Raw genomic sequence first — 144,179 nt, 5'->3', positions numbered from 1 at the left:
GACTCCCTTGCTGTCAATGAAGGACACAACCAAAAGACAGACGCATAATTACGTAATGATACTAATATTGTGATTTCTCTAAGTATGACAGGGAGTGAGCTAATGTTATACGTATACGTGTCTATTTGCTAAGAGATATGTGTAAACCGTGAAATCATATTTTACTACGTATCATTTGAGGTCATGCCTTATTGGTGTTACTTACGATGTTCCAACCAATCTTCGACTGCTGACTTGACATTGACTACTATTTATTTTAAGACTGTATTTTTGTAATACGTTTTCTCATATTGCATGAAAGACAACTTGAGTTAGCTTCCCCTGCTCAAAATTTCATGCTACGCCACTGATTATTATGCAATAAGATTTTTTCAAATCAAACAAATGTCAATGTCTGGGGAATCTATAAACTGATTTTATATGTTATAGTATTAAACAATAATTATTACTATCTTTTAAATATGCTTCATATAAGTTAAGGGCAAATTTGTCCTGTGATGTTCTCAAAACTTGGCACCTCCCATCTTAACTTCGCTACTTCTCTGTTACTAAGCCTATTGATTTGCAGTTAATGCTATTATAACTATTAATAAACTCATAAATTATGTTACAGTGTGAGCCTACAACATTGCCTACGTGCTTGATCGCACGCGAACTGCATTTAAACAACGAGTTAGAAAGAGTTTCTTACTCGTTGGTTTAAGTACATGCAAATTTACCCTTAAGCAGGTCTACTTCGTATTCTTGTTTATTTAAATTAAATCGTTAACTTTTCATTAGTATAAAGTACGAAAAAATCTTCACAACATTTGAAATAACATAATCTTATGCTGAAGCAATGTTGCTTTATAGGCAATTGAAAGAAAAAATTTAATATCTTCATATTATAATTCGTACATACTGGTAACATAATATCTCAATAGGCCTATACGTTGAGGTTGATAATACTTATGATGATAAAATGATTATAAAATACAATATTCTGAACTAGTGATTAATCACAAGATGTAAGAAGAAAGGTCACTCATTATCACGTTCTGCCTGGACTACAAGTACGCACAGCAGAGTCCTGCAGACTGGCCCTCAGCGCAGCACTGTCAGTCCTAATGCTTAAGCAGCCCGGCCCACCCAAGACCAACACTGCTTGGCGCGGCCGCTTCCTAGCCCATCACGCTGGGTTACGCAGCCCAACTTAGCCCACCGCACTGCTCAGTGCGGTGACGTCATCCCACCAGTTGATTGCGTTCTACTCCTTTCCTGCTTGCGCGCATTAGTTGTGCTTCCGCTTGGCGTGTGGCATAAGCATACAGGACACAGTACAAAATTAAAATATTTTCCACTGATGTCGAACACAGATTTAAAAACTGTCCCTATGGTACTTTTTGAAATTTTCATCCGACTTTGTATTTTTAAACTTTCTAGCAGCGATTTTCTCCTTCACTACTTTTTCTCTAGAAAGTATGCTTTCACGGCCGGTGTCTGTGATGAAGTTTTTCCGGGCTGCTATTACACTATCAAAGTTTTTTTGCAAAGATCTTTTTATAAAATATATATATTATACAATATATGACAGTGTAATGGGTTTTCTTTTGTAAAAGTTCCTTTGATAAAAGATCTTTTCTTAAATGTAAGTGCAGCTTGTTATCTTTGATAAAAGATTTCTATACCTTGAAACAAATATGGCGGAGCGCAAATATAACTAGATTGTTGCTACCACAAAAATTCTGATATCGGAGTATGAAGGAAATGAAATGTAAATAAATAATTTTTGTAATATAATATTAATATTATTTGGGCGAATCCGGAAATGCATATAGAGTGTTAGTTTTTTTTTAATTAGGTTGTTTTACGACGCTGTATCAACATCTAGGTTATTTTGCTTCTGAATGAAATGAAGGTGATAATGCTGGTGAAATGAGTCCGGGGTCCAGCACCGAAAGTTACCCAGCATTTGCTCGTATTGGGTTGAGGGAAAACCCCGGAAAAAACCTCAACCAGGTAACTTGCCCCGAACCCGGGCTACCTGGTTTCGCGGCCAGAAGCGCTGACCGTTACTCCACAGATGTGGACGAGTGTTAGTTGGGGAGGCCGGAGGGAAAAGATCTTTGGGGAGGCCGAGACGTAGATGGGAGGATAATATTAAAATGGATTTGAGGAAGGTGGGATAAGATGATAGAGACTGGAATAATCTTGCACAGGATAGGGATCGATGGCGGGGTTATGTAGGGCGGCAATAAACCTGTGGGTTCGTTAAAAGCCATTTTTAAATAAATAATATTTTATTATAATTTGTATAACTTTTCAAGTCCTCTCATTGTAGGTCTTTCAATAAGTTCTGATGTATACGTCTCTTATCAAGTCTTGCAATCCATGGTTTAACCCCTGACCACATATTTGTATTGTGATCAGGAGTTTAACCCAAAGGAGTTTCTTTCTCAGTAACATGCATATTGTAATAGCCTAATTGAACTAATTGCAGCTAAACAAGCATTTATTCATGATGTTATAAACTTAACGCATAAATAATAGTATAAACAAATCACAAACTTAACGAGTAAATATTAGTATCAACTAATCCACGGAAAGCGTGTTTTAAAAGATTTTATGTAGTGTAATATACCCCAAATCCTATCTTTCATCAATGATCTTTGATGAAATATTTTATCATAATATTCTTTGTCAAAGAACTTTGACAGTGTAATAGCAGCCTCACAGAGACTGTATTTCTTTGCGATGCACCATTATTTGGACTCATCTTGAAAAACAGAAATCAAAAACGAAAATGTTTTAAACAGTAGCTGATCGTTGATCGAATCGCACACACAAGCACAAACCCGCGCCAACTCAATTCATAAATAACTGATAGAAGCGGAAGCTTGGGCTTATGTTTTTTTTTTTTTTTTTTTTTTTTTCATCAACTTCTGGATACAGTATCAAAATCTTGGGTGATCTCCCGACCGTTCCTAATTGCTTTTACTTATTGCTGAGAGGTAGTTCATTTATGATGCTGCACTCCCGTCATAACCAGGATGAACAGCGTGAAAACAAATTTGACAGATAACTATGAGAAGAGGAACAAAGGTGTACGATGTCTTGTGTAGTACTGAGGGTTATAAGTTCCTAGTTTTGATACATACACATTTTGGTGGGAATGTGCCTGTTTATGCTTTGATACAAACAAGTTCACCGCACTAAACCGTTCCACAAGCAGTCCGCCGCTAGTGCGGTGGTGCAGGGTGACGTCACGGGCTAGTTCCGTGCGACATTGCTTAGCCATGGATAAATATATAATATTTATCCATGCAAATGGTTTATGACACACAACATCCGACAGTATTCTTTTGACTTTCCAACGTACAGCTGTCAAAAGAAAAAGTGGCCGTTCTCTAGAAACTAAGTTCCCTTCGATTATCTCCGCTACATTTCGGACACAGGCGATGTTACATGTTGTTGGACCACGTTGCCTGATATCTACAGTTATATTATTAAAGTGTTCTGCTTGTTGCTGTTGTAGCGTAATGGTAACGTTTCGGGCTGGTATTTGTGAGGTCGTGCGTTCAAACACAGCCTAGTGGTTTTTTATGTTTCTTTTTGTTTTTAAGAGAGAGAGAGAGAGAAAGAAAATAATTCCCCCGTCTCTTTTATGACTGTTTTAATAATTAACATTAGGTTCATAAATGTATAATGCCATGACTTTATCATTATTTGTTATGATATTATGGCTGCAAATGGAAAGAAAGAAAGAAAGATTTTATTGTCAACAAAAATATCTTTCGTGTATCTTTCGTAGCATAAACAAAACAAACTTACTGGTATCTGCCTTAGAAAATTTAAACAATTAGAAGTTCGAAAAAAAAGTCACGATTCAATATTTAGTCCATCTTCCTCCCATCTTGATCACATCTTGCAGTCGAGTGAACATGGAATCGACTAGTCTTTTCAGTTCTCAACCACGGCATCCCAGGCATCCTGGACGATCATTTACAAATCATCAAGACGTCTTGGAGGAGGACTGAGCCAATTTTTCCGCACATGCTTCTTTATTTGTGCCCCCTTAGCTCAGTCGGAAGAAGATAGGAATTTAGATGTCAACGTCTCGGTTCAAATCCTCGTCGCTCTTTTTCATTTTATTGTGTTACAGGATAGTATTATGTAATAATTAAGGGGCGGATTTCTATGACATGTCATATTTTCTCCTATGGCATTGTTTCGGTTTTCAGACTGATTTAAACTTGATTCCAAGCATTCTGAAGAAAATGGAAGGGATTTTATTGGACATATAAACGCATATTTAGATCGTTTTTAATTTTGTGGCATATTTAGTATGAAACTGCATATTAACATTATATTTTGGGAATAACTGTACGCATTTTAGGCATTTTTTAAGTTTTATAATATATTTAGTAAAAATTCGCGTCATAATGTTATATTTTGCGCATTTCTCATATTTAATGCATTCATTCAAACCATAACGAGTTGTGGTAAAATGTAATATTATGAAAGTCTCTTAGGTTAGCTCAAAAATACCTATATTTTCGCAGAAATGTAATGAGAAGAAAGTACGCACTGACTGTGGAATATGGGGTTTCAAGTAGCAGGTAGGCTTCTATTATTTGGCCCTTTGAGCGAAAACATGCTGTATATAACAAAACAGGGTTTCCTTACAATTTTAAAGTGTTCTTAATTTTCTCCTCCCTCTCGGTCACTCCTTGTTTCTTGAGTACCTTTCCAACGTACTATTCTAAAGACAGGAGATATTTGAAGTAATTTACTTAAATATAACATCCAACTGGTTAGACATTGTATTTTAATCAATGTATAATGCCGAGAATTTAAAAAATCTGACATACATATTGTGTTACTCATAAAGTCATATTTAGAATTTCATTGATCATATTTTTATGTTTTTAGGTCATAAATGCATGCATATATAATATATTTTTAGGTCATAAAAATCCGTCCCCTAGTAATAATATAAGAAGAAAAAACTAACACTATTTTTATGCAACTGTATTGTTTCAAATCTAACATTAAATTTATATTACTTATATCGCTAAAAAAACGATAACAGAATAAAATTATAACTTGAATATTATTTATAACGCTAAAGAATGATAATAGGTGTCTGATTAGAAAATTAATATATATATATATATATATATATATATATATATATATATATATATATATATATATATATGTATATTTATTAAAACCTAGCAGCTTAATTTAGATCATTCAAAATTGACACATTTACTCACTCTGTCCTTGATTTTCAGTTCACTTATATCGAACACACACTGTTTCTAATAATTCTTGTTACTAAAACATACTGCACCATTGCCCAATATGTTCGTTATTATGTCTGTTTCTTGTGTACATTCCATTTTCAGATCTCACTAATTTTCTACATATTGTACTTCGCTATCCTAGCTAGCCTCCCCCACCATACTCCTCACCTATTTTTATTATCTCTATAATTTTACTTAACTGCTTATTACACTCCTCTAATTCATTCAAAATTGTCACTTTTATCACTCCGTTCTTGATTTTCAGTTCACTTAGTCTATATCGAACACACACTGTTTTTAATAATACTTGTTCCTAAAAACATACTAGACCATTGTCCAATATGTTCGTTATTAAGTCTGTTTCTTGTGTACATTCCATTTTCAGATCTCACTAATTTTCTACAAAATATACTTCGCTATCCTAGCTAGCCTCCTCCACCATACTCCTCACCTATTTTCATTATCTCTATCGTCTTACTTAACTTTCTATTACACTCTTCTAATTCATATTTTATTTTACTTACTATGTCCTTAGCCGAACCAATCTGCTGTCAAAAAATCTGAAAATTAGAATTTATAAAACAGTTATATTACCGGTTGTTCTCTATGGTTGTGAAACTTGGATTCTCACTTTGAGAGAGGAACATAGGTTAAGGGTGTTTGAGAATAAGGTGCTTAGGAAAATATCTGGGGCTAAGAGGGATGAAGTTACAGGAGAATGGAGAAAGTTACACAACACAGAACTGCATGCATTGTATTCTTCACCTGACACAATTAGGAACATCAAATCCAGACGTTTGAGATGTGCAGGGCATGTAGCACGTATGGGCGAATCCAGAAATGCATACAGAGTGTTAGTTGGGAGACTGGAGGGAAAAAGACCTTTGGGGAGGCCGAGAAGTAGATGGGAGGATAATATTAAAATGGATTTGAGGGAGGTGGGATACGATGATAGAGACTGGATTAATCTTGCTCAGGTTAGGGACCAATGGCGGGCTTATGTGAGGGCGGCAATGAACTACCGGGTTCCTTAAAAGCCAGTAAGTAAGTAAGTAAGTAAGTAAGTTAGTAAGTATGTCCTTAGCCAGAAACATCCACTTTACCTTTTTCTGTTTTAAACTCGTCTTTCTTTTTCTTTTCTTCACTTCTCACCATTTCAACTCTTGCACTCACAGAAACAATTTCACTTCTCTCGGCACTGACCTTCCTTCCCACTAATCTAGTTTAATCACTTCCCGAATCAATTGCATTTTTACTCGTGTCACTAAACTTCATTGCATTTGTGATACTTAAGCCGCTCTTATCTGATATAATTAGAAAATTAATAATGATTTCATGCTGAAAAAAAAATAATAAAAATTTAAAATATGATGTGGTTAACATAGTTGTGACATTAATACACGAAAGGAAATTAGCTTTTACTTCTAAGTACATAAAAATCTGATTTTCTACGCCAAGTGATTCACTAGTAAATTACCCTGCTCATGGAAAAGTAGACTATATCTTCATTTAAAATCAATAATACACTAACGATTTTCTTAAAGCTATGTAAACTATTTCCTTTTTGCTTTATATGTAGGCTATGTAGCATAAGCTGACAAAATAGTAGCTCGTATAAATTAAAATTCATTTCTACATAAATATTAATTGTTGTGCACCTAATTATTTTTATTCTTGATTATGACTTTACGTCCAAGAGCTACAGAGTCAAATCTGAGTTACCAGAATATTCTTAGCGATCCGCGACATTGCCGCCTGAGCTCAGAGGCACATCTTTGGGTTTGAAAATATTATTAATAATTCCTGAAAAAAATCTTTGACATTTTTTTTGTCAATATCTTTTCCATTTTCTTGAAATTAACTTCCTAGATAGTTTAATGTATTTGATTCCTCAGTCAATTTGGTCTTAATTAATATGTTGCTTCTCTTTAGGATTTCACCTTAAAAAGCCATTGCTTTAAAGTAGGATTTGGTGTTGAAATTATTGAACTATACTCTACTAATGCGCATGCTAATTGTGGATACACTATTCATCCTGTTTCTATTTAATCTCAGCAGATTTCAATCTGGATTTGTCTTTGGCTTTGTTACTCCAAATTTTACTCTCATACAAAAGCACAAGAAGAGCTAGAATGTATTATAATTTTATTCGTATAGTCTTTCGTACTTAGGTGAGTTTGAAAATATTATTAATAGTAATTTCTGAACAAAAAAAGTCATTGACATTTTATTGTCAATTCCTTTTCCATATTTATATGAAATTAACTTCCTAGATAGATAATTCAATGTATTTACTATTTATTTCTCGATAATGTTGTTCTTAATTTATATTTTGTACTCTATTGGTTCTTATCTAAAAAAAGCCATTGCTTTAAAGTAGGTTTTGCTGTTGGAATTGCTAAACCATACTTATTCAGAATAATTTTGTTTAATTTGTGACTTGCAAACTGGAAATTATTTTATGATTCTGATATTATGAGCTGATTATCTGCGAATTTGCAGAGTTGGAAGGAATGAATGAACGAATGAACATTCGAATGGATGGATTAGATAGATAGATAGATAGATAGATAGATAGATAGATAGATAGATAGATAGATAGATAGATAGATAGATAGATGGATGGATGGATGGATGGATGGATGGATGGATGGGTGGGTGGGTGGGTGGGTGGGTGGGTGGGTGGGTGGGTGGGTGGGTGGGTGGGTGGGTGGGTGGGTGGGTGGGTGGGTGGGTGGGTGGGTGGGTGGGTGGGTGGGTGGATGGGATGGATGGATGGATGGATGGATGGATGGATGGATGGATGGATGGATGGATGGATGGATGGATGGATGGATGGATGGATGGATAGATAGATAGATAGATAGATAGATAGATAGATAGATAGATAGATAGATAGATAGATAGATAGATGTGTATATAAGTAAGTAAATAAATGAATGAATGAACAAACAAATAATTGATCATCAAATAAATAAATATAATATATTAAAGTCTGTTGCGAAAATCACAATTTTATTTGTAAATCTTTAAGCAAACATAGTTCAGTTATTTACCATATTGACAATCTTTATAAGAGTTACATTCACATATTTCCATTAGAAATGGCAATTACAAATAAAATCTCTTAGTCTTCACATTGTAAGGCCACCTCAGATTAAGAGGTCTGCCTCCCCTTCACCATAATTCGTAATTGTAGGAGTAATCTGTATTGAATGTCGAATTAGAAATTCAGTTCTTATGCCGTACAAGTTTCCTTAGATATCCTATTACTACCTTAAAGCGAAGATTCTGAATTAACAAGCTGTAAAGTTATATAAAGCATTTAAACATGTTTGTTCAAGATATTAATTATATAAATAAGTAAATTTTTGACACTGTGAACTTGTTATATGACCAAGCTCGTAATCTAAGTAGTACATATGAAATGTAGGTTAAGTGAAGATATCGCCAGGTACGTTATAACGCCATCTAATTAGTTACATGAAAATCTATGTTGGGAGCCCAAGTCAGAGAAGTGTTTAGAGGAACCTTTCTTAAACATCTGACACCAACAATGAAACCGATTTCCATCTTTAGTGTGCGTTTAACAACCTTTAAGTAAAGAAGTACGCGCTTGAACTGATCGTCGAGTGACGTGGATATTGTATACTGCATAAAGTAATTACAGATAATTGAATTTGAAATATAGTGAATGATGAAATGTTATGAAAAGTTCGTATTATGTGCTCTTAAGTTTAGTTGAGTTGTGTTGTAAAATGTATAATATATTATGGTAATTATCCATTTAAAATAGAATTCCCGACTGCAGATAATAACGCTGTCTCGCTGCGAGAATAAACTTTGATTTAGTATGTAATAATAGTGGCTAGTTTAATCGTCTCTAACTTAAGGATAATCGACCGGACATGGGTACTACGAAACTCGCGACATGAGTAGCACAAAGAAAACTGGACTCTGTTCATCTTTCTGTTATTTGTCTATGCTGTTCATTACGTGAAGACGATTGTGCACCACTCAATGACAGTGATATTGACTAATTTTTTTAAAGTTATGTGGTAATGAGTATTGAGACTTTTTTGTTGTCCCTAATCATTTATAGTTGTTTAATTCTATAACATAACCTTACATTTGTCACTTTTATTTATAAACATGTTTTTTGTTCTAAAAATTGTGGCGTTATTACCTTCACTGCGGGCAATAGCGCCAGTATACGTCATACTTTTATTTACTTGTATTGTTGTAAAACCGTGTCACAATTACAACTTCTGAAACATACATTCCACAGGAAAGGCTACAAATGATCAATATCTAAAAAATCAATATCATTGTCCGTATTTCTGGTCAGCTGTAACCTATTTTTTTAATTGATGGCGTTGATACCTTCACTTAAACTATACATATAATAACACAAAATTATAGGCTAAATTATATTTTTTAAATATAGTGTGGTTCAATATTTAGACACATTGAAACTTGTTAGAGAATAAATTTTGCCTCTGAAAGTTAACGTAAGAATAGGTACAGTAGGTAGAATATTACTCGACCAAGGCCAGTGGAGTCCTGCAGCCCGGAGCCGTGGCGCTACTGGTCCTGCGTTCGTAATACCGCATCGCGATAGTTCACATTACGCCCGCGGCTCCACTCGCCTTGGTCGAGTAATACATACTGATATGTATGTGTGTTCACATTATATGCTCCCTAAAGCAGGAACTTTCAGAGCAGTAAATGAACTATGCCACAGTGAAAAAGGTAAAATGTAAACTAAGAAACATAAAAAAATATAAGCATGTGAATAAATAAATCAAGAGAAGCTATTGAGTAATAATTTTATCCTATTTTAAACTTTAATAACTTCGTTCTAACTGTTTAACTTCCATTTGATAAAATTCAATGTTTAGTTATACTATAAATAAAAATAAATAGCAACACGTAAACGAATACTAAGTATTTCAACCAACTAATGTAATAGGATTTCGTATGACGCTATCAATTTAAATGCTGTTCATTTATGGGTGCTTTTAAATTAATTATTAAGGTGTATTTTTGTGCTTGGCCCATTTTAAAGTATATTAAGAAAGCACGTCCATTGAAACGAGATTGTTTATAATCATGAAAGGTAACTGAAATATAAAATTCAACAACAGTGACAAATACAAGAAGTTAATTTATTTTAACCAACTTGTAATGTAACTTCTACCACGAAACTTAATGTAAATATCGTCCAAATATTGAATAAATTGGAAGTCCACAAATTTAAAAAATGACAAAAATTAGTTTTCCTCAAGTGCTCTCGAAAACATTTAATGAAACGATATTTTTCATATTCTAAGAGTTAATTGAGCAGAATTCTGGTGTTCATGGAAAGGATTTATGCTAATGTAATTTTTAAATTGAAATGAAATTCCCTTGTCGCTTACCTCAATTAAAATTAGCTTAGATTTTGACAAGAATCAAAAGAGATTCAAAATAGGCTATTTACGAGGTTTCCCTCAAAGTGTTTTTAGAATATAATCCATAATACCTTTACATTTTTTAAGTATTTATATAGAAAAACTTTAATTTGTTGCTTATTAAAGCTCTATGAATAGCTTTAAGAAAAGTTTCTGAAACAAACTACCATTAGACTTTATAGTTTAAAAAAGTATCTAAGAAATTGCCACAAGAGAAGAAATATGTTCTAAATATATAAATCTCTTACTAAATTAATTAAGTTATCAAAAAGTTCTCCAGAAATTAGTAAATTTGCTAATCGTTGAAACTGTTTAAATTAAGAAAGTTATTTGGAACAAACTCAGAGAAGAAAAGTATATATATGCCCAACTTTGAGTACACACAATTCTCTGTGACTTAAATTGTGGCTTTCTGTTAATGTACCTACAGTAACGAATATATTATGCAAATCTGTCTTTCAGGTAGACGTCTTGTAAGCCCATTTGAGTTGTGTCGAAATAAAGGGAAGAATTATTGTGACGGTGTCGTGTATGGTTCCTAGGGTAGCTCAGTCGGTAGAGCATTCGTGCGCTTAACGAAGAGTCACGGGATCGATACTCGGCCCCGGAACAATATTTCCTTTGAAATTATTCAAGCCTGCTTCACAGGGAGCTTCTACCAGAAAGCCAAATTTGCATCATAGGCTTAACTGTTCACCTACTTTTGCCCATACCAGTATATAATCTACGAGTAATAAATTAATGAAGTAATCATGAAGTTCTACAAAGATCTGAAAATTCATTATTCTTTTTAAACTGTTTAAACAGCTTTATGAAAAATACTATATGTAGCAAACTACCATCAGAGAAGGAAATAATGTAATTAGTCGTATATTAGGCCTAGAATAATTTGAATTTGTCCTAAAAATATAAAAAAAGATAGTTAACTTAATGGAGTAATCAAATGTTTTCTAGAAATTCGAAAATACGTTACTTTTTAAAACTGCTTAAATAGCTTTAAATCATAAACTACAATAATTTAAATGTATCCTGAACATACAAAAATGTACGTAAGTTAATAAAATAACCAGAAAGTTCTACAGAAATGCATAAATTACGTAAATTCGCTATTTGTTAAGACTGTTTCAACAATTTTTTTTTTGTGGATATGAAAGGGAAAAGCTGAGACGGTGTCGGGTGGAGTTCCCGGGTAGCTCAGTTGGCAGAGCGCTGGTACGTTCAACCAGAGGTCCTGGGATCGATACCCGGCCCCGGAACAATTTTTCCCTTGACATTATTCAAATCTGCTTTACAGGGAGCATTACCTGAAAGACTAGATTTGCACTGTTTCAACAGTTTTAAGAAAAGTATCTGAAACAAACTACCATCAGAGAAGAAAACTATATATACTATAATAATTTAAATTTTGTCCTGAATATAAAAAAATTGTAAAGGTAATGCACTAACCAGAAAGTTCTAGAAAATTGAGTAAATTGCGTATATTCGTTATATTTGTTAAAATTATTTAAACAATTTCATGAAAGATATCTGAAACGAACTATCATAAGGGAAGGAAATAATATGTATTACAATGATCTGAATTTGTCCTAAATATAACAAAAATAGTTAAGTTAATGAAGTAACCAAAAATTCCTGCAGAAATTCGTAAATTCTCTGTTTGTTAAAACAATTTAAACAACCTTGGAAGAAGAAAACAGTACATAGTACAATAATTTAAAGGTGTCCTAAATAGCAATTAAAATATTAATATACAGAGCATACTTTTTGTATATCTTGAAAGATGAAAATACCATCGTTGTGACGGAGTAAGGGGCTGGAATTAAAATATACTGGCCACTTCTACATCACAAAGTTCTATGCTTTGTAGACAGATATCTCTGTAGAAGGTTTCGTGAGACAGAACTCTTTTACAGAGAATGTAGGAAATATAAACAAAATATTAGAGAGCGAGTACAATGAGTCAATAGAATACAGTGCATCAGGGTTTGATTAGCGGACGGGCTTTCTAAATACATTTAAAGCACGATTTCATGACGCCAGGAAATAGAATTTAAATATGTTGTCGGAATTCCTGTCCATTCTTGGAGTTCTTGCTGACAGGAAGGTTGATGCAGCCAACCTCCCTATCTGAAGTAGACGGGGTATTTTGGGTATGCTGGGTAGTATGGGTAGAAATCCCTCCCGACATCAAAGTTGTTGCTGCTTGCATCAGCCACTGTTTCGAAAGGTGTGGCCATTGCGCTGGCGCGTTGTTGGTTGCCGATAAAAACTCCATCCTTGGGATATCCGAAATAATCTCCGTAATAGTACGGCTTCGCTGCAGCCAGCTGGAGAAGAACAGCCAAGGCGGCAACAACAATGATAAAGATCTGCGGAAAGAAAATAAAATATGTTTTATTGATTTTTATTCACATTAACACTTGATTAAAACTATAAAAAGGCCAAACCTGTGGAGTAACGGTTAGCGCTTCTGACCGTGAGACCACGTTGCCCAGGTTCGAATCCCGGTCGAGGCAACCAAATATGTGCAAATGCTGGGTAACTATCGGTGCTGGACCCCGGACTCATTTCACCGACATTATCGCCTTCATTTCATTCAGACGCTAAATAACCTGAGATGTGGACACAGCGTCGTAAAAAACCCATAAAAACTATAAAGCTTTCTAGAGGTAAAACGTTGAAAGTGTTACAACTATTTAAAAAATAGGTATTGTACTTTTATGACAGACGGGCTCCGTCTCAATACCGGTGTGGTGTCATCTTCAGTGTCCTTCGAACTACTGCTGCTCCAAATGGTCTTGATTTCCGGCGTTTGCTTTCGTCAGTGGTGGGAGTGGGGTGTGTTGCTCTTATGGTGAGAGATGGTTGTTTGTGTTTCGTATATGTTGAGATTGAATAATGTATGTGAATTGTAATTATAGTATAGGATACCCAGAGCATATACTTAATACACAATTACAATTCAATACAGATACATTATTCGATCTCATAATACACGACACATGAACAACCATCCCCCACCAGGCTTACGTAAGCAAGCGCCGGAAATCAAGATCAGCTGGAGCAGCAGTACTTGGGACACTGAATATGACACCAAGTCGGTGTTGAACGGGGCCCGTCTGTCATAAACGTACATTACCTTTGAAAATACGAGTAATTGTAACACTTTTGACGTTTTAAGTTTTAAGTTTTAACGGTTCAAAAAGTTCCCGGAATTTTACTACCATTTTTCGTATTAATATATAACAAGGGATATTATACATTTGTTTTGTTGGTAACATTCATGATGTCATTTCCTTAAAGTTTGTTGATAATGGCAATTATTGGTTTTGAGTTGTAGGCAATTGTTTATCATAGTGTTTTGTTTGTTCGTCGCATTTTGTAATTATGTCCACAGAGCAAAGTACAAACATCAAGTTCTGTGTTTTGCTGGGGACATGATCAGTATGGCTGATGAAGATGGTGATTTCTTAAACAAAATGAAACTGGTGATACTTGTACGACCCAGTCCCTAAACGACAGTCATCTGAGTGGAAATCGGAAACATCTCCTCGGAAGCAAAAATTTCCTAGGGACACTTCCAAAGGCAAAGTTATTTTAAATGTTATGTTTTATTTAACGACGCTCGCAACTGCAGAGGTTATATCAGCATCGCCGGATGTGCCGGAATTTTGTCCCGCAGGAGTTCTTTCACATGCCAGTAAATCTACTGACATGAGCCTGTCGCATTTAAGCACACTTAAAGCAAAGTTATTTTGGAAGTTTTCTTCGACTCTCAGGGTCTCATGCACCATGAGTTCATTCCAGAAGGTCGTACTGTAACGAAAGAATTGTACGTAGAAACCCTCCGTCGCCTCTGGGACGCAGTGAGAAGGAAACGTCCAGAAAAGTGGGTAGAAAACAACTGGTTCCTTATGCATGACAATGCACCTGCTCATCGCGCAATTATTGTAAAGAATTTTCTTGCCAGGCACAACATAACTGCTTTGGATCACCCACCATACTCTCCTGATCTCTCACCACCTGATTACTTTCTGTTTCCCCGTCTGAAAAGTCATCTGAAAGGACGGAGATTCAATGCTGAAGAGGTTATCGCAAACGCGACGAGAGCACTAAGACGGGTTTCACAAAATGGCTTCCAGGCCTGCTTCCAGGAACTCTACACGCGTTGGCAAAAGTGTGTTGTTGTGGAAGGCAACTATTTTGAAGGGAATGCTGTAGAATAGTGTTTAAGGTACGTTGTTTCTATGATGCTAGCAAATTCCGGGAACTTTTTGAACCTAGTATGTAATAAGAACTATACTGAGAGCAATACTTAATGGCATATGAAGAACAGCCAATGTCAGCAAAAAGTTTTTGCCAAATCTGGTAGGATCTCTGTACATCAGAACACATGTCAATTATGCACAATTGAAAATCTTACTTTGTTGGGGTTAATTACTGATATACTTTAAAGCAATGTAACTGTAAGCGATTCAGGGTGTCTTCTTCATCATCTTTGTCTATTAATCTGCACGTTCAACGATTTCTCTCGTAACTTTCGAATAACTTTATGGTCCATTTCATTAGCTACCCTGTCTGATTCTTATCGTTTCAGTTGATTTTTAAATGGTGCAACCAGTTCAAGTAGGTAACTCAGAAATGGTGTCTGTTAGATTTTTTTTTATTTTAGTAGGTTATTTTACGACGCAACAGCTCAGGTTACTTAGCGTCTGAATGAGATGAAGGTGATTATGCCAGTGAAATGAGTCCAACACCGAAAGTTACCCAGCATTTGCTCATATTGGGTTGAGGGAAAACCCCGGAAAAAACCTCAACCAGGTAACTTGCCCCGACCGGGAATCGAACCCGGGCCACCTGGTTTCGCGGCTAGGCATGCTAACTGTTACTCCACAGGTGTGGACTATCTGTTAGATTGTAATGATTAATGGATATTGTCTTTTCCTAACAATTATATTATTTCCTGTTACTTATTGTTGTTATTTTGAATTTTAATTACGATGTTCGAATGATAACTGGCATTATCCATAATTATTATGGAACCCTATTCTAAAGAACAGAGTATTGGGATTTGACGAGCACAAAAATAAAAATGGCACAGAAAGTAAGGTTTCCTGCATTGAGTAAGGAATAATTATTTACGTAACTCTTTAAGAAAGCGAATCTTTTGCGGTACGAGTGAGATGTTTGTACACGAGCCGTCAGGTTCTTGTTTCATACTATATAAAAATATTTAATATTCGTTATTGTATTTTGGAGGTGCACCAAATGTAGGCATACAATACTTCATGTCCCACAACGTATAAAATGAGAATAACATTGTAATAATAGTCATTGCCTACGGATCGGATCGTAGAGGTACTGGAAAATAAGCTGACATCTGGCGGCAGAATAATAATAATAATAATAATAATAATAATAATAATAATAATAATAATAATAATAATAATAATAATAATAATGGCGCCACGGCTGTCCAATGCCTAGAGCTCTGGACTCATAATCCTACTGACGCAAGTTCGATTTATGAGTTATGTTGTGCAAACCTTTGGTCCCAGGTGATACAGAGATTTTCTCCGGAAGCTCCGGTCGGTATGGCATAGTTGCGCCCCGCGGTCAATTGGGAGGCCTAGGCATGGCATAATTGCGCCCCGAATAAATCAGGTAGCAGATGGGACATGGCATAGTTGCGCCCTGAATAAATCAGGTAGCAGAATGGAGATGGCATAGTTGCGCCCCGATGGGCATAGTACACACGGAAGTGATTCTCATAAAATAAATAAATTACTTAAAAATATTACAGTGATAGCTGCATTGAAATCAGGTAGGCCTAGCGTATGATCAATTTTGCTATTTAAAATAACACTTCATTATTGATCACACACAATAAATGAACTGCATTTTTTGTTTCTACATCGATATCTTAACCCTACGGTACAGGGTTTCGAAAATTGAAACTTAGAACCATTGTGAATTATTAACTCATCACCCTTTTCACTAAACTTAATATTAATTTTAAATTAACCTCACTATACGCCACAGACGGTGTGAAAATCATTAATAAAATGTCAAGACTGCTAAGGCCCCTATTCCAACGGCTCACTTATTTGAATATGTCAGTTAATAAAGTACTGCCAACTTCATGGTGTCCATTTTAACGGTAGGCTATCGATAATCACTGCATAAACAGTAGAAAAACAGTTAATAAAATACTGCCAACTTCGTGGTGTTCATTTTAACGGTGTCGATAATGAATATTAAATCGAATAAGAAATCAATAAGGTTGGTTGATTACGAGGCTCGAGTTTCCGTAGTGTCGTTTTCTCTACCTATTTCATCGCGGCGCAACTATGCCATGCCCTTTTCTCTACCTGATGGGAACGGGGCGCAACTATGCCCACAAAAGAGGGACCCTTTTTTATCTGCTGCATTTTATCTGACCGTGGGGCACAACTATGTCCTGCCCGCTCCGGTTCCCTTGTCGCATTCCAACAAATCTCCAATATTTCATCTCATTGCGAGTGTAGTGTAGACCAGTCTCCTATGGCACACATTGCGCAACTGGTTTCATGTGGGTGAATGATGAACATCCGCCATTAGAAAATGAATTTAATAATAATAATAATAATAATAATAATAATAATAATAATAATAATAATAATAATAATAATAATAACAACGCCACGACAGATAAGCGCAGTGATTAGAGCGCTGGGCAACGATTCTGTCGGTAAATTGGTCTACGTAGCTGGTTTGATATGTATCTTAAAAGTATTTATTTCAGTCACTGACTTCACAACATATGTTTAAGGTGCTACACCTTTTATATTACATATTTAAAAGACGTATGAACGTTTTCGTTGGTCTAAGCCAACATCATCAGATACGAAGTACATTTCAGCAATATCAGTGCTCTCTACATAATATCTACAAATACAAAACATATTTAGTGGCATGCTAAATGAGACAAATTAAAAACCAACATTGCTGTGATATACATTGACATTCTGTATGACTGCCTTGATTGTCACTTACTTAAAATACACGTATAGATTAAATCAATTTTTTGTAATCTATACGTGTATTTTAAGTAAGTGACAATCAAGGCAGTCATACAGAATGTCAATGTATATCACAGCAATGTTGGTTTTTAATATGTCTCATTTAGCATGCCATTAAATATGTTTTGTATTTGTAGATATTATGTAGAGAGCACTGATATTGCTGAAATGTACTTCGTATCTGATTATGTTGGCTTAGACCAACGAAAACGTTCATACGTCTTTTAAATATGTAATGTAAAGGTGTAGCACCTTAAACATATGTTGTGAAGTCAGTGACTGAAATAAATACTATTAAGATACAATATAGACTTCTCTGAAAATTAAAAATGAATTGCGAAATATGGTTTGATATGGTTAATGACGAACAGTCAAGTACTCACCATTAGAAAATAATGATGATTATGATAATAATAATAATAATAATAATAATAATAATAATAATAATAATAATAATAATAATAATAATAATAATAATAATGTTACAACATAGAATTTGTAGGTAACAGAAACTAAAAGTAGGCCAACTGAAATACGAATGAAGAGCAATAATAATTTGTTCGTAATACATTAACAAGACCTTTCAGTGCCAAAATCTACATTCTTATCTTCTTTGTCCTTCTCTATCTTCCCATTTCAGTTCCTAGCAACCCTTTACTCCTTCATCCTTAGGAACTTGCAGCTTACCAATGTGCTACTTTTCCTTAGGCTGCCCTCAATTCAGTGTCATATATTGTATTTATAATTTTTAGAAATGATCTGTATAGCGCTAAATGCGCTGATCGATCAATAAATTGTTAAAAAAAAATACTTTTCCTTAATAGAATTAATGCAAATTGTGCCAAAATTGCATATCTCAGAAATGAAAGTGGACAAGTAAAATACAGTATAAAACACCAATTAAAGTTGTGTTAACACTACAACTTTGCTTTGCAATAAGTAATAAACTTTCACACAGAAGAGTTTTCAGTGTTGTGAGAAAAAATCAGAATCAAACACATCAACATTGGAATTACGTCTGATTCAGAACATGAAGATGATATCACAACAAGAAGTGTGCACCAAGAAGAAATTCGCATTAAAACCAACTGCTGGATGGAAAATATTTCACAAAGCACTTTTTTTCGCAGACGTGGCAGGTAACGTGTAATTGTATATAGGCTAACAGGCTTTAAAGCTGACTTTGCCAGAAGGGGTGTTGACACATGTAGGCTATTCGTACTGTAGAATTACTGATAGCTAGTGTTGAGATGACATTAAGATGGCTCATATGCGAAGACTAAGAGTAAGGGAGAAAATAGGAAAGATGAGAGAATGCTGTGTTTGCAGTGAAAGACCTGCCCTTGGGCAGAAAACTATGAATGAATAAGTGTTGAGAATTATATGCAGTAAACACTAAAATATTCAGACAGATATGCACTTAAAATTTCGAAATATGCATTTATACATGCAGTGAACGTTGAACATCCGGTAAACTTACATAGTGTAGAATCTCCGGGAAACAAAACACTAGCCTTATAACAGAAAATACTGCAATTTTTGGGAATAAATAAACACACAGTCACTTTACGATAATTGACAGGTATGTCCGTCAAATTGCTTATCAAAATCACAATGCTACAATTAGCAAAATATTACAACATTTACATTGTTGTTTTATTTATTTTATTGGGTTATTTTACGACGCTTTATCAACATCTAGGTTATTTAGCGTCTGAATGAAACGAAGGTGATAATGCCGGTGAAATGAGTCCGGGGTCCAGCACCGAAAGTTACCCAGCATTTGCTCGAATTGGGTTGAGGGAAAACCCCGGAAAAAAACCTCAACCAGGTAACTTGCCCCAACCGGGAATCGAACCCGGGCTACCTTATTTCGCGGCCAGACGCGCTAGCCGTTACTCCATAGTGTGGACTTTACGTTGTTGTAATATTGTAAATGTTGAATTTTTGCTAATTATACGTAGCATGCTGGGTAACTTTCGGTGCTGGACCCCGGACTCATTTCATCGGCATTATCACCTTCATGTCATTCAGACGCTAAATAACCTAGATGTTGATACAGCGTCGTAAAATAACCCAATAAAATAAAAAATATACACGTAGCATTGTGATTTTGATAAGCAATTTGACGGACATACCTATTCAATTATTGCAAAAGAGCTTATCGGCCCACACATCATGTTCATTAAAAACAGTCCCTTTAATTTCTTAGTTATTGCCTTCTGGCTGTTACTAATTTAATTAAAACCAATTTGATAAAGAGAATTTTTTTCATGACTGTATGAAACTTTGTAACAGAATAAATAACCTTTTCTATGTTGTCAGGATCCAACTTGTTTTTCTTGTCCGTAAAAGTAAACTTGTGCATAGAAAAAGTTATTTTTACATCACATGAAGTGAGGGGACAAAACTTATAATCTGGTAACACGATATGATTGACGTCCACATCACTATCGTGTCCCTGAAGCACTCTGCTAATTTCCCTCATCTTTTTCAGACCATCGTTCTTTATTTTAGCTGTTTTCTCGATAAAGTTTATTCATAATTCCTTGATTTGACTTGAGGAATATGTACAAACTATTCAAATTGAGCGGAGAACACTGTTTTTTTTTATTTACACAAGGCAAAATGGCAGATCAACGCATTAATACTTCACCACACCCTCAATACAAGAAACATCAGAAGAAACGCACCAACTTCAGTTGCCTTCATATAAACAGTACAGAACACTGAACACTACCCAAGAATAATTTAAAAGGGGATGGCCCTAGCACTGCGACCTGAAAGATCTATTACGCATCCCCGTCATGATATCCTAACAGTCCAGTAGTTTGATGTTCTTAATGAACTGAATCAAACTACGGACTGGGACAGTTGATCGCTCATCAAGCTTTGAAAAATGTTTTCCAAAGATGAGAGCTCTTTGGTGAGCGAGTGCATTGCAGTCGCACAATAGATGGGATACAGACTCATCTCCCTGTGAACAACGAGCACAGACTGGGTTGATATTTTGTCCCATTCTGTACAGGTTCTTCTTGAGGGCACAGTGTCCTCTGAGGAATCCGACTGCCCAGCGGAGCTGTTTCTTGCTCATGGGTTAAATGATCCTTCATCATATATTAAAATATACTTAGGTATAATTATTGATAATTATTTAAAATAAAATAATTATTTCATTATAATTGTAACAAATTACGTAAAACAATATATTACTTTGTTGTTCTAAGACAGGCATGTCAATTGATGCCCACAGGAGCAAGCGCGCGCTTTAGAGCCCAGGAGAGCCTGAGCGCTTTACAGCGGAAAGGAAAGAGACAGACGAAAGAGGTGGTATATGCCGCTTGGTTGAGCTATATTCAGGAATGGCCAGCACTGATTCAATAGATAAAGGGAAGAGAACTTATTAAAACTGTATCCATGTTAATTTTTAGATTTGCCTGAGAAGTATAAGTGCATTATAAGAATGTAAGTTTTAATTTTAATGCTCATTTTTCACAAGTTTGATTGTTTATTCAAAAGAAATATTTTCTCAACTTTTCTTATAGAAAAGTGAAATTTTCAGGTATAGGCCTATTTATTTAGTAGCCTTACAGAATGTTTTCGTAAATCTAATATACCGTATATACGTATTACTGAAGATAGTGTATTGAAATTTTTGAAAATATTCGCATGGAAATTGTTTGTAAGGAAATGAATTAACAAAGCAACTACTGTTACATCATAAGCAAAAGATACGTGCCCATGTGTTGTAAAAATGTCAGCTCTATAGCTTCAGCACATTTCGAGAAAATAATTTAATATTCTGATGATAGGAAGTTGCTCACAAATATCACCTTAAAAGCATAATGCGATAAGAGTTTTGTTATATAATATTAGTTACACTTAAAACAGATACAGTACCTAGGTGACTTTACTTTGTACTGTAATATTGTTTTGATTAGTTTTACTTTTGTAAGGCTAAAGATACCATCAATATAAATTCCAACTTATCATGTCATATTCAATCTCTTTCTTTGGAATATCACTTTCTTTATGAATGATGTGTTTCATCCACTTAATACAGTATAATGTTATACTACTATGGAATTTAAGTGAAAATTCCTTCTTAACTCTCTATTATGCTATTAAGATTTAAAACACAAGTGCAATATTAAGAAATCAGTGTTAGTACTTTTGTTTTACAGACAATATAGACAATATTAAACAGAAAGAAGACATATAAAAATAACGACATAAAATTTCACTTTCCGTTTGAAGTTTGTGCACCACTTTTTTCTTAATCCAACAGGTTGCTTATTCATATACACAACCCTTCCTCTTTCCTTACTTAGCGCTTGCTGCCCGCGCACGACGTCAAGGTCAGAAAAATGCACTTGCTTTGACATCACTGTTCTAAGACGTATTTTGTCAACTAACTGTTTACGTACAATTTATTTATCATTATTTCAACTCAACTGTTGTTTAAACATTTCAAAGTTTCAACAATAAACAAAGTTATTATTTTATTTTATTAAAATATTTTCACAAAAATCTTAATAACTTTGATATGTATATTATACATAAATATAGAAATAAAAACATGCATTTTCTACGTTTACTTACTTACTTACAAATGGCTTTTAAGGAACCCGCAGGTCCATTGTTTCCCTCACATAACCCCACCATCGGTCTCTATTCTGTGCGAGATTAATCCAGTCTCTATCATCATATCCCACCTCCCTCAAATACATTTTAATATCCTCCCATCTACGTCTCGCCTCCCCAAAGGTCTTTTTCCCTCCGACCTCCCAACTATAGTCGTCCACAAGCATTTATGGTTGTCAAGGTCACACACTTTCCCTTCTTCTTACTGCAAACTTACTCACCCTCCTGCCACCCTAATGGGCTGGGGACCGGTTCTACTGCAAAAATCTGAACTTCCTACACTGCAAAAACAAAGCCGAAATTCAGTATCTTGTCTAAGCTTGTGCTGTGCTCTTCAGTGTTATGTTTATAGCTGAGAGTTGTCTAAACTAGTGCTGTGATATTCTGTTTTATATATGTAGACACTTTTTCAAGCATTCAATAAACCGTGGCCGAGTGATTAGTCGCTCTGTCTTCACCGTGGCGACCCGAGTTCGATCCCCGTCTGGATGGTGAACAAAGTAGGCGCGAGGGTTTTTTTTATCGGAATTCTCCCATTTCCTCTCATTATTGTCATTCCACCAATGTTCCATAATCACCGTCACTCTGCGAGATCCTAAGCCAGGTGTCCAGAACAAATAAAAAGAAATCTGAAAGTTGTAATTTGTGTTTAATAAATACTGTTATGCTTTGAGTATGCATCACAGTCTAAATATGCGTAGCCAGAAAAAAGAAATCATTTTCTATGTTTACAAATATTTTTAATATCTTTCTAGCAGTGAGTCATCCGCTATTTCTTCCATGTACAATAAAACTCAGAGTTATGGCAACAGCTTTTGGTGTTAGTTTAAACATTTTAAGAAATGTTTGTATTGACGCGATTGAGTCCCTACAAAATGATCCATGCCCACCTTTCCGTTCTTCTAACCGTCTCATAATTCATTTTCTGTTTCATAGTCTCGACCACCGTCTAATTTTCCTCTTGATCGTCCTTTCAATCAGTTTACTAGGCCTATTATTAATCTCGTCAATCTTTTCTCTTTCTTCCCTTCATTTCACCTATAGTTGTTTCTTCATTAATTTTTCTCTGATCAAATTATTTCAGTTCTGATTGTCCTTTCAGCTATTTCCCTATTAAAATGTTCTCAGCAATCTATTATTTCATGCCGTCTCGTCAGTCGTTCTACCCTAATAGTCCCGGATTTTATTTTCCTTCCCATTGCCTTAAATCTTTTTTTATCATCTCTTGTCACTTTCGTCCCAATCATTTAATCACTCCTGATCGTCTTATCATTTACTTTCTCCTGATTATCTCGTGTTACTGCAACACTATTTCATAAGCCTTCTTTCACAAATGACGAGACGCTCGCTAGTAAATTATAAACGACCTACAGGCCTAAATGAAACTGAGACGATCAAGAATGAATTGACGAGATGAGCACAAGGAGACTTACGAGATTATTTTTTGCAGTGTAACTTGCAAAGGGAAAATTTCGTGAGGAGGATGGGTAAGCGACCGAAACTACGTACGACCTTGAACACTTCAGAAGTCTGTGTTCCACTATAACACTCTATATGTGTTTCTGGTTTCTCCCATACGTGCTACATGTCCTGCACATCTCTAACGTCTGAATTTAATGTCCCTAATTATGTCAGGTGAAGAATACAATGCATGCTGTGGTCGTGCCAGAAAATCAGTCCCATTCCGAGGCTTATTGTATGGTTTCGTAATAAGCTGTTTTTTACGGTGATGAGTTGTTAGCCCTTCGCCCAGCCCCCAAGCTGAAGGACCACCCCTTAGCGGCTGTCCACGACTGCTTATTCAATATATTCGCAGCTACCCTCCATATCTACGTTTATTTGAACTTAAATGTGAAACCAATGCAGTTTTTTTTCATAGCATGAGTCTGGGTCCTAGATTATTAAATAAATTTTATTCTAATAATATTTTAACTACTAATCCTCTCCAAATTAATCATAAAATAAAAAAAATTGTATTGCATGTATAGTTTGGGTTTAAAGTTATTTAACACTTTTTAATCTGTAATTTATTCACTCTCAATTTTATTTTGTTTGTATTGGAATCCCTCCTGAGCACTAATCTTACTCATTCGGGAGTGGGGTAGTTTATATTATATTATATTATATTATATTATATTATATTATATTATATTATATTATATTATATTATATTATATTATAGAAGATGATATCAAGAAACTTCTTAGACTCTTAGTAGAAGAAACGAGAATAACAGGGTTAAAAATTAATTGTGATAAAACTAAATACATGAATATATCACGTACTTCAAATAATAGAGGGTAACTAATAATAGTTGATTGGGAGTTTAAAAAAGTTACTGAATTTAAATATTTAGGGTATAATTAATGAAACAGGCTTATTTGGGAAAGAAATTGAACATAGACTCGTTACGGGAAATAAGTGTTACTACTCCCTTCGTAATTGCTTAGTTCCAAACTCCTTTATAGATTATCAAAATTAAGATGCTATAATAGTAATATGCGTTACAAGAGCGGTCTGTTGAAGTTTTCATGTTCGAGGAAAAGTTTGAAAAAGCGAAACGTAGTTGAGCTTTTTTAATTTCCGAGAATTGAAAGAAAACATACCGCTCGTGTATCGTACATTATTTTGTGCGAAGATCGTCTATTACATACCTGAAAGAGGAATTTCTAATTAGTTGCAATGAAATCTCCATCTTGGTTTCTGTTCAATGACGGCAAATTTGCAAAACAAAAATATCTATCTTCAACATTGTTGCTTTAAAATGTTTTCTGTGTTTACTGTACTCCAGCAAGCCGTGATATACGTCTGTTCCCCCCCCCCCAGTCTATAAATGCGAACTTAAAACAAACGGTAAGGTTATGTAATGATTTATTTTTCATTTTAATATTTTAACAATATTATTTATATAACATATTGCAGTAATAACATCGGCAAGTTTGTTGATTTTTTCACGGCTTCCTTAATGTTACTTGCATCACGAATGCAGTAACTTTAGTGGAGTTGTAGAGTTTACTTAATGTTTGCAAATATTTAAAAACAATAATTAACAGTGCAATTTAGGTGAAATTGCAGTGGTAAGTTTCCAATTTATAATTATTACTATATTGAACGTCTCTAAAAATAATATGTTAAAAGCCTAAAGCAGTAAAATCAATATGTCACTTAAGTGGTAAGAAGAGGGAAATTGTTATGTGTGTTAGGTTGGTAATACTGAATGTGGAATTTTAGACTTTCCGCGGATTGGTTTTGTGCGGAAACCAAGCAAATACGCACGATCTTGCACAAAACAATAATCCTACCAACTCTCCTATATTGCTGTGAAACATGGAAGTTAAAAAAAAAAAACAACAAAATTCCTTTTCACTTTTGAGAACAAAATCGTGAGGAAGATTTTTAGTCCCATTCAAGAAAATAACACATGGAGAATTTTGAACAACAGGGAACTAAGGGATATTTATAAAGATCCGGACATAATAGCCTTAATAAAAAGTCGAAGACTACGTTGGCTTGGACACGTTCTATGGCGTGATGAAGACTCTCTTCTACGAACAGCTTTCGCCTATTCTCCAAGATGTACGAGACCTCTTGGTAGACCTCGTCTCCGTTGGCAGGACTAAGTATATGATAATCTTTCTACAGTGGGAGGACAAGAAGATGCAGATAACAGAGACGAATGGCGATATATCGTGAATGAGGCTAAAAACCTCTTAAGTTTTGAAATGCCCTAAATTGATTGATTGATATATTATATTATATTATATTATATTATATTATATTATATTATATTATATTATATTATATTATATTTATCAGCATTTAAGTAAATAAATTGTGTCTGCAGTTCTGTCAGATTCTGTGAGGATCAGTAAAATTAAGGAACCAGTAGATTTCCAGCCATGTCGCGAATGTTCTAACTTCTGCAAAGATAATAACTAGTTTGTAGTGTTATTTATGCGATGTGAAAGAGATACGCATAATAGACTCATTGAGGCTAACTTGCTGGGGGTGGGGGCTGTCTCTGTCTGAAGAATAATATGCCATCTGGCATCTACTTACCTTAGCGGCCATATCGGAGAAGAGATGAGTTCTGCAGGGTTGACTTTTTTTGAGCTGACTGATGTGCTCTCAGCTGTGGAAACTGATTTATACAAAACGCTGCAGCTTCGATGTTTATTGATGCATCACGTCCGTGTTCTGTTTAAATCAGCACTGCATCAAGATGTCTTTTATTCCTGCCTGCATCATATTTGTTGACACGCGCAAAATAGGAAGTATTTGCAAGTTCCGCATTTCGCAATGGAATACTGACCTTGGTTGCTGAGAACACAGAGGGCGTGTGGAATCATTATGAAAGTGCAATATAATATATCTACAAAAGGGGAAAAAATGATAGTGAACCTTTGTTCCGAAGAATTTGACCTATATTTGTCTTCTATCAAAATTGCTTTTTATTCTTGTTAACCTTTGATATGGAGATATTTATATAATTTAATTCCCAGTTATTTTTTTCTAAAATTAATATCACATTTTGTACCGTATTAGAAAGTCCAAATACTTCCTATAAAATAAGTAGAGAGGGAATGAAGTGAGATGGATCTCGTGGAAAACCACACACAACAAATCAAATCAGAGAGGGATGAAGCCACAGTGCATTGCAGAGGCGTTATTTAGGAGTGTCAAGGTGGCAATTCTTTCCCCCTTCCCCGAGTTTAATATTAAAGAAATTAATAATTGAGTACTAATATTACAAAATATTATTATTAATATTCTACTTTTATGAACGTTTAAAAAATAAAAGATGGGCTAGTTAATGCTCTTACATGAATGAAACCAAGGCGTTATCCTTTGCTACATTAGTGGTTGTTAACCTATTGAATGTCCTCTGATTGAAGTTCTGGCTGATGTGTACAACCATTATCAGTCAGTAGGCCTACTTGATGATATGTGTCTCAGGAAGAACAATAATTGTTTATACATCTTGATTACACAATTTTTAACACTGTATCACTTCGGAATATGTATGGTAAGACTTTCCTGTGTTAAATTTCAACGTACCTCGTTTACATGTTTCGACCTATTTATGGGTCATCTTCAGAACTGGTCGTTGTTGGTCTTGGCGCCACCTATTCTGTTTCCTGTGAGGGTGTGTTCCTGTGGTATAGTGTAGAGTCAAAGAGTATGTGTGTTTTGAATTTGAGTTGTGTGTTGAGAATTTCGTTGGAGTGTGTTTTTGTGTGTCTGCATATTTCATATTGTTCTAGTGTGTTTGGTTTCAGGCTTTTTGGTTGGATGTGTAGTATTTCAATGTCTGTGTTGATGTCTCTGTGGGTGTGGTTAGCATTTGTGATGTGTTCTGCATATGTGGAGGTGTTTTGTAATTTTGTTATGGCTGTGATGTGTTCTTTGTAACGTGTTTGAAACGATCTGCCTGTCTGTCCTATGTAGAAGTTGTTGCAGGTGTTACATTTGAGTTTGTATACGCCTGTGTGATTGTATTTGTTTGTTTGTGTGTTGAGATGTTTTTGTAGAGTGTTATTTGTTCTGTATGCGATGTTGTAATTTAATTTCTTGAATGAGGTTGCAATTTTGTGTGTGTTTTTGTTTTCGTATGTTAGTGTGATGTATTTTTGTGTTCTTGTGTTTGTGTTGTATTCTTATGACTTTTATGATTATGTTTTGTCTTACGTATTATGTTGTCTGTTATGTTAGGGTTGTATCCGTTTTCTTGTGCTATGTATTTGATTGTGTTTAGCTCTTCGTTGTAATCTTGTTGGTTCATTGGTATGTTGAGTAGTCTGTGTACCATTGTTCGGAATGCAGCTTGTTTGTGTTGTGTGGGGTGGTTGGATGTGTTATGTACGTGTGTTGTTGTTGTGGGTTTCTGTATACTTTGAATGTGTGTTTGTTGTCTATTTTTGTTATTGTGTGTCTAGAAACCCCAACGAAATTCTCAACACACAACTCAACTTCAAAACACACACACTTTTGACTCTACACTATACCAGAGGAACACACCTTCACAGGAAACAGAACAGGTGGCGCCAAGACCAACAACGATCAGTTCTGAAGATGACCCATAAATAGGTCGAAACATGTAAACGAGGTACGTTGAAATTTAACACAGGAAAGCAGGGACGGCTCGTCCATAAGGGCTGCGGAGCTGCAGCACTCCCTGCTTTGACAGGAAAATGAAAATAATATTTATTTTAATTTTTAGAAGAATTGTTACAGCTTTTGTTGGTAAATTGCTTTATATTTCATCTGGCCGGGAATATGTTTTATTATCTGATGCATAATCTTTTTGCGCGTCGACTGTATTGGAATTGACACTGCATTCAAAGTCGTCCTGGGATCTGCAGGGCAGGTGCGGCTTCAGAGGTAGTGCCGTTGTGCCATGGCACTACCAGAATACAGAAGGAAAAGGAGAATTCATATCTTCCGCTCAAAACCTGAGAGAAACAAGTTACACAAACTCTACCGTCAATGTGATCTTTGCAGCGAAACACGTTGTAACCAGTGTTTGGAGGATGGATCTGTGCCAGGCACTACATCCCATAAGAAATATAATGGGATGCGCGCGCAGTCTTCATGTTCGCTCGTCCTTTTCAGCATCTAAAAGCATGATCTGAAATGTGCCAGGCACAAATTGCCGCTGGCTTTTGCAATGCTTGTAAAACTGTATACATCCCCATTTACTATGCCGATCCCTTACTACCTCGCGCTCTGTCTATCCTTCCGCTTTGTCGGAACAAGTTTCTTAGCGAAGACTGCAACAATAAGATAATAAAATCTCTCCCGGTTTCTTGAAAACTTGGCTTGAAAAAGTTTTCACTTTATTATTTCTACCAACAGTACCAAGTGTAGTGTGAACGTGTTAAGTCGTGAGGTTGTCATCGTAATAATGGTCGTGTTATCGTGTTGTGTACTGTTAAAAAATTAATTCGGTTGGCGCTTTATGGAAATCTCAGTTTTCAACATTAACATATGAAAACAAACTTCGTGTTAAGGTGCGTACACACTTAGCGAACGAACAACGAACGAATGATGAAGCAAAACTTCGTTGTTCGTTCGCTGTTTGAAGCGACGTACAAATCATCAGCAAATTGTCAGAAAACATTCACATTCGCTGATTATCCGCTATAAAGGCAGACGAAAATATAATTATAGCAAGTGCAGGCCTGTTTCATAAACACAGTAATAATATTAAGTAATAGTATTGCAGTCATGAAAACAATTTTATTAACCGACTAAATTCTGTTTCATAAACGTTTTGCACGAGTCATAAAATACGTACAGTAGCCAGATGATTTGAGGTTAAGGCTGACAAACATAACCAAGTTGGTCTGCACTCTACAGCTATTTATATTATTCTCTCTGTTAACAGTTGTTGAATGAAATAAGTTTTGAAGTACTATCTTTAATAGCAACAACAGAGTAAATCGTAATATGTGTGAAGGTTTGGGAGACAATTTATTTCAGATAAGATTGTAAATCACTGCAACTCGAAGTTATTGTTTCTGTTATTTGATTCAGTTGATTTACGAGTAAAAGAAACAATATGATAAATCTAAAATATTGTGAACAGATATTTATCATTCCTAATTGTTCACGTCTCTGCTGTTGTAAAGTTTGCAATTCCAAAAACAGTGTATCAGTGACAGAAGCGTGTGTGTGCGCGCGCGTGTGTAAAAATTGGACCTAGTTATCTAAAGAAGTACCATATGAAAATGTTAAGCAGTGAAAACTTTTGATGACAATATTGTACCAGCCTTAAGGACAGTGTTAACGACAGGGTTAGTGGACCCTGCAAAGTGTCTTATGTAAGATATTTCAAGTTCCGTTATAATTCGGAATACTGCGCAAGTACTTATATAAAAAGGCTTAAAAATTATTGGTGCAAGCGTAAATAAATACACATAAAAATTACTCTTTTACCAAAAATAAATAAGTAATGCAATAACGACATAAGTACTTACGCGGTGAAGTCGTTCCTAGAAAATATAGTGTTTGAGTTTGAAGGTGTGGATGTTGTAGAAGATTAATGTTATGACGAAATTAATAAAAATACTGAAATTGTCTTAATGGGTTTTTATTGCTGATTATGTTGTAAGTAGTATTTTCAAGAAGTTACCTAACTATACAAAATGCAAATACATATGTTCTAATTAGAGATTGTGATGTGGAATTGTGGATACGGTACCTATAAATCTCGTAAGTTAATTTTAGTTTATGCCCTCAATAGGGGTGGTTTAAAGTAGTCCACATATTTTGTAATAGATCTACTTGTTGATATATGTCTGCAAAAGATTTTGGCTCACCAAGATCTTCACAATGTTAATTAGTGAAGAGTATATAGATTCAGGTTGTCACAAGTATACACTGAAAAAACATTTCAATAGGTACAGAAAATATTAATATTACTGTATTTTGTTATGTAGATGTCCCATAGGCATATATTTCTGAACAATTATTATAATTTAAAAAATGACGAGAAAGGAGGGAAAAACGTTAAGTTCAATCATTCAAATAACATAAAATAATGTAAAATATACAGTAATTACTTTCTAACAGTTCTATACTGTAATTGAATTTAATTTAGGTTTCATCCTTTCCAATTGTTCCTCTTTTACAATTAGATAAGATAGTTTTCAATTTCAGCCCGGTCCACCTACATTGACGCCTATGACAGTTTGTAAGTATTTGTAAGTATGGAGAGGGACTTTGTTAGTCATTCATTTTGTCTCTTATGCTTTTTAAAATGGGGAAAAGACGTGAAAATAACTTGAAGGAACAGAGTTTTTTGCGAAAAATTCTCGAATTGAAAGGTCAACTATTTCATTATATTCGTAACTTTCTTGCATATGGTTGTAGGATATTCGTTGTCTAAAATTTCTTGGACGTCGGACAAACACTCCCTCTTCATCACTATTTGAGTCAGAATTATCCATTTCAAATGGTTTCATGGTTTTATCTTCAAAATCTAACCCTACATTGGCATTTACTTTTTACAAATTATTAAATTATTACTTAAAATACAGTCATGGAACTAACGTTAATATTATTAATAAATTTAATTTTCTTTGCTGCTTTATGAAACACTTTAGTAATATTATTATTTATTTTAGTAATAATATGAGCGTTTACAGTAATAAATAATATTATTAAATATTACTTTTATGAAACAGAACAGTAATAATATTACTTAATGTTATTACCTTTTTAGTAATATTACTTTTATGAAATAGGCCCCAGGGGAAAGTTTCGGTACACGGATACCTCACTGACAATAATTATCTTAAAATATTAAAAAGAGAGATTTGTCTGTGTTTGTCGTATGCGCATCATGCTTACGAAAAGACACTTTTCAATGCCAATAATTTATTTTGTGTGCACAAGGTTGGAACTTTGTTTTTTCTGGGCGTGAATTTGTCCAAAAGGAACGACATATGTTTATACGCGAACCAAGTTGACTCGTACACTTCATCACTCCCCATTCCAGAACTTTTTATGGAATTCTGTCTTTCACTCCAGAATGATGTCAGTAGGGATTCAATTTTCTTTTTGACTTCTGCTCCCTACAATAAACAAAAAACATATATCCACTGAAAATAAATAAACAAAAATAATTTTCAAATTTTGCACGTGTTTGACTCGCCTATCTTGCAGCTAAACATCTTCCCAATAGGTTCCCAAACATCATGTTTTCTTATTTTATTGTGGTAAGTAGGATACTTGGGATTCCATGAAGTTTCCTGCTCCCTATATGCATTAATGAGATTTATAACAGCGTCTTCCGTCCACTCCAGTTTCGACATCCTGTTAGTGAAATTGAACTAAGCGCTGCGTTCTGCTACGAACTACAAGCTAGTGGCAAATCCCGTCCACAACGAATACCAACTTCCTTTGATGTACCGACAAGCGACGGATCACTTCCGAAGGCAAACCAAACGATCGGTTTGCCTTTGCTGCGACGTACACACGTACCGATTTCAATCAACGAATGCAATCGTTTGTCGTTCGTTCGTTGTTCGTTCGCTAAGTGTGTACGCACCTTTAAAGAATTAGGCAGACCAACACCGCACTTAAATATTCATCGAAAGCAGCAAAGTGCTAAAGTTAACAGATCTCGCAAATTCAACCCAGATATTTATTTAAAAAACAACTGGTTGTGTGGATGTGATGTGAAAAATGCGTTCTTCTTTTTCCCGTGTGTTCTGTTCGGAGGTGAACTTAGCTGGTCAAAAGTGGGTGTGATAGATTTAGTACACTTATGGGGTTAAATAAAAACACATCATAAGTCAAACGTTAATATGAATAACGTCTTCAGTTTGTCTATGCTGGGTAAAGCGAACACTGAAAATCAGTTAAATTCGCGATTGCAAAACACAATGAGCAAGTTGATAAAAACAGATATGTGTTAAATTTAATAATAAATTGTATACGATTTTGTGGGGCACTTGATTTATCACTAAGAAGGCACGATGAATCTGAGGAGTTTTGTTTGCAAAATAGACAACTTCAACAAACAAATGATGGATTTATTTTCAAGTCAGAAGAATAGGCGAATGGGTTTTATCTATCGCGCATATTAACCTGGTCAACAAAAGTGCTCAAGTGCTCCAGTTGTATAAATTTTGGTGAGTGATTATTATTATTATTATTATTATTATTATTATTATTATTATTATTATTATTATTATTATTATTATTATTATTATTATTATTATTATTATAATTATCATTATTAGAGACGAGAATTTTATGCACTATAAAATCCCAAAATATGCATGCATTCATGTACTATCAAACTATGAAATATGCATGATCAAGCGAAAAATACATTAAAATATGCACTTTTATTTTTGTTTCAAAATGTCTTATTTCACTTCACTTTTTTTGCACAGTTAAAAACCTAATAACATTTTTAAATTCGTTTCTGTGAGGTTCCTGTTCTTGTCTCTATATTGCAAGAAGTTACGGGTTTAAACTTGAATGAACATATTTGTGACAGTGTCAGGTCAAATTCTTCATTCAAGTTTTCGCCACAAATAACCTTCACTGAACAAAAGAATCCGCAGTCCGGGTTAGCATTTAGGACCCTGTCCAATTTGTTTTTCGCCGCTACATTCACTTTCCCACGGGCATAACTGAGGGATCTATGAAATTCTTTGAAGATTATTTCTTTTGTTGCATTCTTGCAATATGTGAAACAGATGCGACATGCTGGTCGACTTGAAATTTTTAGTACATTTCATCTGAAATTATAATAGACCTTACGGTTACCTAGATACGATTTAAAAACGGACATCATAATTTAATAATTATTTTGAACAAGTTTTGTAATTTTTTACAAAGAACAATTGTCATATAAAATATTCGGAAACAGAACAGCATTGCTTTACTCTTTACTCCAACAGTCGCAAAATACGACATCCTCATCTGACCTAATAAAATCTTTTCCTTTACAGTAATCCACTGTGCAAAGAGTACACTTTTGAAATCTTTAAATTGGAAACATATCAGAACCAGATTAACACGCGCAAACAGAATAAACAAGCACATTAACAACTTACGATATTCACACACTGCAGACACAGTTTTACGGTGATTCCAATTTTAGAAGAATCTAAATTGCTACTAGTACTAGAAAAGGAAGAGAATTTACAACCTCCCTGAAAGAGGATGCTTTTGACCTAAATTATTTGTCGGCAATTTCCTTGAACCCTCTATATTTCCTCTCTACTTACTATTCTCAAAATATCCAACGTAATAAATTTATGACACGCAGTGTATAGAGGGTCGTCGGTAAAGTGTTGTAAAAGTGGACTTCCGTCCAGGGAAAGGTCCTCTAACACCTTATTGAGAAAATCTTAACATTTTATTTAATTTTTCTGTTATTTAGTTTTTTTTTTTCAATCCTGATTTCTGAAGCTAAAATATGGGACATAAAATCGAGAAACTAAGGTGTCCATACAAAACCATTAAAACATGCATTTAAACTGAATTTAATGTATATTATATGCATTATTAAGCTAAAAATTACCTAAATATGCATTATGCATGTTTTTATCCCTAAAAAGTCGAAAACATGCAAATATGCACGGGAAAAGTACACATATTTGGAACCAGAAAGTAATGAAATGGATAAGTACTAAGTATGAGCTATGTATGTCCTATGTTCCTATAAAAACATGCATTTGCATGGAATTCTCGTCTCTTATTATTATTATTATTATTATTATTATTATTATTATTATTATTATTATTATTATTATTGCTTATAGTAGGAAAAAGAGTTACCCTCCCCCTTAGGGTATCCTGGATATACCACTGATTTTGGCACTATGCATTAAATATGTATGAGCCGCCACTGCTGCAGGGTGCTCAGCTCATAGAGAGTGTGTCTTGCATGGTAAATGTTATGTTTTATTTAACGACGCTCGCAACTGCAGAGGTTATATCAGCGTCGCCGGATGTGCTGGAATTTTGTCCCGCAGGCGTTCTTTTACATGCCAGTAAATCTACTGACACTTAAATGGCATCGACCTGGCCCGGGATCTAACCCGCAACCTTGGGCATAGAAGGCCAGCTCTTGCATGGTCAGGGGGTAGAGAGGTGAAGGGAAACAGAGGGAAACTGCCGCTGTTTAAAACCCATATCTCGCTGCAGTGGCTTGCAGAGCCAGGCCACAACGGATCTTTCCTCTCCTCCAACACCGCTATTGTCATGCTGCGTCAAATGGATTTTCTATTACCTTGAAACTTAATGACAAAATTTTTATTTTCTTCTCACATACTTATTGTTGTAGAATCTTATAGAGTTAATATAACGAAATTAATATTCTCTTTTGCCTTATTATTACGTATATATCCAGCCTCCAGCAGAACCTAATATTTGCCTTAACTCAAAATGATTGCACGAGTAGAATCCTTTTGATATAGCACGTAAAAAACGAAAGAGACTTCTTTTCCAGTTTTAGAAAATTGTTGATCATCAGCAGGGAACGGATTTATATGGACTAAAAATATATGAAATATGTAAATATATATGTAGTTATTTTTACCAAAATATGGAATTAAATATGGATTTTTACCAAAATATGGAATTAAATATGGACTTAAAATTATAAAAAAATGACTATGTACGTTAAATATTGGTACATTTTAATCAAACTAAACAAAAAATATAATGGACGTACCTTATCTTCCAATGTAGTTTCAACAAAACACAATTTTTATTGTCTGTTACCATAACAATAGGTTACAAACATTTCTTTCAAGTGCTGAAAAGTGAATCTTCTTCTATTGTCTCTGAGGATAGATTTATACTGACTAAAAGAGCGTTCGACGTCACAAGAAGTAACTGGTACATAATTCAATTTCACAATGTCTGCTGGGGATAAGTCCAAGTTAATCTTCACTGTTGATTCACCACTCATCACAGCAACAACCTTTTGTAGTTCTTCATATCCAGGGTTTTTTGAAAGTACAGTGTCCACCTTAGCTCTTACTGCATCTGCAACTTTACCTCTACCACGATTCAGTTGTTCCACAGTACTATTTATAATTTCAAAACTTTCAGATAGTGAAAGGTGCCTATTTTGGAGACTTTTGAGCGTTTTTATGATGCATGAAAATGTATGCTGAATGTGAGCTAAGTCATTCTTCACACTTATGTCACAGGTAACTGTTTTCGCAGTATCAATTGAGACTGCATCTTCAGAGTCCAATGCAAGGAGAACATTGTTAATAGAGTCTATATGTTCGGCATAATATTCAACTGCTTCTAGCCATGTACCCCATCTAGTTAAAATTGGCTTTGGTGGCAATGGAATTTCAGGGTACATTTCTTTCAACACGTTAACTCTACTGGGAGCTTTGAGAAATACTTTTTTCACTGATGAAATCAACAAATCTACTTTAGGGAAATTGTCTCTGACCACTTCTGCCACACGATGAAATGCATGCGCCACACAAGTAAAATGAGTCAATTTAGGATATACAACAGATAATGCTTGTCCAGCTTTGACCATATAAGGGGCAGCATCGCTAATAAAGAATAACACATTATCGTACATAATACCCTTTGGCCACAGGATACCCATAGCTTCGTTGAACAGTTTAACTATAGTTTTGTTATTGCACTTTTCTAGAACATCACAATGTAAAAGAATTCGTTCAGAATATTGTTCACTTAACAAACCGATAACTACATTACCAACAAGTCTACCTTCTTTGTCGGGAGTCTCATCAATGGAAACCCAAATTGAACTATCTTTAATTTCATCTCTTATCTTCTGTATTGTCTCATCGTAGATGGATGGAGCATACGTCTTCCTAAGTGTTGACTCATCCGGGATTGTATGTTGAGTATATTTTTCAAGGAATTCCCTGAAGACCTTATTCTTTAGTTTGTAGAGAGGAATATCAGCAGAGATGAGAGAACGGCACAGGTCGATGTTAAACTCAGATCTTACATTCGATGTTGTTGGTTGTGTTAAAAACAATTGTCTCTGCTTGGAATTTAGTTGTTTGTTGGCCTGATGTTTACTAGTTGTAATGTGTTGTTGCACCAGGAACTTTTGTGTAGATGATACTGCACACTGACACAAATTACAAAATAATATTTTATTGTCAGTTGATAAACCATCTTCTTTAAATTCTGAAATGTAACTTGTTAGTTTTGATTTTAAATTGACTGAATGACGTACTTTTGGCATATTTACCGTCTTTATAGTATGATTTACAAAACTGAACCTATGTGTACTCTGACTGGCATTTAACTGTTGAGCTGCACAACTGAAGTCTGTTAAAAATTTTAAATTAAATTAATACAGTTTTGTAACTTACTTTCCCATTGTTGATAGGACTGCTAATTTTCAAATAACTCTGATGTTAAAGGGATTACTGAACATGTGTTTAAATCTCTATTGTTGAAATGTATTTTTAAAAGTTAATGGAATTTTGTTTTGTTTTATTGTTAAACCTAATATAATATGGACTGTTTTATATGAAATATGGAAAATATATGGAAATTAACGAAAATATGTACTAAACTCTAAAATATGGAAAAATATGGAAAATAAAAGTAGGATTTTTCAACCCTACACATTGTGAAACATAAAGATAATGCAAAATATAAATTATATTAGCTTTATAAGTAAATATGTATTTACATATAAATCCTTTCCCTGATCATCAGTATATCTGAGTGTTGCTTTGGTGTGACGTCTTAATACCGTAACTTAACCAGTACAAATTTGCAAGCATGAGTGTGTGTGGATTACAGAATATTAATTTTATTTTTCTCAACTTTCCCTTGCCGAGAATATTGATGTAATGAAGTGAAATGAAGGGTCGTCCGTTACCCGACTTAAATCTTACTTAAGCTTCATCCAGCCGAAATAGTGCATATATGTAAGGAAGTATAACAATGAAATTTACGCTAAGCATTTGTGGTTACGTGGATGTGAACAAAAAAAATCTGTATTTTGTTTTCCTTGCCTCCTCTTCGGTGGTGATGCTGCATGGACTAGGAATGGTGTGACAGATTTAGGACATTTGCCCCTAAAAAGCAAAATGCACGAATCTTCGCAGTCTCACCTGAAAAATGTTGTTTCATTGGCTATGTTACGCAACTCATTCTGCTGTGGAATCAAGTGAAACGAACAGAACAAACATTCTTAAACATAATCAAGAAGTGAGAAAAAATCGTGAAATTTAAAAAAAAAATATTGATTGTATCAAATTTTGTGGCCGATATGAACTTCCCCTTAGGGAACATGATGAAAAAACGATTCGAAGAACCCTGATGTGTTTCGTGGGTTGCTACAGTTCGTGAGTAATCTAAACGAGCCTCTCAAAAATCATTTGGAACATGCCACTGTTTAAGGTTATTCTAAGACAATTCAGAATGAACTGGTTGATTGTAAGTTGAGTGTCTGGCGATCTGAAATTCAGACTGAAATCGATGGTTTTAGTTTTTCTTAGGGATTAGCAAATGTCCCACAGACATCACCCAACTAAGTCAGGAAGTTTTGGTTTTTCGATATGTAGTGCATTTATATTTGTCCTATACTTATTAGTAATGGTATCAAGAAGTGAAATTTGTATGTACCGAAATCTACTGCAGCTCTCCCAATCCACGAGTTCACGAGCCGCCACTGCAGGAAAATCTTACCATACATATTCCGAAATAATTGTTTGTATACATCTGAAGTCTGATTAATATAATATGTTACTAGTCAGTGATGTATGCAATGGAGGGGAAAAAGGAACTGGCCACTCTACATCATTATCTCCTGGCTTAGTTGTCTCATAAATGATGCCTTATTTGTGTCACTTATGATGTTTCAACCTGTCTTTGAACAGTTGACTAAACAACAACAATAACGAAATTTTGAAATTTTATTTTATTGTCTCATTGTATTCTACAGACAGCTATTGATAGATCTAGAAGCAACCGTCCTCAGTGTTTAGTGTGGTGCGAATAAGGAACATACAAGTGCATATAGTGTTTAGATTAGTACATAGAAACGAAGAAGTGCAGCCAAGTTCGATGATATCACTCCTTAGGACCAGCTCACCTAACGAATGAAGTCTACAGAGCCCAGCCCTTTCAATCAGAAGGACCTTGCCCTTACAGGATCTAGCAGGCTAAATTTATTTATTTATTTATTCTACAGACTTCAGGGATTACAATGATACATATGACACTTATTGTTTTGAAAATTGGAAAGTCTTTTTTATCTTTTTTTATTTATGTTGCACCTGTCAACTGATGTTTCTTGTCAACTTTGAATGAAATTTCCCAAAAATTGCATTTTTTTAAACATATGAACCATTATCTCAGCTTCTACTAAAATACAAAGCTCAAATTTTTACTACATGTTCTTCGCAAGTACTTCCTACCTTTAACTTAGAGAAATATTTCTAGATTGGATAGTTTAAAAATAAAAAAATAAATTCTCTCCTTTTTTCTTTCCGTAATTTAGTTTCATAATAAAAATGTTTAATTCGTAAAGTTTTCATAATAACTAAACGCACTTGTGTCTAAATCATCAACAGACTTCCTGTAATATATGGTAAAAGTTTCATCTTTCTACATATGAAGATTTCTGAGAAAATGGGTCGTGGACTTGGTGAAATTTAACATTGTAGAGATGCGCGACTCCGAACCAGCTTAAAAAATTTGTGTTATCATGCATGCCACTTGAAAACACGCTCATTGCGTAGACCAGTGGGTAAGAAAACTAGCCCAGTCCTTTCATAAAAGAGAACTTAACGCGTTTTGAGATCACACTCTTCAATTTGTTTTGTTAATTAAAATTAAAATGTATTTATAAATAAAATAATGTGTTCTCAGAATTATTGTATTCTGAATTTTTAGGGAAAATAACTTAATATTCTGATTATTATTTTTACATTTCTGTTAACTTGTTGGAATTTACATGATATAACATACACACTTTCGTCATCATTTCAGTCGCACACAATGGACACGCATTGTCTACCGGTCTTCGTGTTCAGTCAACAGCATTAGTCTCCTCTACCAACGTCACAAGAAATAATCAATCCCACTCTCACTTCTCCGATCTTCACTTGTCATCGTACGTTTCCAGGGTGTCAGCCAAGTGCTCGTTGTCTCGCGGCTTCTTGAGCTGCTTCTTGCGCTGGTTCGGTTTCTTACACTTGTGGAGTGTCGCCTTCTTGGGTCCATGATCTTCCATGGAGCGGATTCCCTGTTTCTCCAGATATTCCTCTATCATCAGGTTATCCGTGCTCTCAACTGCCACAGAACACCAGAGTTTCTGGAACTCATCGTCCACAGGCAGAGCTGCTGTCTTGTTTGTGAAGAACACAATCTTCTTCTTGTCAATCGGTCGCGAGATATATAATGATCTCATTCTGCAAAGCCTTGAGGGTTTTATTACAATGTGGCAAAGATTCCTGAACGTCTCCCAACAGAATTCCTTCAAGACTCTTCAAGTCATGCTACTTCAACTAACACAGTTGATTCTGGTATTAGGCCAATATTTTGAATTTTAAAAATAAAATATTTCCTCCAAAGCCAGTGTTTGAGGAAATGTCCCCATAACACTGGCAGCATTCCCACGCTGGATAGCAATAGTGATTCTGAATTTAAAATAGTTGATATCCATCAAATTTATAACAATGTCTTATTGAATTTAGTTTATAAAACATAATTATATTTAATTTGTACTCACATAGATATAAAACTAAAAGATCAGACAACATATGCCTGACAGAATGTAAATGCATCACAACTGTAGCTTACAATCACACTAGCAACTTCGGTCCAAAGCTCTATAATAAAATAATAGTTGAATTACCAAACATTCAATTTGCTAATGCTCCTTATTTAAAGAATCAATTTAAAATTATTGTTTGGGGAGAATATATAAAATGGTTTCAATTATTGTAATATATTTTTTTCTCTTTTTACTTATTATATTACCTAATAAAATGTCTAAAAATTTTGTGGAATGCCTCGAGCACGAGTATGTATTCTTTATGGGGGTGCTGGAGTGACTATTGTATGTAAAAAAATATGTAACTTATCTTTGTTCTAGCAATAAATAATAATAATAATTATTATTATTCATTAAGAATGCTTGATCTAATTAGATCTATAACTTATTCTTTTTATACTCTTATGTGTCTATTAACTTTATACTATACTGTATATTGGTTAGATCCAAGCTTGAATATGAATCTGTTGTATGGAACTCCATTACTTCCACTGACTCGGCTAAATTGGAGAATATTCAAAGAAAATTTATTTCCTTGTGTTCTTATAGATTTTTACCTAATTCCGATTATAAATATGAGATTGACTGTAAATATTTTAATTGGTGTAGTTTATTTACCAGACGTCAAGATCTTGATTACTTATTTTTTTGTAAAGTCATTAAGGGTGATATTGATTGTGAATCATTCATAAGCAATATCTGTCTTCGTATTCCTGCTAAGGGTTTAAGATTTCATAAAAATTTGTTATAATAGAAATTCTAAATCTCTCTCTCTCTCTCTCTCTCTCTCTCTCTCTCTCTCTCTCTCTCTCTCTCTCTCTCTCTCTCCGGTCTGTAGATGTATAAAATATGCTAACTTGCATGGATTGAACTTGGATCCATTTAATGTGTAGTATATACTTTTTGAGTTTTATGTCAGTTGTTATTAATTTATGCCTTTTGTTTAGATATGTATTATAATATTATTCTCGTCATCTTGTATATCTTTGTAATACTATTTATATGATTTCATTCTTTCATTTGCAATTATAATTTTATTTAATTGCCATTATTTTAAGTATTCCTTTGTACTTTATTGTTTTTGTTATATGGTCTTTGTGCTGAAATTTTATTGGCCACTGACTGTTGTACAGCACATTAAATATAAATAAATAAATAATTATTTGAAACCTATGTTTTATTAAAATATGACTTGAGACTTAAGAATCACCTTCAGAAGTTTCATCTGTTTATTTTTGGAAATTTCATCAACACAGACCATTCATAAAAATTAAGCTAACTATAATGAAATAAATCAGTTTTGTTAACAATGTATTCTGTAACAATAGAAAGTCATTGTTAGTGTAACGATTCTTTACAATTACTCTGATTTCTGTTGCAACCATGATAGATTCATGATTCTTTTTTCGATTGCTGAAGTTGATTTACTGCAGGGCCTTAGTAAAATATATCAAGTAAGTAGTATTTCAAGCGTAAAAAGTACTATATTTATAATTATTGTTAAAAAGAGTTGTATATTTTTTATTAATAATCCCGTATTAACTTTATAGAAAGTTAAGATTATGTTCTGAGAAGTTCAAGCTCTAGTTTGATAAATAGGCTAAGTTTAATTTAAAAAAAGAACCACGTCAATAGGTTAAATAGTTTCAGAGTATCACTGTTTAGCAATATATCTTGTAAGCAATACTCCAGAAAATAAGGGATGAAGTTTCAGCATATCTATGCGCTTTAAATCTGCAGCGTTGCACTAAATGTTCATTTCTTGAAAACTATTCATCATATGTACATGAAACAAACACAATTGTAAATCTAAAGAATTAGAGTACAAAATGACACCAAACTTAAAAATTGACAAAATTGATGAGTTGACGGTAATTTTTTCCTAGGAAGTTTCCCCTGAACCCTTTTTCCCGAAAACCGCTTTACCCAATTCCCAGGGCTGTCATGGTAATTTTTTCTTGGTCATACGCCCCAGCCCTTGTTTTCTCCCTTGAAATATGTTTTACTCTCTTCTCTCTATCTCTCCGACTGTCATTTAATGATTTTTTTAATATTAAAGAAGTAAAGAAATTGTTTTGATTTACATTTTAATTGTACAAGTTTGATTTAAAGAATACACATGTAGCACCACCGTAGATGCACACTTGTCTTGATGAATCTTAGAGTGTGTATTTGCAGCACTTTTTTGTTTTTCAACCATTATTTTATATAATTCTGGATTCCAGTGCTGCAGAAGTGGACAATTTTTGTTTATGAACATCAAACAAAATACATTAGGAACAGCAAGAGATGATTTAAGAACTGTTCAGATCTTACGTACAAAACTTAGGCACCCATATGCCGTATGGCTCCATACAGACAAAATTTTCTTTTTCCCATAGGATTGATTAAAAAAATTGTAGGTTTCCATACGATGTATGGACCTGCAAGGCCTCCATAACAGCACTGCCAATTCCCCCACTCCCCCATACATATTTTCCTTGTAGCCCAATAAAAATCAGGGTACGTTATTTTCACTGAAATTTATTACCAAATATAAAAAGTTTTAAAATTTTTTATAGTGTGAAATGATGACCCAGCATCCTTAGATATTCTAAAATCCTGTCTTCTCCTTATAAGTATTGTAATCAACAGTGGAAGGTGCCCACTTTGAACATTTTATTTGCAGATTGAATACTGCCTGATGTTCCAGTAAGTTGTAAGCACGTGTAATAGGGAGTTAAATTAAATGCAGAAGTCTTGAATTGAAATGAATGTGGGGTTAATTGCTCTCAGCTGAAATATCTTAACAATAAGGACTTCGTTTGTGCATTTTAAGGGGAGAATGTAGGTATGTTTGGTGAAAAATGTCAATATTTCTAACATTATAATCTGAAAAATCCAAGGATGATTAAAAACATTGTCTACTACTGTGCAAAAGGTCCACACCTGTGGAGTAACGGTCAGCACGTCTGGCTGCGAAACCAGGTGGCCTGGGTTCGAATCCCGGTCGGGGCAAGTTACCTGGGTGAGGTTTTTTCCGGGGTTTCCCCTCAAACCAATATGAGTAAATCCTGGGTAACTTTCGGTGTTGGACCCCGGACTCATTTCACCAGCATTATCACCTTCGTATCATTCAGACACTAAATGACCTAGATGTTGATATAGCGTCGTAAAATAACCCAATAAAAAAAAAGTGTGCAAAATTGCATGATTCTACCTTAAATACATTCAGAGAAAAGGGTACATAAAGTGCACCAATTTAACATGGTGGAGATAGGGACCTACTGATATCTACATTCTCCCCTTAAAGTGTAATGACCCGGACCGACCAACCTGACTGAGGTTTTCTACAGTTACTTAGGCAAATGTCGGGTTGGAATTTTCATTGCCACAGTCCAATTCCCTTTCCCACCTGTTTAGAAAAAGAACTTAGATTCCATATCATTCAACTTCATCTCATTCCACAGACATATTCAGGTCAAGATGCATGTCTTCGTCCGCTTACAGGGAGAGGGTGTTCCTGTGTTCCCAGCCTTCAGCAATATTTGTACCAGAATTCGTTCCTTAAGAGCACTTCCAACGGCGCTTCGACACCATGGAATGGATCCTGTGCTGCTTAGTCACCTTGGCAGAATGAACTTAGGGTGGGGGAATGAGTGAGGGTCACATGCGGCCAGTGGCCTGGTACTTTCATTCTCATTCATCCCATAAATTCACAACAGGCCTCAGTACGACCGACGTGTAAAGGGTCGTCCTTAACCTGCCCCTAGCCACTTTTGCCTTGCCTAACGTGTAATGAAGTTTGGTAATATATCACATCTGGCCATTTATATTTATCGCTGTCAAATTATGACTTTATATAAAATTACAGCTGTTGAATATACAGTAGTGGCAAAAAAACCGGACCAACCCTTGTAGCTGATTTCAGAGCAGTGTTCACAGTGACAGCACGATAGACTGGTAACTAAGACTTTCGTGATTCGAATCCTGCCTGGGAAGGAAACTTTTTTTTGTTCCTTATTCAAAATTATTCCCAATACTTTTCGATTGCAGCGATATTTTACTACTTAATTTACTTATTATTTCCAGAACATGAATTTTACCAACTTATTTTCTAATGGCTTTCGAAATGGACGTCAGCAGTCGAAACTACAACAATTTCAATAGATTACTCGCTATCTTGCGAATGCGAGCGTGGCATGCGCAGTGGCTCATTTCAGGGACTTTGATTATTCAGTCAGTCTGTTTTTTTTTTGCCACTACTGTAGTACTTCCTGTATGAATGTATATAAGCAGTTTTACTTCGCATTGTACTTACTTAGTTACTACATAAATTCTTGTTTAGTGTGGCTAAGATTGGGGGCATGGAAAGGTAATAAAATTGTCAATGAAGAAGGAGAGTGCCTTTGTCCACTGTGCGGAGAAAAGGACTCCTGAACACATATTTTATTACAGTGTGTCGAACTGGAACATCCGGAAAAAATATCTACCACCCTCGATGCTAAGTCAGAATAGGAGTTCGCTTGCATGTCTTGACCTCGTGGGGAAAAAAGGGAATGGGAACAAAAGACTGGATTGTTCCTCTTGAAGGCGAGACAGATTAGAACTTCAGCTGTTGAAGTTTGTGAGGCGAACTGACGAAGGGATACTCAACTGTACACTTTTATGGCTGTTTAGGTTAGGATATATTATATAATGTGTTTTGTTTGTGCCATTTTTATTTTAATCTGTGTGTTCTTTTGGAGAGTGGGTGGATCTAACTATAGGTGAGGGGGGGTGAAACCTACATAGTAGGATTTGTTTTAGATACAAAGCGCCTACGGTCAGAAGATCCATGCATTGGATTTAAGAGAAAATTATGGTAATACTGTACATCTGTATGTATGATATTACCGGTACTCAATAAATCCATCTATCTACTTAATTACTCATTTACTCACTCAGCCATTTATTTATTTACATAAATTTAAAGCTAAGCTACTTCCTAGTGCAGAATCTCATCTGATATTGCTAGTGTTCAGTTAACTCACAAGCAATAATTCCACGCCAGCTGTTGCGTTTCTCTACAACCTACTATTCATGCAGTATTAGATATTTAATGCTGGAGATTCTGTTACTATTAATTTATGGCCCGTAACCTTGTTCAGGGGAGTTTCCTAGCCGTAAAATGTTATTAGCGTTTACAAAAGTATACAACTTGCAAATACCTTTACTTCTGGAGAATCAGAACAAAATATTAGACATTTTTATTGTGCCGACTGTAATATATCACCTGTGGGAGTTTAGCAGCTTACACCATGTAGACAATTTGTTCACTAAAAAAATTAATTAATAAATTATGCGTCTGACGGATTAGATGTCTACATGGGCCGAAATTGAAGGGTTCAGAGCCATAATGGGCGAAGCGCCATTTATTGAAAATGAAGAAAGCAAGGATTAAAGTTAAGTGAATACCATAGTTTATTGACAATTGACATATCATTTAGCTTTAATATGAATAATTTATGTTACTTGCTTTATGTTTAATTGAAATATGGTAATCACATAAATTGTAACCCTTGTTTTCTCCGTTTTGAATATATGGCGCTTGGCCCACTATGGTACTGAACCCTTCAATTCTTAGGCCCGGCCCAGTTCGTCCAGATCTGAACCAGACCCGAAATTAGCTGATAATTATTATCGGAGCACTGCTTGACCCACGCCCGTGCAGACCTCTACGACAGATGCAATAGAATTGAAGTTCTTGTGTGCAGATATAGACTGTCATGCTAAAATTTGAAAACGTTAAAAGATGATGAAGGTCAAACAACTACTTTAAAACATATTTTAACATAATATTTTAATTATCTTAAGAAAATATATATCACAAAAGATATCACATTATGTATAATTAAACACAATAATTAGCGTAACATTAAAAGTAATGCTGCAATTAAATAGATATGCAACATTTTTACCAATATGGATTCAATTTTTACTTATACTTTTGTTATATGCATGGAAAAATCAGTTTTTTTTTTTTTCGCAAATGATAGCCTCATAATCGTAAGGTAATGAATTGATTTGATTATATTGTTAAAATATATTTTTGCAATAGATTTTGATTTTTAATCAGGGTGAAAATTTCCAAATATGTAGACACAATTTCCTTCTTATCTGAACACAAGTTCACAAAATGGCAATAAATGCTGCATAGGCCTAATTTTTTTTCAAAACTTTTCAATCTATATAATCATGTTATCTTCTTTGATTTTACAGGATGCTCCTTTATCGCGCCATAAATTTTCGAATTGACCAAATATTTTTTCTTTCGTCTGAGAACAATTATTAAAAATAAATATAAAAAAATTTACTTTTTTTCAGGACTGGATTTATATATCTGTAGTAATGTTAAGATTTAAATTCGCTCATGTCTATTTTTTTTTTTAAATCGAATGAAAATTTTCCAAATCTACCTAAACAGTAGTTCTTTCATCTAGACATAGCTTTGCAAAATAACAACCAAATTAAAAATAATTTTTATTTTAAAAAAATATCTTCATCGTATTACAAAAATAATATAGCTGCAGGTCTTGTTCTTCAAATCATAATGAGAAATTTGAAATCTATCCATAATTTTTTGTGCCTAAATATAGTTTCACAATAAATAAATACACCTAAATTTGCTATCCAAAACATTCGACCTATGCCTTCTTATTACTTTCGAAGGTCTAACTTCGTTGCATGTCAAAATAACATTGAACATGTTCATATCTTTCAAGAAACCTTTCCTTCCATCTAAACACACTTTCAGAAAATTACAATTAAATGTACCAATTTTTCCATGACTCGATCTAATTTACTTTCATTTCAGATACAAGTTTTCAAATTATACTCATAATTTTATTCGGAAGAATACCAACGGAATTTTCTTTTAATCTGAGCACCCTTTCACAAAACAAATAAATACAGCACGATTTTCTTTCCAAGAGTTCCATTCTATATTTTTACCCTGCTTTTAAAAGTTTTATTTCACTTTTCCTTCCAAATATATAGAAAAATGTTCATTTCATTTAATCATAGTTCTAGATATTGAAATTAAATACAACATAATTTGATTTAAGAAAGATTCTACCTATATCTTTATATTTAATTGTAAAAACAAAAAAATAATTTTGCTAATGTTATAAGAAAATTTATAAATAGGCCTCTATAGAATACATTTTCTTTTTACCTTGCAGTTTCAAAGACCTATAAAGTTATATTTCACAAAATTTATGACTATCTTCATATTACTTTCAAAAATGTAATTTTGCTGATGTCTACGTTTTTTAAATGCAATGAAAATTTACACATATACAAAATAATATTTTTTTTGCCTCTTTGACAGTTAAATGTAACACAGTTTTAAATTGCACACATATCTAATCTCGTCTTCATTATATTTCAAATTTTTTCTCTACAGCTAGGTTTTCCAAAACACATTCGAATATGTTCAAATATATCAAGAAAAATTTTTTTTTCGTGTAAATAAAGTTTGACAAGAGATAGATGCAGCACAATTTTCTTTCCAAAAATTTGAACTCTATATGACTTCATAGTAATTACTGAAACTCAATTTTGCTTTAGATCTGGGTTTCCAAAGCACATTGAAAATTTCAAAATGTACGGACTGAGTTTTCCTTTTAACCTAATCACTCTTTCGAAAAATAACAATTAAGTACAGCGCATTTTATTTCCAAGAGATCCTATATAGACCTAGGCTATATCTTGATCTAACTTTTAAAGTAATAATTTCACTAGGAATCTTAAATCTCACCGAAAATTTTCAAATCTGGCGACAAAGTTTTTTTGCACAAATTCACAAAGTAAAATTTAAATACAGTACAATTTGTTTTATCGAAAGATGCCCTCTGGATCTTCAATAAATACTTAAGAATTTATTTTCACCAGGATCTTGAATTTTTAAGTCACACTGAAAATTTCCACATCTACCGACAAAGATTTCGCTTCATCTAAACACAATTTCACAAAATGACAATTAAATGCTGCACAATTTGCTTTCCAGAATATTTTATCAATGTCTTCATTGTACTGGGAAGTCATATGACATGCCGTGGCACTCCCAGATCTATCCAATGTGCAAATTTTTATTCTGTATTTGTAATTTTTTGCCTTCACAGTAGGTCCAACATACTGTAAACAACTGTATAGGTAATTGCGTGAAAATTTACAAGTCCACAAAAATACTTCACCAAGAGTCAGTATTACCCGCCTCCATACACCGTTTTTCTCACATTTCGTTACTTTAATAAAAAGCTGTCCTGTTACTTCACATACCATGAGTGGTTCTACATGTGCTGATTTTAAGTGGCTTTTCATATATTCTAGTTTTCCTTCCCAAGAGCAAAGCTGTCCCTCACGTCCTATGAAAGGACATCTGAAAGACTGATGTGGACATACCAGACTATGTTCAGCATGAGAAATCAAATATAATATTTCTTTACACCCTGAACTATGAAACCTGCATTGCAATCTTAGTTTGCTTGCTAAATTCTGAAGAGCAATGTTTTTGGTATTAGTGAGGCTTCCTAAACATGTTGGGCATTTGTCCAGTTTAGGTTTACAGCTGTTGCAGATGTTGTGTCCATTCTCACACATAAAAAATGGAGGTATCATGTATTCCATGCAGACTGGACACTCCAGTTCTGGAAGCAGATCTCTGGCGAGTGTGTCCATATTGTGCGTAGTATTCGGTATCTGAAAACATAAAATAGGACAGATTAATTAAATATCATTTATCATCACTAGAGCTCGGTTGATCGGCAAAATCCCTTTTATTACTGGGTTAAAATATGCCAAATATCAGTGGCGTAGCATGAAATTTTGAGCAAGGGAAGCTAACTCAAGTTGTCTTTCATGCAATATGAGAAAACGTATTACAAAAATACAGTCTTAAAATAAATAGTAGTCAATGTCAAGTAAGCAGTCGAAGATTGGTTGGAACATCGTAAGTAACACCAATAAGGCATGACCTCAAATGATACGTAGTAAAATATGATTTCACAGTTTACACATATGTCTTAACAAATAGACACATATACCTATAACATTAGCTCACTCCCTGTCATACGTAGAGAAATCACAATATTAGTATCATTACGTAAGTATGCGTCTGTCTTTTGGTTGTGTCCTTAATTGACAGCAAGGGAGTCGGTCATTTGTTTTTTAAATCACACTTTTGTTCGTAAGTCAGTCTTGATAATACAATTGTCCTAAAAAAATTCAAGTAAATTAGTGTCAGGAACTGTTATTTCGCTCATTATTTATTATATCAGCCACAATGCACACTAACACTTCAACTGAACACAACTGACGAAAAGGGATAACTCGGAAACTAGTTATTTTAAATGTTAAAGCTAGTTTCTTGCGAGCCTTGCGACTAGAGTAGTTTAGTTAGAAAGGGATGGAAAATCTGCGGGGTGGATTACACAGAAGAAACCAGTCTGCTTGGAAGCTGGTGTGTGCAGGCTTCTTGTTTACTGGTGCATCACAAATCATCCTGAGCTGCCGCATCACAATATTTAACGCGTAAATGTAAATTCTATTAAAATTAATAAATAATTTTCTCCATAAACTGCAGGTTTATTATGAAATTATTATTAACTGGGGAAGCTAAGCTTTTTAGCTTACATTGACGCTACGCCACTGCCAAATATAGATCTGAATGCGTTTCTATGTATTTAAGACTCATAGGGCCAATTTTTATTTAGCCTATTTTGCTTGTTTATGCTCTTATTGCCTATTTTAATAATAAGTGTCTATTTTGCCTTTTTCCCCTCGACAATAAACTGAAAGGTTATTTACTTGTTGTTTTTAAGTAAAAAACTAAAATTTTAATTTCCTCCAATTTATCCTTTACATATGCAAGTTTTAATGGTCACTATAGGGCTACAGCATCTCTCAAGAATACCAGATAATCCAAAATTGCTTTCAATTACAAACCCCATGGTCAAAGACAGATAGGAAGGCCTAGTCAACGAGGAATCCAATAAGATCATCTATAATTTCATGGGAACAGGCCATAATAAGCCTAAATCCAGAATGTCGATAAGAAGAAGAAGAAGAAGAAGAAGAAGAAGAAGAATGGTCACTATACCACAGTTGTAACCTTTGCCGTCTGTCTCTAGTTGTCGATACTGACATTTATTTGTTGATATCGACATTTTCACAGTAGAAACCACCTACTGAATTGAAGCACTTACTAGTACGAATTTGAGTACACGGTAAATACTTCAAGTGAAAAGCATGCTAAGCAAAGATTCGGGGAAAACAAGTGCGATAGCTTAGGATTGTACGAACTATAATTCATTATTGAAGGAGCAATGTCTTCAAGAAATAAAAGAAACTTAACATGCAACAGATACAATTCTAAATGGAATACTAGGCCTAATGAACAAAGAAGTGATTCATAATGTACCGTGTCCCACTCAGAGAGATCGAGAAATAAGTGCTAATTTAAAGTATAAATAATGGTTTTATAACATAATTTTTTGTATAACTTTATGTAAAAACTCTACGAGTTTAGGAGAATGGTCAGTGCAACTCAATGTGTACACCTCGAGCTACCCTGAAGATACCTAAAAGGTACTCAACCTTCTGCCAAGTGTTTCATAACATTTGTGGGGTGATTAGCACAGCTGCATTTATAATAATGTGTTGTCTCAGTTTTTTCAAAGTGTCAACTGTATCACGCTGGTACACAACACTTGTCACAAAGCCCTAGAGGAAGATTAATCGGCGTCAAGTCGGTTGACCTAGGTGGCCAGGCAAGGGTTCTCCTCTTCTGATCAACCTATTTGAAAAGTTTGCATTCAAGAAGCCACGCACTGCTCCATAGTAATGGGGTGGAGCCCAAAGTTGGTGAAAAACCGATTCCGGGATGAGAAGATCAACAACAAAAGTTCTACACATGTCCAGATACACATTCCCCGTGACTGTTGCCTCGATGAAGAAGAATGGTCCAATGACAGAATGTTCTGCTGTATGGCGCCAGGCTTGTCTCCACGATAAACGTTAGTGTGCATGCGCATGAACATGCAAGTGTTTTTAACCCTTCTCCGGGCAACCTACTTTTGTAACGTTGATGTGCAAGGAGGGTCCGTCGGACCCACATGCCATTTTAATACATTGACATAAGGAAATCATTTTATTGTACACAATATTAGTCTTCTTTAATAATGATATTATTATAGTGACCAATGTATCCATGATAATATACATAAATGATATAATTTTAGTATGTTTTTCATGCGATAAAAGAAACATGTTTAGTGTATGATCTACAATTTGTTTTTACTTTCGTCGTAAATCTCACACAGATTTACACAAATTTTAGATTTTCTAATTTCTAGCACACACACACACTCCCACACGTCATTACTCTCACACACTCACACATCATCACTCTCATACATCATCACTCTCACGTGCTCACACGTTATCACTCACACTCTCACATCATCACTCTCACACACTCACACGTCATCACTCATCATCATTCTTACAGTTTTTACACACACGGGTCACTTCACTGTTCTCATTACACACAGACTGGCCACAATTGTCACAGCTTTGATTTTGTTTGCGACTTTTTTCATACTGGTACATATGACACCTTTTAGTGCTCTCCTGTGGTTGGAGCGCAGTTGACGGAGAGGCCTACTAGCTCTTGGCAGGAAAGGAGCAATGGTCATTACAGTTTTTTCTGAAATCCTACTCTAGGTCTTCTTTCAATTTGAGGTTGGATGAGACTTTCAGCAACAGCTACAAGGAACAACCTCCTATTGTTCTGTTTTCCAAGATTCCACGAAGGATGAAGGCTCATCCACACAACAAATGCAGTAATTCCACATACTGTACATCTAAAAGATTCATAAAAATGCAAATGGCCAGCGATTTGTACGTCTCTTGCACGCATATGCATTTACTAATGATCGAGTGTGTCAGTATCTCCTTTTGTGCTATTACAGTGAAGAATACTTTGTGGTTTCTTTTCTTCTTCCGAAATGGTTTGTATGTGGTGCATTGCAGAAAGAACAACAACTGCCTAATTTGGTTTTGGTACATTGAAACCAATGTTACATATTTTGTAAATCCGAAGATGGATGAACACTTTGGCCGTCTTTTGTTTGGCTGAAACTCAGGAGAGATGAATATACATATTTTTTGTGTACTGTTCCAACTAAGGTGAGCCATTACTGAGAAGATTCTCAGCAAGTTCTTTGTCAGTAAAGTAGTTATCGCAGGTTACATTTCTGTTTGTTCTTTGATAAGACAGTGTTTCTACAACCCTTTGACCTACTTCAGAGTGTACCCTTACACAGTTTTCTTTTGCGGTGTATGGAAGACCATTTAGGGGATAGAAGGTTTTGGAGTCACAAGCCCACCATACTTTCATGCCATATTTGTCAGGTTTTGATGGCATGTATTCCTTGAAAGGACATCTACCACGGAATGGAATAATTTGCCCATCACCCGTTATATCAGTACAAGGAATATAGGCCTAATATTTTTTTAAAATTCGAATTAACATTTTCCCAGACATCTATAACCAGGGCAAACGTATCCTTCTCACGGCAAATGGATCTTGTTGTTTTGTCATCAAAGCAAGTAAACGCTAGCAAAGATTTGAATCTCTTGAGACCCATTGTCGCTCTAAATACTGGAACACCATACAAGCTGCTCCATGGAATGTCATAATTAGTGTAATTTGCTTTGAGGTGTCCTGCAGTTACTAGTAGACCGAAAAGTGGCCGCAATTCAGTGTCGTTACAACACTTCCATGGGTGTGCAACATTTCGTTCTAAATATAGCCGCTCAGACTCATGATTATTTATCTATGTCACTTATAACTGAATCAGTATAAAGATTGAAGGCATCAATAGATTTCCCAGGTGAAAGAGTGACTTTATTTATTGACCCTTTGATAATATTGTGAGCCCTAGCTCGGCCTGTCGGAAAAGGCTGAGAGTTCCACGTGGTGCCATCTTTACCAAAGAAATTAGCAGTTTTAACGAATGCTTCCCCCCATATCCTAGTTCTAGACGGTCAACACTAACCTCTTGTGGATCACATTGGTGATAACTGCTTTTCTCATCGATAGATAGATCCTCATCATGAGGGGTTTCAGGGTCATATTGTGGCTCTAAATGATGATTACTAACTTCTGATGCTTCACTCTGATCATCAGATTTGCTATTATCGGCGTTATCGTCTGGATCGTAGCTAGAATCATCTTTTCTTAGGTCAGGTTCTATTAGCAAATCCTGACTGGATTCTTCACACAAGTACTTACGTTGAGTCTGTCAGAATATTTGACCTAATTACAACTCTTCAGTATAACAGCATAACTAAGATGCATTCAAATATACTGTAACATTTAAAGACCGTACCTTTGTTTCTTTGACTTTCTTCAGCTTTTCCATAATAATTACTCCTATATAAAAATAAAGTAAAGGTGAGAGATTGTCACTCTTTCTATTATAAACTACACCGTATTATGGCTAGCATAACTTCACAATGACTTATTTATATTTATTATAATGCATAATTGGTCCATTTTTTTAAATTTCATTGTTGTTGAGCTTCGGAAATAATTTTGCCAACATTCCATTGCCGTCAGATTATCACTGAATGGTTTCAAAGCGTAAAACATCGTTACGAAGTGAGAAAAACCAATAAAATATACTATGGTCCAATAGACCCTGCATGCCCAGTTAACACTTTAAAGAAGTAAAAGTGTTCTAGAACATTTCCGCAAAATACTACAATCTTTTCCTTCTCCCTAACTATAAAAGACACAGAAATTAACAAAGTCATGAAATTTAAAGTAGGTAGAAATTATAGTTTTAATTTTATTCACAAAAATAGTAGTGCCAGGGCCCAACGGACCCTGGTTGCCCGGAGAAGGGTTAAACCATTGGTGCATAAACTTGGACAGTTTCTGCATCTTGTCAACGATATCTTCATCTGATTTTAAATGGTGAGCACTTATTTCTCGATCCCTCTAAGCGGGACACGGTGTATAATAGTAAAATAAACTGTTCATAACTTTAAAGGCTAGGATTTTAATGCAGATAAACAGGATACAAATGCAATAATGACTAGAGTCCTCTGTTTGGTTACCTAAAGCTTCCAAGCAACCTGCAACATACTGGTACATACCGTGTAGGTAGGTAGGTATGTATGTATTATAGCTTAACGACATCTAATGCTACTTAGTTCAGCTCTGCTGTTCAGTGAACATACGAAAACAAAACAAAGCTAGGCGGTTGGAAATGAATGCCACCATAGAAGAATATGATAGCAAGCACATCATTAGGAAAGCACATCCATAATTTGTTTTATTTTAAGTTTATACTGGCATTAATATTTTTTAATTTGTTGATTCCAAATTTTAATCAAATCTAAAGTTATCTACATGCATTTTACTTATTGCAAAAATCAGGAATAGACAAATTTCGGACGCCAGGAAGCCATGGCGACTAAAACATCATTTTATGTGGAAAGACGTCTATTTCTTTCATGTCACTACGACTAATATATGTTAACAAAAGCAAATTCGAATACGATTTTTAAATTAATATCGTTACATTTGTTGCGCATTTCAAAATATTATCGTACGTTGCTTCAGAGCGTCTCTGAGAGTGTTTGCACAGCATAGATATTTAATATTGTTAACACACAGTACCGCAGTGTGTGGGAAGACTGCTTGGTTCACTGCAGCGTGAACTGTTGACTCGCAACTTGCTCTCTGTATGCACCTAGTATGATCGATGTACACCTAACTTATGTTCAAAGTAACCAAACGCAGAACTCTAATAATACCTTATAAATGTTTTAAACGCACAATAAATATGGGAAATGCCTGTTATTATTCGGTTGAGAAGCTTTTGTCATCTAGTCTGCTGTCAAAAAATCTGAAAGTTAGAATTTATAAAACAGTTATATTACCGGTTGTTCTATATGGTTGTGAAGCTTGGACTCTCACTTTGAGAGAGGAACAGAGATTAAGGGTGTTTGAGAATAAGGTTCTTAGGAAAATATTTGGGGCCAAGAGGGATGAAGTTACAGGAGAATGGAGAAAGTTACACAACGCAGAGCTGTATGCATTGTATTCTTCACCTGACATAATTAGGGACATTAAATCCAGACGTTTGAGATGGGCAGGGCATGTAGCACGTATGGGCGAATCCAGAAATGCATATAGAGTGTTAGTTGGGAGGCCGGCGGGAAAAAGACCTTTGGGGAGGCCGAGATGTAGATGGGAAGATAATATTAAAATGGATTTGAGGGAGGTGTAATATGATGGTAGAGACTGGATTAATCTTGCTCAGGATAGGGATCAATGGCGGGTTTATGTGAGGGCAGTAATGAACCTCCGGGTTCCTTAAAAGCCAGTAAGTAAGTAAGCAAATGTTTTAAAAATGCAACAAGAATTAGAAAATGTGCACTTATGAACAGTAAAAATAGGTTCTCTATTTCCGACATTTTTCATACGAGTATAGAATAATCATGCGTTAATTTTGCATATAATTTTCTATAAAAATTATTAAATGTTTTCCTGTTAATTTCAAATGGTATGTTACCTTTAAATGGCTATTTTGAATGGATATTTCTATATATTTTTTTTAAATTCAGATTTGTATTACTTTTAGACACAATTGCAATAGTATACAGAAGAAAAAAACAAGTGTAAATTTTCAGACGTAGAAAACTGACGATTTTCATCCAACAATGTCTTATAGATTGGAAAACTCCTCACCACAAAGACAGACACCGTAGGACCAAACTTAACCTAAAAAATGTCTAGAATATGTAACATGAAATTAATTTCGTGGTCCAGGTTTACAGAGAAATCACATCCTGAGAGGACGTCAGCAATTCAACAAAGGATACTGCGCCCAAAATTCTTTGGCAATACTTCATTCATTTTTCCGTCACATTTTCCCTCACTTTACCTTCAACTTTCCCATATCCAAAGCTTTTATCGAAGTAAGCAGGAATCCGAAATTAGATGTGATTTACCATAATTTGCTTTTGATTTGTAAGTCCCTAAGCAGCTTCTGTACAGTTTTAATTGTAATGGTATCATTTCTCGATCGCACTGTGGTAGGCATGCTACATTAAAATTATCGTTACCTCATTTTATGTGTGCATTTCTTGTTGAGAGTTCCTATAAGATAGATAAAAAAATTTCCCTCAAATAACAAAAATGCGTTTTGCTTCAAAATTCAAACAAATAATATCAATACTCTATAAAACATTCAGAAATGCAGAAGAAATGCAAAATAGGCTACCGGTAAAATACAGTTTCTCACAAAATTGGCAAAAAAAATGCAAAATTCCGTATATTATCGCGTAATTCACACAACTTTTCCCAGAATGTTTGGCCGAAAAACACTACGAGGAATTATGAGAGTTATTTTCTAGAGGGGTGTATAAAGTAATCTAAATATAATTCGTTAATTCAATTTCATTATGGATGCTGGCTCTAAATCCTGGATTCTTTTATCTGGTCGGGAAAGTGAGTAATATTGAAGACATACTCGTACATAAATAAATATACAAGACAAAAAGAATACATTAAATTACTACGAATAACTTCAAGAATATTCCAATTTCAAATAAAGACATGTAACATACCTAAATTTCTTTAAAACAGTCGAATCACATGACCTTTCATGTTTTCTCTAACCTCCCTACCCTTCACTCTGCTGGCAACACTTTCATTGGTACCATCACTGTTTTCAGACGTGTGTATATAATTTAGATAACACATTATATTGTACAGACAAGACATGTCAAACTCAATTGAAGGGGAAAGTATGACGTCAATCTCACTCCAAAACTTTCAGACACGACTGACGTCCATCCATCACACTCAACAAAAAATTTGCATCTGCTTGTTTGTTTACTTGGTTATTTAACGACGCTGTATCAACTACGAGGTTATTTAGCGTCGATGGAATTGGTGATAGCGAAATGATATTTGGCGAGATGAGGCCGAGAATTTGCCATAGATTACCTGACATTTGCCTTACGGTTGGGGTAAACCTCGGAAAAACCCAACCAGGTAATCTGCCCAAGCGGGAATCGAACCCGCGCCCGAGCGCAACTCCGGATCGGCAGGCAAGCACCTAAGCCGGTGGCTATTTTTGCATCTGAAAGTAGTCTCATCTAAGATATGTACAGACGAAATATCTCCCAATTGACCAAAAATGGACTTGATTCCCTTGTGCTCTGAACGTCCCAGCTACTAGCATCAGCGACTAATCATTTGCTATTGAAAACTGTTGCGGAAGGACGAATTCTTTCTGTGATTGTTAGAATAACAGACAGTCGACACTGTGAGTTGTACCATATTTTGAATGCACACAGCATTGTTGGTTGTATAGAACTATCTATAAATGTTGATTGTGGTGTGCCTGTACTGAATGTACTACGCATGTTATAAATATTTTGTTTAAACTTTATTTCATTCGTTATATTTTGTGAACAGAATAAATAAACTGTAATGTTAAAAATAGCGTATCATTATCTTAACTGCAAAACCTCGTAACTCGTATGAAAACACTTTCAAAACGCGCAAGAAGTGAAAATCGACATCCGAGCGAGTTATGAGGTTTTGGAGTTAAGGTAACAATAGGGCTATATAGAATAAATAAAACTTTAAAATTAATGTGAATTAAAGTTCATTAAATTCATTAGTTTGCTTTATATCAAGTAAATGAGCAATTTATTCAGCAATAGTTAAGAATTTTAAAAGTAACTATTTCATTAAAACTGAGGGGGGGGGGGCTAGAACCGCCTCTCGCCACTGGACTAGCCCAGCTGATGGAGTATACTTACGTATAGTCAAGTAATCTTTGGCTACAAGGTACCGCGTTGAAGTTTTTCCTTCTTCATCACCACCAACCTGGTACTATGGTAACTCGATTCCCGTTATGCTTCTCTCCTCGCCAGCCTTGTACTTCTGTAATCAGAACGGAAATGGAAGCTATTCATTATCTCTTCGGTAATAAAACCAGCTTCCTGCAGTAAGCTCGTTCACGCGTAGAAAGCTTACCAGTGAGAGTCAGGAAGCCAGTGTTTATGCAGAGCAGTGTTGTCAGGTTCAGTAAAGGAAATTTCTCCCCAAACATTTAAAAATTTACCGCTTTACTATGTACTCTTACTGTGCAACAACGTTTTTCATTCTTTTTAAATTTTGAAGTTCTTGAAGGTAGCATTCTACAGTACCTGGCCACATTATTATAATCACTCACATTTTTCTTATTACTTATTTGTTCCTCATTTCACCTCTAATGGGATTTTTTGCAGAATTCACATGACATAGGCTATTTATAAACAATATTAAGCAAAATTACAAAGATTAACGACAATATTAATTCAAGAATATTGTTCAATAACCACTCTTTACACATTTTTCAGAAATTTCAGTATTTCGTACGTCCACCTTTAGCATCAATTACGGCTTGAATTCTCTTTGGCATGCTTGCAATACAGGTCTGTATTACTTCCTAGATCCTCTCATTGTGATACCAAACATTTATCAGCCTTTCATTAAGTTAAACTTTGGTTACTTATATAAACTATTAATTAAAAAAAACATCTTGTAATGTGTATGAATTATGTAACAAATTGAAAAAGACCATTTTACAAAAAGAAGAAATTAAGAATAGACAAGAGTGCAATTTGGTTGATTGACTCACCAGAGCGATTCCAGATGTTTGATCTGTACTCCTGCGTGACATGATGTTATATTTTTATTATGCTATTTCACCCAACCGCTTATTCTCACAACCCTGTTAAGACAGTCTTTTTACAATTAGTGAAAGAAGACATACTTACGTAAAAGATAGGCATCTGCTACACTATTACTGTGTAATAATTCACAACTCATTCGACAACCTAGCACTCACATGTAAGAGTATGATGTATTCAATATTTTCATCATAGCGATAACTAATATGGCAAGCATTACATGAAGTAATCAGTTTTGAGTTATTATTAAAGTAACGAGTATATGTCCTAAACTACCTTAGAAGTACACAGATTCTTACATCTCCACAGTTGGTAAACTTATACAAAAAATTAACTGTGTAGCGAAATTGAAGCTTGTTCCCCGAGTTGGAGAAACGATTTGAGTGCACAAGTTACTTTCATGGTCCAGATTCCAGAAGGATGACAACTCAACTACTCTCTCAAAGTAAACGCTGTTGTTTCTTAATGCACCATTAAGGGTCATTTTCTCTAAATCAAATTAAACTTTGCATAAATAAACCCGTTCAACTTTAGTATTTAGTTTAAAAGTGCTTCCATTTTCTCCATAAATTTCTAGCACTCTTTCAATTAAAACGACAGCCCACCCGTTTAAAGTTGTGTTGGCTACACTGAAGGAACTGCTCAACAATAAGCTCGATTGGAACTGGCCAATGAGAGCCAGTTAAACCGATGGCGCGTCATTTAGCTTCAGCATGCCAGATTTAATGCTATAATCCTTGGATATAATCAAAGTGAATGAAGAACAAATGCAACGGTGTACTAGTTTCACAGATAGGCCTAAATAATTATTTTATACCCATGTGAAGTGTTGTGTAGCATCATTCATTCCATTATATCCTTCAATTTCTTGGAAAACATTCTCGATTCAATTTTTCTCTGATAGATTAGATCGTATAATAACATTAATAACACATGTCTTGTGACATCTGCTTTATCTTATGGAACATATGGATCCATTTTAATATATAAATTAATTTCCTTTACCAATATTCCTTTCGCATGAATTTCAAGGAAATAACTTCAGACTTTTGACGAGTTCGGTAACCCATCAAATTAGGTCTACCTCATGTCGCACATGACATAAAAAAGTGACTTAACTCGAAAAACGTGATTTTTTAGGAGAGCGAAAAAATTGAAAACGTACAAATAAAAGATATATTATGCTCATTTTAAAAATCAAGAAAATAATGTTACTACGAAAAATATTTTTATTGACATTTAGAGAGTAATTTTATACTATATTTTTTTCAAGCATTGTTTTGATGGAAGGCACAGTAGGGGTTTAACCCTTTCTAACCCAAATTAAATTTACAAGCAATCCATGTTGAAACAAATAGCTGTATTAGGACCAATTCAGTGACCAAGTTACGGGAGTGGCAACATTTGAAACAAAACTATATTGATGAAAATGTATTGAAATAGAAGTTATCCAGCAAAATTTACCTTCATATGTAACACACAAGTATATAAATGCTATAAAGTTAATTATTGCCATATGGTATCTATAGGTAAGAAAGGGTTAATTGGAATAAGTTTGAGTTGTGCCATTTTATGTAACTATGGAAACTAAATTTATTTCATATTTTGACGTCGTTATTATAGTAATAATGATAATAACAGTGCCAAATAATTGTAAAAATTATTGATGTACTAACTAATTTTGTTATTGTCATTGTTATATTTGTTGGTTACAGGAATAAGAAACGAATTTCTTAATTATTTCATTTTACTCGAATAGAAGTAGGGTAAACCATACAGTTATTGGCCACTTAAGGAAAGTTTTGTGTTTGAAAGTCGAGGATTTCAGTGCATTATATTGTAAGAAGGAACTGTTTGTGCATCTGTAATTGTCAATTATTTCTCTATTCAAATCACTGTTACACAAATGGATTCAATAATACTGTGTGATACTAGTGGCCAAATAATATTAATATGTATGAAATTATAGTTATTGGCCACTTCTTGACAGTTATTGGCCACTGACTGTATAGTTATTGGCCACTTCACAATTGTCAACTGTAACAGACATTTATTTTTGTTTTGGCTGCAAATATTATTTTAAACTCTTGCTATTATTTCTATTAGTTATTTACATATGCATTGCACTGCCCTAACATCAGTTTTATGTAAAATATAAATCCACATGTCTCTTTGCTCTGTAGGCCCTTATGTATATGTTGCTAGTTTATCAAGTTCAAGGAAATCATCATTGTTCGAACTACCCTTAAGATCCATTGTGTTATGTGAATCTTCTTCTTCATAAAAATGAGTGACATAGGGAGATATCACCATCTTTTTCAGGAATATGTTGTCTGTGTTTACGTGAAATATAATTTACATAAAATACAGTACTTTTTTACAATCTTCACATCAAATTTCATTGAAAGCTTCTTGCAAATGTCACAAATTGGACTTCATTCATTTTGCAATTCTCTTAAAAGTGTTCGTTTTGTCGTTTGTGTTTTCTCTTTTCTTTCTTTCGCAACTTCACGTTTTCTCTTTCATTTTTCTTTTCTTGGACAACTTTCTGTTCGCACTTCTTTCTGTGCATATCCTGTAGCTCAGTGATACTATCGAAAATGGCAATCTTTCGATATCATGTTTGCCTTCTCTTTTAGGTATCTCTGGCCAAACCAGAGACTTTCCGATTGATGTATTCTTGATTCTTTTGAGCATGGAAGCTATTTCCTTACTTATGTTCTTTTTACTTCGTTACTTAACGACGCTCTATCAACAACGATGTTATTTAGCGTCGATGGGATTGGTGATAGCGAGATGATATTTGGCAAGATGAGGCCAAGGATTCCCCATGGATTACCTGACATTTCCCTTACAGTTGGGGAAAACCTCGGAAAAAACCCAACCAGAAATCGAACCCGCGCCCGAACGCAACTCCAGATCGGCAGGCAAGCGTCTTAACTGACAGAGCTACGCCGGTGGCTCTCACTTACATTTATGTTACCACAACCAGAATGTTATAATAACTACTACAACCTGCATTCACACTTGTTAATGTACAATGGTGAGTCGGCCACTGGCGTAGTTCAGTCGACTGAGGCACTTGCCTGCCGATCCAGACTTGTGCCCTAGCATGGGTTTGTTCCCGCTTGAGATTATCATTTGGTTGAGTTTTTCCGAGGTTTTCCCCAACTGTAAGGAGAATGTGAGGTAACCTATGGCGAATCCTGGGTCTCATCTCATCAAATACCATCTCGCTATCACCAATCGCATCGACGCAGAATAACCTAGTAGTTAATACAGCGTTGTTAAATAACCAACAAAAAATACAAAATATAAAAAATTACCATGGAGAGTCAGATTCCGGGGTTCATCTCTTGCATTTTATAATAGGTGTAATTGTCAATATTGTCAGCCAAAACTTCTTATTGAATACAGAGTTGTTTCCGATCTCTGATAACGAATTTGAATGACGTCATGTGCGTCAGGAATCACACCGACAGCTGAATTGCAGCGAGAGGTGACAGACCAGTAGTGAGTGATTTCATAGTCAGAGTGCACAGTGTATCACAGTAGCAATGCCCAAGAAAATTTAACCTTTCTGGGAGGTGTACATAACAACTCTTTCCAATGCCAAGTACAGTTACATGAAAATCATAGGAGCCTGCAAAAACGTGGTTTTATTATTTCCAAGAAAGACAACTTATGTGTACTTAATAAGACTCGCAAAGCTCGGATGGGATTAATTCCAGAGTGGAAAAAGCAAGCAAATCCACCCCCCCCCGTCACAAGTCGTCGCACCCCACGAGCTGATACAAATTAATTCCATTCGAGCTTCACCAATCTTATTAAGTATACAGAAGATGCCTTTCTTGGAAATAACGAAATCTTGTTTATTACAAGCTTCTTTTATTTTTACTTAAGTGTACTTGGCACCGGAAAGAGTTGTTATGTACCCCTCACAAAAAGGTTCGATTTTCTTGGGAATTTCTGCTGTGAGTCGCCGTGCACTCTGACTATGAGATCACTCACTACTGGTCTGTCACCTCGTGCTACAATTCAGCTGACGCACATGATGTTATTCAAATTCATTTCAGAGATCGGAAACATCCCCGTAGATTTGATTGCATCCACTGTTCGATATGAAATGACGTTTTCAGAACACTCATTATCAATTTCCTCCTAAGCTATAAGATTCAAATCACTTTTCCGTTTTATCATTCGTTATTTTGATATTTAGGGTTCCCTTAGGAACACCGTCTTTTTAGCAATGACTCTAAGTGAAGTCCTGTGAGTTTCCAATTCTTCCAATGTTACCTTCATCGCCTTTGGCTTATAGTCAGCCCAATTTGGAATCTTAAAAATAACCTAACCAGGGTATAAAATAAACAAGAATAGTTATTGGCCACCCATTAAGACAGTTATTGGCCACGTGGCTAATAACTATGCACACACTTAATGGACTCAAAATAAAAATACTAGTGAAATAGTGGCATTTAATAAGTTAAATGAAGGAAAATAATTGCTTTTTTAAATTATTTTAAAATTACAGTTATTGGCCGGGGTGGCCAATAACTGAAAAATGCGTTATAATTAAACAGTTATTAGCCAGTAAATTTTCAAAATTTGGGGATTGTTTTTGATTACGTTATATAAGTGTAAAGTGATAATAGAGACGTACTTACCTCATAATTGGAATAATAATGAATACCAATTAAAAGAAACAGTAATTATAACGACTCAACCACAACACAGTTCTTAAGAATTTCACAAGAAACCAAAGCCTGGGAACGTGTGTTTTGCAAAAACATCTTTTTCATCTCACAGTGCTACCTGTTGCGGAAAATTAGAGAAACTACCAAATAAGAAAACATGCTGCTACAATCTGGCAAAATATTAATTAATTATTTGCACATCCTGTCTTATTATAACACATCAAAGTTCAAGTGGCCAATAACTGTAAGGTGGCCAATAACTGTATGGTTTACCCTACTTAGACATAAATTATCAAATTTATGCAAACAATAATTGAGAAATGTTAAAAAATCACTTTTTAAACATTTATGTTACTCAATTTGATCATTTTTTTATAATTGAACACTGAAATGTAATTTTTTTATGCTTTGGAGATATGATTAGAGCCTATGAGAGTCATAATGTCAGATTAAGGACTTTCATTTTTCTTTGATGTGCTTGATTCAATTTGCATGAACGTTTTTGTTGCTCAGATGACATTTCTTTGGTCATCGATTTTTTTTTTTTTTTGAGAACACTTAAGTCTTCATTTTTCTCCCCACATGATTTACCATACGCATCTTTCGTTTTGGAAAATTCTCTTGGCTTGAAGACGATGAGGGTATGTTTTCCACGATTTTGCAGACTGGGTGCTTTTTTGTTATTTACTCCGTTTTGCAGGTCATTATTTTTTTATTTTTCACTACTAACCCCTTCCATTGTTACATTCAGAATCCTGTCCGTCTCCTCTAGGTGTAGTGTGAACATAATTTGGCTCACTTGATGATTCAGATGATACGGAATATGAAGTAGTCTGCGAAGAACAGTCGAAATCTGGGTCAGCATTTGAATCATCTATATCTCCATCAAACGAACTCTTAACCAAAAATTCATAACGTTCTACTTTTTTTACTTTAATGTAATTCCGAAGTTAGCTTCGGTTTGCATTCCGAATGTTTTCCACGCTTTATCATCACCTTTTCTTTTCATCACTACACCTCTACGTTTATCTCTTCTATCTAGAGCTGCTCTCATTATCAAGATTAGCACGTATGACATTCTCAGATTTCTAATTGTCTTCCTTCATTAAATAAAATTTCTTCAGTCTCTAATCTCCTATCCTCACAGAAGTTATCATCATTTGCTTCTTTGCCTTTCTTGATTTCCAGTTCCTCTGTATAGTTTGTTCCTATTCCCGTTCTTAAGATAATTCTAGACAGAGCTGCTTATACCAGAAGAATTTCTATAGGTATCATTGTTAACTCTGAAATAATATCCATATTCATAAATCAATTTAGAACAACTTGCTATCAACTTTACGTATTATGTGACCTCATTCAATGAAAGTGAGGACAGAAAATTAGTTCATCACTATTGACAAAATTCCCATTCAACTCTCGCACGAATAATTCTAGACTCTATAACCAAACTTGAACATAATATTTATTATCTTCTATTTCATAAAAAATTTCAATAAGTTCATCCATTTTCTAATGGCATTACTATTTTCTAATTTTATTTTATATTGAAGTAGCCTATAATATTATCAGTTGAAGCTAACCTTTTTACTAGAAAAATCACAGATATTAATATGTTAATGAAGTTTAACACGAATACTGGTTTAAACCTACACGGCAGAAAGTTTGTTTGAACCCCGTTTAAACTTGATAGTTTAAACTAACGTGGGGAAAATTATTTTTAGTTTAAACTCAGGCTTAAACCAGCATAAAATAAACCCAAGGTTAAACTCATTTGGAGAAAATGGCCCTTAAAGTAAGTTTTCACATCTTTAGTTAAAATGGGCAGTTAATTTTTAGGTAATTCTTCAGAAAAGTATGCACTGGTAAACACGTGCATTTACTTTTCGCTTGCAAATACTTTTTTTGGCCGATCGTGTTTTTAACAACCTTACTCATGTTGTTGGTCAGCCTTGTAAGTTAAACTTACAACCAGTGTTGCCAACTCATAAATTGTATCCCCGTCAGTCTAACACCTGAAAATCCGTCAGAATCAGCCAAAATTAAAAAAAAAAAAAGGCCCACTCAATATATCTATATACAAATAAAGGAAAATATTAACGCAACTTGCTTACCAATCTTGATTAAAATAATAATAATTCATCCACATCATCTGCCTCTAGTTCTGCAGTTGATGTGCTGGGTTGGTCTACGCTCCCCCAGAAATGAAACAATTAAAAATGACAGCAGCTAAAAAAAAAAGTCAAAAGACGATGCAAATTGTAATTTCCGCCAGAAAATCCGTCACTCGTCAAAACCATTCTTTTCCCGTCCGCTACATTGAAATTCCGTCAGTTTTGACGGAATTTTCGTTCAGTTGGCAACACTGCTTACAACACACGGGCGGTAATCGAATAAATCAAATCAACTTTTATACTATCAGTATCGCGCATCACTATGTGTTATGAGCAGACATCGGATTCTAGGACAAATGTCTATTTTGTTTCTTTAGGAGAAAAGTAAAAATAATAATTAATATTTGTGTTTCATGGAAATTGAAAGGTATTCAAAGAGTTTTATAGTGCCCTAAAATGGTTATTAGAGCCTAATTTGTTAATATTCGCCTAAAAATGCCTAACTCACTGTAAAGTTTCGCATTTTACTCTTACTTTTTATAATTTATACATGCATTCACTGCGAAATTTAAGGCATTTAAAAAGTGGAAAGTTTGCTTCACACTGGCCATGAAACCATTGATAAAGGAAACTAAATGTTTTGAATGTCACGACACTCGCAATAGATTTCACCGAATTTAACATGTTTGGAGGCATAAATGCCGACAAAGAACCAACCTTAGTTTTGAAGCAGGCAACAATCACAACATGTGCTGCTACCGATTCAGAGATATACTATACTATAAAAATGACTGTTTTCGGTCTGAAACCGATTAGCTGTACTGCCCTTCAGAGTGTCATAAAATCACAATTTTTGGAGAAAGAGTGTTTTTGAAATATTTATGAAAAGTCGTAAAACAGCGAATTAGTAGGGTAAACCGTTACAAAATATTTAAAAGAATGGCCCTCCTAGTGTTAACACTACCAGGAAATGCAACAATAAGTGGAACTTTGTATTTTTGTCCAATTGAATCTCAATAACAACGGTTCATTTGAATGCTCGTTAACAGTTGCTCTTTCCCTCACCTTATTTGTGTTGAGAAGTTTTGAGCGGTAGGACGTTTTCCTGTGAAGTTTAACGCGATAATGCCGAAAAATATAAGCGCAAAATCTACATTGATCCGGCAATGGCTAACAGAATATTCAGAATTCACTTATGATGGAAAAATAATATTCTGCAAGATTTGTAGCAAACAGGTATGTAACAATAGTTGAAATATATAAATTCTATTAATTTTAATGAGTAGGCCTATAATATTTATACATTGACTGAGCTATCCTGAGGTATAATTCTTTTTAAGACCACTACACTTTAACCTTTTAAATTCCGATAGTTAAAGTATTTGCAGGTCATTAAAATTTTGATTGTTCGAACCCACTAACTTTGTGATAGAAATACGGCAATACAACAATTAGGATTTTATTTTAATTCAGTTTACTTTACATTTTTAGATTTCGCAAGAAAAGAAGTGCCACCTAAAGCAGCATGTGCAAGGAGCGGCTCATAAGGCTAAAGCTCAGCAGAAAAATCAACTGCAACAAACTTTACTAACACAGCCTACTTCATCCAATCTCAGCAGCAATTTCTATGCTGATTTAACCAGAGCGTTTGTTGCTGCTAACATTCCCTGGAATGCAATTGAAAATCCGGTTTTAAGACAGTTTTTACAAAAATACTGCAAACAAAATATCCCATCTGAGTCGACCCTAAGAAAAAATTACTTAGACAGAATATACAATGAAACTTTAGCTTCCATTCGGGAGGATATAGGTGATTCTTACATATGGGTCTCTGTGGATGAAACCTCACATCCTATGAATAGGTATATAGCAAATATGGTAGTAGGAAAACTTAGTCCTGATGGACCTTCGATTCCACACCTCGCATGTGTTAAGGAACTTTCGAAAGTGAATAGCCAAGCCATTGCTTATTTTGTAAATAAAGGCCTACAGTCTTTATACTCAGGTAATATAGACGATTCTAAAGTTCTGTTGTTTTGTACTGATGCTGCCTCATACATGGTTGCTGCAGCTCCACTTCTTAAAACATTTTATCCTAACCTCGCGCATGTAACCTGTCTAGCACATGGCCTTCACAGGGTTTCTGAAACAATCCGGAATGAATTTCCTCTTATCAATTCGTTTATTTCTAACACAAAAAAATGTTTTTGTAAAGCCCCATCCAGGATTTCAATATTCAGAGAGAACTTTCCAGATATCTCACTCCCACCTCAGCCGGTTGTTACACGATGGGGAACCTGGATTCAGTCAGTGGTGTATTATTCTAAGTATTTTAAAGAAGTGGTCACAGTTATTGATAAATTACCTGAAACTGATAATGCAGCGTGTGTGAAAGCAGTGAAAGATTGTCTGAATGACTCACGAGTGAAAAACGATATTGCCTACATAACATCAAACTTTTCTTTCATACCTGCAAGCATTGAACAATTAGAACGTGAAAAACAATCTCTTTGTAGCCAAATAGCAATAGTAAAGGAAGCTCAAGTGAACATACATTCTGCTTTGGGCGAAACTGGGAAAAAAAGTTAAAAATAAGTGGGACAACGTATTAAATAAGAATGTAGGATTTTCATTGTTGGAAAAAGTATCAAGAGTGATATCGGGGGAAAGTGTAAATGTTCCAGTAAGTATTGATGTTTCTATTGTACCTAATTTAAAATTTGCGCCTCTCACATCAGTTTCGGTTGAAAGAAGTTTTTCTGCTTTCAAAATGATTCTCAGTGACAAAAGGCAGAGGTTAACTGTAGAGAATTTAGAAAAAATTCTGGTGGTGTACTGTGCAGATAATTATAATAAAGTCTGAGCATGGAACTGAATTTCAGTAACTTAAAATGAGTAATCTTGATATCAATAATCATTATTTCATTAGTTTCAATATATTAAATTTGTGCAGCTCTGTTTATAAATATAATATAGTATTATTTTTTAATGTTTAAACATACTTTTTTGTGCGTATTTTAGTGTATAACTAAAAATTTCAGTGAAAGAAATAAGTATGATACCTTGATGTGCCTAAAATGCCTATTTTCATTAAAATAGAGCCTAATTTTATAAATTTTGAGCTTATTTTAGGCGCCTAAAACTGCAATTTTTAGTGCCTAAAAATCCGATGTCTAGTTATGAGATAACCAAATGTCTTATTACACTTGTACTCTTTCTAAATTAATTCATTGGAGTGTAGATTTGTAAGAAAACAGGAATTAATATAGATAAGACGTAAGCGTGAAAACCGAAAACCATGTCTGACGACTTCCGGTCGTTGCTCTGAGCGCCACTCGTGAGGTCGTGGCTGAACGCGAAAACATTCATGGAGTAAAATACGTATGCAGTTAATTTACACTGGTCACTGGTGTATAATTAACGTGTCACCTACAAACATTTTCTATATGCTATTTATTTATATTGATTTACTGTGTCACCTATATACTTCTTTGAAGACAAAACTAAACTTTCTACAATTTATTTTATTACAATATTTTCACAATCGCCGCCGATTAATAACAAATAAATAATACCTGTCGACAAATACGAATAATAACAAATGAATGACACCTATCGGCAAATAACAAATGGCGATCACACATGAAAATGTTAGCATCCAAAAACAATTTCAATTTAAAATGATTAATAATATTTTTTAAAGATCGTCCAAAAATAGTATGCAATACATGTGTTACAATAAGATGCTTTTACATAATAATCTCTACTTTGCCGACAGGTCCAGGACGAATTACTGGAAAGTCAAAAAATTTCAGTTCACATTACGCTAATTCGTTTATATCCGCACAATATATTAAACAATTCTACATTACACTGAGTGTACATGCGCGATTATTCTCAACGGACTAATTACGCTTTCCCCATCCATCGCCCAAGGCCGAAATACTTGTGGTGGGAGAACGTGCAACAGTGCTTCACTTCTGATCACTATTTCAATATTTAACAAAAATTAACAATCATGTAACGAGAGGATATGATGGTCATGCTATAGAAGTAACTTGCGTCGTTTGGGTTATCCAAGCGTGACTAATACAACAGAATACGCAACGGGACTAGGAGCGTTTCCGAACAGGGACAGTGACATTTTCCTTAGAGTTAGAGCCCAGTTTAGGTGTGTGGGTGTGTATGAATCGAAAAAAAAATATCGTATAAACATGCGTCCTATTCTCAATATTTTCTAGCCCCTAATTTTCAACAGCGAGTTTTCGTAAGGGTTAGTTTTGGTTTGTTCAGGCTTTTGGTAGGCCTTACATATACGCTTTTTGGTAGATAGGTACACAGATAGCTTTGCCCTGAACAGAAGAATGGAATGCTTTCCCGTGTAGTGTAACGTGTTTTCACGTGAAAATATCAGAAAAAAATCATCGGTCGGGTATAAAAAAAAATGAAGGTGCGTACTTGCAGCGGGTTTATAGCTTTCTCAGTGATCGCATCATATCTCTGAAGTGGTGTGCCCAATTTTGAAGTTATTTGCAATGATTTAAGTACTTTTTTTCTCACTTGCTTGGTGCGTAGCGGGATCGAAGTTTGTGATTCTCCTAAATGCAATTACTATGTAAGCTTAAATTATGAACAAAAAAAAAAAACTTTACCATATTTTGTATATATTACTTACCAGTGGTGGCTGTACAGTGAACAGGAGAGTTGATCACCTGGCAAAGGAACTGGTTACACCACCTAGAAACCAATCGTATAGCCAATCGTCGTGTGTTTTTACATGATACAGTAGCATGACGAAATGTATAGAAAAAATTCACTGATTTCCTCCTCAATATACTAACCACACCCGAAACTAGGTTCTGTATTCGTAATGTTCGTAACTGTCACGAACTGCTCTACGCTGGTGAAGCAATTCTTCGTTGCTGCTCTGTTGGTGTCGAATGATATGATAAGGAGCTACAGTCGACAGTATTGCAACCTTGAGAAGTACTGCCTCAGAATTTCCGTCGTGACGTAGCGCTGCAAGGTTAGCGGAGGGGGAAACGCAGCGCATGTTAATACTAATGGAATTCTTGCATATTATGTTGTGGTGAAGTTTCTGGTAATTTTGTTATGGCAAGGGGCTTTTTTTATATTCAGAGGGACATTTGATTGTGCTTAAAAACAGTCTCTTTACTGTTCATTCATTCATTCATTCAATTCATTCATTCATTCATTCATTCATTCATTCATTTCTGTCCAAGGCATAGGCGGAGTTATGGGGGGGGGCACTGCCACCCCCCAAACATGTCTGACCTTTTTTCTATTAACATTAGAAAATATTGAATTCAAAAGATTTTCCTTGCTTTTGTTTATGATTAAGTTTCTGTGCTCAAATTGACGAATTAATGTCTTCAGATCATGTGTCTGGATTATAATATTTATTTTAAATTTCTAAATGTATAACAATTTGTATACCTCATTTGAGGAATGGAAGCACTGTAATGTTTCTTTTGTAACAGCCTGTACTCATGTGTTAGAAGTCTGCAGATGTTCAGGTCGCCACTGGGAGAAATATGAATAACATACTGCAGAATAATGCAGAAAAAAGAAAAGTGATCCTGGTACAATGTGTAAATTTAAAGACATGAGATTAAGTAAAATAATTAGAATTTACTTTTCATATATCTTCAGGAAGGTAAGCTTCAGATAAAAAAGTTTCTGTTGGCACTGTTATGTAGCGTTATTGCTGTATACATGTGTTTGTGTATGAGAGAGAAAAATAGGGAGATTTTTTTAAGTTATGCCCTATTATAATTTGTAGTAGACCTACAGTTCAAGCCCTATATAATTCGGTCCGATACATCGTGGAATTGGATGTAACACTGTAAGAAATATGCCCCCCGAAAATACCTTTATTAAATGATCATATTCTGATATACGGTACCATGGTCAAGTTATAACGAGGGAAGAAGGTAAATAATGTCCCCCAAAACCTTGTTATATCGGGATTCTATGGTTTTCTTTGCCCCCCCCCCCCAAGGAAACTGTTCTCTCTCCGCCTATGGTCCAAGGGCAGGTCTTTCATTGGGAAACCAGAATTCTCCTATCCTTCCTATATTCTGCTTATGTCTTGGTCTCCGCATATGATCCTAATATCTTAATGTCGTCTATCATCTGATATCGCCTTCTGCCCCGACCTTTTCTCCCGCTTACCATTTCTTCCAGTGCATCCTTTAGTAGGCAGTTTCTTCTCAGTCAGAGGACCACCGGCGTGGCTCAGTCGGTCAAGGTGCTTGCCTGCCGTTCTGAAGTTGCGCTCAGGCGCGGGTTCGATCCCCGGTTGAGCTAATTATCTGGATAGGTTTTTCCGAGGTTTTCCCCAATCGTAAAGTGAATGCCAGGTAATTTATGGCGAATCCTCGGCCCCGTCTCGTCAAATACCATCTCGCTATCACCAATCTCATCGACGCTAAATAACCTCGTAGTTGATACAGCGTTGAATAATTTTTTTTATTTTATTGGGTTATTTTACGACGCTTTATCAACATCTAGGTTATTTAGCGTCTGAATGAAATGAAGGTGATAATGCAGGTGAAATCAGTCCGGGGTCCATTACTGAAAGTTACCTAGCATTTGCTCGTATTGGGTTGAGGAAAAACCCCGGAAAAAACCTCAACCAGGTAACTTGCCCCGACCGGGATTCGAACCCGGGCCACTTGGTTTCGCGCCCAGACGCGCTGACCGTTACTCCACAGGTGTGGACAAATTCGTGTTGTTTGACATATTTCAGGACACTGCCGTCCTATCCTAGCACCCATTAATGAATCGATTACGATTTTCCTTTCATTAGTAATTTCCGCATAAAGAAATCGTAGCCAAAAATAAATTTAATTTTTTGCAGTTTTTAGCAGTCAGAGAATTTCGTTTGTAGAAATAAATGAGAGAATAGCGCTAAATGTAATTCTCCATGCACTGCACATTGAAATATATGTAACATCATCATTCAAGTGTAATTATTATCAGTGAATACCATTTGAGTATTTGTTTCTGAATATTATACGCAAAGTGCATTCTCGATACAAGTTCAATATATTATGATGATGACAGTACTTGCAATAATTTTTACTGTCATTCCTTTAATTTCTCGGACATTTGTAATCTAATCGCTCATTTTTAAAGGCATCAATAACTTAGCTATGACTTATCATTGAGTAAAGAAAACGGCTGCATTATCTTGTTTCTTATGTCTGACCTTACGGAGCGTTACAACAGTTTTAAACGTCTGAGAGATTGTGTGGGAATCTTAAGGTAAGAATTCTCTGTAAGTTTTGATAGTTTTTGTGTAATTACTGACTTGAAGTGTGTTCTAATTAATTCATTAACAGTGTACATATTTGCTTTAAGAGTCTTTATTTTCAAACAGTGCTTTATATTATATTCTTTGACCACAAAAAGTAATACAATATTATACACAATCTTCAGCCTACCAGCTTTGTAAGCAGTTGATAAAAGCAGAGTAATTTTAAAAATATCGAGTTGTATTTTTGAAAACGAAATAAATGAAGAACGTTCGTATGAACATCAGATAGAAAATAACCTACTACTTTATCAAATTAATAGCAAGATTCAATGAATGGCTTTTTTCTTTCCTTTTATCTTTTCGTACAGGCAGAATAACGCCCTTTCCAAAAACATTTCTCCCTCTTAGTTTCTGTTTTAGAATTGTAGATTGGAAAACAGGTTGAAAAATTGCTTCAGGCTATACACAACATGGATGTTTAACTCTTATATTGAAAGGTAGATAATCATGGAAATTCGTCAGTTTGCCGCAGTGAGGCCGACGTGATTTTAGCTGTGATCGATGGGAATGATGGGAAAAATTGGTTACAGGCCTAAGCAATCTAACATATTTTAAACAGATATTATGCATACCCATTATGTACAGTTTTTTCCATATATATTACATTGAAATTATTATTATTATTATTATTATTATTATTATTATTATTATTATTATTATTATTATTATTATTCAAGTATAAAATCGTCTTTTGTAGCCTACATATGATTTATAATTTAGTCAGAGACAAAGTATCCATATTAGTCACTTCTGTTCAGTTGGTCAGTGATTAGATAGATGTTGACGATCTTGTTAAGTTAGAATGTTAAAGACACAGGCATTGATATGAACAGATCGGGCAGCTGAGAGAATGTTTTGTCAGCGATTTTCAGTTTAACGTTTAATAATTGTGTTCATATGAATATGTTGAACCGAAAACGATATGTGTCCCGAATGAAACAGAGTAATTCAATTCTAAATACTTATACAGGTATATGATATACGTAGGTACATGGTGAACCGTCAGCAATGTCGTTAATTTCAAGGAGTTATTTTTTGAGATAATTCAAACAGAAAATCGTAATATAATTTTGCTCGTTATTGCTTTCTTTTCGAGAAAAAAAAATATACATGAAACATCATAGCGTGTTTTAGGAAAGCTACTAAATTAATCCCAAAATGCTCAGTCAATTTGTTTGTTCTGGAAAGAAAATTGAAAATGTTACATTTGTTCGTATCAAATTTCTGCACATTTAATGTACAAAACTAAAATTACTACTATAATTTATTACCATAATACCCTGTCATCTTAAATTGACTGAGAATATTGGGAATTAAATCAGTGGCTTACTCAAAACACGCTACAAAATATGTCATGTAAAACAATTTTTATCTCGGAAAGGAAGTAAAAACGAGCGAAATTGTATGAAACCTTTTGTTTCAAATATCTGAAAGAATAACTCCCTGAAATTAATTACATTACTTACGGTTCATCCTGTTTATTCGATAAAAAATAAAGAAAAACAACAGTAATAATAATTCAACATATACATTGCATTATACTTATTCCACTCTTAATATTTTTCACAATCCTTATAAAATTAATAAGAACCAATTCCTTAAAAATCTAATTATTACAATAACACCCAACGGAGAGCATAAACGTTTCATGCAATTATAAGGATGCCATGAATACACTGTTTATTTATTTATTTCTGAGTTCTTTACGTCTATATTTCAAAGCTAAGCGAAGAAACATTGTAAGCGCCAAATTAAAAATTTTACAGGAACAGAAATTCTTTCAGACGTTTAATTTTTTACATTTTATAAAATCTTGCTCAATGTTTTCCTGTTCAATTTCACAATGTCTGCTATTTCGTTAATGAATCCTTTTCCTAGTTCCTTCTAGCTGTATAGGAATTAACGTAATTTAATGCTAGATTTTGAGATGATTTAGATAAAGCAGTACTAATTGATTATATATGGGTTTATTTATGTATATGTGGTTAAACATTTCATTTAAATAAAAATTCTTCATTTGTTATAAAATAAGAAATTAATTTCAAACATGCATGAAATCTTTTTCAGTACATTTCAGTGCCAGAGAGATTAATCTAAGAAAATGTAAAACATTATCGCATAAAAATTTCCCCTTCCTGAGAATGTGTTCTAAATACTAAGACCTGTTACACACTACAGGGAGAGCTATGAACTATGAAATGTGTGGACACGGCTTAGCTTAGTCTAACGTCTTCACACTACAGCGAGAAATATGTTGCTACGCAGTGGAGCTATCATTGCATAGATAATTAAAACACGAGTTTTTTTACATCATACGGAAGGCAGTTTGATCAAAGACTGTTTATATAATACTATACAAGGTCTTTGGGTTTGATATGCGCTGATAGAAATAAAGTTACATAAATTTGAACATCTGACTTTCTATTAATTGGTCAATTTTATTCACGTAATATAAATTTTATAGCCTACAATTAGGTTAGGTTACCGGTGGAAGCGGTGAATACATAGCAATGTTTTAAAAAAATCGCTAGCCGACTAATGTCAGCTATGCTTTATTTCGAGCTTTACTCCTTGCTAAAGGAAAGCATTTTCCATAGCTCGACAAATGTATTACATATTTCTCGCTGGTGTGTAACGGGCCTATTAGTATTATTAATTTTTACTATTGATGTGCGATTACAATATTATTTCTATTTGCTTGCTTGTTCACAAATCCTGTTATTGTAATATGATATCGATTGATTAATTAATTAATTAATTACGCACAGAATACTTAATAAATTTTAAAGAAGGAAAAGTTCGTCCAAAGGGTTGGATTCGGGAAGAGTACCTAAAATGCTCATTGCATTTCCCGTTGAATAGTAGTACTTAAGCGTTGATGCAAATAATTAGTGCAACGGCGATCACCAGTAATGGAGATCAAAATTTGACCGATTTGAGATGCCAAAACTTTAGCGTCATAACTCCAAGGACCGAAAGTCTTCATAGCAAAGGGGATAAACATATAATTTTCTAAAAGATGTAGGCCTAAATTTCATTTAAATGTGATAAATCATTGGGCGTTCTAACTTCGGGGAGTAATATGAAAAATTACTACTACTACTACTACTACTCTACTACTATCACCACTACTACTACTGATAATAATAATAATAATAATAATAATAATAATAATAATAATAATAATAATAATAATAATAATGTTGGTATAACATTGGTATAATGGATATCCTAATACCGATCGGACCCTGTGACATGAGATGTAATTCCGATTTTTGCCACAAGTGGTAATAACCAACGAGCAAAGAATACATAGAGTAGACACTAGCATCTTAATACCATTGGACGGAGTGAAGCCGGTTTGATGGACCTGACGCCATCTTGTTGCTACCAAAACATTGTAAAATAGCTATTACGCTATAGAAGATCTTATGATAATAAGAATTCAATATGTCCCTAATTTCCTGAAGGACTCACACTTTCTTGTTTGTTTCGTAATACAGAATCGCTAGGCACGTATTTTTAGCAAACATTACAAAACTGTCATCGATAAATCACATATTTAAATTGACAGCTCTTCAAATTGCAGTATGGTATTTAATAGGTACTCTGGAAGGTTAAACAAACATTAATGATAAAAAAGGAAGATAACAGTTTGACCTTATTTTGCTACTAGTCCAATAAAAATGCTAACCTATAATTGGCCTATTTACTTTTATAGGTTGATCCATTTGCTTCGATTTAATAATGCAACTTGCTTCTTTACGCAAATTATCATTCTCTTCCTTTTGCCAGTATTTCGTATAGATGTCCCGATTTTGTTTAGAGAAAAAGTGGAATACTCTTAACCATTTAATATTTGATAGATTCTTCGTTTATAGTATATAATTAGATTATAACGGCGAACAAAAGTGAAGTTTTATTACCAAGTGGGTCAAGTTAGATCACGACCGAGTTAATGAAGCTACTTTTGTACGAGTTTCCGGATAGGTCCTAGCTTACCAATGTTAAAAGTGCGTACACTTAATTTTCTTTTTCAGAGACTGTTAGGATTATAATCTTGAAAACAAATATATAAGTTGTGTGATGTACCTTTCTGATTGCTTTAAGACAGCAGCTGTCAGCAATCTCATTATCATCTGATTTCGTGATTGTAAAAATTAATTACAATAATATTACTACACTATTTCTTTTTCTTCATCAAACGAATACATGCATTCGGTTGGAGAGAAACCTCGGTACACCCATTTTCTATAGCACGCGACACAAACTTCCAACATGGGTTGTTAGGTTAGCTGCAAAGCATGTCTGATTTCGTGGTTATAAAAATTAATTACAATAATATTAATACACTATTTTTTTTCCTTCATCAAACGAATACGTGCATTCGGTTGAAGAGAAACCTAGGTACACCCATTTTCTATAGCAGGCAACACAAACTTCCAACTTGGGTTGTTAGATTAGTTTCGCTCGTAAATGCTAAGTCTACAAAGCGTAAGTCTGGTTTAGTGATTATAAAAATTAATTAAATAATATCAATACACTAATCCTTTCTCTTAATCAAACTAATACGTGAACAATATGAATCTAACCGACTAACCTAGGCTAAATCATTCATTATCTACCGGTAATAAGTACATTTCACACATGCATATTTACCTGTGAAAAGTTATCCCAGGGATTTTTTTTTTTTGAAAACCTGTTTGTGCAGCCATACGCAGCACATGTAGGCATATTTAAATTAGTTCATTTATTAATTAAAACAACGATGCAATATCATAATCAACTGCCCATGTGCTAACCGGGAGCCCAATGTTTTGGTAGCATCATAATGGCGACTGTCCACAAAATCGGCTTCACCTTGAAGCTGTTCATGTCTACTCTATGTATTCTGTGCTCGTTGGTAATAACATTCACTTTTACCTTCAGTAGCTCCTATCGTGTACATTGAGTTGTAGGCTTTCTAATGCAGTATTTGTCTGTGATACACAGTTACAGAAATTAAATTATTTGGGTATTTATATTACGGAGGTAGGCTATATATTTTTCTATTAATCTTCATTATACTCCATATTTATATTATCTGCAATATCCTTTCCAGTCTTGTCATGAGACAGCTTCTGTTATCTCTGTTGTTTGTTTCAAAAGGAACCTATGAATTCCCGCTTCACTGCGGATCAGTTTTCTCCCTTAAAACTGGAATCAGTTTTCTGCTCGCTGTAGACAGAAATTTTTTATTTCTTACCTCAGTAAAATCCCTTACTTGTCTGTTGAAATCGTCTTCAACTTTTTAGTTTTTTTTCTCTCTGTAAAAATTAATAATAATAATAATAATAATAATAATAATAATAATAATAATAATAATAATAATATAGTTTTGAAGTTACTATATTTCGCCCTTTTAAATAATTACTTATTATGGAATAAAATCTTCTAATGTACAAGACTTTATTAATACTTATACCTAATAATAAATCTGTAACCAAAATTTTTCTGGTAATTTTCGCTTTTCCAAACATAATTGGTGTAATGTGTATAATTAATCATCCTGGGACAAAAAATTGCATTTTTTAAATTTTTGTTTGTATGTCTGTCTGTCTATCTGGATGTTTGTTACCTTTTCATTTTATTTGAAAGGAGGGTTATAAGGGGGCCTGAATTAAATAAATAGAACTATCTCGCGTAGTATCGATTTTCATGAGAAATGTTGCACAACAAAAGTTTCTTTAAAAATTATTTCCGATAAGTTTTAATCTATGAAAAATTTTGATAGAACTGATATTTAACGAGATACACGAGTTTTAAAATAACCATACGTTTTATCATCGCCGCCTCAGACTAATAGGCTATAATGAAATGAAAACAAATGACTCCGTCTATTTAAGGCGGCCTTGCACACAACAAACGGAGAATATTATTCATTTAACACTATTTTATACGGATATATTATTTTGTATTCTACGATGATAATGTATAATTGTTTATCAATATTAATATAAAGAGAATGTTTGTGTGTTTGTATGAAGTAATCTCAGAAGTTAATTAACCGATTTCAATAATTCCGTCACTATTTGAAATTGTAGTTTCTCTAGATGGATGTAATGCTATAAGAGGACTGAGATAAGATTAAAACAGATCTTTACTCACAGAAAACTTGATATTCTATCGAAATATTGTATAACTTGATTATTTAAACTTTATTTTGATCCACATAAAATATTCTAGTTTTACACACTTCAGTTTCTTTTTGTCCACGGAATATAATAGTACTGTATTTTTAATAGTTTTGTCTTAATGATGAGCATTTTTACTGGACCAAAAATACAGCACATATAGAGTGAAAATAAGTATTTTGCCATTGAGCTCACTGGAGCTGAGTTATTTTAAAAAGTGTCACAAAATGGTGTTTCTGCGCTTATAATTTATCCATATTCGTTTCCTATGTTTCATAAAATAATATTTATGTATCACATTCATTTTATTTTTTTCATTTACATAAACAATGACGCACAACCGAGCGAGTTGGCTGAGACGGTAGAAAAAGTATATTCGCGCTAAAAGCTGAAATATACATTAACCCCTTAAATATGCATATATGTACAATATAAAATCTTTAACTTTTATTACAAATAACTTTAAATGCATTTATATTATGGTAGCATACAATTTGCAACTAAGGAATAAAATATGCAAATATGTTAAAATCCGCCCCCTACTTATCACTATGAAAAACTTCTAAACTAATACTTTAAAAGACTATCTTAAATGTGGAAACTTTAGATATTATTAATACCCTTCAAAAACAGCTGACATTAAAATATCTTACAAAAATCCTCATTTAAAACTAAAGGAACCTTTAAAAATTGCTGAAATATTCACAATCTACATGCAACCACTTACGAATCGAATGCTTAATAGGTACAACTGCAATGGACACTGAAATATAAGAATTATATTTATTTCTTAAATATCTCGGTCCCCTTAAATTTACGTACTGAGGACCAATTTTCATTTTCTTATACTAAACCTGTTACTATGATTACTCTACGGAAGTTCAGTCTTTCATATTTTGCTAATTTTATTAAGGTAATCAAATCATTTAATTTCAGCAAGCAACGATTACGGAATGGACACACTCACAAAGGATCCTAACGAAGGGTTGCTGAAGGCTCTTCAATGTCCTCGATGCAAAAATTATATGGTACCACCAATATCTTTCTGCGAAAATGGACACAATATTTGCAACAACTGTAAACCGAAACTAAACAGATGTCCAGAATGCAAAGAGCCCTTTCTGAGAGGTACGAATCTTATGTTAGAAAACGTTGCAAGACAGGTCGAATATCCATGCATCTACCGGAAGAACGGCTGTCCAGAAACATTTCCAGTTCACCTCATATTGGAACACCAGGAAGATTGTCCATTTGGTCCTTACAATTGCCCAGTTATTCTAGCAGGAAGGCGACGATGTCCTTGGAAAGGTCCTTTGGTTGAAATGAAATGTCACCTGCAAGAGAATCACAAGGAAGAAACCTGGGAGGGAACTGGAGTATTCTCCAAAAAGCAGCTTATGGTTTCATCTTCCGGATTATACAATAATGTCATGTTAACATGTGGAGAGATATTTTATGTACATTTCAGAGGAGAGAAAGGATTATTTTATGGATTTGTAAAATATATAGGACCAAAATGTAATGCTAAAGACTTTAGATATGAGATTTCTATTACTTCAAAGGATATGAATGAAATGGTTATGGCTCGATATATGGTTCATAGTTATAAAGAAGGAAATGAAGATATTATGGAATATGGAAAGTGTCTTAAGTTAAATTATGATGTAGTGAAAAAGTTCTTGGACGATGAGAGTAGCATGGACATCAAGATCGAGGTGTCAAAAATTGAACAAGTTCAAGAACTTCAGCAACAATGAGCGTAAAGAATAAGAAAAATTACACTAAATAAGACTATTAATCAATCAAGTTAGCTTTGTTTTAGTTTTCATTAATTTGTTTTTGTACATGCTTCCCAAACTAGTTAATTTGGAAGCTGGTTTCAGGCCTTAAAGACGTAAAATGGCACTTTGGCTGGCTGAATAGTATAAAGTTTTCGTGGTAGATAACACTAGAGAACTGAATTTTTTACTGAACTATAAAAATATGAAAAATATATAGCTGATATAACAAAATTCAACGTAATCATTAATGTAATATAAAACATGTACTTTCATACATTTAAATTTCTCAATATTCATATTTTCTTTGAGACACAGGGAGAAACAGAGTAGCTTTTAGCATGGAGTATTCAAAACATTTGACCTATCACAGAGATAAGTTAATATCTCACTTTCATTTAAAACTGTGACTCCGTATACAGTATTATGTTTCAGTCTTTGAATGCAAAATATTCTTTCTCGTATAACTCCTGAGATTTCGCTGAAAGTAACTCGAAAACAATATTTTTTACTTTATCCGAAAATTCTCCATGAACTTCACAAATTAAAAATATAAGCTTGATAAACAAACTTGGTTATCATCTGAGCTATAGCTCGACCAACTACAAAAAGACCTTCGACTTTTCCAATACTCACGTAGCCAAGGAGCGGGAGAAGTCATCACTATACGAGCAGCTCGCTAGGCCGGGTTACACTAGTCGGACTCCAACTGTGGTAGACAATGACACTGCCTCTTGCTTCAAAACGTTTTTTATGAAGCTGGCCGAAACTCCCGTAGCTTCCTTATTGATGTGACAACATTATATTTCAACTTAATTTTTTTTCTCTCTCTTTTAAGGGGTTAGGTACATCTTACAGCAGTAAAATTTTGGAAATATTCAACATTATTTCCTCCAGTACTGTATCTTGTACAATAATGAAAATTGGTATGTGTGAAACACTGTCCTTCTGCTATAAAGAAACATTTTTACCATTAAAAAAATATTTACATTTTTTTTTTCAAAATTCATTTCACTGTGCAGTGATGAAGCATTTCCCACATAACTCAAAAACTATTCAACATTCTGTAATGAAATTTTTTGTGTATTTATATATGTTATATCTACAATATGATGCAAGATCACTTCTCTACCATTGATAGAGCGACTACGTTAGCCCAAAGTTTGTTGTGATGTTCGTGGGTATTTTGAGCATTATATTGCAATTCATGTGTCTTATGGTAATTAAATGGATCCTAAAATTATATTGTCTTATTTGTCTTTCATATGACTTGAAATATGTGTTTTTTCGATTTAGAAAGGAGACCTAACTGCCCATTAGTCGTCTATCTCAAAACATCCAAATTCAAACTCGAACATCATCTTGAAGTTTGTCGGTAGAGTTCGGAAACATTCTCTGTGTGTATACAGGGTGTAAGGGGTATAAGTGCCATTATTTTAACCGATGATTATTGATGTCATAAGGAAGGAAAAATGTCTTTACAATTTTTTCTAATTGCAATATTTAAAGTTGACAATATTAGACGTTTTGCAACGTTGCTGAATGGGTAGGAGGGGGTTTAGAAGTAGCCTATACAGTACAGCTCAAGCGGGGAGGAGGGGGTTTAGGAGTGCACTGTATAGCTCTAGCGGGTACAAACATATCGGTACAAAACAGATGCTCTGTTCTACTGCAGGAGCGGACCATGACAATACTGTTGTTTACATAAAACGAGCAGCAAATACAAACTTTCAATCTCATTAATAGAACATTATGATAAATTTACGTTTTATGTAACAATATTTCTCCATTTTGAATTATACGTCTAGAAAATAAACAGCAATGGTTTTCTGTACAAAATCACACGAATTTTTTTCTAATGCAACATTTTAATCTCTCCCGCTTCCTTAAAGCAGTATCATTTTTAAACAAATTTCTAGTTGTGTGATTTTCGAAACGGGTAAGATACTTCTAGTTTTAATAATCTTTGAGAAACTGCTACAAAAGTTCGCCGATTAGGTAACCTTCTTTAAGGAAAACGTTGATGGTACATCCTTCTTGCCTCACTTGAATTACGACGACTTTCTCCATAAATTAATAACATATGATCAGGGAAAGGGATTTGGATATTATAAAGAATGGTGAAACGTAGTATAGACATTCGTAGCTCAGTGACTGTCAAGCGAGCTGCGTCACAGAGCATGGACTAGTACAGTCCACTTCATACAAACTTACACGCAACGTGCTGTAAACGTATTTCAGAATAAACAAATGGAATAGTTTAATGACATGTAGGGTTCTATGCATAGACATTTCGCTAGCCCGCGCTACGAGCGTGCTGAACTAGCCCTCGCTATCGACTGATTACTTGTACAGGATTCATATCATATCACATCGCTAACACTGGTTTATGGATACGAAAAACGTTAGTTCGCTGATCATCCACCGGAAGCCCGCGCTAAGAATGTCTATGAATATGGCCCATAGTGACCTACATACATAATCTGCATTTCTTTTTGAACTACATGTGCTTTTCTTGGCAACGCACAAGACACCAATAAACACCATTACAAATATACATAGTTAAATATCAACCTTTGAATCTTCGCGTGTAAGTGGACATATTGATGGCTGATAGACAGTTGTCTTCTGTATGGAACTCGCCTCTGAATATGTATGTTTTTCTGTCAGGAGCGTGTTAAATTAAAACCTTTATTTACAATTTTATGAAATATGATAATATCTTTACAACGTATACTACAGTATTTACAATATATGCAATATACTACAATATTTACAATATAGTCTAATACAATATCATTAAATGTTGAAGAAAATGTAGAACCATACGAAATGGCATTTTCAATTACTGCTATGTTTTGTTAATGAAAAAATTATTCCTGCTGTGCCTTGTTATAATAAATTGTAAATATTATTTTCAAATTTTCAAATTACAACTTTGCTCTGTTGCAAGGAAGGAAATTTTTTAACATTGAAAAACTCCGCTCTACATCTGCAGAGACAATTGGAGAGTACTTGAAACAAGATACGCCAATTAAATTCATATGTTGAATGACTTCATTGGGACACCTCCTTGTTAATACATCTGAAATCCGACTAAGAATACCGTACCCATCATTTTAAATCAAAACTCTGTTCATTTTTTCACCAACACGTTTTCCTATTTCACCTTCTACTGCACTCAGTTTATTTACAATAGTCCTCATAATATTTATTTGCTCAACTAGTTCTACTCCTGACTTTTCTAATTGAATAATGGCATCCGGTAAATATCCAAAATTTGGCTTAATATCCATGACTTCTTTCTCGATTGTTCTATCATTTAGCATTTCCTGGCGTATTTGAATCGCAGCGGCATCATTGGGATTGAAAGACTGGACCACTTTCTTCACAGATTGGAGGTGATGTGCGTAATAATTGCAAGCTTCTAACCATGACCCCCAGCTCTTAAGAACTGGACATGGGGGAAGCGTTAATTTTATTTAGGGAATTGTTTCCTGAGTTTTGATACTTGATCTGGAGGTTTTACAAATATAGTCTTTCAATTTTGTATTGTTAATTGGTTTCACTTTCGGCATCGTACCTGCACTTCACTACTCTGAACTGCAAACCTGTATGTTGAAGTTCTCATGCGACAACTGTCCCGTTCACCTGTTGTTGACTTGCAGAGAGCTATGAGTATTCATGGAGGGGAGGACTTGGTATAAAGGGTTGTAAACAAATGGCTGTGTAGATGCCAATACTAGCTTTTACTACTCTAAATTCCGTTCCCTACATATGATATTCGTAAACTGTGAATGACATTGTAAATTATTTATCGAATACCCTGTACTATACTACCATCCGCTCGTCAGTAGAGCTGTGCAGAGTACTACCTGCTGAACGTTGCCACGTCTCTAACTCCAGAATATTAACAAATTTAAGCATGCATTTTTATTTAATTTCACGAAAACGTAATAAAACACACTAAGATTTATTTAAACTAATTTCAACTCTTTGCTAGATATATCTACTGATGTAATTGTTTTCGTAATTTTACTAACGATATAAGCAAATAAAATAAGAAAATAATTTTTTTTTATTCTGGGAAAACTATCAAGTTTTGACCCTATGTTGTATGGACATTTTTTGATCTCGTAGACCGTCCTCGACGACTGTGAAAAGGACGGCACTTATATCCCTTACACCCTGTATATATATTATGTGTGTATGTATGTATGTATGTATGTATGTATGTATGTATGTATGTATGTATGTATGTATGTATGTATGTATATGAGTGTCCAAGTCAGACAGGCGGTATATGACCTATATGACATTGTTCCATTCGATGATTACGATATTACACTGCTATTCACTTTGAGAACACGTTTTAAAGAATGAATTGTATCAACTATTTACATTATATAGTAACATTATCTTTGCGAATTATGTGATTTGCAAATGTTGTACAAATAAAAATATAATTATATTAAATCTGCATTGTTGTATTTATTGTGAGCTTCTTATCACGCTGAAATAACACTTTCCACTTCCTTAAATTTTTCTTCTAATCTTAATTATGAAAGATACTGTGTTGTTAAAAAACTAAGTCACCTCGGTAAGTTAGAAGTGGCTTAACAACGCAGAAAAGTGTTTTCATCATTTTCATGCATTCTTTAACACATGCAAATGCTGTCTAAAAATCTTTTCAGTAACTTTAATTACGGTATTTTAGTTGACAAATTATATTAAATCACCCGATATAATTAGACAGCACAAAAATTTACTCTGACCTAAAGGTGTGCAGAAAGAACTGATATTATTTTCCTAGTCATAGTCAAACTTCGTCTTCTAATTTGTAGGAGCTTTACTGATACATATTGGATTTACCTTATCTAATGTAACAGGCCAAGAACATGAAACAGAAAGATAAAAAACTTCTTGGAAAATATAATGTACTCTCTTTTATAACGAAATCGTATAGCATTTTATCTATGGCAAAGTATTTATTCTTATCTAATCACTGAATGATAACTCCTTTTTCCATGTGGGAACGTCTGTTGAAGTTGCTATTGTCATAATGAAATTCAGCGGGCAAGGTTCCAACATACAAGAGCCAGAGTAAGTAATATATAATTTATAAAACAACAAACTATTAGTTTCAGATTGTGGTGCTGTGGATTACTTTAGACTTTTTTTTTTGTAGTAGACACATAACTATTGTCCTCGCAAGTTATCATGGACGCTAAAAGAAGGAAGGATTTGTTGTGAGGAGAGGTAAGTTCTAACGACAGCGTTTATACCTCTGTATGAATCAGGTAAAATACATTTAGGCTACTTTGTTTAGTCAAAAATCTAGTTGTTCTAGTATCGTATTATGTGAAAACATCAGCAATGTTTGATGCAATGCAAATTGACAACGGATGTTTCCAATAAGAAAGGGAAATTACAAAGTAAGTTGTCTTTGTGATGAAGAGGTGAGAAAATGCCTAACTGCAAATGTTAATATTGATAAGGCGAACGAAACGGCTTAAAATTTCTTAGTAAAAAGATGATAGAAGTTTTGTTTAATTTGTATACGGCAAACTGATCTAAAGGCTGGATCCTATCATCTTCAGAAGCGCATGTAGGAACTGTAATAAGAGGCTTGGAAACAATATTTCAATTTTAAGAAGTTGCGTTATAATAATTATGGCTAGAGAGTCAGATTGTGACGTAAATTTTTTTTCGTTTTCTTTTTATTTACTATTTTATTAATTATATTGAGATATGCGCTCGGGCGCGGGTTCGATTCCTGCTTGGACTGATTATCTGGTTGAGTTTTTTGCGAGGTTTTCCCCAACCGTAAGGCAAATGTCAGGTAATCTATGGCGAATCCTCGGCATCATCTCGCCAAATATATCGCTATCACCAATTCCATCGACGCTAAATAATCTCGTAGTTGATACAGCGTCGTTAAATAACCAAGTAAAAAAATATTGGGAGATGTATTTTTTAAGAAAACATAAAGATACAGCTTCCATATACATTTCTATCATTACATCTATAAACACATACACATAAAATACATTAAAATCCTTCGTATCCGGCACCCAAATAACCGGCAATACCAAAACAACGGCACTTTTGGCTAGGCCAAAAAAATAGTCATTCATGCGAAATAGAAGAGTCTGACGAAGATGTGAGTAGTTTTCATGGATCGCACATGCCGCATATTGTGTTTACTGTTTACACTTTGACGCGTAAAAACATAGACAAAAAAAACCGTTATGTCTCTGGCGTAGAGAGTGACATCGGTAACCTGTCATTTGGATCTTGCAAACAATACGCAGAGACGATATCTTTCAATTTAACACTTGAATTCGCCCGTTTCGAAGGGGTGTTGGATGAGTCTAAATAAGAAAGTGCGAAATTCTCTGTTCCTACAGCGCGTAAAAATTTCATTCGAGTGATGGATAGTATCATGGTTATTACCGCTAAGCGCTGCTGTTGCACAATGGATCCCGCGAAACACAAGCGAAATGTTGTTACACTCAAATAATCGAATGCTACTTCATAGTCTTTATAGTTGCGACGTTGGCTACACTGCTCTTGACGTCACATGACCGCCATTTAAAATTGTCATAAGGTTACGAAAACTTTTAGTATTTTTACGCTATTATGTATTACTGTATTACAATAATTTTATTAAGAATTGATGAATGTACATTACGTCTTTCAAAACTTTATTTTTAATTATCTATATGGAAATTACTAAATTTCAACATGGAAAAAATATTTGTGCAGTACAGTGTGTCTTTACATAACCTGTAAACGTATTTTCCAATTATCCGGCACTGGCTTTGTCCTACAGTTGCCGGATACGAGGAATTCTACTATACTATACACACATTATACAAAACATCGTGTAGCAAAATTATATATACACACTACACACATTACACAAAACACATCGTGTAGCAAAATTGTATGACGGAGCTTCTGTTGAAAGTCATAACGTTACATTCACCGAAGAACATAATCACCCACCCAGTCTTTAAGAGATGGAGAGACATACCGACAGACTGAATGAATAACATACCGTCGTTAATGGACGCTTTTCTCAGTGATAGAAGTGCGAACGAGTCTATGGTCTTACTAGCGCCCGGATTTTTCGTAATATAAAAGTGAGAAATAGCCAATGGACATAAATGTATGATCAAAATTAGCATTATATGTAGGCCTAATAAATTTAAAATATCCTATGTGCCGTAACTAATATATCTAAGCTGTCTACTAAATAGATTTATTTTTAATGATTCTGATGTAACAAAAGACAGCTTTAAAACACCTAATTTTGTGAGACTTTTTGTCACATTTATCTTAATGTAATGTTTATTCGTTTGAGATGCTTATGTGATCCAGTCTGCTCCAAAAGAATCTGAAGGTTAAAATTTATAAAACAGTTATATTACCGTTTGTTCTATATGGTTATGAAACTTGGACTCTCACTTTGAGAGAGGAATAGAGATTAAGAATGTTTGAGAATAAGGTTCTTAGGAAAATATTTGGGGCTAAGAGAGATAAAGTTACAGGAGAATGGAGGAAGTTACACAACGCAGAACTGCACTGCCCTGCTAAGGCTAAGTGCCGTATCTACAAAAAGCAAAGTATCGAGAAAAATGAGTTTAAAGTTTTCTGTACAGCCCCTTTCGATTTTTACGTATGATTACATAATTTATGTGGTTTCCAGCTATATACGACATTACAAAATTACTGAAGCAAACAAAAATTATATTAATTCAGTCATTTAATAGAAACTGCAGATACCGATCTTTAACACAGCATGACTTAATATATAAATATCTGCCTTAACTACAAAATGCCGTATGTCGCCGCACTGCTAAGGAGAAGTGCGGTGTCTGCATAAAATGAAAAAATGAAAGAATAGGCGTCCAGAACCATAAGGGCCCAAAGTACGGAATCGAAAAATTCACATTAATTTATGATATTCAAATTATTATTCAGATTTCTAATATGTTAGGTTTTGATTTGTTCATGGTACAATCTTATACATCCCACAATATCTATTAAAATATATCAGAACATGCATATATGCTAAAATATACAAATTCACCACAGTGTGCTTTATGCCCTTATGATTCTAGGCGTCTCTTATGTTGAAGTTCTGAAGTTGACGATTCTCTATTTTAGTTAATAATGCTACATGAATAATATGCAATAGCTAATGCAGAAACCCATTAGTAACAAAAATTGAATACATATGATCAATCCTTTCTAATTATTTCACAACATGATATTATGAGAGACAAAAAATCACAATTTAAGTCATGAACAAAATTATAGTATTAACAATGTAATATTATTAATAATAATCAATCTTTAAACATAAGTATGCACAAAATATTTACTGTACCAGCCGTACCAGTGCGCTCCGCTGCACCCGTTAGAAATAAATATAAAGTAATTACATAATTAAAATAGAACGTTTGATCCAGGGAACATTCGTATTTGATAGAAGGATAAATCATTTAATATGTTACTTAATTTAAATTGTGTTTAAATGATTAAAATGCGATCATTTCGGTCCACAGAGCACTCATTTGGTGCAATGACAATTCCTTTAACATGTTTCTTAATTGTTATTACATGCAACCATAGTTTAATGAACATTGACATCATTTAGATTTAATGTCTATACTTTATTTATGTTATTACTGTAATAACATTATAGCATTATGTCCATCTAGAGAAACTACACTTTCCAATGGTGAAATAATAATTAATTATACAAATCGGTTATCCGATATTACTTCATACAAACACAGAAACATTCTCTGTAGGCTATCTTTCATAGCTTTCGATTGTTGCTATACAAGGCCTCTTATATACGAAGCCATTTGTTTTTTATTTCATTATACGGCCTTAGATGGCAGTTATTTTAATTTTAAAACTCATTTATCTCATTAAATATCAGTCCTATCAAAATTTTTCAAGGAATAAAACGTATCGAAAATTATTTTTAAAGAAACGTTTGTTATGTAACATTTTTCACAAAAATCAATAATAAGCGAGATATTTCGATTTATTTAATTCAGGCCCCCTTATAACCCCCCTTTTAAATAATGTATTTTGAATGCCATATAGCCTAAAATCTAAGTTACAACGAGCTTAATTTATATTCCAATTTTCATCGAAATCCGTTCGTCCATTATCGCGTGAAAAGGTAACAAACATACAGACAGACAGACAGACAGACAGACAGACATACAAACAAAAATTTCAAAAAAGCGATTTTCGGTTTCAGAGTGGTTAATTATATATGTTAGGACCAATTATTTTTGGAAAATCGAAAATTACCAGAAAAATTTCGGCTACAGATTTATTATTAGTATAGATTAGTAAATCTCGCCAGAATTTAAGTCTGTTTTCTGGAATGCCTTCTTTCAAGGTGTTCTCAATGTATCTCTCTTCTCAAGATAAAATTCACAGGGCTTATCCAGATGTTCAGGGAATTGCATGCCATGTCTTTTCTGTGCTTTTTTTGCAGGAAATCTAAAGTTTTGTAACTTTCAGTTTCATTATATATTGTTTTGTACTCCAATACATAGTTACCTCTCACTGATTTCACATGAACGATATCCTTGAGGTAAGGTAGTTGTTTTGCAGTTTTTTTTCTGATAGGCAGTGTAATCTTTCCTTTGTGGAAGTTTGTGTGATCTATCTTTATTAGTTCCATTTTTCCATTATTTTCATCTTGACAAGCGTCTACAAAATCGTCAAAGTCGTATGTTCTGAGAGACATTTTGAACTTGGTGATGAATACTGTAAGCAGAATAAATGTGTCCTGGTTCAAAACAGAAAAGATTGATTTCTTGGGCAGCTATTACCTTGGAATTCACCATGAAGACCAAGAAAGAATACAGACACCAGTTCTTGTTCTGGCTTGAACAATTATCTAACCAAATTACCATATTTTGACATCTCTGTGTCTTTCAGGAACATGTAAAACGTACCTATAATACCTTCCTTATTTCGTCCTGTAATAGCTTCATTCCAAACAAATGCAAAAGGTTTCAGTTTAGATTTCTTTCCCACTGGAGCGAATGTCTCATGATAAGCTAGAATTCATAAGTTGACTTGCAACACTTGAATTAAAATTTTCATTTTCTATCATGTTGGATAAAGAACATTTTTCCAAAGCTAATTTTACTAATTGTTTAGATCTAAAAGAATAAGACATAATTATAATTGTTTTTAACACAGATTGCTGTTTAAAATAACACTGACAGGTGCATACTGTAGTAGAAAGCGGCATGTGGATAAAAAGAGTGTGACAATGCTAAGAAAGACCGCGGTATATGCTTGGTACTAAGCAACAATGCAGTATCTGCAACTCACATACCGCACTTTTGCGTAGCATGAGACACATACTGCAGTCTTGCTTAGTTTATCTAACAATTTTGTGCAGATACGGCAAAATAAAAAGCTTATATTTCATTTGTCATTGGAGATACCGCATTTTTACCTAGTCCAATGAATTTCTGACAGTGCAAAACCCTATAAAGTGTGAAAACCCCATTTTTTCAATTTTCCTGCAGATACGGCACTTTTGCTTAGCAGGGCAGTGCACGTATTGTATTCTTCACCTGACGTAAATGCAGAATTTGAGATGGGCAGGGCATGTAGCATGTAAAGGCATACAGAGTGTTAGTTGGGAGGCCGGAGGGAAAAAGATCTTTTGGGAGGCCAAGACGTAGATGGAGGGTAATATTAAAATGGATTTGAGGGAGGTGGGATGTGATGATAGAGACTGGATTAATCTTGTACAGGATAGGTACCGATGGCGGGCTTATGTGAGGGCGGCAATGACCTTTCTGGTTCCTTAAAAGCCACAAGTAAGTAAGTGAGTAAGTAAGTAATAATTCTGATATAAGAAAAGAAAGCTTTAAAACAACTTATTTTTTGTCACATTTATCTCAATGTAATGTTTATTCGGTTGAGAAGCTTTTGTGATCCTGTCTGCTCTCAAAAAAGCTGAAAGTTTGAATTTATAAAACAGATATGTTATCGGTTGTTCTGTATGGTTGTGAAACTTGGACTGTCACTGTGAGAGAGGAACAGAGATTAAGGATGTTTGAGAATAAGGTTCTTAAGAATCTGACGTAATTAGGAACATTAAAGCCAGACATTTGAGATTGGCAGGACATGTAGCACGTATAGGCGAATCCAGAAATGCATATAGAGTGTTAGTTGGGAGGCCAGAGGGAAAAAGACCTTTGGGGAGCTCGAGACGTAGATGGGAGGATAATATTGAAATGTATTTGAGGGAGGTGGGATGTGATGATAGAGACTGAATTAATCTTGCAGAGGATAGGGACCAATGGCGGGCTTATGTGAGGGCGGCAGTGAACGTTCTGGTTCCTTAAAAGCCACAAGTAAGTAAGTGAGTAAGTAAGTAATGATTCTGATAAGAAAAGAAAGCTTTAAAACACCTCATTTTGTAAGACTTTTTGTCATATTTATCTTAATGTAATGTTTATTCGGTTGAGAAGCTTCTGTCATCCAGTCTGCTCTCAAAAAAGCTGAAAGTTTGAATTTATAAAACAGATATGTTATCGGTTGTTCTGTATGGTTGTGAAACTTGGACTCTCATTTTGAGAGGAACAGAGATTAAGTGTGTTTGAGAGTAAGGTTTTTAGGAAAATATTTGAGGCTAAGAGAGATGAAGTTACAGGAGAATGGAGAAAGTTACACAACGCAGAACTGCATGCATGTCACCTGGCATAATTAGGAACATTAAATCCAGACGTTTGAGATGGGCAGGACATGTAGCACGTATAGACAAATCCAAAAATGCATATAGGGTGTTAGTTGGGAGGCCGGAGGGAAAAAGACCTTTGGGGAGGCCGAGACGTAGATGGAGGATAATATTGAAATGGATTTGAGGGAGGTGGGATGTGATGATGGAGACTGGATTAATCTTGCTCAGGACAGGGACCAATGGCGAGCTTATGTGAGGGCGGCAATGAATATTCGGATTCCTTAAAAGCCATAAGTAAGTAAGTAAGTAATAATTATGATGTAAGAAAAGAAAGCTTTAAAACATGTAATTTTGTGAGACTTTTTATCACATTTATCTTAATGTAATGTTTATTATTGTTTCAATCTGTCCTTATATTTTTAGTGACAACTCTCTAGCTATGCAAGAAAAATGAAACCACTCTATGACCATAAAATGAAACAAAGAATAAAATGAACAGAATAAGAATGAACAATTCACCTATATGCACATTTGATTACATCAATGGTATCGGTTGATTCTTACCAAGTACAGTACAATTGAGCCGTTCAGAGCAGAAGTGGTGTGAGTCAAAATTGCGTTATTAGGTTTAAAGAAAAAATTCTGTAAAATACAGCGCAAAGTAGCAATTAATATGTTCTTCGTGCTATCCACTGACTATTAATAGTTTAAATAAATTGAATATTAATTGCTACTTTGGGCTGTATTTTACAGAATGTTTACTTCAACCCTCATTACCCATTTTTAACTTACACCACTTCTGCTCTGAACGGCTCAATTAATAATAATGAAATGCATTGGACCTAAATAGCAGTACAGTAACTATACAATGTAACCAACCGTTATCATTGGCATTTGTGCTTTACAAAAGCATTATTTACCGTCACTTATGGGATATATAAACTATCAACATGGCAAAGGGATATCCATTCTTTAACTTTCGGAACCATAATATACTCTGGCGCAAAACAATTGTATTTGATTAGTGCATGCATAAGAGACTATTCCCAAATGAGGTCAAAATGACAAACGAATAGGCTTACATTAATTATTGTTACTTACTTACAAATGGCTTTTAAGGAACCCGGAGGTTCATTGCCACCCTCACATATGCTCGCCATCGGTCCCTATCCTGTGCAAGATTAATCCAGTTTCTATCATCATATCCCACCTCCCTCAAATCCATTTTAATATTATCGTCCCATCTACGTCTCGGCCTCCTCAAAGGTCTTTTTCCCTCCTGCCTCCCAAGTAACAATTTACATGCATTTCTGGATTCGCCCATACGTGCTACATGCCCTGTCCATCTCAAATGTCTGGATTTAATGTTCCTAATTATGTCAGGTGTTATTTTTTTAAATAATTTTGTGCGAGATCGTGCGTATTTGCTTGGTTTCCGCACAAAACCAATCCGCGGAAAGTCTAAAATTCCACATTCAGTATTCCCAACCTAACACACATAACAATTTCCCTCTTCTTACCGCTTAAGTGACATATTGATTTCACTGCTTTAGGCTTTTAACATATTATTTTTAGAGACGTTCAATATAGTAATAATTATAAATTGGAAACTTACCACTGCAATTTCACCTAAATTGCACTGTTAATTATTGTTTTTAAATATTTGCAAAAATTAAGTAAACTCTATTACTTCACTAAAGTTACTGCATTCGTGATGCAAGTAACATTAAGGAAGCCGTGAAAAAATCAATAAGATTCTTCCAGATGCCGATGTTATTACTGCAATATGTTATATAAATAATATTGTTAAAATAATAAAATGAAAAATAAATCATTACATAACCTTACTGTTTGTTTTAAGTTCGCATTTATAGACTGGGGGAAAAAAAAAGACAGACGTATATCAGGGCCTGCTGGAGTATAGTAAACACAGAAAACATTTTAAAGCAACAATGTTGAAGATAGATATTTTTGTTTTGCAAATTTGCCGTCATTGAACAGAAACCAAGATGGAGATTTCATTGCAACTACTTAGAAATTTCTATTTCAGGTATGTAATAAACGATCTTCGCACAAAATAATGTACGATACACGAGCGGTATGTTTTCTTTCAATTCTCGGAAATTAAAAAAGCTCAACTACGTTTCGCTTTTTCAAACTTTTCCTCGAACATGAAAACTTCAACATACCGCTCTTGTAACGCATATTACTATTACACTTAAAATATGTAGGCTAAAATATTAAATATACAGCAAAATATGTAATAAGTCGGCTTGTAATGTTGGGGACCGTTAGGGTGCGTTACGGTGGTTTGAAGTTCACTATCCGTTCATTAGTCACTACTGTAGCATGCGTAAACCTGCAATGTGAAACGAAGTTTTTCTCGATATAAAAATTGCTTTCGTGATAATCGCAGAAGATTCACCTTTGAGGCATTGAAGATGTACTATGTTGGTGTGCATTGTATTTCTACTGATCTTGAAGGAAAAGAGGAAACTCAAACCCACTAATAATTCTATGATAGTTCTTCTGCACATAACGAAATGTACGTAAAAATATATCTTCGTAATGCTATTTTAGAGCTGTCCAGATTTATGTTCATCTTGTTATTCCCGTAATTGATCGCAGAACCAAGTCAATGTCCTAGTACTAGCTCACGTCCCCGACCTATGTACCATGCTGCAGTTAACATATCGATGGCCCAGAACCAGACTGTTCCAAGTCCATTTTACTATTTTTTTCTTTCAGTAGAGCTATTTTAAGCTCCGGACATTCAAAGCTTCATGAAACAATTTGGAATAGCTTCATAGCAACCTTATGGAGAGGAATATTTATAATTTTGTTCGATTCATATATGCAGACAAGAACTGGAACACAATGAAACACAGATTTCTTTCTTATAAAAAGTTGGACTTAGAACAGTCTGGTTCTCAGCCAGCGATATTTTGTAATCGGTCCCCAATATTACAAGCCTAGTATAAGTAAAAAAAAGGTAAAGGTATCCCCGTAACATGCCATGAAGACACTTGGGGGGCATGGAGGTAGAGCCCCATGCTTTCCATGACCTCGGCACTAAATAAGTATACATACATAAAAATATATAACTTAAAACTTCGGTATAAGGACTCGCCGACATTTTTTTTGGTCTTAGCTACATAGGTATAGCAATTTAATATGTAATTACTACATACATTACACTCTGTAGCCAGTTGCTCTACCAACAGAATTATCCGACCTCAAGAAAGTTTGTACGTGCACGAATATTTAAATAAATTTACCACGATATAAGGAAGATGAATAACATTCATAGTCAGGGAATTTTAAACTATCTATACACAGCGGTAAAGAAAACATTCTTTGTTCAACAGAGCGTTCCCTTACATAATGTAGGTCGACCGGGCGGCGCGCGACCGGCACGAAGGCCATTCACCATGCGAAAAACCGTCTCCAGCACTCTCAGGAGTCCAGTTCTGTCTCTCTGTAGGAGTGGTTGTGTTACGTTAGATTACGTATTATTCTTTGATTGTGTTAGTGAAGTGTTTAGATTTACATTTAGGAGTGGTATTTTGTTGCTGTTGCTATGTGGAACGGTAACATTAGGAATTTACCGATTCAGAGTTACACTCGGGTGCAGGTTCGATCTCCTCTTGGGCTGATTACGAAGTTGGGTTTATTCCGAGATTTTCCCCAACCATAAGGCGAATGCCAGGTAATCTATGGCGAATCCTCGGCCTCATCTCGCCAGATACCATCTCGCTATCATCATTCCCATTGACGCTAAATAACTTAGCAGTTGATAGAGTGTCGTGAGATAACCAAGTAAAAAAAATAGGATATTTTCTTGTAAATCGTCTTTTTACCTTTCCGCAATCACGCTTTCTCACATGTCTCTACTATGAAAATCCTTTGTTCTAATATAAATTCTTGTAGTGCCATTTGAGCAAGCTAAATTAAACACTTCACTAAACACAAAGAGAAGAATAACACGCAATCTAATGTCAACACAATCACTCCTAAATCGAAAGACTTCACTAACACAATCAGAAGAATAACACGCAACCTGACGTCAACATTACCACTCCTACAGAGAGATTGAACTGGACTGCCGAACGTGTGGGAGACGGTTTGCTGCGTTTTGCATAGTCTTCATGCCTGTCGCGCACCTCCTGCTCGACCTACATAATGTAAGCAAACGCTCTGCACTAGAGCTAAGAACAGTCTCAAGGAAATCTGGTCACTCGATATTGGAAATACTTCAACACATTCACATTGCAACTCACTGCGATGCTCTCCTGTCGTAATGAATTCTTCTACAAGCTTCAAGCAAAAAAATGCAGAACAGACATCAGGGTTCGAAGGAAACGGAACTCATTTTATTATTGAATGATCTTATTCTAATATATCCAAATGCAGGGTCGTGTAACAAAACGCCCCGTGGAGCAGCGGAGAACAGGTCTTGCTCACGAAATACTACTACCAGCTCTCCAGTGCAAAAAATTGTTCAGAGATGGATTACAAATTACAGATATATACCGCGCATTAATATAAAAGGTATCATATTCACTCTCTGAATAATTAATAGTCTTTAAATGAGATTCCAATAAGGATATATCATGTAATTAGAACATTCGTATTTGAGAAAATAAACTTACACACTCGGTGTACATAGTATATACTGTATAACGTTTAATAAAAGTACATAATGAATATTAGAATAATGATAAACTATATATATATATATATATATATATATATATATATATATATATATATATATATATATATGCATATATATTCATACGTGACTTATTTTTTATATAACTACCATCAAACTTTCTCTTAGTGACATACAATAATTAATCACTGTGCAGCAAAATACAAAGCACTGAGAATATGCACAAGATGAACCATAATTAATGTTATTAATTTGAGAGGATTATTCTTTCAGATATTTCAAACAAAAGAGTTTAACAAAATTTTGACCCTTTTTGTTTCCTTTTCGAGGAAAATAAATGTATTTTATATGAAACATTTCATAGCTTGTTTTGGGAAAGTTATTGATTTAATTCCTAATATGCTCAGTCAATTTAAGAGAACAGTGTATTATGATAATAAATGATTGAAAAAAAAATTGTTCTTTAAATGTGCAGAAATTTGAGGCGAATGAATGTAATGTTTTGTTCTGACAATGGGAATAACTGTAACCTAATTCATCATTTTTGCACAATGCTGAACACATTATCAAAGACTCCCATTACTTGAGGCGTTCAGAATTCAACATGATTAACTCCTTTTCCAAAGATTTTGAGATATTCAAGGTTAAAGTTAAACACACACTATTAATTCTGTGATGTAGTCGAGAAGAATACTGCAGTCTGTGGGCTTTTTACTGAACTATAGAGCAAATCACATTGACCACTGAAAATATGGTCAATTTAATACATTGCCAACTTATAAACTCTGAAATAACCAAAAGTGGAGTTAATCATGTTGGCTTCTGAACGCCTCACTTATGAGTATATAAACATACTCTACATATTGAAAAGAGAGACAAATAAAAATATTCACAACTTCAAGGTAGGAGTTTGTTGTTATTATTATTATTATTATTATTATTATCGTTATTGTTATTATAATTATTGTATAAATATTTAAATTTTGCAACTATGTGTGAAATAGACGAACATGAAAATTATGGCTTTGGATATTTTAGTTTCTTTTACAGTGTCATAATTTAGAAATATGACATTTCAGACTTGAGGTACAAATGCAAAGTCGTTACCTTAAGGACACCATCGGAAAAGGAAGAGGAAAGGCTGAGGTCGTTTGGATATGCGTAAACAATTCTTAAGGAAACCTTATCCGTGAGGTTTTCTTGAGGTAACGACTATGCATATGTCCCTAAATGTCGATTCGATCATCAGAGTATGCAGGGAAGGGTAATGTTGGGTATTTCTACATCTGTGACGAAGTGCAGAAATACTAGACTTCGGACCACATTTAACACAATGAATGTATTTGATTCATACTTCATATAAAGTTTGTTTTCAGGGATGAATAAATGGAATGTTATGATGTCTTTAACCATTCTGTATAACAGATATGACCAGTACGAGCAGCAAAAATCTCGACGAAGGCCTCCTTCAAGAATTGGAGTGTCCAGTCTGCATGGAATATATGGTTCCACCCATAATACTGTGCGAGAATGGTCACAACATCTGCTTCAACTGCAAATCTAGATTGAAGAACTGCCCAACCTGCAGAGGACTTATTCTACAAGCTAGGAATTTGGCACTGGAAAATCTTTCACGCCAAATTCTTTATCCCTGTGTTTTCAGAAGATTTGGATGCTCTGAAACATTTTCACTAGAATCTATCACAGCCCACCAGAAGTCCTGTCCTCATGGATCTTACTATTGCCCTTTTGGTAGTTCGCATAGTATAAAATGTGAATGGAAAGGTCCGTTAGCGAATTTGTTGAACCATATCGGAAAAAGTCACAAACATAAATTGTTCAAAAATGAAGTTGTGAAATCAAAATTACTTGATGTACATCCGGGTAAGGAGTACAGCATCGCGATACATGCATTGGGAGAAATATTCTATTTCCAGTTCAAAGTTGCGGATGATAATTTTTATATATACTTTGTACATATTGGAAAGTACACTGATAATTGTTTCAAATGTGATATATCTTTCAGCAAGGTTGATAGCATAGATAAAATCACACTGTGTTCTGCTGTGGAAACTGCAATGGAAGGTGTGGGTTCTTGTGACTTTGAAAAGAGTATAAAACTGCATTATAGTTATATAAGCCGCTTTGTAGATGAAGAACTCAGTTTAGAGTTCAGTATTGAAATATCTCAAATAAGCTGATTTTACTCTAAGTGACTTGTGTTAACATTCTTGGATTGTATGATATTAAACAATGAAGTTGGTTTTGGTGTGACATATTATTAGGTTGATGCATAAGTTTTTAGCGTTTTTGTTTATCACAACACAGAATTATTATGAGATTGTTTATAATTTGTTATTTGGAGTGCTGTAATTGTAAACACGCTTTGAAGTTTGCGGATTTGAAGAACGTTGGTGCTATTTTTGGGCTAAAAAGGATGGAGTGTTAAGTGTTTAAAAACGAGTAGTTTCGACATATTCTTCTGTTTGAGCTTAATATAGAGAAAAGGCAGCGAAGGCTACTCGAAGTATTTATGCCGTGTACGGGGAGAATACCATCGGAAAAAGCACTGCAAGAAAATGACACTCTCGATTCAACACGCAACACCCAGTACATAATGTTATGCGTCTGGTGGGATAAAGAAAGCGTCGTATACTACGAGTTGCTTCCTAGGAATGTAACCATAACTTCTGACATATATTGCTAACAACTCAGACGCCCTGCGGCCACAATTGAAGAAAAACGACCGAGAAGACTGCATTAAGTGCTGCCGTAGCACGATAATGCACGCACGCACGCACTCCGCTAACATAACGAAAGCAGCTATCCCGGAGCTTGGTTAGGAGGTGCTTCCACATCCCCCAATTCTCTCAATCTTCCGCCCTGAGATTTCCACGTCCTCCGTTCTCTATCCAACTATCTTCAAAGGAGCTTCTTTCAAACAATGATGCTTTATAAACTTGACTTGACGTCTTCTGGGACTCCAAACTAGCAGATTTCTTTAGAAGGGGAATTGAAAACTACCCCAGCGTTGGGAGAGAGTAATAGATAATGAGGGAGTTTACTGATTAGTCTTCTATTCATATCAGATGAAAAATTTTGTTACGGCGAAAAAACTCTACGAACTTTTACATCAACCCAATATAGTGTAATACAAATGAAGTTCGGTAGTTATAAATTCGAAGAAAATATGTTGCAGACGAACCTCGTTCCGAAATTCATGTTAGGTCGTCACTATTTTGACGTGAAACGTCTGTTTTCTAGGTACAAGAGAAACAAATTGTAATGTTTTTGCAGGAAATGTATACCCTTCCGTCGTTCGTGATACTATGGGGACAGAAGTGTAAGATGAACTTCGTGCCTCATGGTTTTCCATGCTCTGCCCAGGCTTTTAACATCTTCGGCCACTTTGTCCTGCTGCTGTTCGACATTCCTCCCCCTCATGTGGTAACATACGTTTCTAAAACCTGTTTGGCGACTACTATGTTCACAAACAAATATTTACAAGTGCATCTTACTTGTGTCACAAGATATGTTTAAAGTGTCCTCCTTCTCTTTCAGTACATTTTTGACATCTTCGAAAAATGTTCTAAAATACTGACAAATCTCTTCTTTCGAAATGTTCGAAATGATTTGTCGGTTATGTCCTTCCACTTTTTGCGTGCGTAACTTAAAAGTATAAAAACTAGCTGCAATATGCTATACACAATTCTGAATTAGAAAAATAAAACACAATAGCCTCTTCAGTGTCCTCAAACGGGGAGGTGTCAGTTACGTCCCCGTAAACATGTTGACGAAAAATTAATACGTCAGTTGCGTCCGGGGTTTTTGAAATATGTACTTCAGTTGCGTCCACAGCTATCTGCAGGTTTAGGATGTCATGTTAAAACTAATTCATAGACATTCTTAGCGCGGGCTTCCGGTGGATGATCAGCGAACTAACGTTTTTCGTATTCATAAACCAGTGTTAGAGATCTGATATGATATGAATCCAGTACAAGTAATTAGTCGTTAGCCGGGGCTAGTTTAGCACGCTCGTAGCGCGGGTTAGCGAAATGTCTATGAATAGCACCCATATAGTCCAAGGACACGTTCGTGACAAGACAAGACAAAACCAGCCACCAGCGTGACACAGTCGTTTAAGGCGCTTGCCTGCCGGTCTGAAGTTGCGCTCGGGCGCAGGTTCAATCCCCGCTTGGGCAGATTACCTGGTTAGGTTTTCTCCGAAATTTTCCCAAATCGTAAGGTGAATGTCAGGTAATCGAGGGTGAATCCTCGGCTTCATCTCGCCAAATACCATCTCGCTATCACCAATCTCACCGACGCTAAATAATCTAGTAGTTGATACATCATTAAATAACCAAATAAAAAAAAGACAAACCAAGCACTGTATAGAACGCGTTCTACTACGTCATGTACAATGTAAAGGTTAAATTGGAAACACGTAAGAGTTATGCATGAGCCATGGAGTCAATGACAAGTGAGACCTTTATTTGTGATCGATGGATTCAAAATTAGACATCACAAGGATCTACAGAACAATATTTCGTGTTGGGCATGCTGCATGAAATCTGGGCAGAATTTGCAGCAACAACAATGACAACGACTAATGGCTACGAGTCATTTCATTCAAAACTTAATAGGCTAGTCTATTATTTTATGCTGCTCACCCAAACATTTACCATTTTATAGTCGACCTGGTTGGCGAGTTGGTATAGCGCTGGCCTTCTATGCCCAAGGTTGCGGGTTCGATCCCGGGCCAGGTCGATGGCATTTGAGTGTGCTTACATGCGACAGGCTCATGTCAGTAGATTTACTGGCATGTAAAAGAACTCCTGCGGGACAAAATTCCGGCACATCCGGCGACGCTGATATAACCTGCAGTTGCGAGCGTCGTTAAATAAAACATAACATTTTAACAACCATTTTATAGAAGTTTTGAAAGAAATACAAAGCGAAACAGAGGCAAGAAGGGAGAAAGAAGCTTTTATTCGCAAAAACATGATTGATTTGAAGGAAGGTGATAGGTAACAAGATTGGATTTCATTCGAAATCTATCATTTAGGTTTCAACCAATACGATTGTAATTTTATGGTGACAATGCAACTCATGAATTTGAATACATTTTATGGTGAAAAATGACACTCCCAACACTGTTTAAATTGGTGATGTTACAGCCAGTCCTAAGTTTATAAAATGGGAAATGACGTAACTGACGTATGACCCAAAACATATAGGGACGCAACTGACGTATTAAACTGACCGCGGGCCGCACTCGCCTGTCCCCGCCTCAAACAGAAGAACCATAATTGCTTGCACTACACTACGCAAGAATGAGTAATTCCTTCAGTGTTGTCATAATTTCTTCGGCGTATATTTACGTCATTTGTTGAGTGCAGCAGGGGAGGCAAGACTTGTCCTGTGACTTTATCATGTCCCGTGGCTGTATCTCCAATGGCCATGGAGAGTGGAGATAGGTTTAAAGACTCATTCACAATGAAAATTAAACATGACGTAAGCGTTAACTTAAAAATGTAAACGTTACGGTAAAATCAAGAGCATTCACGATGGGAACATAAACATAACCGCAAAAATACTTGGTAACCATGGAAACATAACAACGACGCCATTTCCTCATATTCTGTCGTATACTTCAGCGCTCCACGATTGTGTTCTGTTTGCAAATCACGTAAGCATAAGCATGAAAATTTGGAGTTTGCAAACTTTCATGTTAACGTCTTACTGTAATGTTTATGCCAGTGCTTATGTGAATCATTGTGAATGATCCCATTTGGTAGCCTGGGCGCAAACTTCTGTGTTTATGTTACGGTTATGTTTAATTTTCATTGTGAATGGGCCTTTAATCTGAATTGTACTTTGTGTCGGTAGATTCGTATAATATTAACCATCATGAAACACATTTTCTTTCTTATAACTCATTCTTTCTTACATCTCACAACTCACATGCCAGGTCTCGCCTCCCCATCTGTAACTTTTATAATATTTTAATAGTAGCTTCCTCATATGTGTAAGAAATGAACTGGCACAAAAGACATTTCTGTTGAAATAATGGCTTTGAACTATCTCATTTTAACCCCTTCAATTAGAAGACACAATAGCATACACTACATTTACGCATTAATGAGTATCCCTTCAGTAGTTTATATCAGACTAAGGTTAACTACTGTCCAAATTTCACGAGAGGATCCCTGCGAGGGGAGTCTGGTCCTTGCGGGGTAAGAGGAGAGTAAGCCAGTAACTCAGCGTTCTTGAAGGAGCAGGTGGATGGGAGTGATGTCATTGGCCGGCTGGGACAACCAAGGCTCAGTCAATGGCCGGTCGGTTTCGTGTTGGGGAAGATTATAAGAGTGGGGGAAAACTCGCATTCCTTGCTCGGATCTTCTCGTGAAATGCGGACTGTTTGCATCATATTAACAGCAAGTGCATGTAAATTACTTGTCGTATATGTAGGATAAACAGTTAAAACTAGGTCTATATGTAGAAACTGGAAATTTACTGTAAAAAGGAATAAACTTTATCACAAGATAAAAAATAAACATATAGGGTCTAAGCCCTGTTTGTGACTTAAAATAGTAAAAACATATTTAAGAAATGGAGAAAAATAATATTTAAAACTATGTTATGTTTATTGCATCTGATAACATCATTTACACCCTATATTTATGTTTTACGATCAAATTTACCCCAGCGTTCAAATTTACCCCAGTTTACGGTTTGGAAAATCGTTGATTTAAGAGGAAATAGGGAGGAAATACGCTACGCGACATACTATATACGGTCTCCCCTAAAAACGTTTGGTCTCCCAAGCAAAAACTGAAATGTCGTCCTTGATGCCACTATTTACTCTCAAACACTCCTTTTAGTTGTGTTAGGCACTATCTTTGTTAATCTTAAATGTTTTAGTAATTTGTATTATGTAAGCAGTTGACTTGAAGAATTGGCCATCCGACACTAGTTTCTTCAGTCCCAGTTAAGTACCAATCACTTCTACCTTCGAAGTTTTTTTTCTTTTTGTCTAATGACAGGGTTCTTAACTTGCCGTTATTCGTCCCGATTCTACGGGCGTGGCTCGTAGATATCGCTAGTGCCGAGAATCGTAGACCACTTAGTTCGTCAGAGAGTATCCAGAGTACACCATAGGGATTGAACTCATAGTGAATGATACTGAAAAAACTGCATGATGTACAGAGAATAGTTTTGCGCAAAATTGCTGAAGCTGATGAGTTTTTGGAAAAATTAAAGCAAAAAATTACAGATACAATGCAAACTCGTTTAAACCATCTGCTTAAGAGAATCAATAATTGTTAAACCTAATGAGCAAAATAAAATTTAAATCATCCGTAACTTTTTATGAATATAATTGATTAACATCAGAACTGAAAGTGTAAATTGAACAAATTTAAAGGAATTGATAAATGAAGTAGGACACAAAATCAAGCCAGTTGATAACATAATTTTTCTGCACAGTTTGTTTTAAAATAAGGAATCTTATAGGCTATTAGTAGCTATGTTTTAAATTTCTTGTGTACATGCATTTATTATTATTAATATATATAACAAAATGAAGTCACGTCCTTGAATATGACCCTGCTAAGGGGGATTCAAATTTTTTAGAATTCCTACTTTACAATGACGTTCAAAGATATCTGACCGTACTAATCGATAGTGATCGATAATTTGTTGGTGTAAATGTGGATTCTGTAGTTATTACTTCTATGAATAGATGGCGAAGATAATAGTCACTGTTGCCAATAGTAGATAAATATACCCGTATTACAGCATTCAATTTTTCATCCCACGATACTGATTGAAAAACAACACTGAATTTGACTGGAAACCACTGATATTGTCTAGTAGAAGAATAATTTATGTTTAATCTACATAATCATTTTCCCTGGCACTTTTTAGCGGCTTCCAATAGTTGTGCCACCTATTGAGAACTAGCGGAACTCTTTCAAAGTTTGTTAATTCTTTATATCTTTGATACTGACTTATCCCGTAGTTGGAAATTTCGCTTACACGAACATAAAATCGTAGGTCAGATACCTTTGAACGTCAGTGTGCATCACTACATGTAGTTACGACTTATTTCCTGTAGATGGTGTTACTATCAGTTATTCCTATATTGACGCGAAGGTAAGAAAACAATACAAAAATCGACAGAGAATCAAACACGAAACGTACCAATGTGTGCACAATAAATGTCGCCAAGAGAGCTATTAAGTACTTGCCACGTGGAAACAGTAAATTTGGCAACTCAACCGATGTTTCGTTTTAGTTGGTTATTTAACGACGCTGTATCAACTACTAGGTTGTTTAGCGTCGATGAGATTGGTGACAGCGAGATGGTATTTGGCGAGATGAGGCCGAGGATTCGCCATAGATTACCTGACATTCGCCTTACAATTGGGGAAAACCTCAGAAAAAAAACCAATGAGGTAATCAGCCCAAGCGGAGATCGAACCCGCGTCCGAGCGCAACTTCAGACCGGCAGACAAGTGCCTTAACCGACTGAGCCACGCCGGTTCCTGTCATGTCCTGTCTTAAAAAATAAACAACAACAACAACTACAACAACAGGTATAAGTAATGAGAATTCCTACAACTTCGTAGTTACGATTTGTTTTCACTAGATGGTTCCACAATCATCAACATTGTATTGGTTCAAATTTTGTTTCCTTGTTTTCTGTCGACACAAAGAAACGCGCAATGCCATCTACATCTTTTCGGGTATGAATGACGAACTGTAGTATGGACACTTTACAGACTCCTATGCTGCTCAAAAGAGGAAAATGATGAATATTTAATACTTATCTCACAAAATTTAGGAACTATTAATGTCATTACGAAAGCAACGTAAAATATATTTGAGTTAAGGTATCGGTATTGTCAATGAAAGTAAAGGACATTTATCGTCCAAGAGGGAAATTCCTGCAACTGAGATGAAAGGTTGAAATCTAACGAAATGTAACCATCCCTTCACTCAATTAAGAGGTGTAGCTTGTTGCTGTTATAGCTTCTGAGACGTCACATAAGATTATCCCTATCATCGGAACGTAAAGTGAACAGGTACGTAAGCTTTCTTCCTTTATTTCTAATTATACTGTTGCATAAACTTAAGATAACTTTAGCTGTTTGAAATTTAAGCTATTATTTTTAATTATCGAAATTCATTTCGGTGAACGATACATGAATAATATTAAAAGCGAAAGTATTACTAATCTGTGATGTAAATTTACTTTGAAAATATGAACTATTCTGTAACAACTTTTTCCCAAGTTTATTACACATTTCTTTATTTTTCAGTTTATATTACTCAGAAAACAAGTGATAGTGCAGTTAATGTCCAATAGAGACATGATTGGCATGTTATTTTACCACTATGTCCGCCTGGGCCTTTCTCTTTCTCTCTCTCTCTCTCTCTCTCTCTCTATCTATCTCTCTTCTTTTTAAAGGCAGTTTTTTTTTCACATTCAATATCTACTCGTCAAATTAATCCGCATCCATATAACATGTCTTGATAATTTATTTACATATGAAGTTATAAAGGTTTTATGTGGACATCCTGCAGGCTATACCGGGTGGGCCATTTAAGTTGATAATGCGAAAGATCTAAAAGAGAAGAGTTTTAGAAACATATTTTAAGAGGGAAAACGAACGGCATTATTTATGTTGTATTTGGAGGTTATTTTGAAGGTCATTGACGGTCAATCTATGTTCTAAGGGAAGCATATAGTCTTTATTCTTTAATCTTATTCCTCGTAAAAAGCAATGTTCCTATAACACATTTTTAAATTTAGTATGTAATTGCACAGGTTTTTGAAAAGTAACATTTGATAAAAGGAATTCTACGATATTGGTCACCCGTACGCTTATCCCTCGTGTTGGTTAAAATGTGCAGTTTTAGTCTATACTTAATTTCTTTAGCTTTTGTAATACTACTAATTTAGTTGTCTTTTCTTTTATCAATTTCACTTATGGGGTTACCTAAACGAGAAAGTTAATCTATGTACTAACGACTCCAGAACACATGTGAGAACGTAAGTGAAAATGCTTGTTCGAATATTGATAGAGTAATCTTACGTAGACTGCTCATCAGTATTTCCTTCAAAGAATTGGAGCATGTACGATATTAAAAAATCTAATTGAATGTTATATTTTTTGTTTTTATAATACAAATTTAGATGCCTTTTAAATGTACAGTAGTGGCAAAAAAAAAAAAACCGGACCGACCCTTGTAGCTATTTCAGAGCCTTGTTCACAGTGACAGCACGATAGACTGGTAACTAAGACTTTCGTGGTTCGAATCCTGCCTGGGAAGAAAACGTTTTTTTGTTCCTTGTTTAAATTTATTCCCAATAATTTTCGATTGCAGCGGTATTTTACTAATTAATTAACTTATTATTCCCAGAACATGAATTTTACCAGCTTATTTTCTAATGGCTTTCGAAATGGGATACGTCAGCAGTTGAAACTACAACAATTTCAATAGATTACTCGCAATCATGTGAATGCGGGCATGGCATGCGCAGTGGCTCATTTCGGGGACTTTGATTATTCCGTCGGTCCGGTTTTTTTTGTCACTGCTGTACACTCATGGTCTTTTTTTTGTCAATTTGCACTTCCGAATAACTTTAAAACTACGATTAAATTAAAAAATGGGTTGTATAAAGGTTGTTTATTTTTGCATTGGGTACGAGCAGGGATGCAGACCTGGCGAGAGAGGGGTGGAAAGCATGGGGAAAGCGTTGGTTCCCCGTCCACAGTCCACTGGCATTGAATGACGTATCTGTACGCAATCACATAATACAGACCTGAACACAAATCCCCTCCCCTACAAAGTCAATGACGCGAGGATGGAAGGAAGGGGTGGGTGACGTATTCGATGAGTGACGCAACGCCACAATAGTCGCCCAGTTCTCCAAGCCTGGTATGAGGATAAAAAATTAAAACTACAAGCTTTAATTAAAAATTGATTGACCTCCAAATGATTTTGAAAAATTTATGAAAAATACAACATAAATAAACAATTTACTTCCTTCTTTAAAATCAATTAACTTGCATTTTAAAAATATCTTTCTGAAACTCTTCTCTTTTACATCTTCCGCATTATCAACAGTAATCTCATTAGAGGGTTTGATTTATTTAGAGAAAAACAAAACTCGAGTGGGATTTAATTAAATATTAAACGATTAGAAGAAATTATATAAAGATTAGAAGAAATAAAGTACTCTAATACAATATACTAGGCTATTAATTGACTTACTAAACTGTCTTGAAAATGTATTATTGTATCCTCTCATCATTACAAATCGTCCGCTAGATGGCAGTAGTGTGTTATGATCAGCTGTTCTCTTGTTACCAACTATACAATCTTCATGGATGATTACTACTCAAGAAGACTTTGTTGATTCAGTTTCATTTTTATTAAAACGGTTGAATTCCACTTCAATTATTATCAACAGTAATCTCACTAGAGGTTTTGATTATATCGATAAATCTGCGAGTGAAACAAGAGCAGATTTATCTAGAGAAAATCAAAACTCGAGCGGGATTTAATTTACTATTACACGATTAGAAGAAAGTATATAAAGATTAGAAGTAACGAAGTACTCCAATATATTAAAATATTGACTTACGAAAATACAAAACTGTCAACATTACAAATATTACGCTAGTAGATGGCAATAGTGTGTTATGATTAGCTGTTTTCTTGTTATCAGTTGTGCCAACTATGGAATCTTCATTGAACTCTGTGGACGGTTACTGGTCAAGAAGGCTTTGTTGATTCAGTTTAATTTTTATTAAAACAGTTGCATTCCACTTCAATCATATCGATCCCAGTAATCAACGTCACTTGACAGATGATTTTCAATAAATCTTAGTATTAAACAAACTCTGATAGTGACTATTCATAATATCATATAGCAGAAGCTATAACATAACCTAAATAATATAAACGAGTGTTAGAAAAGTTTTAATTAGGGATGGTGAAATAAACAAGAAACGTTTTAATTAACGATGATGAAATAAAAAATAAACATGAATAATTTTAAAAGAAAAAAATTTATTATTGAAAGTATAATTTTCAAATTTGAATGTTTTAGTGGTTGGTGGTTCAGTTGATGTTTTATTGGACGTGTGCGTAAAGGAAATGAACTCGTTGATGTACATGGTGTATCCCTCAACTTATTCAGGATTTCCGTATGGTGCTCTTCATTTGTTTGTAAATAAGGTTTCAGGGAAGATGCATAGCTATGACCAGTGATCTTTATTAATTCTTGTTCTTGAATGCCAATGCGAGTCATATTTGAAACTGCTGTGCATTGACTGGTGTGGTTTGTAATTTTCTGTTTTTTGACATCCAGACCAGTGCAGTTTGAAATGTTGGCAAACAAAAAAACAAATGCTAGGGTAGTGATAAAAATAAACAAATGCTAGGGACGCGATAAAATTGAACAAATGCTAGGGACGCGATAAAATTGTGCGATAAGCAGCCATGATTGGTTGAAAGACGTCCTTTCATACCGTTTTATTGGTCAAAAGTAGTGTGACGTAGTAAAAGTGTAATAGTCTATATAATTATATTAATTTCTGGTACGTGATATCCATAATCTCATAAAGCAGAACCTGTAACATAACATAAATAATATAAAAAAGGTAAATGATAGAAAAATTATAATTAAGGATGATGAAATAAATTTGAGTCATTTTAAAAGATACATTAATTGAAAGCACAATGTCGGCAAACAAAGAAACAAATGCTAGAAAGGTAATAAAAACAAACAAATGCTAGGGATGTGATAAAAATTGTAGCATAAGCAGCCATGATTGGTTGAAACACGTCGTTCCATACCGTTTTATTAGTCAAAAGTAGTATGACGTAGTAAAAGTGTAATAGTCAACTTAAATGACCTATTATGTATATTAAATAAGTATTAGTATATTCTGATATCTAGACTATAATATTATCTACTTATAAAAATCGACATTTTAAAGATATAAAAAAAGTTTTAAAATGTAGTGCTTATTTATGAGACAAGGCATATTTGTAGTTATGTGAACTTTAGTAGACTTGCGGGACTGGACTTCCAAAGAAGCAAGTGTTTATGATATATATTATTATTTTACTATAAAATGTAGACCTCAAGATTTATAAATTGTAAATGGATTTCCTGCCGAGCGATGCCTAAGTTCAAAATTAATTAATTAATTAAAATAAAATAATATAATAAAATAAAAATAATTTTTATGTTCATTTTCCCTCCAAAAGTCTGTTAAGTTTTAAGATGACTCGGCATATTGTTTGGTAATCTAAAAATGTTCGAAATTATTTTGACCGTTGATTTCAATTTCAAAATTCAAAGAGATTTTTATTTTATTGTAATAACTATAATGCACATACAATGTACTTCTCTTATAACGTAATTATGTGCATTCTTTTATAACTTATCTATGTAAGTTAAAATTTAACCCTGTGAAAATTTCGTACCAATATGGCGTTACAGTGTGGACTTTAGGAGCGGTTAATACAAACAATGCATTTGTCTTAAGACTAAACTCGTTTAACCTTTGAAGTTAGTGTACTTTGGAAGGATTTGACTGATTTATTCAACAAATAGTAAACGGTTGAAAGACAATTGAATGGCATAGCTAGGGTTAAATCATCTTCGTAAACGAAGGGTATAGTGTGAGACTTTTTCAGACTATTAATGAAGGACAAGAAATAAAGTTTCAAAAGTTTGATCTAAAGGCCATCTTAGTATAAAATGGGTGGTTCCCATTTAGCTATAAACTAAGGACCAACAGTTTAAAAAAAACCAAGCGGCCCCCCGCTTTTTTTAATTTCTCTAGAGCTATATAAACAGTCACTACGAGGGAACGGATTTATATGTGCAATACGTAAATCTGTGTTTAGTTATTTTTATCGGAATATGTAATTAAATATGGATTTAAAAGTTAACAAAAGTGACTATTTTCATTTAATTAAATGATATAATATTTTACTTTTCACTCATTAATCATTATTTCAATATGAAATTAAAATAACAGACAGTATTTTATTCCGTGTTACCTGAGAGCACGACAGAGATCGGTGTTGAACCCTGATCTTACCTTAGCTCTGTAAAAAATAATTATGTCAGCTTGGAACTTCATTGTTTATTTAATGTTCTCTGGTTGAAATATGTTATTGCAACAGGAATCTTTGAGTAGATATTACTTTACTGACAGCAAAGAGGACGGCACGTTTGCCTAAAGTCAAATTATCCTGCTGATAAAAGCACACTACGTTTGCGAAAAAAAAAGTGCAGAATCCGTTTGCAAAACTGAAAATTTCTTTCAGGATTTAAAAACCTTCAAGGGTGTCCAAAGAAGTATTATATTCCTTGTAAAATACAGTACATTCTAAGGTTGGTGACTCTGCGTATGCCTTCATAAATCCTAGTTATATTCATATATGGATACATGAGTTTCAATTGTTTTCACGTCCTAAGTCATACACTCTGATCCGTTTTGGAAGACATAAAATAAAATGGCTATAACATTTATAATGGGGGTGCTGTAGAATTTATTTCACTTTCAATGTGATAGTGAAGCACGGGAGTTTTGTATCATCATTGTTACCGCATAGGAAACAAAAGAAGTTACTTAACAACGATCAAATAAACAAAATGCCGTTGAAATCATATGAGGACGTGAAAATCCGCATGTCTCTTATGAACTGGAACGGGATAGTCCTAAAGTTAATGTTTGGTGCGCGGTAAGTCGCTATAATCTGTATGGGCTGTTTATCTTCGCAGAAGAAGCAGATCGATCAGGATCATACCTGGACATATTGAAAAACTTTTTCGAACCACAACTGCAGCAGGAATATAGCATGGGTACAGTGCTCCAACAGGATAGTGCACTACTTCATTGGGCAACAGATGTCCGTGATTATTTGGATAACAATTTGGTAACAACTGGTGTGGTCGAGGAGGGCCAATTATGTGGCCCCCAAATTCCCCAGACCTGATACCACCAGATTTATTTCTCTAGGGCTTCGTGAAGAATGATGTGTGTGTACAGCGACCCAGGAATATTCATGATCTGAGAGCAAAGATTTTCTCAGCTTTTGAGAAAGTTACCCCTGAGATGTTATGCCACCTATAGGACAAATTAGCCTCAAGATATGAACTGTGTCATGTTCGCAATGGTGGGCACGTTTAGTCTAATTTGGACAAAACTCCCATTCTTCTAGAATGCATGTACAAATTATTTAACAATAAATAACAACAGTTCTCATTCTATCACGTTTTTATTTTATGTCTTCCCAAACGGATCACCCTATATTTTCGCTTAGAGCGGACTTAACCAGTGCACAGTCAGCATGAACATAAAAATAGAATAAGTATAAAACACAAATTGTTTGTATAATTATTGAAAACTACAGATTAAAAATAAGAACATGGATAAATAGTGATGTGTGTTTTATTACCAAGCCTTTGGGTTTCTAAATTAATTCGCGTGTGAAGTGATACAAATTAAAATTTTTCAATATTATAATCTTTCTCCTCTAAGTTTCGACGAAGTTGTTTTAGAACTGTTAGAACTCTATAGAGGAAAGTTAACGACGATCTACAGTAAATTTTTGATCTAATAAAGTGATATCACTGGGCGGTAGATGGGTCTGCCTGATCCGCAGCTGCGTTGGGCATGGGTTTGATTCCTGCTTAGGCTGATTACCTGGTTGATTTTTTTCGAACTGTAAGGAGAATATCAGGTAATTACATGGACAATTCTCGGTCTTATCTCACTATCATTAATTCCATCGATGATAAATAACTTAATAGATGATACAGAGTTGTTAAATATCACACTGAAAGTATAAATTATTGTGGAAAGTGTGCAAGAGCAGAGAGTCGATGTTATACATTTCGACCTTAGGTTTGTAAGAAAGTAACATATTAAACATTCCGTGTACATTCTTCAGCTCCTCAAAATTGAAAAAGAAAATCCTATTGTCTTTCGCAAATGGACTGACAAAACCAGTAGACTAGCTTCGAAAATGGATCGTGTATCTTTTCGAAAACAGGCTGTGTTTATTCTTAAATTTCGCAAACCTGTTTCCCCGACTGTGATGTAGGCTACACCATTTACAAACTTAAATATAGCAGCATTTAGAGGGTATATAGATTATGGTGAATCCACAGGAACATAGTTGGTGTGTATTGGAATATCATAGTACTCGGAGTGTAGTAAGAGTACAGCGTGCTTTCAGACGGAATTTTCATCATGAGGCACCTACCTACAAAACGATTCTGAAGTCGTATAGAGATTTTGTAGAGTATGGATGTATATGTGATAAAAGGAAAGGACATTCAGGAAAACGGCCTGTCAGTGCGGAAACTGTAGAATAGATGCGAGAGGCGTTTGTACATAGTTCTCGATAGTCTGTGCGTAGAGCTAGCCTGCAGTTGAACATTTCTAAATCCACCGTTTCCAAGATCCTACGTTCTCGTCTGCGATTTCACCCCTACAACCTGCAATTAGTGCAGAAGTTGAAACCTGATGACCATGCAAAACGACGTGTTTTCTGTGAAAATTTATTGCCACTAATGGCGGATGATGAAGATCTTTCAGCCAAATTCATTTTTAGTGACGAGGCAACGTTCCAGTCAATGGAAAAGTAAGCAAGCACAATTCACACAGACTTGAACATTTAACATTCAGATTATTTAACACAATTTGCTTATATCCAACAATGTTTTAATGACAAGCGAAATAGCGGAAACGGCGGTTCTTTCTTTCTTCTTGTGCTGCCATCTGTTGTTTCGGTCAACAATAATCAATTATGCATTTCCAGAAATTCTTTGAGTTGTTCTTTCTAATGACATTGGTATGAATTTCGTAAAACACTGGGCTATATTCATAGACATTCTTAGCGCAGGCTTCCGGTGGATGATCAGCGAACTAACGTTTTTCGTATTCATAAACCAGTGTTAGCGATATGATATATGAATCCTGTACAAGTAATCAGTCGATAGTTTAGCACGCTCGTAGCGCGGGCTAGCGAAATGTCTATGCATAGCACCCACAGTGACAGAATTAGAGCAGTTTACAACCCCGGAATGTTTCTGCGGACACTCTGTATTATAGTGTAGGTATACTACTCACACTGCTGAGTCATTTATACCCGAACCCACACTTTCTGAAGTCAAAATTCCGATAGAAAATCTGAGAAAGTAAAAGTCTCCAGGTATCTAACAAATTCCACTAGAATTAATGTCACAAGAGGGTGGAAACGTATTATTTAGTGAAATTTATAAACTTGTATACTCGCTGTTTGAGAAAAGGAAATTGTACCAGAACAATGGAAGGAGTCCAAAATTATTGTACCTATCTTTAAGAAGGGAAAAAAGACTAACTGTAGTAACTTTCAAGGAATATCATTTTAATTGACGTAATCAATCTTGTACAGGATAGAGACCGGTGACGGGCTTATATGAGGGAGGCAATGAACCTGCGGGTTCCTTAAAGGCCATTCGTAAGTAAGTACAAAATGTTGTTCAATATTCTTTTGTGAAGATTAACTCCATATGTAGATAAAATTATTGGGAATTATAAATATGGTTTTAGACGTAGTAGATCAACTATTGATTAGATTTTTTTGTATTCGACAGATTCTGGAGAAAAATGGGAGTATGAGGACATAGCACATCAGTTAATTATTAACAGATTTCAAAAAGGCATATGACTCGGTTAAGAGGGAAGTTTTATATAACATTCTTATTGAATTTGGTATTCCCAAGAAACTATAGTTCGATTAATTAAAACAAAAGACTTCAAATATTGCGAATTGTTTCTCTCAAATGTTCGTGACAACATTTCTACGTGAAAAAAAACTTATTAACTAATTCACATGTGCAGGACTGTTTATGTATAGCTACAACCGGATTCTCCTTGGACATCACTGAAATTCTTAGTACTGTAGCATTCTAGTTCAGGTAGACTATATAATTATCTGCAACTGTTTTAAAAATATTTTCATTTGTTTATTTTATTTAGGTACACATATAGGCCTACTGAACCTATTCAATTTCATGGTGCTCGCTCATTTAGTGCCTATTACATGTGGGCGGTGCTCACAATCTTCAAAAGATTGAGAACTCCTAGTCTAGAGAGTTGGAAGGCCTGAGCAAGAAAGATCTTTGAGGAGCCGACGCGTAGATGTGAGGATAATATAAAAATGGATTTGAGGGAGGTGGAATATGATGATAGGGACTGGATTACTCTTGCTTAGGATAGGAACCGATGGTGGGCTTATGTGAAGGCGGCAATGAACCTCCGGGTTCCTTAAAGACCATTTGTATGTTGTAAGGTATATTACTTGTATATGAAAATGCAAAATTAATAACGTGCATACACGAACCGCCAGTACAAAATTAAAATTATGTTTATGTATGTTTAGTCAGCAGGTCGAAGGTTGGCTGGAACCTCACACGTAATACCAATAATGCATCACTCATGTAGCAACTAAAAGCGAATTAATAAATGAAAGTTAACCCTCAACTGGTATCTATGGGTCAATATAGACCCATATGGATAGATATCCTTACGTACATTTAAAAAACAATACCAGTTGAGGGTTAAATATGCAAACACATATATACAATGAATAATTACAGACACTTATTTTGTTAATTGCTTGTGTGCTTCCTTGTTTAACCTACCGCAGACATACTCGTAATTTCTATGCATTTAATTGGTTGCTAATTTTGTTTCCTTGTATATTCATTATTTGTTTTCGGTCTCTGAATATTAAGTCCTAGAGAGCAGATTTATGTTTTTACTTGCTTTCTCTGAAAATTTAACTTGCTTGCTTTGCTGCTTTGTCTTGCTCGCTTTGATGCTTTATTCTGCTGTATTAAACTTTTGAGCATATCATATTGCCATTTTCGTTTGCCAGCCGTGCCGTTTTGGCTTTCTCGCTTTTCTTCTTAGACTTGTGGTCTGTGCCACTTTGACTTGCGGGTTGTGTTACTTTGACTTTGAGACTTTACCATTTTGAATTTTTCCCCCTTCGCAGTGTATCTTCTCTACCATTTCAACTTGCTTGCTTATATTTTTAGATCAACTGGACCACTACGAATCAACATGTCTCGGAAATCAAAGAAAGAAGTAAGGGCTACGAATGACTTGGCTCTCGTATTCCTGGAATGTCCGGTTTGCACTGAATACATGGTTCCACCCATTGAGTTGTGTGTCAACGGACATAACATCTGTTCATCTTGCAAGCCCAAGTTGAAGAAATGTCCAACTTGCCGACAAGACTTCAGTGACTTCAAAAATGTACGCCTGGAGCATATGGCTCAAGAGACAATGTATCCTTGCACAAATCATAGACTTGGGTGCAAAGAAATTTTTCCAGTGGACTGTATAAGGGAGCACCAAATTCAGTGTCCATATAGACTGTACATATGCCCAATGGAGTCACTAGAGCATTGCATTTGGTACGGAAAATTGAAGGACTTGAAGTCTCATCTTACAAGATACCACGGACATAGGAGTATAACACAGCGACAGGGTACTTCAGTTACATTATCAGATTTGAGATTAAATAACGTTAAGAATTATTATTATTTTGCAATTTTTGCTTTTAATGAAATATTTTTCCGTCGGTTTCAGTTTAGGAATGGAGATCTCTGTGGTGTTGTGCAGTATATTGGTCCTGAAAATAAAGCCTCTAAATATGGTTACAAGTTAAAGTTCAAAACTATGAATGGCATAGAATCCATAACATTTTGTCAAGGAGTGAAAAGCATTAGTGATAATTACGATGAAATAATTGAATCTGAGAAATGTTTCCGACTTCCTTACGGATTAGTAAAGCCTTTCATAAACGATGTTCGCAATTTAGTATTCAAATTCGAAATTTTCAAAATATGAAGAAACTAGAATAATTGAACTTTTTTGGCTCACAGTTTATAAATTTAATCAAGAACTTTTGGTGTTTTGCAAAATGTACAGCCTGAGAATTCAACATTTGAATGAAGAAAAAAGTATAATTTAAAAATGAAAATGGTTGCAGAATATCTCTTTTTTTTATAGAAGTGAAATTTAGAGATTTTGAAGACATTGTTGAATCTCCTACAGTATAGAATTCCTTAAGAATCGGTAAAAACTTCATAAACGATCTTTTAATTAATTAGAATTTAATATTTTCAGAATAATAAATAAAGATTGTTTGAAATACTTTAAGTACAAATTAGTAAGAAATGACTGCAAGTTGTTTGAGATACATTTTGTGAAGATTTATTTATTATTAAACACATTACAAACGCCATTACTGTTAATTTTAAAACGTGTACATATTAGTGACAAACTAGGTATTGACTGACATGTTTGTCTATTTGATCTTGGACAAATATAAATATGTTTTAATCATCCAAGATAGACTTATTAGCACATACTATTTTTCTTAAATTTCAAAGTGCATTGTAAGAGACTACATAACTTGATTTTTAAAGAAGACTTCTTCCTTGTTTCCGAAATATAATGTTGGAATTTGCTTAAACCACATATGTATACTGTATTTGTACTATAACAATTGTATATTAAAATAATTTGTGTTGGATGGAATATTGAAATAGTTTAAAATATTTTCTTGACATATTTTGTCCGAAACATCATGTTAACTACAGTTTCCTCTCAATTGTTTAGAAGCAATCAATCATAAGACTGTTAATGTTGGAAATAATGGCCATAATGAAAAATGAAATACAGATTTGTGAAAGTTACATGAAATGAAATGCCAATTATTTAATGGAAACAGGTTCTTGTTCAGTGTTAAGTATTAAAGAAGTCGTTCGATATACTGAATATAATGATAATTTCTTCTATAGCTGGTGTTTCTGCAATGAAATGATTATAGATTCTCAGATCTGTGAAGTTAGTTTAAGGAGTATAAAATTGTGCTGTAATAATTTATTTGCATATCAAAGGAGAAAGTTTTGCCTCAATTTTTGCAATTACCGTGTAATTTTCTAGTATAGGTTTTAATGAAGAAAATGGTACTGATTTAATAAATCAAAATATTAATAGAACTTTCAAAAAGTTTTGTAATGAAGCTGGGTTTAAGAGAAATTCATATTTGTCTTCTTTGTAACTTTGATAAATTCAGACATAGCTAACTCTAGTTTTGAATGACTTTTTTAAGATTTTTAGCTAAGATTACTGTAATTAAAATTATGTATTTTTATTTGTATTTGTACTTTTTTGTAGAATAAAATAATTGTAATCTATAATGGCCAATTTTTTTAAGACTGACCTCATATTAGGATACAATATAGTATCTAGTAATATTGTAATAACTTTCATGTTCGAAGTGTTCCAGATCCTGCCCAGATATAATTTAATATAGGTATTTAGTTTCTTTGTGATCAACATTAACATTGTTTACCATTTTTATGTTTACCGTTATTACAAAATTAGACTATTAATATTAACGTCGTTTCCAATTTTTGTGGTTATTTTTATTTTTGTTGCAGTTTTAATATTAACGTTGTTGCAGTCTTTAAAATCGCCTTCATTACAGACAACAGTATTAACATTAACATTGTTTCCATGTTTATGTTTGTCTTCATTATTAGTCTGTACAATATCACTAATAGTAACGTTATTTACATTTTTGTAGTTATCGGTAACTTCATTACAAGACAAAATATTAGCATTAACGTTGTTTCCAATGTAGTGTTATCTTTATATTTCCATTAAACTTGTATTTTAACTTATGAACACCACATTGCACCTTATGTCGTAAGCTTAGATTGTCTGATTTTCGTGTCGTGTACAATCTAATTTCATGTCATCTGTCAGCATGTTCACGCAAACATACCTGATGATGCTATACGTGCAAGCGAAAACGTTTGTCTGAAACTAAAGTACAATAAAACTTTTATGATAAGTTATTGACGGATTTTTCATTAGCAATAAACTTGCAATCTGTTTTAATAGTGATTAACTTGAATCACTTCATAAGGATAGAATTAAAACAAATATAGAGATGATTTTCCTATTATCAAGAAATTTAAATGATAGGCTAATTTTAGAAACCAATCAGTTATATCTTCATAAACACTTGAAACATTTTTCTTTAAGATAATATCCTAGTTGTGCATTGTTTTGGAAATGTTCAGTATGTGAATAAGTACACAGATTCATTCATTCACCGGTCATTCTATTTGCGTACATACATCCATTGTTTTCTTCACCCACCACTCCATTTATCCATTAATAAAACCATCCATCTAACTATTTATCTATACATCCATTCATCGTTTCTTTTCTTCACCCTCATTCCATCCATCCTTCTATTAATTTAACTATGCGTACACTCATCTTTTCTATTCTTCCATGCACACATACATCTTCGTAGTGTTAATATTGTTAATTACCCAGTTCAATTTAATTTACTATAGTCCTCTTAACAAATACAGAGGCCCAGTGAGGATTAAAACTAAAAGTTCTTCGCATTCCTTTCATCTTACCCCGACTTAAGTGACGCAGTTTCGGTCAGTTCCTTTCACTTTTGCATACTACTAGAACTTATACAAAGTTACCAGTACCAGCCATTGCTGTTGGACTAACAAACAAAGATATGACGTGAGAGTTTCCGGAGGTTTGGTAGGACAAAGTAGGTGTGAATAGGTTGTAGAAAGCGGTAGAGAGGGAAGAAATTCGAATTGGTACTTTAAGAGAGACTGTGCTGACTTAAGAACGGTTGGGCGAATTCTAATAGTTCATAGAAAAGAAAAGAACTTATACCTCAGGATATAGTATCCTTCAAGGTTGATCACGAACTTAAAAAGTTTGAGAACCACTGATCGACAGCAGGCCTATTTACTTTGAAATGTGCGAGCTCCAGAATAGAATGTTTTCCAAAGTTTACTTATGAAGAGATCTAACATTCTACGACGAAATTTGTAAGTGGCCTGCCACAGAAGTTAAGTGCAATAATTTAGAATCTTCGTACGGTATACAGATTTTCTATAAATAGTTTTAATGCTTAAAGCAGTCTTACAGTGCTCCAAAAGACGATTTCTGAAGTTAGAGATGTATTTCTATAAATGTTTTGTTTCTTTATTTGTTTAGTTAACAGTCCGAAAACTGGTTGGTACCACATAAGTGACACCGATAAGTCATCACATCACTCATGAGCAAACTAAGCCAAAAGATAATGAAGTAGAGTGGCCAGTTTCTTTTCCCCTCTATTGGACTAGTAACATATTTCACTAATCAAACTTAAAATGTATGCAACAATATTGTTCAACCTCTTGACATATAAGTTATCGTCAAGTTAGATGTATTGCCTGATAATAGAATATATCAATCAGAACTTCATTCTGAGATATGTTCATTCCATGTTTGTTACTGATAACCATTTTGCCTTGTAATATGAGATGCATTTATGCAGTGATTAGAGTGTAAATAGAAAGGTTCAAGTGAAATTATGCACTTATTTCAAATTAACTCTGTTGAAAACGTACCCATACAAGATATTTCGTACGAAAACAAGTCATCTCTAAAGTCTAAGAAATAATCATTTAGGCCTATACAACAAGGACCAGTATCTAAAAAGGTGCCCTTTTCACGAGTTGGGTGGTTAAATTAGAACTCAAGCATAGCTAGTGTGCTAAAAGCACGAGTAAAGAAAAGCACTATCTATGGAAACCACTAAAACTTACAATCACAGACATCTGGAAACAAATCTATTGTAAATAGGTTGTTTCAGTTTAATTTTTCATAACTAACTAAAATTTGTACTTTGTAATAGTACAGGGACATCATTTTATTTTTACTTCAATTTTTATTGCACCTGAGTTTTTGAATGTACTTCACTCACACTCCTTCTACTAATGAAGTTCGAACTGTCCTCCACACAAAACCAAGGCCGCATATAGTAAACAGCACTGAGTTAGTGAGTATAGTACGTTCCAGAAATATGTTCGCGTTTTACAGTGACGAAAGAGCTTTCAATATTGAATCATATTTTCGCACAGGTACTGTCGTCCGTTTGCCTACGTCGCATCCCGATTTCCCCCACCTCTGTAAAATCTAGTGGCTGAGCTGTCTTAGCTCTTTTCTGAAAACATTAATTTCTGTTAGGAATTGGACGTTTGCGTCATATTATACAACTGTTTAAAATAACTTAAATAAAAGGGTCTTGTTAAGTAATTAACTGTCACGTGATTTTCCCCCTTTCTACGATCCTGCGACATAACCACTTGGACGGACAGTAGATAGCATGTCTGAGTAATTTTATCTTTTCGGGTCGGGCAGAAGTGAAGATTGAATTTACAGTACGTAAGGTACTCTTTTATAGAGTAGATACAGAATTATTTCAACATGAGTTACTAGTATGAAGGACGAAACTGGTAATTGGAATTAGATGCAATAGTCTATAGTGCGATAATATGCACAAAAGAACTGAAGCCTCTATCGAAATGAACGGCCACCATTTTCAAAAATGTGTTTAAATATCCATATTATGATTATTTTTCAATTTAACTTAATTCTCTATATTATACGCTAATGTGCTGTAGATAGTATAATATACACTGCATAATGAATACTTTCGCATGAATAACTTAGTTCGTGAGTAAAAACACTTATTGTTAATACTGTACTGTATTTTGTGTAAACAAAAACCTAATGAAAATTATTGAACTCAAAATTCCGATATTTCCTAGTTTACGTAAATGGATGAACTACTTTTTCTTCCCTCCTATACCTAGTAAAGCGATTTGTTTGTGTTTTACGTCAGTATCATCCAACTCTAGTCGTGGAAGGGGGTAGCAAACTGTGTTTCCGGTTCTCTAAAGGTATAGCCAGGTTAATATTAAAATGTTAGTAAAAATAAAATGATGTCCCTGCATTATTATTAAAGTCATCTGCATAAATTCGAACGGTGATGAAAAAAAAACAAACAAACAAACAAATATACAGAGTGAACTATGAGTAATGTCATTAATTTCAGGGGGTTATTCTTCGAGATATTTCAAATAAAAATGTTTAATACAATTTTGATCGTTTTTGCTTACTTTTTGAAATAAAAATTATTTTATATGAAACATTTCATAGCGTGTTTTGGGAAATCCAAATTTAAGAGAGCAGCGTATTATGGTAATACATGATAGAAAGAAGTTTAGATTTTTCCTTTAAATGTGCAGAAATTTGTTCCGAACAAATGTGATATTTTAAAATTCCTTCGGAGGATGAAAAGTTACATTTGTTCACATAAAATTTCTGCATATTTAAAGGACAAAACTGAAACTATTTTAAACGTATATTATCATAATACACTGCTCTCTTAAATTAACTGAGCATATAGGGAATTAATTCAGTCGCTTTACCAACACACTCTATAAAATGATTCATATAAAAGAATTTTTTCTGGAGAAGAGGAAGTAATAACGAGAAAAATTGTATTAAACTTTTTTGTTTGAAATATCTCAAAGAGTAACACCTTGAATAGGATTACTTATATGTTTCGTGACCAAGTAACAATTTACCAACAAGTTAAAATAAGAATAAACAGTTGTAATTTAGTTGTAACTTTTAATAAAATGGACAGTGATGGTGAAGAAGTTATTATTGCTAGTACTTTCTCTGCGGTTACTAAGGGATATGTAGAAAATAGCAAGGAGAACAAAACTAAAATTGCAAGAAAAATCTTTGCAAGCAAAAATACAGGAAACATCTCGTCGATGTAATCTTTCGTGAAAATAACAGCAATGAAGAAACTTATCGCCATATTAACATAGACAGAACAAATATTGGCAGTACAAGTCAAACTTGTATTCTATGAATTAATATAAATAATATTTTTAATTGGTATTTTACGACACTTTTTCAACTGCTATGTTTTTATAGCGTGTGAATGAAATGATGCCAGCGAAATGAGTCTAGAATCCAGCGCCGAAAGTTACCCAGCATTTGCTCGTTTTACGGTCAGGAATCCTAGCAGTTATACACAGCGATGGACTGATGTTGTGATGTTTATTGACTTTACTGGCTTTGAGCCAGAGGCAGTTTTAGGGTCTTATACGCGCAGGATGCCCTCTCCAGCCATTGTACATAAATAATAATTATATATATATATATATATATATATATATATATATATATATATATATATTTACATTCTGTATATGACACTATTTCTGGCATAAGTGCCAGTAGGTGTGTGAGTGCGGTGATTGGCTTTTTATTTATTTTATTTTATTTTTTACTTTATTTATTTTTATTTATTTTTTAATTATTTTGGTGTAGGCCTAATTTGTTAATTTGCGATGCTTAAGGAATGGTGAACGGGACAAGAGTTCGGGGTAAAAGATATCAGTTGATAGACAGCAGTAAGGTATTATATGGGGAGATTAAGAGGAAAGCAAGAAAGGGAAATGCTGGGTTTGCAGTTAAAGACCTGCTCTTGGGCAGAACACTGTGCATACATACATACTTTTTTTTTTAGTCTAGTATATACAGTCACGAAGCTCAATACGTAGTAAATATGCATCCATAGATAGTTGCTAACCACTAGGATCGCTAATAATGCCTCCAGCCTATAGGTAACTATAAGTATGGACACTTCGCCTCGGTACCTTTGATGTAGCCGGACTGGTTTCAATGACCTTCAAACCAGCTAGAGTGTGAGATTCTGCTTTCTCCCTAGAGTTGGCGCTGACATCACACCAGCTAGCAGTCGACACAGCGGAAATATAACACATATAATTAATACATCTATGTACTTTATGTACGCAAATAAAATAAATTGGATCCATAAAATAGTAAATCCGTCATTAACTGTAATGTCTAGACTCTAGAGTTCCTTTATAATGAGAGTTGAGACGTTGACCTCAACAACAATTAAGATATGTAATGATTTGATAGCACTGAAAATGGAAAAACAAAACTCTTATGAGAAGTAAGACCGTATACCTATATTATATTGCATACTAATATTAAACGAATGTGATACATAAATTTATAATGTATTATATTATTTTATAGTATAATTTATTTTATCTGAAATATAAAATAATATTATTACAATTAGTTTGTTACTGAAAAATAAGGAAAAGCCGTTAACTTGAATTTATTTGAAGCAAAGCGTTACTGGATTATGGAATAAGGTAGCCGATGTTTGGATCCTGTGTCTCAACTCTATACTCATTATCTTAGCCTATGCTCGATTACACTAACCTCTAGCGCTTGAAAGTGGAACTAAACGTCGGCGCACAGAGAAACAAAACACAGGAACATTCGCTCAGTGTCCATTCTTTATAATCCCTATTCGCTGATGCCTCATTACTAGGGAAAGGGATTTGGAGTATTATAACGAATGGTGAAACGTAGTATAGATATTCGTAGCTCAGTGACTGTCAAGCGAGCTGCGTGGACGAGTACAGTCCGCTTCATACAAACTTACACGCAACGTGCTGTAAACGTATTTCAGAATAAACAATTGTTATAGTTTAATGACATATGGTAGCCTACATACATAATCTGCATTTCATGTTGAACTACATGTGTTTTTTTTGGCAACGCACAAGACACCAATAAACAACATTACAAATATACATAGTTAAATATCAACCTCTGCGTCCTCACGTATCACTGGAAACATTGATGCCTGATTTTTTATTGGGTTATTTTACGACGCTGTATCAACATCTAGGTTATTTAGCGTCTGAATGAAATGAAGGTGATAATGCCGGTGAAATGAGTCCGGGGTCCAGCACCGAAAGTTACCCAGCATTTGCTCGTATTGGGTTGAGGGAAAACCCCGGAAAAAACCTCAACCAGGTAACTTGCCCCGACCGGGATTCGAACCCGGGCAACCTGGTTTCGCGGCCAGATGCACTGACCGTTACTCCACAGGTGTGGACTTGATGCCTGATAGACAGTTGTCTTCTGTATGGAACTCGCCTATGAATATGTATGTTTTTCTGTCAGGAGCGTGTTAAATTAAAACCTTTATTTACAATATCATGAAATATGATAATATGTATGTAACGTATATTACGGTATTTAGCAATATATACAATATACTACAATGTTTACAACATAGCCTAATACAGTATTATTAAATGTTGAACAAAACGTAGAAGCAAACCAATTGGCATTTTCAATTAATGCTATGTTTTGTTGATGAAACAATTATTCCTGCTGTGCCTTGTTATAATAAATTGTAAATATTATTTTCAAATTTTCAAAATACAACTTTGCTCTGTTGCAAGGAAGGAATTTTTTTAACATCTGAGAGACAATTGGAGAGTACTTGAAACAAGATACGTCAATTAAATTCACATGTTGAATGACGTCATTGGGACACGTCTTTGTTAGTACATCTGAAATCCGACTAAGAATACCGTACCCATCATTTTTAACCAAAACTCTGTTCATTTTTTCACCAACACGTTTTGCTTTCTACTGCACTCAGTTTATTTACAATAGTCCTCATAATATTTATTTGCTCAACTAGTTCTACTCCTGACTATTCTAATCGAATAATGGCATCCGGTAAATATAAAAAAATTGACTTAATATCCGTGACTTCATTCTCGATTGTTCTATCATTTAGCAGTTCCTGGCGTATTTGAATCTCAGCCGCGTCATCGGGATTGAAAGATTGGACCACTTTCTTCACAGATTTGAGGTGATGTGCGTAATAATTGCAAGCTTCTAACCATGACCCCCATCTCTTAAGAACTGGGCATGGGGGAAGCGACAATTTAGGAAATTGTTTCCTGAATTTTGATACTCGATCTGAAGCTTTTACAAATATAATCTTTCAATTGTGTATTGTTAGTTGGTTTCACTTTCGGCATTGTACCCGCACTTCACTACTCTGAACTGCAAACCTGCATGTAGAGGTTCTTATGCGACAACTGTCCCGTTCACCTGTTGCTGACGTGCAGAGATCTGCGAGTATGTCATGGAGGGGAGGACTTGGTATAAAGGGTTGTAAACAAATGGCTGTGTAGATGCCAATACTAGCTTTTACTGCTCCAAATTCCGTTCCCTACTCATTACAGACGATACGAAATTGTACCGGCACAGTAAATTGTTCCTAGCACCCTCACAACTCAAGCTTCGTGACTGTATATACTAGACTGTGCTATAACATTAATAACAGTAAAATTAATATTAATTTTAACAGTTTCATTAGAACAATGTAGTTGTAAATTTTATATGGTTTTCTAGGGTAAAAATTTTTTGTCCAAAGTTTTTTTTTATACTGTGAAAAGAAGTCGGTTGTCAATATGACATTTGTATGCTTAGAGTGTGAGAAATATTACATTTTATATAACGGCGATAAAAACTATTGTTATAACAGTAAGCAATATTATTTCTTGATGTTGATGGCATAGTGAATAACATAACAATTTCATTTAACAAAAATAATAGAAACCTCTATACTTGTTGCATGTTAAAAAATATGTTTCTTTTTTTAAATATATTTAATGGAAAATTAGTTTTAATGGAAATTGCTTTTGAACTCACGGATTCACTTGTAACATGATTCTGAATTGAAGAGCTCAGACCCAAAGGCGACCAACCCACAATTTTGTATTGTTCATTATTAAGCCTTTTTTCAAAACTATACATGGTTGTTATAGATTCATGATATTTTTTGTGTTTATTCAATGTAGACCATTTAAAATAAATTGTGAAACCATTTTTGTAAGGATCTTCTTAATATCAACTCTCATTTACTCATTTTATAATTGTGCGTTAGTCGCCTTTGGCTCTGAGCCCTTCAATTGTTAATATAAATATAAGTAGGCCTATTTCTTATTTATCCTATACAGGGTGATTCACGAGGATTTACCGTCCTTTACGAAGCTTATTTCCGAAGACATTCCGAGCAAAAAAATGTCTTATAAACATGGATCCTATTCTAAATATTTACAGAGTTACGGTTCGTTATTGGAACGCATTGCTGTGAACGCGTGATCTTGGTCAGCGTGCAGTCAACAGCCAGCGCGAGCGCTACGGAAATCAAAGATAGCCGTATGCAGTTACGTAGAGCGACGAGTGCCGTTCACAAGCGTGCGGCCAAGTGTACTCAAGCAGACGGCGACATTTTAAAAAATGTGTTGTAAACTCTCCAAGATTGTAAATTAGGATGCAAATTGAACTGAAAATAATTAAGTCGGTGTAAGTGATGTGATTTGTAGTAATTGTTGTGATAAGTGCGTAAGAATAATGTAATTTTCTAGTTAACAATAGAAAAAGATGTCTGTACGAAGCAACTAAGGAGTTCACAGCATATTTTTAGCTTCATAATACTTGCCAATGAAAGAAATAATATTTCTGAATGGTTCATTCTCTATTTGTATTATTCTTTTACCTTCAAATTAAAGAAAAACGTAGTTTACAAACAACTTTAAATTAGTGTAACTCTGAAAATATTGAGAATAGGAACTATGTTTATATGACATTTTTTGCTCAAAATGTCTTCACAAATAAGCTCCGTAAAGGACGGTAAATCCTCGTGAATCACTCTGTATATCGACTATAAATTCGGACCATAAAATATTGTGTGCAAATCAATACTAACAGCTACACGCTTACATACACGTGGGCCCAGATAGTAATCTTATCATCAATGTGTTTCAAGTTCAACATTTCGAGATAAATTACGTACCGGTATCTGGAATTAAGTAATCTGATCGTGCTCTAAGTGTTGCTTCGTATTGCAGAAGTGGTTCAGACGTCGGGCGAGGCACATTCTACATCACAGAGGTAAGGCTATGCAATAATCTTGAGTAAAAATATATTAATGTTATACCTTTGGAAGATACAAGTACAATTATTAAGGTCACATTTTACAATTAGTTTTTAAATCTCTGCAATGAAACTAGACCGGTTCACTGTAACATTCCAGAAATTTGAGTCTGCTTGATTGAAATCTAGGTCTGTAAATGTATAAAGAATGTTAGTTTTTGTACTCGTCTACGACACAAAAACCCGTGCAACTTAAAACTTTGCATATGCCACACGGATTTTCCGCAATTTTTGAATTGCATGCAATGTAAAAAGTAGTACGCAGGAAAAAAGGATGTAATTGCGTCACTGAAAGTGGCTTAAAGGTTTAGATACATTTTGTTGCGCAACTTCATTATGCCTATGTGCTTGGATACTACACATGTGTTTGGTGACTGGAAGGAGTTTCATTAAAACTATTGTTATAATGTATAGATCTATACGATTCATGTTTTATTTTCAACAACACGTGTTATATTATATTTCCAATATTTAGAAGAAAAAATCATGTTTATTGTTATCAAATTATACACATTTAGTATATAATTCGTTAATTGAAGGGTTCAGAACCATAGTGGGCCAAGCGCCATTTACTAAAACCGTAGAAAACAAGATAAAGTTATTACCATAATTCAATGGAAACATATAGCAAGTAATATAAAGTATAAACATTAAAACTAAATAGTATTTCAATCTTCATTAAACTATGGTATTCACTTAACTTCAACCCTTGCTTTCTCCGTTTTTAATAAATGGCGCTTGGCCCACTATGGCTCTGAACCCTTCAATTGTGTTCCTGTTTGAAAAAATTTATATGAAAGTAAGTACAGATTATATTGAATGTAATTGGATTCTGGTAGGCCCCAAATATATTTGAAAGTTATATTACGTGAAACTTGAAGTATTTAACCGGAAATTACATTACATTTTTTCAATTGGGATATGCTGTATATTCGTACATTTTTACTCGTCTTCAAATTCTGAATCGATTGATTTATAAAATTACATCTCCATCAGGTATGAAATGATAGTCTTTTGTTTAATACATTGTGGTAACAACAATAGCTGCTATGGATGATTGCGGTTTGAAACGAAAGTTTTCTGTATTTAGGCCTACATGTTTGGGTGTCATTGCGGTGGTGGAAAAATTCTTCTTCTTGCTATTATTAACATAATAATAATAATAATAATAATAATAATAATAATAATAATAATAATAATAATAATAACAATAATAATAATAATAATATCTATTAGGAGAAAATCCACAAACTACTAAGGGAAAACACGGACATTTTACTGGAAGCAAGTAAAGAGATAGGTTTGGAAGTAAATCCCGAAAAGACAAAGTATATGATTATGTCTCGTGACGAGAATATTGTACGAAATGGAAATACAAAAATTGGAAATTTATCTTTTGAAGAGGTGGAGAAGTTCAAATATTTGGGAGCAACAGTAACAAATATAAATGATACTCGGGAAGAAATTAAACACAGAATAAATATGGGAAATGCCTGTTATTATTCGGTTGAGAAACTTTTATCATCCAGTCTGATGTTGAAAAATCTGAAAGTTAGAATTTATAAAAGTTATATTACCGGTTGTTCTGTATGGTTGTGAAACTTGGACTCTCACTTTAAAAGAGGAACAGAGGTTAAGCGTGTTTGAGAATAAGGTTCTTAGGAAAATATTTGGGGCTAAGAGGGATGAAGTTACAGGAGAATGGAGAAAGTTACACAACACAGAACTGCACGCATTGTATTCTTCACCTGACATAATTATGAACATTAAATCCAGGCGTTTGAGATGGGCAGGGCATGTAGCACGTATGGGCGAATCCAGAAATGCATATAGAGTGTTAGTTGGGAGGCCGGAGGGAAAAAGACCTTTAGGGAGGACGAGACGTAGATGGGAAGATAATATTAAAATGTATTTGAGGGAGGTGGGATATGATGATAGAGAATGGATTAATCTTGCTCAGGATAGGGACCAATGGCGGGTTTATGTGAGGGCGGCAATGAACCTCCGGGTTCCTTAAAAGTCAGTAAGTTAAGTTAAGTTAATATTAAAGAAGCAACATTTGAATAAAAATATGTTCTGTTTAATACAAAAATAACCCCAGTATGAGTAAAAGTTGTGTTCGGTAGGTTGGGGAAAATTGAACATGTCGCAGCTTAAAAGGAAGGAAGGTAATATTATACTTAAAATGAAAATCACTCAAGTACTGTATTTAGTAAGAATTTGATATTATGAGTATAATAAGAAGTTTAGGTTAACTCGGTAATAAAAGAGAAACGTGAGAATCAAATGAGTTAAATGAAGTATCGCCAAACATAAGATAATTACAATATATCGTGAAAGAAAGTTCATAGCATACATTTAAAATTTATTCCAATTGAATTTCGTTCTCGACATCGAGTTGTTCCAACTGTCCCAGCTTCAATGCTCGTACGTGCGAAACCTCCTCTTGACCTACAGAGAGATAGTGCGATAGATGGAAAAAGTAAACCAGCCCTAACCTGTTCCCCCCACCAACGCCCAATACTCCGCATCCTTTAACGTGCATCTCTCTGCTCGGGACCTCAACTTCGAAGTTTAATAATAAGCACAGTGAAGGAAGTGATGAGATAAATAAGTGCAAGTAGTGGAGTATTCCAAACTATTGGACAGGGAAATACTATAAAAAGTTAGGAATAATAGTGAAAATAATATGAATTTGTGAATGAAAGTGAAAACAGTGTAAAGGGTCGAGAGAAGGAAAGTAGGAAGTGGTAATAGATAATCGTGGTTAATAGTACCGGTAGGGATTGAATTGGATTAACTACAAGAGACGATATAAGTTAAATAGGAAAAATAATAGCTGAAATGAAATTAATTTTAAACGTAATAAGTGTGGTGATGGCACAGTATACAGGAAAGAGAGGGCCAACAATACTAAAAAAGTGAAACAAGTTGTTGAGAGTATATATTCAAAATAGCTATACATAAATATAACTTCATCAGCCTCATGACTCACGAGTCATGACTATTCGAATCTAGAGCTGAATGACGTCACACGAAGATATACGATCTACAGTTCCTAATCCCTTCTGTCAAATATAAAATATAAACTATTGCGTCAGTTTTATCTCTTTTGAGATCATTGTCTTATGATAAGTCCAAGGACATGACGTCATGGGAAATCTCATCCTGTGTCCGATTGATGTAATATCTAGTAAAGGGTCTAAATATGCAATTAGACGCTCCATTAAATAGTAGTAGTAGTAGTAACAATAATAATAATAATAATAATAATAATAATAATAATAATAATAATAATATTAGCTTTAATAATACTGATAACAGTAATTTTATTGCAGCGTTCGCTAGGAAACAGGTTTCGTTCAGAAAAGTGCCGCTGGCCTTTAACTGTTATAGATCGGAAGTAACTGCCGAAGAAATAGTGTTTATATTTTCCAAGGATAAAGCATGGAAAGATTTTATATTGCGTAGTATTGACAGATAACACAGGCTGAAGAGACGTCAAAGTTAGAGCTTTGGGTTAGAGGTCATTAGGTTTAAGGATTTTAAGTCTAATGGCAGAAAGTCTAATTTTATAAGTATAATGATATTTTGTCTTTGGAACCAAGTCCAATTCAACCTAATCCAATTAACAGAAATGTCTAATACTACATAGTCTAACTTACAATGACTTCTAATACTATTATGCCTAAATTATAACAGTAATACATCTGTTATCTGTATATTATTGTTTATTTCATATAACTCAGGAATAAAATACAGTAGGCCTAATATTGAAATAGTTGAGAAATGAAAATATACAGTAGATTAATCCTTATTTTCATCTTCCGGTACAGGATGGAATTTCAGCCTGTAGCTTAAAGGTCTCAAGTTCAAATCAATTTCTCCACTATCTTTATACTGCTGGTAAAGTGTTATCATTCTCTTACTTGTTTTGATTAAATTTGATACGATTTCTTTACGGGATGCTGAACTCTTCCATGTCCTCCCAGGAGCTATGTTATGAGCACTTCATTATTACGTTAGTCTGTTCTAATACTGTATATTCTAAAAGCTTCCATATGCATGATGAGATATAATAATATTTTTTTTTTTTTTTTGGAATTTCGAGTGCCATCCTTCAACACTATTTATAGTTCTTTGGAGTGCATTACAAGATTAAACACATTCCAATGTTATCCAAGTCCTCATTGGTGACACAAGTAGCATTGCAAGCGTCTCTGAGTGAACGTCTCCAGTAGGTCCTATAGCTGGTTATACTTCTCAATCTTAAGTGGTAGTCGAAATTATTATGAACTGTAATATTTTTAACTTTAGGGGAATTAATAGTATATGAAGAGTTTGCGGGAAAAACGATGAATGTCACAGTTTTCTTAAGGTTGATGTCATTATCTAATTCAATGGATCACTGATAAATTTAATGTTGTTCTTATGAAAAATGGTAAAAAGGAGAATTATCACCACGAATACAGTAATCCTTTCCTTTATTTTCTATAGAAACAGCACTACATCTTGCAGTTATAGACTCAATTAGATCATTATGTAATCCTTAATAGAAATGTGACATTCATAGTTTTTCCCGCAAGCTCTTGATATGTATTCATTTTGATAAAAAAATTCTGAAACTGACAAGGTATTGTATTACTAAGGAAACGTATGTTCATTATCATAACAATATCAACTTTTTTAGTAAGTATTGTTAAAGTTATTTGAGATTTATACATATATTTTATTTATAAATTTACACATTAGACGTAAATTTTATTTAGTCATTTACATATTAGACGTAAATTTTATTTAGACATTTAGGCATTAGACATTTTTCTTTTAGACCTGAGTTATTATTAGACATTTTTTATTAGACTTCATGTTTTATTAGACCTATTGTTCTTAGACGTAATGGCCTGAAACCGAGATTTTCTATAGCCTACAGCTGATTCTCATTCAGTGAAGTTTAGTTTAATTTATGGCAATGCCGTACACATTAGAACAGCGACGCTTTATTTATGATGCATATATTACGAAGGAATTATTCAAGTAGTTGAGACACATTATCTCCAAATTTATTTGAACACAGAATAAAACAGTGTTTACAAACCAACTGGCAAAGTAGTCCCCTACTCTCATACACATACAGACGTGAACAAATTATTAGCAAAATTGAAGATTTTTATTATATATTTTTACAAAATATAATTCTTCAATTTAGACTACAGTTGACATCTTTGCTTATTTCCAAATTATTAGAAAAATTGAAGATTTGTATTGTATATTTTTACAAAATTCGACTCTTTAATTTAGACTACAATTGATATTTTTTCATGTTTACAAATTATTAGCAAAACTGAAGATTTTTATTATACATTTTTACAAAATTTGACTCTTCAACTTAGACTGCAGTTGACATTTTTGCATATTTACAAATTATTAGCAAAATTGAAGATTTTTATTTTATATTTTTTTTACAAAATTTGGCTCTTCAATTTATACTACAGTTCACATATTTTCATATTTCTATCTACTATAATGATAAAGTTGTCAACTGCAGTCTAAATTGAAAAGTCAAATTTTGTAAAGAGAATTATCATAAAAATCGTCAATTTTGTTAATAATTTGTCCACGTCTGTACTATATCAGTCGAATGGAGCTGCTGTAATACGTAATATAGGCCCAGCAAGGGGAAAAATCTTCGCTTGAAGGGCAGACGTAAATGTTATGTTGGATAAAATACAATGTATTATCTTTTATCGGGTGTAGAAAAATAACATTTTTCTTAGGTCTACAAACAGTTATTTTAGAGCAATAATATTTACAAAAGTATTTTGTAACAATAATAATAATAATGATTTATTATCAGAATATCAGAACATGCATTTGTAAATGTAGATGAATTACAGTATAAGGAAAAGAAGCGATATAAATACGGTAATTATAAAGTGTAACTCACAGAAATAAACCTGTATTTTATAAATTGGGTTATTTTACCATGCTTTATCCACTGCTATAGTTATCTAGCGTAGGAATGAGATGAAGGTGATAATACCAGCGAAAAGAGTCCAAGGTTCAGCGCCGAAATTTAATCAGCATTTGCTCTTAATGGATTGAGGGAAAACTTGTCTCAAAATAATAAGGTTCATATTAAAGAAATAACATTTAGATAACAATGTGTTCTATTAAATATAAATCTAATCCCTATGCGAGTAAAATTCGTTTTGGGGGTGGGGGGGGGGGGAATTGAGTATATAGTAGCTTTTTGTTATATCCAAGAAAGGAAGGTAATATTATTATACTTAAAATGAAAAATATAACTCGAGTATTATATTTAATTCGAATTTAATATTAGTAAGAAGTCTGAATTAAAGTTTTCTACGTTAACGTGATAATAAGAGTAAACTGAGAGAAATATGAATTAAAATGAAATATCATCAAATCATAAGGCCATTAAAATATACCAGTAAAAATTGTGATAGTAATTCAAATAGCTAATTCCAAAAAATTTTTTTAAATTTTAATTCGAATTCCAAATCATGTTATTACTCATTATACATTTTTAGTCCATAATTAAGACTGATTTTTTTGACAGCAATTGTGATGCATTTTGTCTCATATATACATATTTCTCCTTGTAAGTGTTATTTTTTTCTTTCGTGGAATAAAATTAATTTAAAAATTTGTTCTATTTTATTTATATATATATATATATATATATATATATATATATATATATATATAACATAACGTAACGTAACGTAACGTAATGTAGCGTAACATAAGGTAACGTGACAACATAATATATTTATCGCACACTTCACAGCCTGTTTTATTATGTTACATTATACAGGGACATCATTTTATTTTACTTCAATTTTTATTGTACCTGCGTTTCTAAATGTACTTGACTCCCACCCCTTTCACTAATGTCCTTGCTAACGTCAGTCACACAAACTCACGACCGCTGTTGCTAGCAGTGAAATAAACAGTACAGAGCACAGTGTATTTCAGAAATATGTTGCATTTTCTGTAGAAGAAAAAGCTTATATTATTGAAGTTTATTTTCACACAGGTTTGGTGTGTAGCATAACTGAATTTATCTGTGTGGACTGAGTACAAGTGAAGATTAGAGTTACCGAAAGTACGGTACCCTATAATATGTTGCGGTACTTAACAGCATTATTTAAACAAGAGTTTTGTTTTACTGTTTGTAGGTATGAAGAACAATGATGGAAACTGGAATTACAATATAACCGAATGTGAACAACAGTTTTTTTTAACAATTTCCTGATTATATCATTACGGAATATTTTCGTAGAAATGTCATTAATCTGATAGATAAATTTAGAGCAACAGAGTGTACAGAAAGGAAGAAAAGTGTAAGATGGCCAACAAAGGGTACAGAAGAAGTTGTAGAACATGCTAGAGAAAGGATGCAGCGAGGTCCTAATAAGTCAGTCAAGAAGTTAGCTGTAGAACTTTAGGTTTCTTACGGAAGTGCTCACAAAATTCTCAGGAATAAATTGGTTAGTAATATGCTGAATAAAGTAGACATTACATAATGTAGGCTATATAACCGCCTGAAGACTTGAGTTTGTGAAAAAAAAATGTTACTATTCTACTGTTTTTTGATAAAATAGTGTAAAGTAATGACCAAATTGAAAATCGTAATACTATATTTCCCCGTAAATAAATGGATACACTACTTTTCTCTCCTCCTATAGCTAGTAAAATGATTTGTTTATATATTGCACAAGCAACTCCAAACTCTTGTAATGGAAGGAGAGTAACAGTGTTTCCGAGTATAGCCAGGTTAATGTTAAAAATGTTAGTAAAAATAAAGTGATGTCCCTGTATAATGTAACATAATAAAACTGGCTGTGAAGTGTGCCATAAAGGAACTTTATTTCATGGTGTTCGGAAAAGGTCTACCTTCCATACGGAAAAATGTTTAGAAAAAACACACTTGTTAGTAGTAGTAGCAGTAAGTGTCCTAGGGTTAGTAGCAACAACATTATTGTAAGTAGGATAAAGGTTAGGACCCACTTAATTTTACAAATTGAAATTATATTTTATTGGATAAAAAATAAACATTTATTGAATGTGAAAATAATAGAATATAAAGGCCTACGGACCTACTTTGACGCTTCATACTTAAAATAGCCATGCAAAACTTTCGGATGGTTACAATGTGGTCGATAGATCCCAGTTCGTCTGTTCATATCCGGCCGAAGCTTGTTGATGTAAATGGCAATAAAATTATATGGCATGTATATTTTGGAAGATACTTAAAACTGGGAGGTCCATATCACAGAAGATTGTCCCAGAATGAGAAGCTATCAGACAAAATGTACTGTTTACTTCAAAATTTAATTCTGTCATTATCGATGTTCAAGTATTATATTTTGTGTGTCTTTAGATATAGAATAAAATTATTCACGTCATCAGTAAAGTTTTCGTTGTACATAACATGAGGTGATATCACCCAACTGCAGACAATAATTCTGTGGTGTTCGGGTAAAGGGGTATAAGTCATTTTTTTGTTCAGGTGGAATTTTGTTCCCCAGATGAACACACAAGTTAAATTATATAAGTGGGTGTGCAAAAATCAAACAATACTAGCAGTTGATGTGTTTTATTTGTGTAGAAAATTGTTTGTAATAAGGGTTCCAAGCTTAATTTGCATTTATCTCCGAACTCATTTTTATGACTTATCACCCTTTACCCAAACACCACAGAATTTATAAGCAAGAACTTAATTATATTCATGGATTTTGTTTTAGGTGCAGATTTGACTACCTCTGGGATACATTTCTAGTAAACTTTCAAGAAATGGTTTCTCATTCGGAAGTTCCTGATGAAAATCTTCTTCGCGAGCTAGAGTGCCAGGTATGCATGGAGTACATGGTACCACCCATTACATTCTGCGAGAATGGACACAACATCTGTAACAACTGTAAGCCGAAATTAAAAAGATGCCCAACGTGCAAGAGACATTTCTTACCAGTTCGAAATCTTGCCCTAGAAAGCATTGCCATTCGTTCGATGTATCCTTGCACAAATCGAAGATCGGGTTGTATGGAATTGCATCCTATTAATCTTATTCATGGGCATCAGCAGGAGTGCATCTACGGGCAGTACAAATGTCCTTTTTACAGAGAATCTTGTCCTTGGATAGGATCGATGCCAGACATGAAATCGCATTTCAAAGATAGTCATAATGACAGAATCTACATGCAAAGTTCAGAAAATGAAGCATTTTCTCTGAGGTTGCTGAATGTACAGCCGACTACAAAGTACAACAGTATCGTGTGCCTTTCAGGAGAGTTCTTTTTCCGTCGCCATGAAGTGAGAGACAATTGTTTCTACGTTGTTCTGCAGTACATAGGACCGAAGAAAGGTGCGTGCAGATATAAATACCGATTCTGTATCAGCAACAGTGATGACACCAAACGAATAGAAGTGACTCATGTTGTAAGAAGTATTTTTGAAGATTTGGATGATATATATGGAAGAAGAAATTGTGTTATTATACTTTTTGATGTTATTAGAGACTTTTCTACAGGGTATAATTTACCAACTGAAGTGTACATATCTGAAATCTGATCTGCTACGTTTGTACTTACACTATCATGTATCGTGTTATTATGAAATTAATGTAGCTATCAAACAAATTGTGCAACGAAGATGAACCAAGTCGCTATGGAATGTACTAAGAATGGAATTTAATCTGTGCATGTGGATTTTCTGCTGTACATATTCGACAATTGTGAGTCTTCACTTCACATGGAGAGTAAAGTGGGGCTCATCTGCCTACAGTATTCGAAATAACCATTTCGATTCAATTTCCATCTGAGCTAATACACTTAATGGGTTAGGTACAGCTTACAGCAGTAAAATTTTGGAAATAGTCAACATTTTTTTTCCTCTATTACTTTATCTTGTACAATAATGAAAATTAGTATGTGTAAAACACTGTCCTTCTGCTATATGAAAAAAATATTTTTACGATTTAAAAAAAATTGTTTACACTTTATTTTTCAAAATTCAGTTCACTGTGCAATGATGAAGCGTTTCGCACATAACTAAAAAACTATTCAACATTCTGTGATGAAATTTTTTGTGTGTATTTATGCATGTCATATCTACAATATGATGCAAGATCACTTCTCTATCTTTGATATATTGTCTGATAGAAAATAAATTCATTAAACAATTGTCAAATATCAGTATTGTATATTACACAAAATAAAAAAAATATAATTTATTAAGGAATGTAGTTGAAAGTGCATGATATTGTAAACATGAGTTTCAGCAATAAAATAAAAGAGAGAGAACATGAAAAAGTTAACAAGTTCATGAGTTGTGAGGGAAACGCTTCATCACTGCACAGTAAACTACCACCATTATGATTTTTGAAAAAAAAAATCGTAAATTATATTGTTTTACACATACCAATTTTCATAATTGTATAAGATACAGTAATGGAGGAAAAAAATGTTGAATATTTCCAAACATTTTACTGCTGTAAGTTGTATCTAACCCTTTAATGAAAAGTTACATCTTCTTTCATAATAACTTTCCTTCAATTCAAACATCATTTGCATTCGTTAAGAATATAGTACCTATCAAAAGGTTGCGTAAAATTTTCCAAACAGCACTGTATAAAAATTGCAAGCGTTTGCTTATCAAGTTAACACTGCTAAGCGATAACATGACTTCTTCAGTTACAGTTCGGCTTTTGTGAAGAACTTCTGCAAACTGAATCTCACTAATTCTTTTTCCTTCCGACTTAATTTCATCATGAACAGAACCAATATTTTGAACTTCTTAATTAATACACGGCATGAAAATATGATACAAGGGCCGTCTCTCAGATTCACTTTTGTCCGAAATCTTCTTACGTAATTTGGCAGTGAATATTGTACCAAATCAATCCCTACCTTTTTGACGATTTACAACAATTTTCTCAAACTTGAAAAATGTGAGTAACGAACAAGCAAAACGTCTAACAAATTTCTGTTTATTTTTCAAAGCTTTATTGTTATATCATAACAATCTAAGCAATTGTTTTAGCACGAAAGAACTAAATACCCTTCTTCACACACTTCATAAGCGCTTAGTTCATCTTGATTATTCAATTTGTCTGGCAGTTACATGAATTGAAACTATGTAAGTTATTTTATAATAACCCTATACAATAAATTCGACAACGTTCGGAATAATTGAACCAATTTTAAGAATGCCGGAACCGAACAAAGCTTAGTATAAAATATTTTAACGGTACGCACTAGATTACGTCAATTTTTCGGCTTCCCCTTCAAAATTATCTAAAATTTCTTCAATGGAACGGCGACACTCTGAGTGAGACAAATGGACAACAAGCTTGGAGCTCACACATTCAGTTTTCTCAACCCCAAACTCCCTTGCAAAGACGCTTTTTCGCGTATCTTTAAAATGTTTCTCTCATTTCACCCATTGACATTGACCAAACACTCGCTGACCATAGCGTACCCCTTTGGAAATGAAACTCCAAACATTTAGATTTGTTGACGATCAATGTTGCCGTCGACGCATTATAAGGGATGGTTATACGTGACACTCGTATAAGGAGGAATAGGACTGGGATTATTGGTACAATTGATTCAATGTCCTCAGGGGAACTGCAAGTACCTAGTGGGAATCTACCCCAAATATCTCTTTTCATCACACATTTGACTTGGATTTTAATCCTCGTCTCTGATAGGGAAGTTCGATGCTCTAGCCTTCCGGCGAATGTTGCATCAATAAAAATAAAATATTAGTAAATATAACAATTCATACTTTGCAATACATACTACTGATCTAAACACCCATGCATCAGTTCACAATATAGAATGAATGCAAGGAATCAAATTGGATCGAGAGTTTTTTCTTTTGTTCTAACTCTGTTACTTGGTTCATTTTTGTCCAGAATGTTGTCCAATTTAATTTAAAAATAAAATTGTAATGTAAAAATGCTTTCAGTTCCTCAATATGTACATTTGATATAATGTCACAAAATATGATTAATAAAATGAAAATACAAAATTACGAAGCCAAAACTTGCATATCAATTATGAATTAGGTAATGAAGGATTTCTATAGAGATACTTTCAATGTAAATCTGAGGATAATGATTCTTCGAAGGTTAAATTTAGCTTCTTGAGGTGGGAGAAACTCGGCTAATTCCGCAGTACGGGTAATTCCGCAGTAGTGTATATATGATTTTACTGCGGGTTTACAATAGCGTGAACGTAAGTTTTGAGAGGCTGTCAACAGGAGGCATGTCCTCTGCAGTGCTATAGAAAAAAAATAGGACATTGGTCGACACCTCTGTCAGCAACACACTGAAACATCGAAAATTGGCTGTTTTTCGTGTTTTGCTACACAGCTGTGAAGAAAGTGAGCATTGCTACATATATATTGTTCCTTTTATGTTACTTTCATAATGTGCTTCATAATTATTTATGATTGCGGAATTGGCCAAGTCCTATTGTGGATTTATCCGCACTGTTGCGGAATTACCCGAGTTGTACTTTTTCAACTGTCTGTATGTTGTGATACAAGGATGGTTAAGTACATTATAACAGAATCGAGGAAAATTTAGAAAAGAAGAGACTGTCTCTTCTTTTCTATTCCGAAGTGTAAGAAAAAATAACCTATCTGACATTTCTTATCTATTTAGCAGACCAAAGTCTCAAGAAAACAAATAACATCTAAATAACACAGTGATGAAAAACATGTTACCTATTTTAAACAATAACATACGCAATATCTCAGAACTTAATTATCTTACTTATTCAAAGCTAGCCACACCCTTGCACTGCGCTGCACTTGTAACCAGAAATATTCAGGGCACAGTTTTATTATTAGCATAGATAAAAAGATAAAATTGTTATTTTCGCTGGACAAAAAGAAATTAAAATTCAGTATAAAATTAACATATATACATCTTGATTACACAGCTTTTAACACTGTATCACTTCGGAATATGTATGATAAGAACTTTCTTGTGTTAAATTTTAACGTACCTTGTTAACATGTTTCGAACTCAGTTCCGAAGATGACCGAAAATAGATCGAAACATGTTAACAAGGTACGTTAAAATTTAACACAAGAAAGTTCTTATCATACATATTCCGAATAAAAATTAATACTTTATGTGGACTAAATAAAGTTTAAGTAGGCTATAAATTACCATGGCTCACTCAAATACGTAATTAAGTGATAATAATGTCTCGACAATAAATTAAATTATGGTTTATTTAACGACGCTCGCAACTGCCGAGGTTATATCAGCGTCGCCGGTGTGCCGGAATTTTGTCCCGCGGAACTTCTTTTACATGCCAGTAAATCTAGTGACATAAGCCTGTCGCATTTAAGTACACTTAAATGCCATCGACCTGAGTCGGGATCGAACCCGCAACCTCAAGATAGAAAGCCAGCGCTATACCGACTAGCTACCTAGGCCGACTGTTGCGACAATATATCAAGTTTTCTGTGCGTAAGGATCTGTTTTAATCCTACCGTATTACGCATTTGTGCTTAGTCCTCGATTTACTCTGCAATACCGTAAAGATATATTGTAATTATAGCTCATGTCCATCTAGAGGAGCTACACTTTCCAGTGGTGAAAGAATTATCCAGATCGGTTAAGTATCTTCTGAGATTAATTCATACAAACACACACTCTCTCTTTACATATTAATATTGATAAACGTTTATATGCATATAGATTACAATGGTATCCATATAAAAATAGTGTTAATTGAATATATTCCATTTGTTGTGCAAGGCTATCTTAAATAAACGCTAAGTCATTTGTAGGGCTCGGAAATTGATGCAATATCATTTTTTTTCTGAGACATCACAGACAATGCAGGATGCAATATAAACTCGTTTCACTTCAACATGAATCAGTATAGCCAACTTTTATTTTGCATTAGACGTAGACGAAAAAATGTCGAAAGTAAAGCAACCGGCGATCCTTCAAACCCGAGACCCTACGAATGGGGATGGCTCCTTACTGCAGTGCTGAATAAGAGGTATGTCTAGGAATTTCAGTTCCTCCTAATATTTAAATATTGTATTGTATTGTATTGTATTTGATTGCCAATATTTACAGTACATCCATGTAATGTGGACCTCACAAATTTAAATATGCATTGGCGTGATTTCGGAGACATCCAGTAATAATAATAATAATAATAATAATAATAATAATAATAATAATAATAATAATAATAATAATAATAATAAACAGTGAATTCCCTTTACTGACAGTTACAGCTACTCATGCAGTTAGTATTTTTTACATTCAGTCTCACTACACTACGATTTGAGTACTGGTTGTATTCTAGGTAGGGTATTACTACACTGGCCATAAAGTTACTATTTTCCATCAGTACTGAGACTTAAAACTTCAAATTTTTCTCCTCTGTGCTAACATATATTAATAAAGAACTGTAATTATCTCATATGTATTATAACCCTGTACATAACATATCCATACAAGCTTTAAATTACAAGTCCAGATGAAATTGTCCAAGTAAGGATGGTAGTCCAAATGACATTGTGCTAAAGCCACTGGAATGGGAATTTATACCCCAAACCTTGTTCGAAGAAGAAGAGATAATATTATAGTGATTATTATTATTATTATTATTATTATTATTATTATTATTATGTTATTATCAAATATTTTGTAAGATTACGGAGACAAAGACAAAAAATAAAACATCAAATATTATCTTTGCCTATTAAAACTTCACAACGTAAAATAATTTTTAGTGTTATCTACCTATCTTTTCTTTTATATACATAATCACGGTGGGTGTGTAAAATAGTGCTTATCTAAGTGGCGTGTATTTTCTTAAGACTTTGTTCTCTTATAGAGATAAGGAATGTCAGGCATTGAAAGCATGTTTTCTATTATGTGGATATGTGACAAATGTCAGAGAAATTCTATAATTATACATAATTTGCAACCAGTATGACGAAGCACCTACTACGTATTCGCTTATACATGGAACACTCTATCCATAGGCGAGCTGCTGTGTAGGGTGGGGACGACAGCAGTGGTACAGTGGTAAATATAGACCTACCTGTAGCCTACATTAAGCCTTTGGCTGGCTTTACGAGAGCCGGACTTGGAACGAGTCTGTACACTTAGGCATGCTTTGGACCATTGTGCTCCCTATAAACTGTATGCGATGATTGTCCAAGTCCTACAGGTGGTCTGGGTGGCATTCGTGTATCCGACGCTAACAGGTAGGCCATCCT

At 34.3% G+C, this 144,179-nt stretch overlaps 4 long non-coding RNA genes and 1 pseudogene across 5 annotated transcripts; 3 read left to right on the top strand and 2 right to left on the bottom strand.

Moving 5' to 3' along the window:
* Positions 1–38,210: 38,210 nt before the first annotated feature.
* LOC138698883 (general transcription factor IIE subunit 2 pseudogene) lies at positions 38,211–41,482 on the bottom strand (annotated as a pseudogene).
* A 5,058-nt stretch (positions 41,483–46,540) lies between these two features.
* On the bottom strand, positions 46,541–71,293 carry LOC138698261 (uncharacterized). 2 transcript variants are annotated; one of them, XR_011331803.1, is made up of 4 exons: positions 71,159–71,293; positions 70,993–71,054; positions 58,598–58,721; positions 46,541–49,444 (listed from the first exon to the last, which is right to left on the bottom strand). It is a non-coding gene; the product is annotated as an uncharacterized lncRNA (long non-coding RNA). The 2 variants fall into 2 exon arrangements; XR_011331802.1 differs by having other exon boundaries at positions 70,993–71,293.
* A 2,027-nt stretch (positions 71,294–73,320) lies between these two features.
* On the top strand, positions 73,321–86,090 carry LOC138698260 (uncharacterized). Its single transcript, XR_011331801.1, has 2 exons — positions 73,321–73,607; positions 80,769–86,090. It is a non-coding gene; the product is annotated as an uncharacterized lncRNA (long non-coding RNA).
* Positions 86,091–86,601: 511 nt separating this feature from the next.
* On the top strand, positions 86,602–119,205 carry LOC138698259 (uncharacterized). The gene is made up of 3 exons (XR_011331800.1): positions 86,602–86,713; positions 99,457–107,120; positions 117,164–119,205. It is a non-coding gene; the product is annotated as an uncharacterized lncRNA (long non-coding RNA).
* Positions 119,206–128,729: 9,524 nt separating this feature from the next.
* LOC138698258 (uncharacterized) lies at positions 128,730–140,959 on the top strand. Its single transcript, XR_011331799.1, has 2 exons — positions 128,730–128,843; positions 137,660–140,959. It is a non-coding gene; the product is annotated as an uncharacterized lncRNA (long non-coding RNA).
* The last annotated feature ends 3,220 nt before the right edge of the window (positions 140,960–144,179 follow it).

This window comes from Periplaneta americana, chromosome 4 (assembly GCF_040183065.1).
Source record: "Periplaneta americana isolate PAMFEO1 chromosome 4, P.americana_PAMFEO1_priV1, whole genome shotgun sequence".
Taxonomy (NCBI): domain Eukaryota; kingdom Metazoa; phylum Arthropoda; class Insecta; order Blattodea; family Blattidae; genus Periplaneta; species Periplaneta americana.
The sequence above is the reverse complement of the archived record's forward strand: the minus strand, read 5'-3'. Positions and strand labels throughout refer to the sequence as shown.